This window comes from Cupressus sempervirens, chromosome 3 (assembly GCF_028749045.1).
Source record: "Cupressus sempervirens isolate cs-2001-9-10 chromosome 3, ASM2874904v1, whole genome shotgun sequence".
Taxonomy (NCBI): domain Eukaryota; kingdom Viridiplantae; phylum Streptophyta; class Pinopsida; order Cupressales; family Cupressaceae; genus Cupressus; species Cupressus sempervirens.
Genome location: NC_143120.1, coordinates 43,529,056 through 43,673,234, shown reverse-complemented (window position 1 = coordinate 43,673,234; position 144,179 = coordinate 43,529,056). Strand labels below are relative to the sequence as shown.

The window sequence follows — 144,179 nt, the reverse complement described above, 5'->3', positions numbered from 1 at the left end:
TATCTTGTTTAAAAAGTGGTTTTCGAAAAGAAAGTCGTTTGCCCCGCATGCTAATGTCTGGAATTTTGATTTGGGAAAGTTAGTAGTCCCAAGTGTTTTCATGGATTATGATTTGCTTGAAGCCATTGCTAAGAATTATGACCAAGCCATTAGGGTTGTAAGAAGAAAGGATGGTGTGCCTCTGGTCTCGATTACTTCTAAAGAAATTAGGGAGTTTTTTCACCTGGAACCATTATCAGACTACCATGTGCAAATCAATCTACTAGAATTAGAGAATGAATATAAAGCAAAGAAGGATGTAATTAGGGGAGGTGCACTAAGGGCACATATTGGTACAATAAGAACTTTGATAATAATTACTGCAGCCTCTAGAGAGCCTTTTAAGAAGAGTCTTTTCACTTCTCGGGCTGTAGAGATATATAGGACCTTATGCCGAGTTTTTGGTGTTTCATGTACATGATGGTTCAAATTGCTTCCTTCGGTGTAGATGTTATTTTTTATTTTGCTTCCTTTTTGGCTAAAGAAATTCACATTGGTTTAGTTGGGATTGCAAAGGGCAAGGTGGAAAAAACTTTTGGTCACTACTCTCTATTAATGCATATGTTTTTGTTCAAAGGAGTGACATATTTTGGTAATGAGATGGAACTAAACAGAGAGGAGAATGGGGAAATACTGCTAGTCTAGTTGTGGAGTGCAGATATGACCTGGGATGCAAGTAATGCTAGTTTTGTCAGATTTGATAGATATTTTTATGCTAAATTGAGATGCCTCATATTGAGTGACAATCCTAGAATCCCTAGGGTACTAATGAGTCTCATTAGGCCTATGGATAACCCCCATGACTTGAAAGTTTCACATAATTGGGGAGATATCATCCCCTACCCTGTTTCTACTATTTTTAGAATCTATGGTTTCAAGGGGAACCCTCATGTTTTGCCTTACCAAGTTCCTTTGAAGGTGGGAATGGCTGAAGTTTTATGGCAGTTAGGGGGAGTGGAAGAAATTGTTTTGTTGAAAAGGCAATTAGGGTCAATTTTCCCTACCTGCAAAGTGGTCCATCAGTTTGTGATTACAAAAGGGGGATGGATCTTTTTGCATAAAATTTTGGAGCAGTATATGATGGATGTCTCTCATCCTCATTTTTGTGATTCTGAGGGATTTCTCAATCAGATGTTGAGGCATAGAATCAAGTTGGGACCAATCAAGCACGATTCTTATTATCCAAAGGATATTATAAGGAATGAATTCTCATTGTAGGAGCAGGAAACTAAAAAGGAAAAATGGAGAGTTTATTCCCGGGTCTTAGAATTCATTCATTGTTTTGATAATAAATATGATCCTTTGGATAATGTGATTACAGAGGCTGACAAAATAAGTAAGCTCATGAATACCTTCCCTAAAATAATGGAGGTCATGAATGAAAAGAAACAATTTTTTATTGATTCATATCCTGATAAGGCCAGAGAGGTCATGAGGAGGTTGGCTTTCACTCCAAATGTGAGAAGTGATAAAATAATTGTACAAAAGAGGGCCGGATATACTATAATTCAGAATAAAAGGGTTCCTATAGAGAAGGGAAAACAAATAATAGGATCTACTAGTATAGCCCAAGAGGAGAGACCTGAAGAGCCTAGTCCTAAGAGGCAAAAGGTAATGACAGAAGAAAGGCCTCAAGATGAGAAATATTCACCCACCCAGTCCCCTTTGAGGATTGGAGAAGAGTAGCTCACTGGTGAACAGGTTGAACAAATGGGATCACAGGGAGATATTTTTATTACTCAAGCAGAATTAGATGAGGGTAACCCTCCAGAACTTGTTAGTGTAGTTTTTTATTTTTCCTATTTTGCTAGGTTTTTCCTACACTTTTAATAATCTCGCTTAGGTTAATAAAGCATGTATTATTAGGTGAATGGTTGTGAGGTGTCACTTTCCTACATGTGAGCATCCATTAGCTATCTTGGGAAGATACTTTGCTATCTTTAGTCTGATAGATGGTTGTTCCTCATTGGTTGGTGTTGCCACCTCCTCCCTCTTCCTAGCCTATATAAGCATGCTACCTGGCTTGTATTTGCATCTCTTATTTTTGCATCCTCGTAATGCTATTTTTCTTATAGCATTTGCATTACTCTCTTGGAGACTAACTCTGTGTTGCTATTTTGATTTTGTATCATTTGCATTCATAGTTTAGATATTTGCTCTTTACACTAGTTTTCTGAGTTGTCAATCTTTTCAGATTCTAACATGGTATCAGAGCTTTTCTATGTGCAAGAGTAGATTTTAGTTTCTTTATTTGAGAGATTCAGGGGGGGTTAATAAACTTTATTGTAGTTTTTTGAAAAAAAAGTATGCTCTTCTCTTGCATCTTTGGATGATCTTGAGAATCAGAAAAGTTTTGACAAAAATGATTTTTCTCTAGGGTTTCAATCTCAAATCTGACAACCAACTTGCATATTTGGAGTTTTCAATCAGTTTTGCAGGTTCTAGCATGCCATTGATGGACTTAGGAAGCTGATCCAGCATTTGCATGTCATATTCTGGTTGCTGGGGTCATTTTTTGATTTTTGGAGCCATATTTTACTCTTAAAGGCGTCTAATTTACACTATAGCAACATCTTCTATACATCAAAAAGAAAAACTCTTTCTGGGTTTTGTTCGCAGCCTTGAAAAACCATCTGGGTATCTTTTAAATTTTGCATGCAAGCTGTATACTTTTTAGAATTGAGCATGCAAAGCTACAGCCATACCCCTCTCCATTGGTAGTCGCAGATTTGAGTGCAATTTTCAAATGTCTCATTCTTGCTCATACAGACTCTAATTTTGATGATTCTTGTTATGAAATTGGCTATTTTTTTGTGCTCTATCCACTAGTGGAATTGTTTTTTGATTTTCATGCATGAATTCTTCAGAAATTGCAGATTCTCAGTTGTGACGGTGCACAGTTCTCATTTTAGAAACTTCAGAGGATCATAACTTTCTCATATGACCTCGTATCAAGGCGATTCTTTTTTTGAAAGTGCATGATTTTTTGAGTAGATCATAGTGGTGCTATTTGTTTCCTTGATTATTGTGCCCAAGTTTCACTTTTAGCATATGCTCTTCATGAGGGTTTGTAATGCATTGAAATCAAGACCACTAAGTATTTCTTTCTAGTGGTAGTTGTAAACGCACTAAAATAAAGTGCCAAACCATATTTCTTTGGGGGGGATCTTTGATTGAGTAAAAAGGGGGGGGCATTGTCATGGCTAGGTTCTCTTCTTTTTAGCATTTCTTCTCTGCATTTCTTCATCATGGATCAAACAAAGATGCCCATCCTAACTCCATACAATTAGTTTGAGTGGAAATCACGCATGAAAATTTACTTAAAGAAAGCTGGATTAAATAGGATAACTATGGGACTTGAAACTGAACCTACTAAAGATGAAGACAAGCCTAAGTGGTTTAACAAATGTGATGAGGCATATGGAACATTGTGTTTGTCTATTTCTCTTGACTTACTATTTCACATTGAGTCTTTGGATACACCAAATGAAGTATGGACAAAGCTAGAGATGCTATTTGGCACACAACATTCAATGAGGGGTCATATGTTGGAAAATGAATTAATTAGTTTGAGTCCAGGCAATTTCAACACAATCCAAGATTTCTTCACCAAATTGAAATCACTAAGGCTACAATTAAAAAAATGTGGAATTGAAAAGAAATATGAACAATTAATTCTTAGTATTCTCTCTAAGCTAACTTTAGAATATTCTGTGTTTGTCTCTACCTTCTATGCTACTAAGGGTGCACTTGGTACTCAATTCACCATGCCATCTTTAGATGATTTTGTTGTCAATCTCACTCGAGAACAGGACAAGCTAATCTAGATGGGCACTCTTAAGTCCTCTAAGTCACATGCTTTGGCTACCAACCAAGGCACAAAAGAACAAAAAGGACAAAGTAGTAACAACAATAGTAAGGAAAAGAAACAAAAGAATTGCAAGGAGAAGAAGGATCAGAAACTGGTTGCTTCAAAAGAAACTATTGATACACCATCTTCCAAGGGTGATAAGCTTAAGAAAGAAAAGGGCAGATGTGCCTATTGTAAAAGACCTAATCATGATGAACATAAATGTTTGCAGAAACAACTTGATCACTTGACATACATTCTTGAGAAGAATAATATCAGTGTTCCTAAGTCTATCAAACAAAGGTCTAATGAAGGGTCTAACAAAGAAAAAGAAAATAGCAAAGGGAAAGGAAAGGGAAAGGCTCTTTTTGCAGTTGCTTCCTCACCATCCACTTGGGTTCTTGATTCGGGTACTTCACACCATATGGCTTCATCTAAGGAAGAAATTGCATCCTTGGAGCCATGTACTATGCCTTCTATGTTGATGGGTAATAACACTCCTGTTGAGGTGTGTGGGAGAGGGTCTGTTGATGTGGGGGATGGGACATTCCATGATGTTTCTTGTGTACCCTCATTGTCAACTAATCTCCTATTGGTATACCAGATCACTCACACAAGTTTAGGCAAGTGGGTTGAGTTCACTCTTGATTTAGTGGAGATACTGAGTTGCACAATGATTCTACAGTTGCAATTTGGAGAGCAGATCATCAATCACGACTCTATATGTTTTCTCACTTTGTTCCTGATCCTCCTTTGAATATTTCACTCACTCACTCTAATGATGTGAGTAGATTATGGCATGAGCAGTTTGGCCATCTTAACTTCCACTACTTGCATCAACTTAACCATCAGAGCATGGTCACAGGGTTTCCTTCTACTTTGACATTAGAGTCACTTGGAATACATGATAGATCTTCTAATGGGTCAAATTCATTTGAGTAGTCTTCTACCTCCACTTTTGATGCAGAGAGTGATTCAGAGGACTCACCTCCTTCCTCTCCTAGTCATCATTCACCGGTTGATGATTCTCCTCTAGATTCTCCATCTTCTGGTCCACTTTGGGCTAGACAGACCTTGCAGTTTGCAGGTGATTGGGTTGGGGATCCATCAGACACCAAGCAGACTCGTTCACAATTTCAGGATGCTCTACATATCTTCATTGCTACTGCCTCAAATCCACAGTCCTTTCATGAGACTTCTGGTTTTTTTGAGTGGGATACAACTATGCAGGAAGAGTATAGTTTCTTGATGAGGAACCACACTTGGGATCTTGTCCCTTTTTCTAAGGGAAGAAAAATTGTTTGATGTAAGTGGATCTACCGGACAAAATTTGCAAGCTTTGCTGGGGGTATGGGATGCTTCATCTTTTGGGGGGGTCGCTTCCTCTCACTTGGAGTCCTAATTTTTTTTGGGGAGTCTCTTTTCTCTCTCTTTTGCAAGAATTTTATGTACATGGGTACCTCATCAGGCTTGACTTGCTAGGACCCATTTCTACATCCACCTAAGCTTCGCTTATGGGGCGGTGTTAGTGTAGTTTTTTTATTTTTCCTATTTTGTTAGGTTTTTCCTACACTTTTAATAATCTCGCTTAGGTTAATAAAGCATGTCTTATTAGGTGAATGGTTGTGAGGTGTCACCTTCCTACATGTGAGCATCCATTAGCTATCTTGGGAAGATACTTTGCTATTTTTAGTCCGATAGATGGTTGCTCCTCATTGGTTGTTGTTGCCACCTCCTCCCTCTTCCTAGCCTATATAAGCATGCTACCTGGCTTGTATTTGCATCTCTTATTTTTGCATCCTCGTAATGCTATTTTGCTTCTAGCATTTTCATTACTCTCTTGGAGACTAACTCTATGTTGCTATTTTGATTTTGTATCATTTGCATTCATAGTTTAGATATTTACTCTTTGCACTAGTTTTCTGAGTTGTTAATCTTTTCAGATTCTAACAAAACTTCCTCTCCCAAGTTTGGATCTAACAATAGCTGATTATAGAGGCAGGGAGTTGGACCCTGTATTAGAGCAAGCAAGTCATCAATTTTTGACTTATGACAGTTTTGTGAAATCAAGGGCTTTTCAGCAATTTGCATGGAGGACAAACATGAACATTTTCGAGGAGAAATGTAAAAAGATGAAAACATAGCATCTAGAAATGGATGAAACTTCCATACAAAACCAAATTAAAGAAGAAATAATGAAGGAATTGTAGAATATAAGCCCTGAGGAGGGGAGGAAAATGATAAAGGCATCTAACATTTTATTATTGCCCAATTAGGATATTGCAGATGCATTAATTTTCAATTATGTTTCAAGTAGATTGGAGTTGCAAGACCCAAATAGAAGAGACTTCCAAGGCACTTCATTCATTGAAGATCAAGCTGCATTGGTCAGTTGGTCGTTGAGAAAGGGATCTAGAGCCACACCATCACAATCAGATGAGTCTAGGTTGATGGAAAATATACTTGTAAGAAGGGTTGTTGACACTTCACATGTACAGGAAACATATTGGAATGTGGATTCTTCTAAGTTTGTGTTGGTCACTGCTAAGAAGGAGGAACAGGTTATGTCTAAGTTATAGAATAAATATGAAACACTTCTTGAGACCTATAATAGGGAGGTAAAAAGGAGAATTGAACTTGAAAACAAGGCAATGGGGAAATCCACAAGGCCAAGAATAACATACCCCCATCCTCCAGTGGAACCTTTTAAATCCACCCCCCTTGTAGAGATACCAGACACACCTCAAAGGCTTGAATATTATACAGTTGAGGAATTTGAAGAAGAGAAGAGAAAACTATGGGCCTTACATGTAGAGTTAAATATGCAGTATGAGGATAAGCTTAGAAAGGCTCTAATGTATTTAGCAGACAAAATTGAGTGGCCCTTATTCTTTGATCAGTTGGTAAAAGTAATAGATATATGGGAGGAATTGAAAACTCATGATGATACCCTGAAGCCTATTGTTAATAAATGGGGAAGAAGGGAAAAGGAAATCACCCTTCTATGTTATTCAGTTATAAAGTCTTCCCATGACCATGTTGAAAAATTGTATGATATTGCTAATGACCTGTCAGATTTTGATAACAGGAGAGTTGCTCTGCAACTGAAAATTGTTTCTTATTTGAATAAGTACAAGAATAAAAAATTTGATCTATTTCCTTGTGCCTTGGATAGAAAGAAGAAATTGAAAAATAAGGAAGAGTGGAGTAAAGAATTGGATGACCTTTTCTGCACAAGGATAAATAAAGTTATTAATGAAAAGGGGCATGCCTGGTGGGCCACCATGACAGAGGAATTGGTTAAAGTCCAATTATTTTTTGATTTTTTGAAGCAAGAATTTTTTGGTTTTGAAAAGGAGGCTGGTTATATTTTAAAAGAGAAAAATGATATCCTACAGTTCAGCTGGCCAGATGATATACAATTTGACACTTGGATGGTAGATCTTCTATTGGACAAGCAATTAGAGGAGGAGAGTTCAGATGATGATGAGAAACTAGAAGGTGAGGTGCAGTTTATTGACACCTCTACACCAAAACTGAAAAAAGAAGAAGGGGAAAAGGTAATAATGCCCGCTTAGGATGAAAGCAGTGAGAACCCACAGGAGAAAACTAAGTTGGAGGTATCACAAGATTGTCCTTCTTTGGCCAACTTGGTAGCCACGTATTCTGAGGAGCCTGAATAATGAAAGACAAATCAGAAGTTGATGATTAACAACAAAAATTGGAATGGGCCTACCTGAAAGAATATTTGATATGCCTGGCATTCTGTTGTTATTGTTTTTGTCTTTTGTATGATGCTTTGTTCCTTGGACATGTGTCAGATCACAATTGCCCTTTTCTTGTTGAACCTCATGCTATATAAATGAGTTTTCAAGGCATTGTGATGGTCTGAGACTTGTGCAATTTTTATTTTCTTTCAAGAAGAGTACATATTTAGTTGGTCCAATAGTATGCAGAGGTTTTGAGTTTGCTTCCATTGTACTTTCTGATAAGCAAATTAAAATGACAAAAATGGCAATCTATTATGAGCATTCAATTGGTTTTCTATTGGTTATTGTATTAGTCATATGAAAAGGATAATACAAAGGGGTATTTAGACTATATCTATGGATCATCAATTTCTGTCTCCAGTTTATGGGTTTGTTTACTTTGAAGTCATTTAAATAAGGTTTATTTGGCTAAATGCAGTCTGGATGGGTTGTATGCTAGTTTTATTGTTGCTTTTAATTCAAGAAATTATATAAATGCTTCAGTAAATTAGTAGGGTTTATGAGTTCATAAAAGGGATATTGCATAAGAATGGAGATGGGTGATTGCAGTTGATTAATTCTTATACAAGTTATTTGAATTAGATCTCCCGCCAATAGTCAATTTCTTGCCCAATGGATAAGGCACTGGTCCTATAAATCAGAAGTAAACAAGGATGAATTTTGCTGCTACATATCAAATCATCTTACAAAATCAAAATTATTTTCAATCCTGTTCAAGAATTATAAATGCTGGTCTCAACTCATTTATATCTAATTCTTGAGTCTTAGGTAGCTGCTATTTCCAAGAATATTTGTAAATTTTAGGAGAATTATGACTAGATCTGCTGATAAGGGATGTGTATAAGTTTGAGAGCATTGAAGAATTAAAGTGAGTTGTGTATGTATGTGAGAGTATCAGAGGAGAATCAGAATGAAACTAAGATAATTTTATTTTTGAATTCTACTACACCATGCACTTGTATAGATCCTTTCTTGTTCCTCTTTGTGCCCACCACTTAGCCCACATTATTGAGTGTCCTATACAAGAAAGTCTTATAGCAAGCAATTTACCCAAGATTCTTGGAGTTGTTCCACTATAAGATATGATGAAATCATGAACTATTGCCTATTATTTAAGAAAATGAGAAACACTATAAGACACTTTGTAGTGCTGCAATAATAGCCAAATCACCAAAGTAGGCATGATTTTTGGATCATATTCTCTCTCATACATAGATGTAACATGCATTTTGGTTGCAGGTGATTTCTAGGAGCTTGGGGTTCACTATCAATTCCAACACCTTCGACTAAAATTTTTGAACAAGTCAAAATTTGTTCCACTATAATGATTACTAATAAACTTTATCATTGTTCAAGTCAAAAGTTTATCATTAGCAAAAATGGTAGATAATTGTGTTCATGGTCTCAAGGAAAACAAAGAATGCTTGACAATAGCAAAAAATAACACAGATGACTTAGAAATAGTCTATCACAATGAAAGACATATTTTGCCCATCATAACACTAGCAGTGTTCTACTGTCTCATTTTTGGTAACAAAGACACCCCCCAAACATGAAGGATTCACCCCCCAAACATCTTCAAACATGAAATGATCCACTGTCTATTAGACTGGTATCTAATCCAGGCTAAACCTCCATCAGCAATTACCATCCAGCACTGCACTTGCACCAATTTTTCCCACTCTCCTGCATTTGGTTAATATAGTACAAATAAATTATCACAACCTCATTGTCTCCCACCAATAACAGTGACTACAGGTGGTAGGAGAGAATCTACATTAGAAACTTCAAAATAAGTACAGTTGACTGTGCCTAACTAGTCACTGGTTTGAATGCACCAATCTATTATTCCTTACTCAACCAGCAATGAAAATTAAAAGAATGTGTGGACAAGATAACAAAAATAATAAAATGTCCTCACATTAAATATTAGTCAAAATGTATTTGATACATCATAGAAACTCATTGTTCCATGGGACAGAGACTGAATTGTAGAGAACAGGATTATTTTATTGATTATAATTTTTTCACAATGCCTTGTCTCACCACCCCAACTCTACTTCTCCCCCAAACACTTGACAAATCCCTTTTAAATAACCAAACAACAGTAAACAACCACTACTGTCTAACTATCTGACTGTTACCAGTTAGTTATAAACTGAAATTTGTTGTCTAGTTGACACAAAGTGTCAACTTCGACAACTTACAATCATATATGCCTTTAATATATTTCACTAACCTTTTCAAAGGTTTTATAACTTCACTAACCCTTCCAAAGACACCTAAAACCCTTACGAGCTGTACTAGGCCTAAAGACACCTAAAACCCTTACAAGATTTTCTTTGCATTTTTTCTACATTTGATACTTTTCTTATAGGTGGACATGTCTATCACAAACATCCAACATGTGTGTCCTTAGACTTCATGGCAAAAACCCTACAAACAACACAAAAAAAATAAGGACATGAACCATCCAGACATCTCTAATAGCTTGTGGATATCCCAAAGATGCATAAGTGCATGACTTGTGAAAACCAAAAAGATAAGACTAACTTGTATAGCAAGCGAATAACCAAAATGATTTTATGTCTGTGTTATGTTTGACAATGACAATGATATTTGGATTCAAGTATGAGGAAATTTGTATCAATCAATTCATTAAATATCATTTGAATACAAAGAAGATTTTAAGAGATTCAAGAGCATAATTATAAACCAAATTTGTGGAAGACCTAAATCGGACCTAAGTGAACAGACATGTGAAGGCTTATTTTGAATATGATGAGCAGATCTAAGGAAAAAAATTTATGAAGGTATATTCCAAGTTTAGAGCATAAGTACAAGGCAGATTTGTTGAAGACCTCAAAGGAGATCTAAGGCAAATCTACCTACATTATAAACACTTTGCATTTCAAAGGTCATTTACTTCTGCATTGCAGGATTTGAGGTTGGTGTCTCTTGCTAATTGAGTCTACACATTTGTTTGAAGTTATATACATACATACATATATGTGTGTGTGTACATACACACACAATTCACCTACAAAGATTTCCATGCTAAATAGTATATGCATCTTGTCTTCTTTTGTTAGACATCAACTATGTGAATGCTTTCTACATTGCTTTCAGTTGACTAAATATATATAATAAAATATGCAGGTTTCTATGCCAAACTAACTCCAATGTGGAAAAATATCTAATAATTGGGATTTAAACTAAGCAACAACTATATGTTCAAGGAACCAAAAGATGACTGCAATGAGACTATTACAAGCAAAAAAACTTTAGTCTCGTTAAAGAGAATTGGGATGTGTGTTTGAAGACTTAACAAATTTGAGCTTCACTTGGTTTTAAGAATACTATAATATTCTCTACTTAACAAGGCCAATCATGTGAAGGTGGAAGCTCATCTGGCCTCACCCCCCTCCCCCTAACATCAATCTAAAGTACCCATTATCATCTAATTACATACTTCATTCATTCATTCATCCATTTATGAACTATAACATTCAATCAATATAATCACATAACATTCATTAATATGATATAAAAATCATTAATACACAATACTAATAAAAACTTCATTAACACATAACAATATTCATTAACATAAAATAAAAATCTATATTAATACACATCATTCATACATAATTACTTAAAACAAAGTTCTTTCATTATCCAACAAGGTTTATCAAAGAAGATTTTTAAAACATCATTTCTTTTTTTTGTTTTTCTGAGCTCTCTTAAGAAAAGTGCTCATAGGGACATCCATATCTGCTTCATTCTCCTCCTCTTTTGACACGTGTAATGTCAAATTACAATGGCTCCTTCTCTTTGGAGGAGCAGGAGGTTGATGCACTAAAGGGGGCTCTGTTGCAAGAACAAGTGAATGCGATAAATTGGCATACTCTTTTTCTTTTTCTAATTGTTACAAGTTTGTAATTAAGTACAAGTACAACATAAAATGCATTTTTCTTACCTAAAAATGCCACATCATGTACATTAACATTTTGATCTGCCACTGCGTCAACATGTTGAACACTTGGAACATGGTCCAGTCCTTCAGCATGATGTTCAACATGCTCTGAAATATTCAAAAAAAGGAGACACGTCAAATTCCAATTGAAGATGTTAAATTGTATTCATAATTGCATAATTAATTTCCAATAGCAAATTAATACCTCTACCACTATAATGCACATCATGGCCTTCGTCAGGAGCAGGTTCTGTCGTAGGATATGAAGGCTGCAGTAAAATGTTATGCACATTGTTATGTAGTCAATTTACATTTAAAACTAATACCAAAAAAGAATCTTCTCAACTATTTAATTTCATTTACTTTTCATCTAACCAATTTACCTAGTGAGATATCATTTGGTGCACTGGATTCTTGGGCAAGGTTTACAGATTCTTCGCGTAGGCATGCAACCACAACTTTATAGCCTTCCTTCAAGGCAATTTTTCTATCTTCATCTGTGATCTCCACATTGAAACCTGTGCCCTATGGTTTTTGCTTGATAACGCCAGTTTTCCATGTATGGTTTCATTAAACAAAACTGTTTGCAACATTATATTTTTTTTTTTTTTTAAATGCATTGCTCTACTTACAAGTCGAGACTGCAGATTCATATAGCCACCAGAGCCAAGTTTGTGTTGGCCAACCTTTTCTATTCTCACTTTTGTAGCTACGGATGTGTCCTGCAATCTATGAACAATTTCAAACATCTTAGATTATATATTTACAAATATCAATAATTAGTGCATGATTACAATGTACTTAATACTATAATGACATACCTCTTTTTGCCTTGTGTTGCTTCATTATCTCTATCTTCACATAGCCTTTTCCCCTTTGCATCTTCTATTATTTCATTCCACTCCATTGGTGGAATCATAAGAGGATGATCGTACTTTGGGTTATCCTTAAGACCCCTTCTATATTGATCCCTTACAATCTTTATATGCTTTTCTGCTCTTTTTAGAAGTAGGCCAGTGTCAAAAATGTTTTTCCCAAATTTCTCCTCAATGGATGCAATCAGCTGATTTTTTAATTCCCCAGTTGTAAATTCCACCTTTTTAAAAACAAATAGATTGTTAGATCAATAACTTTAATATATTACAATAAATAGAAAAAAATAAAAATTATGTAGCAATGATATGAAACTATGTACCTTTTACGTACATATGGTGGGTCCAAACAGTCTCAATGTCATATGAAAAAGATGTTCAAAGAAAGCATTATTACCTACAAAAACATAAAGGATTTATCAGTCCAAAATGAGTAATGTAAAAGTAAACTAAATTTACACTTTAAAAAATATCAATTTTAAAGCACCTGGAAGCTTTCGTTCTCTTAATGGAAACATAGTTTTCTTATTCAGCAACAATGTCCCTTCATATGAACCAGTACTAATCACACAAACTGCTCCAAGAAATGGATCAGCTTTAGTAGTACTGCTCTTTGTTGCTCTATCAACTGAAACATCATAACAATTAAATGACAATTTTAGTACTACTCTCTGTTGGTCTACCTCCCTGCCTATGTCCATGTCTCTCTATGTGTGGCTATATATATGTATGTATGCATGGTGTGTGTATGCATGTGTTTGTGTGTATGCAAGCTTTTGTAGACATCATTTCAGCACTAATGTGGTACTTCATTTTTCATCAACTTGTAGAAAGACATTACAAAATATAGCACATTACAAAATATAGCAAAATAAGGTTTTACCAGTTCTACAGGGCATAGACAATGATGTTTGCATGGTCCTTGTTGTCGACAATGCAACAAACAATAGTGGACCACCAACCGAAGGAGGAGTCTGCACTTCATCATGAGTTGAAGAATAGAATATTGTTAGCAAAGACATTTGCAATGGATAAAGATCAAATGGGATACTAGTGAGAAACGTTGACAAAAAAAAAGGTAAGTGTTATAATGTTGATCAAAACAAACAAAGTGTTACTTACACGAAGGTACTGTAAAACAACCTTGACCATGTTCAGCATGTGATGTTGCAACTGGCACATATGTCTATACAAGAACACATAAAATCAAAAATCATGATCCATAAGATACTATAAAATATTAATATCTATTGAACTTCTATTATTGCTTTAGTCGAATTACTGCTTACTTTCAAAGATTGGATTCTACGGTCCAATTCTATTCTCAATGCCTCTTTCTCCTCACTTCTATCACCCTTGATGATAATTTGAACAAGCTCATCAGTGTATCTTTGTGTAATTTGTTGGGTGATGAATACAGGGTCAATACTAAGGCCAATTTCATGTAGATATGATGCCCATATTTTAGATTGTATTTGATCAGTGATCATTGTAGCTTTTTCCTATCAGTTGTGACATCAAATATTCATATACTTTCATCAAAATAACTCCAAAGCCATAAAGAAAAGAATATAATAATAGGACATTTGTTTCTATATTAACATTAAAATTTACAATAATTAATGTTTACCTCTACTGAAGGTGTCTGACATGGTGCATCCATATCACCCTGTGAAAAAGATTAGTAAGTCTTAGAAATCAGCAACGAAATTAAAGTAATAGACTTACCAAAAAAATATTAATAATAAAGTAGATTGTATATGTAAATCATTTGTCTTAAGTTAAAATTTTAGCGTAACTAATGTTTATATCTAAAAAAATATTTGGCATGTTCTACTTAATGTTTATATGTGCACATATGGTTTGGAAAGAAATATTTGGTCATACAAGACCCCATCATAGTTGACATTGATCGTACCTGAAGATTTCATTGATCATCATGATCATCATCCATGTCATCATCATCATCATCATCACCATCATCGTACTCGTCACTTTGATTGTCGTCGTCACCACCACCATCTTCATCACCATCATCATCCTCTTGATCACTATCATCATCATGACCATCATCGCCATGATCATCACCATTTTCGTCACCATGATCATGATCGTCATTAGCATCATCATCATCATTATCACCATTATCATTAGCATGACCAAAATCATCACCATCTTCTTCTTCTTCATTACTGGGTAACTATTGTTCCTGATAATCATTTACTTCCTCTTGTGCTTCTTCAATATCTTCTTCTTCGATCACATTATACTTTACTGGCCTTCCTCTTGGGTCATGTCTAACAACAAATGACCAACCTAGTTTTTCTGGAACACCAAAGTAAAACACTTGCTCGCATTGACTTGGAAGAACATAGGGCTCATCTCCGATTGGCTCAAATGACCTTGTATTAATCATAGTAAATCCACTGTCATGATCAATAACAGTCCTATTAGGATCATTTCGATTCAGTCGTAACCTAAACCATTTGATGACAAATAAAACTATTTTGAATGAATTAAAGTCACACTCAAGTATATCATCCAAAATGCCATAGTATCAATTTTCAGATTGTTGAGGATGTATGTCAGTTCTAGATGAAATATTGGTGATCGCGAAGACAACACTTATCTCAGAATCACACATTTTCTTCGTTTCATCTAACTTTTTTGTGCAGAATTTATAGCCATGGTAGTACATAGCTTTGTGTTGTTTGACCTACAATTATTCAAACATTTCAAGAATCTTCTCATTGATCTATGAGTTGATATTAAACTTATGTCTCATGATTAGTAATCTTATGCATACCTTTGTATCTCTTAAGCCATATATTAGATCAAGTACCATTGGCATAACATTGGGATCTCCATTACGATGAGCTTCTTTAACCAACGATGCAACACTATCCCATGTTAACGAGCAACCATTTTCTTGAGACTGTTCAATCCACACTGTCATCCAATCAAGATTGTTTACAATATACAAGTGTAGTGCATCCCACTCACGACCAACTATAAAGAAGACAATTAAACCAGTTAGAAACAACTTATATATATTGATGATGGATAAGAATTGTTAAATTACAAAAAAAAACTTATAATTACCTCTCACCCTCCTCAATCTACCTTTCCCTGTTAGGTACTCACCTTTGAATTTGTCATTACAGTTGGGATCCCAAATGCGATCTAGATGGATACCTACTACAAACCTTGGAAGATATTCACTGATATACACCATGGTCTGGTATATCATATATCCCTCTATCATAAAACCCTCAGGATGTGCTCTTTGTCGAACCAAGACTTTCATAAATTTCAAATGCCTCTCAACCATCCACATTGATCTAGCTTGTATAGGTCCACACAATTCAATCTCCTCAACTTGATGTATGAGGTAGTGTTCTTGAGCATTGAAAAATGTTGGAGGTAAACACTTTTGCATTTCACACATAAGCTGTGGAATTTTTCTCTTCTAATATTTTATATCTTTTTTATCAATTTTTTTAGATGATAACCGTCCTAAATGAGACTCAACACGCAAAAACACATACAGGAGATTTCAAATAAAATTATACAATAGATTTCATATAAAAAGCTACAAATCTAAGAAAAAACACTCTTCTAACCTCATTTATTTTCCAAGATCATATATAACTTGTTTAATACTATTGTCAAACTATTGTGGAAGGGATAGAGGTAGGACGAACTGCAATCATTAAAAAATTATCATTTCAATATATTATTAAATAATGCAACTGGTGTTAGAGTAAATAATTAATATTTAATTATTTATTCTATTACTTAAGCTTACTTAGGTCATGCATTTATTTAATATTTTATATTTAATGCATGTAGTGGTTAGTTGTTGACAACTCGGGAGTTTTCTCCTTTTTTAGCATATTCCATTTTTGTGGATATGTGCTGAGTTGTCATTTTTGTCCTCTACCTCCTTCCAGCTTGTTCTACAAGCTTCCTGGAGCTCTTTATATTCGGGCTCTCTCTCATTGTAATATTGATCGATCATCATATCATTTCTTATTGTAAATACATTTCTTCTTGTGTTTGCATTATGATGGCTCTCATGTCCGTTTAGGGTTTTTGCCCATGCTCCATGCTTTTCCCCTTCTTGGTTTCTCTTTGACAGGTTCGCATGCAGGTGATCTTGGCATCTTCGGAGTTGGCTTTCCTCAACTCCAACATGGTATCAGAGCCTTCCTGCTGCAGCTTCGTTGAAGAAATTTTGAAGCCGTGATTTGAAGTCACAAACCCTAGTTTGTTTGTGCATTTTTTCTTCAAATCAGGGGATCAGCAATTTTCGGAGCACTTTCAGCCCAAATGGACATCACCATTGGATCCGGAAGGCCGTTTGCAGTCAGGATTCATATAAAACTTGTCATTTTTGGAGACAGGGCAATTTTGGCGATTTTTTGAGGAGTCCAAGAGTCTGCCGTACGGATCGTACGGACGCAGAGCGTAAAAAATTTCAAAAAAAAGGGTTTTCGGGCGCCGCCACCGCGCCACCTGCGCGCCGCCCGCAGCGGCCGCAGCAGGCAGCGCCGCCCGCGCTCCGCCGCGGCTCCTCCCGGCTCCGCCGCTGCCCGGCCACCGCTCGTCCGCCGCCCTCCACCGGCGGCTCCTCCCAGCTCCGTCGCCCTGCGGCCACCTCCGCCGGTGGCTCCTCCCGGCTCTGCCGCCCTGCGGCCACCTCCGCAACTCTGCAACGTCAGCCGCGTAGGCCACTGCGGGGGTGACACGTGGCATGGGCGCCACGTGGCACCTTGCCACGTGGACCCGCCACGTCACCCCTGCCACGTGGCTATGCCACGTGGCACTCTTTTTTGCTGCAATGGCCATCAAACCGTCAAATTTAATCTCATGACTTGCTGACGTCATCACTGCATCAGCCATTGCATGCACCTCTCCTGCTTCACTTTTGGACCTACTTGTGGTTTTTTGGCCATAACTCTTGCATATGGAGGTATTTTTCTGATCCGAAAGAAGTGCCAGAAAGCTGGTTCCGAGACGGAGATTTTGGAGCAGGTATTTTTAGGTTTTGATGCATTTTTATTGCTCATTTTTTCTGTTGAAGTCCGAAGTCCTATTTTTGACTCCGGCATGCATATCTTTTGCGTCCCATGTATGTTTTTGGAAAACTTTATATTTCTGGAAAGCTGGTTTTGTATACTTTTCAGAACTGTTGTCTTTTTTCCTCACTTTTGGCCTCTTCTCTTTCTATCATAGTTTTAGCATTTTTGCTCTATGGTTGATATTTTGAGTGTTTTAGGCCCGAGGATCGTTTTCCTGGCATGGTTTGCTTTATTTTCGGCTGTACTTTCTTTTGGTTCAGCTCCTTTTCAGTTTTGATCATTGTAGCTATCTTTTTTAAGCACTTTTCTATTTCGCACTGAGATAAATTGTCACTTTTTCACTCTGGGAGTCATGAACGTTGTTTTGAGTCAGGTGTACATGCACTATTTCATAAAGCACCATGGGGGGGATTATTTGTTTGCTGTTTTAGGCATTCTCCCTTTGTCAAGTGAGTGTCCCTTCCACGACATTAGCCCATGTAGAGTCAGTTAGACCGTGTCTTTATCGGTGTCTGTACTTCTTTTCCTCTCTCCTCGTTCTTGGTTCATTTGCAGAAGATTTTGGCTCACCTTCTCAGTTGCCTGTCATCACACCCCGTCTGCATTAAGGGGGGATTATGTTGTGTTCTAATGCATCCATGGTTCGATGGTTCGATAGTGTGAACTATGTATTTAGTGGTTGATCCTATATACAAGGCGATTGCAGTGGCTGGCTACCTATGCATTTCGGTGAGATGGATCATCTACCATATAGACATGCTCGGTTCGTGCCTTCTTCTTCCATGGAGGTTTTTCTTCAGATTAGCAGTTTGACAGATTTGCGACTTCTTCATGCTTCAGTGATGCTGCTTCTTCATGATCACTCATTGTTCCTGTTTTAGGGGACATTTTCCCTAGTTGGAGACTTCTTCAGCTCTTCACTGGGTTCTTACCTCTTTTTAGGGGAGGGTTTTTCCCATGTGGTTTTCTCTCTTTCCCTGCTTACAGAGGTTTCATCTTCTTGCATTGTACTTGGGTACCTAAAATGGCCTCGTTGCCGGGACCCATTATGCATTTCATCTTAGCTTTGTGAGCTTAAGGCATTTCCCTAAGTTGCACTTAAGGGGGGGTGTTAGAGTAAATAATTAATATTTAATTATTTATTCTATTACTTAAGCTTACTTAGGTCATGCATTTATTTAATATTTTATATTTAATGCATGTAGTGGTTAGTTGTTGACAACTCGGGAGTTTTCTCCTTTTTTAGCATATTCCATTTTTGTGGATATGTGTTGAGTTGTCATTTTTGTCCTCTACCTCCTTCCAGCTTGTTCTACAAGCTTCTTGGAGCTCTTTATATTCGGGCTCTCTCTCATTGTAATATTGATCGATCATCATATCATTTCTTATTGTAAATACATTTCTTCTTGTGTTTGCATTATGATGGCTCTCATGTCCGTTTAGGGTTTTTGCCCATGCTCCATGCTTTTCCCCTTCTTGGTTTCTCTTTGACAGGTTCGCATGCAGGTGATCTTGGCGTCTTCGGAGTTGGCTTTCCTCAACTCCAACAACTGGTACTACATTCAATCTTACAAATATATTGTAAATGGAAAACATGACTTACCTTGAGGAAGGTATGCCAATCATGTGTCTTCAACCCTGGCCCAAAATCACCCTTCTTTGATAGAAGAGTGCTTATATTTGTAGCAAATCCTATTGGAAATTTTGTTTTTTTTATGACTTCTTTTAATGCATCACTTTCTTGCTCCATTAATAACCAAGGAAGGGCACTTGTATTTATGCGATCTCCATTCCTATTTGATTCAATGAAAAATTTTAGTGCATGATTAGATTCATGAATGTCAGTACAAATTTTAGCAATTTGTTCTCTATCACCCATTTCATCCAACATTTTCCATAGTGTCTCTGTTACATTCTTTCCAATATGCATAGCATCAAACAAATGCGCGATTGGGAGATCATTGTAGTATGGTAACATACTAAATTGAGTAGGATAACTTTTCATTCCTCTAGGAAGTTGGTCATTGATGCCTTGATGACCTTCACGAGCATCAGTTACAACATTAGTAAATATAAGACAATATCGAAACACAAATTGTAAACTTTGGACGACAAATTGGACATTACCTCGACAATTTAGTCGATCGTATTCCAACTTCCATAAATGAGGTGTCATTCTTTGTGGCCTTGATGATGTCTCTTCTTTCCCATTGAAAAGATGTTTTTCGGCAATTCAACACCTATGATTATTGTGGAGAAAGTGTCTAAACTCATCAAACACCTGCTTTCCTAAACTTCTCGAATGATGACATTTCATCTTTGGACCACAAACTGGACATGCAAATTTTCCCTTTGTCTGAAGACCTAAAAGATCATGTATAATTGGATCATGTACAATTATCATGCGCAACTTAAGCATTTGATAGTAATTTGTAAGCACTATAACAGACCAAAAATATGTGATCTTAACAATATAACATACCGCAAAAATGAGTTAGCCCAGGGGCATCATGTATTGTCCATACAAGCATTGCATGGAATTGAAATTGTCGATGCCCTATCAGTCTAGAGATGTCATACATAGTGATGCCATTCCATAACTTCAACAACTTGTCAATTAGGGGCTCAATATACACGTTCATATCTTTAACTTGGTATTTACCTAGCAATTGAATGAACATAAACATTACGTAATTATTATAACCATTTTCATGCACTATTTATAAATTAATTTAGATAACTATTAAAAAAAAAAAAACCTAGCACAATCATTGACAACATTATGTGCTCCCTCTTTATGGACATCCAAGGAGGAATGTTATTGTTAATAACAAAAATAGGCCATACTGAGTAAACAGATCTCATATCTCCATATGGATTGACACCATCCGTCGCCAATGAAAGTTTCAGATTATGAGGTTCTTCTTTAAAGTGTGACCATGTTTCTTCTATCTCTTTAAATGCAGAAGCATTGGCAGGCATTCGCATAATGTCATCCTGACTTCTATTGCGTGCATGGTAATCCATAAATTGTGCCAAGCTAGCGCACCTGAATAATCGTTCAAGACGTAGAATAATGGGAATGTACCAAAGAACCTTGTGAGGCACTTTTTTTGTTATTTGATCTGACCGATATCTACTAACATGACAATTAGGACATTCAGTTGCAAATTCATGTTGTTTATGATATAGAATGTGATCATTGGGACATGCATGTATTGTCTGATACTTAATTCCAATCTAATCCATAATGTTAGATAATTCTCAGTACAAATGAGGCAAAATGTTTGATGGTGGTGACAAAAACTCACTAATCAACCTACAACAACAAATATGCATTGTTAATCTAATGAATAGTAATTGTATGCTAACCTTGAAGATGAAAAAAATGACATACCTTAGCATACATGACATTGCTACATTGGATATGTTGTTCATAACCGTTAAGTTCACCAACAACACTATAGCTGACAGTAGAGTTGTTTGGGAGCCTGGGTATAAGGGCTTGTGTGCCTTCTCAAGTAAAGGTATATCAAGACCATCTTCATCATTATTATCAGATTCACTAGTACCATCATTGTGAACCTCTTCATCACTTGCCCCAATACCATCTTCTTCAATCATGTCCTCTGGCACATTATCATCTTCTTCTATGGGTGCGTTATCCTCAGCTTGGATATTCACACCTCCATGTTCTTCCAGTAGGAAATCCACATTCACCAGTGGACAAAAATTGTGGCCCCCTTCAACATGACCATATTGCCTACAATGACTCTGGGCTATTGTGATTAGAATTCTTCGATTCTTTAAAACCTTACACTTTTTGCAAGGACAATAACATTTATCAGGTTTTCTTTGGAATTGAGCCCACAATGCAGCCATTGTCTCATATTTTCTTCTAGATTCATGTTGTCAGGCGTGGTCTTTCTTCACAGGAAAATATACCTACAAATAAATTGGACATGTTGTGATTAATGTTTATATCTGCACATATGGTTTTTGTTAATTAATGTTTTCAAATGTAACTAAAATGATTACAAACATATCAAAAAGGACCTTCACAGGGTCTTATTACATCAACTGTTCTAACATGGTCATGTTGGTTATCTTGAGACCTTAATGTCTTCTCATGCCTTCAACCTTGACCTTGATGCTCCTGCATCATTCTCCCAAGGATCAAGGAAAGTTGGATCATCATGGAATTGAGTAGGTAGACCTTCTAGGAAGTTGCAATACCTCAACCTTGTAAGTGTCAAACCTTGTAAGTGTCACATCAATGCAATGGGTACTAAACAAACAATTTAAGTTGATGAGAAATGGTTGTTATGAATTCAAATTGTAAGCATCACCTCAATGCATTGGGTATTAAACAAACAATTCAAGCTGATAAATATGGGTTTTTATGAACCACAACTCATGAAATATGCATTAAGTCCATACCTGTTGTTTACAATGAGTATGGGTTTTTTTTTTCTAAGAACATACCTTTTGTTTACAGTCAATAAGTTTCTATATCCTCTAACAAATTTGAAGTAATGAGCCAAAGTCACACGGTTGAAGATGATCATTGTCCCCTCAAAGCGCCATCATTTCATAAATTGTTGCATTGAAATATGATCTAGAAAGGGCCTTTCCACATAGTATGTTGGCACTATTTGGCAATCATCAATCATGTGGTTTTTGCAAAGAGGCTAAGGGCCAAACATGGAATCATGGAGATAGTGCATGAATGTACAAGGAAAATTTGTTGCTCTTTAGCTACTAATCTTGCTTTGTGCTTGTCAATTAAAACATTATTTTTAAACTTGATCTTAATACTTTTTATAATCAATGGCTTTCTTTCCAATGTCTATCTCTCGACCCAACACATTTTTTCATTTTTCTTTCCTTCTTGCTTCACCATAAATACTTGGTTCACAAGCACTTATGGTGTTCTTCTTGCTAAGATTATGAAGTGGACAATGACTTTCAATCTAGATAATCAAATGTTTGGCTCAACTTTTTTGGGTAAGTGTGATGATATGTAGTGCACTATAAATTTTATCTTCAATGAAAGGATTAGCACCTCTAATTTTCAAATGGCGATCAACCAGAACTAGCTGACAATCTAACCTAAAAAATACATTTTATGCCAAATTCCAATCACATTTAAAGACATTTAGCTTTTGGAAAATGGCAAGATTATGTCTTATTTCAAATATGCAATAAAATGGGCAAGAAATGTGGAAGAACGTTAAGTTTTTATCCACCAAAACATGAGTAAAATTGTATAAACTGAATGTATTTTTAAAAATAATGTCAATTCCCTTCAAAAGAAATATTTTTCATGCAACTTACTTGCTGAAGATATTTCAAGTTTAGCAACTCTTTAATCACAGGATCCACAATAGTTGGAAGCTTTGACTTGTCTGTCAGCTATGGCTTGGCCTGCAGCAACAAAAAATTCTTAGTATATGCATCTCAACATTTAAAAAATACATCAAGCAATTCAAGTCAGTTACAATCTGTAAATTAACTGGCATTTGTTTCTTCTTTAATATATTCAATAATCAAGTACAATTAATAGGAATACAAGAGCAAAACTTGGAATTTTATTAATGTCATCAATGTTAATCTTGGGTACTAGTACAAAGCCAATAAGAAATTTGCAGTTGTACCAACCAAGATATTTACAAGACTTGATCACAAAAGGTTCATTTACTACAAAAAAACTTCAAAAATATTTTATATATACACTCTTTGACGCTGTCAAAGGAAACAATTATTTTAATGATGTTTTATGTAAGAATTGCTAGAGGAAATGATAAGCATGAGGTATATTCAAGTTTTGACACTAAGGAATTGAAACATCCGCACTCAGGAATTGCCTGGAGTATTTAAATTCACTCAAATTGTGCCTTATAGCTTCTTTGAAAAACAATGATTTAGATATTCAGTGGTATCTTAAGTACTATATATATACTAGTGCTTGCACCAAGCATAGGTGCAAGAGTATAGTCGATAGTGGCATGCAGTTGATCATTTTAGAAATGTGGCAGCTAGTAGCATTGTTTTGTAGAAACGCCCTATACTATTATTTGGTAGGAAGATAATTAGAACCAAAGTAAACATAGTGTGCACAACTAGCATCATTTGATTGTTTTCTATTTTGAGGTATAGAATATTTGGTGGATCTTAATTTTTTTGGAAACTATTTTGAGCAAGGATATGCTAAAAATGAGTTCTTCTTCTACAACCATAAAAACATTATCAGATTCACCATCCAAACTATTGAGTTTCAACCAAATATCAATATGTAGTTTACGAACAGTTGGCTTAAATGGTTGTTGTTATAATTGAGAATAACATCGAGCTTGATTTGATGGGTTTTTTTTATTGACTCATAAATTTTCTAATAATTCAATAGATTAACCCATTGATAAAAAAAAACATGGAAACTCATTAGCTATTATTGTGGAGTTAGATCTCAACATTGGCTCTAGTATTTCTTTAGTTGGCAATCGTGCATTGGTTACATCTGGATTATCACCAACTATTGCAGATGATGGAAGTGATATTGTGTATGAAGCTTCTAATATAGGAACTCCATGAGAAGCTAGAGATCATTTAATGGAGATTTGGTGATGAAAAATGTGATCTCTAAAGATGAATAGAGCTTGTTGAAGTTAAGAGGGCTCGTCAATGTGTTTTTCCTATGTGTTTTTTGACAAGTAGGATTGGTTATAAAGTGTAATGTCCTCATTTTAACTCGCCATAGTTTATGTTTGGATTGACCTATTATTGGCCCTCTTAGGTTAAGGCTGATGGCTAGAGGGCCCCATCTAGAAAAACAAGAGGATCTTTCCCTTCTATAACACAGAAGTGTTTACGATTGCTCCTCGTTTGTTTCAGTTAGGTACACTTACAATTTATAGTAAGTTATGTATCCAACATTTCTACACTTGGCAAGGCACCTGGACCAATCTCAACGCAGTGACAACCCTTGGCACTACTGATTTTATCAAATATTTAGGGAATTACTAGTTATAGTAGGTTAGGAGTTAATAGAGAGAACCATTAATATTTTTAGTAAGGCAGTTGGTTGTGCAATGGAAGCAATGGTTGACCAACTGGTTCAAATGAGACAGAGAGATGATGAGTAATCAATGAGATATTAAAATTATAGTAACAGTAATAAAGCTATTTATAATGGTTATATTGTAAATTTATTACTTATCTTCATAAAGTATTATTAAGGAGCCATTATATTTAATGGAAAAGTATGCCTTTAATAATGACATAACTTAATTCAAACACAAAAAATAGTTATATAAGTCATTAGAGTGACATATTGGTGAAGCCTCATGAGTCAAACTTTATTGAGGAATTATAAAAGCCCTAGAAGTTTATATTGGATGTTCCAAGGAAGAGTGCAATGTGACCTAGGGTTTTATGTTGGATGTTCCAGGGACGAGTGCAATGTTGAGCTACAAAACATTATATGACTACTCTGAGTCTTGATTGCATTCAAAGCATGAAATTTAGTACTGTTCCTAAGTTTTCATAGCAATCAAACCATGGATTTTGTATTGATTGATTCTAAGACTTTATATTATTCAAACCATGGATTCTAATGTTAATTCTAGGTTTTTATGGCATTCAAAACATGAACTATAGAAGAATTTATATGGTCTGAAGGGATGCTGCCCCACACTTCTCGTCACCACCCTTGTAGTCAAATGTTGTTCTTGGACTCCTGGGATATTATTATTGAGTAAAGCTTAAACGGTCTTGAATTTGTTTGTTTGCTTTTGCTATTTGGGGTTCTTTGGAAAGGGAGGAGATCCTGGCAGCGGAAAGCCCAAACTTTAGATTGTTGTTCCTTCTACGGCTTTTGGTGGAGCATTAATAAGTTTTGTTCATTCTATCAAAAGAAATACACATAAGAAAATAAATTCATTCAAAAAACCTGTGACAACTTATCATGACAAACAAAATGGAGATGATACCTTCTATTTGGCAAATAAGTAAATATCTCCAAGGAAATACCAAATTCAAACTCATGCTCAGGTTGCATGTGTCAACATTCCCCATCAACCTTAGTTGCAAGGCTAACTAACTTATCAAGAGTGTGTATCCCACAAATGAAATTGGTATAAATGTTACAACCACTAAATTTGGAGGGCATGGAAATTCACTCATCACTATCCTATGTAGTACACTTAATTTCATATGTTGGAATCATTTTGTGACTTGTACACATGATAGTCCAATAGTTTTTAATGTCATCTTCATCACAATTTTTCTATGCTAGTCTAATAGTTGCAGGTGGCATCTTCGTCACAATTTTTCCATGATAGTTTTGTTGGTCTGAATTTTTGCATAATCAAATTCCTTTGTCCAAGGTATAGAAGAATTTAGATTGGGATCCACCTATGGTGAATAGGGTTTCTAGCCAAGTCATATTTTATAGGTCTTTGAATCAATTTTTTGTCGAAACCCTAGGTCTTGTTTTCTTTTAAATTTTTCGAGCACGAAACTAAAAATATGCGAAGATTCCCATCCTTTTCAAACTTTTCAAGCCCAAGTCACATCTTTTATTTTGTGTTTCTAACTGCCCGATCCCTAAAAGATCTATGGCAATCACTATCTCACTATGAAAAGATACAAGTATTTTACCCTTAGCAACATAGCGACCACCACTAAGTTGAAAAGCAGTACTGTCAAGTGGAAATATGGTGATCGAAGATTGTATTGTTTAAGAGATATTTCATCACGTTTACAACAGACATGTCAGAACTTGAAAAGGAATTACAACATTGAGGTACAAAAGGCGTCAACAGAAATCTTAGCTTTTTTGATTAGTCGCTTTGTCGCTATCGAAGAAATTGGGTACTTCGCTGTTAGCGACATGATGCCTTCACCAAAAATAATGGCCGACAGTCACTTTTAAATTTTTCGATGATCGTAAGTTTTTTAGGCTGTGTGGTGCACGTGCTATTTTATTATGTGTCAGATGCATTAACGAGGGTAGTTATGACTTCACTTGCCTTTATCTTTTTGACCCTAAATTTTGATGAGTCACAAGAAATCGCTATGTCACTATCGGAGAATTGGTGTCTCTCGTCGTTAGCAACATAGCGCCCAGACAGAAAGTAGTACTGCGGCAACTTTTTAGAGTAAGTGGATCCCAAAAAGTACTCCATCAGATATCAATTATAAAGCTTTGGAACACGCTGGCAGCTAATGGGCTACACGTATACGCCAAGAAAAGCAAAGACATCGGGATTCGCTATGTCACTATCGAGAACTTTTTCTTCTCGCTATTAGTGACATAGCGCCCGGTCGAGAAATAAACAAATATGGGCCCCAAGAAGTAGGTAATATAGCCAAGATTTCATCATGTCATCAATGATTGGACCCACGCCCTATTCACAAAATATATGAAAGACTGATCGTCAGATCTATCTCAGATCCATGATCGTCGCTATCTCGCTATGGCGAGTTGCACGAAGGTTACGAATAGTGACATGGCGACAAGGGGCCCACCATATTTCTTTTGAGCAATGCATCAAATGTCATCTGCATGATCAAATTAGGATCAATGACGGGCACTATCTTGTTATGGCAAGGTGTTCACTCTTTATGTATAGCGAGATAGTGCCTAAGTGACATGTGTCCTCAGAGTTCTGTGGGTCTAGTTCAGAGGTACCAACAATGAAGGAAAGGTACACATGGAAAATTTTCATTGGGTTGACTACCAGCTTGTCAAGAGGAACATGAGTCATCTTTGCTTGCATCCCTGGATCGTAGGATTTTTTGTAAATCCACGGTGTAAATTTGAATATAGAAGGTGATGCCACCCTATGCATTTATGAGAGATGAAAGCTTCATGTGTGAAGAAAAATAGAGTATAACACAAAAGATTTTCTTAATTCCACCGTACTCAAACAAAGATTCAGAGCATTTCTAAGCAGAAATAGTTGTTGAGAAGACCGTGCTAGATTTGGTAAGATTGTGAAGCAGTTTGTTCACAGAAAGATTGCAGCAACACTGAGAAGAACTAGAGAGAAATTCAAAGTAAGTACTTGCATTATAATCCTCCTGTTATTTCAATTCCTTCGAGAGTTAATTAAAATGGCTCCAAAACAAAAATCATTTTCTAGTCAAGAGAACTATTTGGATAGGAATGTCCACGATGATTTGCTTGAACTACTCCCTTCTTCCACTGTTGAAACTGTAGAAGTTAAGAGGCTAACTTCATTAAACCCTAGGCTGAAAATAGCAAATGGGCTGTATGACAAAGGAAATTGGGTTAGGGATGCAACAACTTCACAGACTGGTCTTGTTTTATTCAAAAAATAATTTTCAAAGAGGAACCTTTTTGCCCCACATGCCAACATCTGGAATTTTGGTCTAGGGAAAATGGTGGTTCCTAGTGTTTTCATGGATTATGATCTTTTGGAAGCTGTAGCTAAGAATTACGACCAAGCCCTTAGGGTAGTGAGGAGAACTGATGGTGAAATCTTGATCACAATTAGCGCAGAGGAGATTAGGGAAGTTTTCAATTTAGGGCATGTCACTGATTATCATGTGCTCATTGATTTGAAAGGGTTAGAAAATGAGTATATTTCTAAGAGAGATGTAGTTAGGCAAGGAGCACTGAGAGCACACATAGGTAGAATTGGAACACTGCCAACAATAACAACATCCTCCAGGGAGCCTTTCAAAAGGGCATACTTCAATTCTAGGGCTATAGAAATATATAGGTCCTTGTGTAAAGTTTTTGGGAGAGATGAAGAAGAGTTCATGCCTATGGATTTTATGTATATGATTACTCAGATTTCATCTTTTGGTGTGGATATAATTTTTGATTTTGCTTCTTACTTAGCTGAGGAGATTCACATTGGACTGATTGGAATTGCTAAGGGTAAGGTGGAAAAAACTTTTGGCCATTATTCTTTGTTAATGCACATGTTCTTATTCAAGGGAGTAACATATTTTAGTAAAGAAATGGAATTAGATAGAGAAGAGAGTGGGGAAGCATTACCAGTTCAATTATGGAGTGCAGATATGACTTGGGATCCAGAGAATGCTATTTTTGTCAGGTTTGATAGGTATTTTGCTTCAAAGCTGAGATGCCTCCTATTAAGGGACAATCCCAGAATCCCCAAAGCATTAATGAATCTCATTAGGCCTATGGACAACCCAAGTGGTTTGAAAGTTTCCCATAATTGGGGAGATGTCATTCCATATTCTGTTTCTAATGTATTTAGAATATATGGTTTTAAAGGAAGCCCTCACGTACTACCCTACCAAGTGCCTTTGAAGGTAGGAGTTGCTGAGATATTGTGGCAGCTGAGAGGAGTGGAAGAAGCCCTTCTATTGAAAAGACAAAAGTGGTCAATTTTTCCTACTTGCACAGTGGCTCATCATTTTGTAATCACAAAAGGAGGTTTGCTTTCTCTGCACAAGATTTTGAATCCTTATAAGATGGCCACTTCCCATCCTCATTTTTGTGATTCTTAAGGATTTTATCATTTGGCTCTAAGGTAGAGAATTAAGCTTGGTAAAATTGAGCATGAATTTTATTTTCCTGAAGACTTAATAAGGAATGAGTACTCCTTACAGAAGCAAGAGATGAGGAAAGAAAAGTGGAAAGTCTTTTCTAAAATTTTGGATTTCATTCATTGTTTTGATCCAGATTATAGTCCTTTGGACGATGCAGTTACAAATGTAGATAAGATGAGAAAACTTATGAATAATTTTCCTAAAATAATAGAGGCAATGAATCAAAAGAAGCAATTCTTTATTAGGTTCTACCTGAATAAGGCCAAGGAAGTAATGGGAAGATTGGGTTTTACTCCCAATATAAGGGCAGGTCAATTAACTGTCCAAAAAAGGTCGAGATATACTATTGTTGAAAATAAAAAGAATACAATGGACAAAGGAAAACAAATAATTGAGTCCACTAGTAGCGTTTTGGAAGAGAGGCCTACTGAGCCCTCCCCTAAGAGGACGAAAATAATAAGAGAGGAGGATTCTCATGTTGAGGAGTATTCACCTTCACCAACCCCTTTGAGAACTAGGGAGGAGCAGCTCACTATTGAGAAAATTGAACAAATTGGATCACAAGGGGGAGTTTTTGTCACTCAAGTAGAGATCGATGAAGGGAACCCCCAGGAACCTCCTGTGCCAAGCCTCGAACTGACTGTAGCTAATTTTAAGGGAAGGGAATTGGACCCTATTTTGGAACAAGCCAGCCAGCAATTTTTGTCAGATGACAATTTTGTAAGGTCTCGGGCTTTCCATCAATTTGCTTGGAGGGAAAACATCCACAATTTTGAGGAAAGATGTAAGAACACAAAAACATAGCATCCAGAAATGGATGAAGCCTCCATCCAAAACCAAATAAAGGAGCAAATGATGCAAGAATTCCAGAACATTACCCCTGAGGAGGGAAGGCAAATGGTAAAAACTTCTAACATACTATTGTTGCCTAATTGGGATATTGCAAATGCATTGATTTTCAATTCTGTTTCTAATAGATTGGAGTTACAAGACCCAAATAAAAAGGAATTTGCAGGGACTGCTTTTAGTGATGATCAAGCTGCTCTTGTTATGTGGTCATTAAGAAGAGGATCCAGGATTGTATCAGCACAGCCTGATGGTTCAGGACTGATAGGGAATATTATTGTGAGGAGAGTTGTTGATACCTCACACGTATAGGCAGCCCACATGAATTTGGATTATTCTCAATTTGCCTTGGCTACTGCTAAAAGGGACAAAAAGGAAATGTTTGAATTATAAAGTAAATATGAGGCAGTTGTGGATGCCTACAATAAAGAGGTAAAAAGGAGAGTTGAGCTTGAGAACAAGCTACTGGGAAAATCCACCAGGCCTAAAATAACATACCCTCACCCCCCTGTTGAACCTTTCAAATCTACCCCCCTCATTGAAATACCAGACACACCCCAAGGGCCACAGTATTACACTGCTGAGGATTTTGAAGAAGAAAAGAGTAAACTGTGGGCCTTACATGTAGAGCTGGAATCTAAATATGAAGATAAACTAAGAACAGCTCTTACATATCTAGGAGACAAGGTTGAATGGCCACTAATCAATGATCAATTGGCCAGGGTGATTAACATCTGGGAGGAGTTAAAAGTAGATGATGAGGCTCTAAAGCCTATTGTGAACAAATGGGTGAGAAGGGAGAAAGCAATAACCTTATTGTGTCTATCTATTATAAATAATTCTCATGATTAGATTGATAAAACCTTTGACATTGTTTCTGATCTTGCTAATTTTGATAGCAAAAGGATACATTTACAGAAGATAATAATACTACATAGACAAATATAAGAGCCAAAAATTCAATTTACTTCCTCATGCTCTAGATAAGAAAAATAGTTTGAAAAGTAAAGACGAATGGGCGAAGGAACTTGATGATTTATTCTATTTAAGAATGAATCAAATCATAAATGAAACAGGGCATGCACGGTGGGCCACCACAACAGAAGAAATGGTGAAAGCCAAAATATTCTTTGATTCTTTAAAATAGGAATTTGTTGATATTGATAATGAGGTTGATTATATAATAAAGAAATAGAAGGATATTTTGTAATTCAATTGGCCAGATGACACATTATTTGACAGGTGGATGGCAGAAATGCCTTCTAGTGAACAGTTTGATGTAGATGAAACTAACAGTGATGAGGTGCAGGGTGAGGAAGTCCAAATCATTGATACCATCACTACTCAAACCCAATCAAAAGAAGAAGACAAGAAAAACCTGTCACTTTCAGTTGCAGAATCGGGACCATAAGATGCCAATACAATTAAAGAAAAGGAAAAGGTAGAAGTTGTCCTTACCATGTAGAATGAAGGTGGTGGAAGCTTGCAGGTGGAGGTTAATATGCCCTCATCAGAACAAGCTTCATCGTTGGCTAATTTAGCAGTTACATATGAAGATAAATCAGATCAATAGCCAACTTAGCAACATCAGAACATGTAACAGAAGCTGACCCACCAAAAGGAATGATTTGATTTCGATATCTTCTGTTACCCATAGTTTTGTCATTTTGTGATAGGTGCATGTAGATATTCCTTGTAAAAGACACCTATCAGTTTCTCTTAGCCTGAAGCTTGTTGCATTTCACACTATATAAGTGAAATTCCAGGGCAAGAGAAAAAGGTCCAAATTCTATTTGCTAAGTGATACACTTAGTCTATTTTTGGTCCACCATTTTTGAGCAAAAATTTGTGATGTATTTTCTCTGTCAGATCTTGAGAATACATGAATATAGAATGATCTATGTTTCTTTCTAAAGGTCATTCTGAGTCTATTGTAAATTGTATACAATTTTCAAGGAAAATGAATACAAATTATGAACTATCCCCATAGCAGTTCTTTCTGAACTTTATCTCCTTTTGATTACTTGGTTATCTTGATGTTGTATAAGTAAAGGCTTGTGCAATTGAATGCAGTTCAATTAGGTTGTATATCTATTTATCATGGCTATTAATTCAATGGATTAAGTAAAAGCTTTGATGAATTTGATAAGGTTGCTGCAGTAGTGGAAAGGATTTTGAATGACGATTTTTTATAAGAATTGCTGATAAAATTTGTTGTAAGGCAACAAATTAGATCTAGAGATTTGTTGTAGACTTTGAACCCCAATGGATTAGGCACTGATCAAATTTAATCCAGCTGAAAGAGAAATGTGTCACACATGATTGTCAAAATGCAGAATTATAATCAACTTTACTTTTATTTCCTGTAGATCTTCAAACTTGGCCTCTACTTGTTTGCATGGAATGTTTTAGCTTTAATTAGCCATTATTGCTTAGAACATCTGCAGACCTATAGAAGATTTTTGGCCATATCTGTTATATGGGATGTGTTTATTAAAGTATCAAGAATTGTACATGTATTGGAGAATTTGAGATGAGAATCAGAATGAAACTAAGATAATTCTCATACAGTTTTCCCAATCTTGTATCATCCCTAGGTATACCCACCCTAGTTTTGCAGAGCCAAAAGAGTAGAAAACCACCCTTGGTTTTGTAGAAGTTTGGACCAAATGGTGCGCACATACAATTGATAATAAGAATTGGCTAGTCTTTAGACTGTGTGAGTATTGTCATCTTGGTATTAAGCATTTTGTTACTTAGTAGTTTTAAAACACCAACAAGTTTGTTATTCATCCAAATGGAAACCCTTGTCGGAAGAGCTAATTGCAATGCAAGAATTAAATGTAATGTTGAAATATAGGAGAGAGATCCATTAGGTTGAACTAGAAGATAAATCATCTTCTAACAAAATGACAGAGACTTTCGGTGAAGGATCCAAAGTACATCAATTCAATTATAGTCTAGTAAATTTAGGTGCCATCTTCATCATAAGTTTTTGAAGATAGTCCAGTATTTGTAGGTGTCATCTTCATCAAAAAAATTCCATGATAGTCTATTAGTTTGAGAAGTCATCTCCATCACAAGTTTTCCATGGCATACTTGTAGTTAGAGGTGCATTGAAGACCTTTTATCACTACATGAGCTAGTAGTAGATGGTGATTATTCATTATCATCATCATCATCTAACATAGAATCACATGAATATCATGTTTTATAGCCCACATGGCCTAGGTATTGAGGGTACAACTCCAAGCACTAAACAAACCAGATTTCAAATTATTATCTTTATGTGTTGATGTTTAAGTTGAATGTTCTAGAGTTGAAGAGAGAAACACACTCAATTTTTTTTTCTTTTTGTTCTTTTTTTGAATATGAAACTGTTGTCTAAATGATACAATATAATTATGTATTATTAAAACAAAAATACAAGAAAAATATGATACCAACACAACTATATTTATAAAACAAAAAATTTGTCATTATTATTTCTTCTAAGCTTTTACAACTATAGCTTCTGCATATACATTTCCTTTCTTTTCTTTCATTACTATAACAAAAAGTATAATAGTTGTTACAATAGACCAACATTCCAAATGATAAATCTACATCTACACACTTTCAATAAAATGAAACAACAAGTACATTACATTCTTTTTGCAACTAGACTCTTTTTAACACTTATCATCAAAACATCACTGAGAAAAAGCACTTGAGCAGAGACTCTCCCATTTATATTACACAACAATGGTTGAACTTTGGCATAAAAAATAATAATGATAGTAATAGTATTCACTTCCATCTTCAATATTATCATAAAAACCTACAACAAAAATACACATGTACCTATGGAAATATGCTCGAAAAGAAATCCCTCTCCTCGACCACTGGAGATGCAGGTGTGATTGGAGGTCGTGAATGAAATATCTTTTGAAGTCGAGCACATCAGGAAGAATGAAAGAAAGACAATATCGAGAGTTTCAAACTACTATTCCGCCCACCCTATATTGATGCAAATGCAGGGCCCCCTTTCATATTATTCTCAGGGCTAGTAGGCGTCATTAATCAAGTGGGTGGAGAAAAACTGAAACGAAACTGGGCTCAGAGAAAACCATGTGAAAATGCAGAGATAACCATGCAAAAATGCTCCAAAAATGTCAAATGAAATCGAGCGTGAAAAACGTAATTGGGCAAATGTTTTTTGAACTTTGTGGATGTATAAGCCCTGTGTTGGTCAAAATTTCGACCAACAAGGGTCTTATATGTAAAAAAATGAAATTTTTGCCTTTACATTTCGACCACCCTAAATTTATTTAGTTGATGGTCGAAATTTTTGGTCAAAAAATGATGTTAAATGTAGTAGTGATGATGGAGAATGGATTTGAGAGAAACACCAATGAACCTACATTATATACCAAGATCAATGAATAAGGTCATATTTTGATTGTTTGTTTATATGTTTATCATTTGATCTTCATAGGTAATTTATCTATTGACATGTTTAAATCAGCAATGATAAAGGAATTTGAAATGATAGATCTAGGATTGATGAAATAATTTCTTGGCATTGAAGTTACTTAAAATGATAAAGAATTTTTTATTTGCCAAAGTAAATATGCAAAAGATATTTTGAAAAGATTTAGATTGATAAATTATAGTCCAGTTTCTACACCTATGTTAGTAGGCACCAAACTAAACAGAGAAGATATTGAGAAAGGTTTTGATTCAACTATATTCAGAAGATTGGTTGGTAGTTTGATGTATCTCACTGCTACTAGACTAGATATTATGTATTAAGTGAGTTTAATCTCTAGATTCATGGAATCACCTAAGAACTCACATTGGCAGGCAAGAAAAATAATTTTAAGATATATTGTAGGAACTATGAATCATGGCATTTTGTATTCTACTTCAGATGATTTTCAATTAGTTGGATATATAGATAGTGATTTTGCAGCGAATACTAAGGATAGAAGGAGCACATTTGGATATGCATTTCATCTTGGGACAAGTGTTGTAGCTTGGGCATCAAAGAAGCAACTTGTAGTAACTCTCTCATTAGCTGAAGTAGAGTATGTAGCAGGAAAAATAGTAGCATGTCAAGCAGTATGGATGTGAAAGATTTTGAAAGACTTAATGCAAGCTCAAGATGAACCTACTACAATCTATTGTGATAACAAGTCTGCTTTTGCACTTTCAAAGAACCATGTGTTTCACAAAAGGACAAAGCACATTGACACAAGGTATCACTTCATTAGAGAGATGGTTAATAATAGAGAAATTAATCTACAACATTGCAGATCAGAGGAGCAACTTGCAAATATCTTCACCAAGGCTTTAGCATAGGAACAATTTGAGATTTTGAGGGAAGCATTGGGAATTGTAAATATTCATGATGTAGATAGTAGAAATTAGGGGGGAGTGTTAGAAATAGTAATTTCTACTTAGAATTAATCATTCATCATTAAATTTTTCTAGATTATTAGATTTAGGTTTAGGCTGTGAGTTGGTTGTAGTATTTTCCAGAAATTTGTAGAGATTTTGTCTTGCCAGCTAATGCTAGATTTCTCTAGAATATTGTACATTTGCCTATAGAAATACACCATATATTCATTTGAAATCACAGTGAATGGAATACAATATATTTTTATTGTGTCGTAGCACATTGTATTTGGTGTTTTTTGTTATCTTTCCTATGCCTCTGCCCATCCATCAAATATGTGTATCTAAAGTTGATGTTATTTTACAAATCGTTGCATGGAAGCTAGTCCACCACAAGATTTTTGTTGGAGATAATATCTATGATTATTTTCCATTCCCATTTGGTATGCAATATATTATTGTAAGGAGATGTCAAAATGCATTTTCTGGAGCTGAAATATTATTAAATTAGTTTTTTCTGCTACATACAATAATATCATGCTTTTTTTGTAAACATTCATGAATAAAGTTGTTCTTAGTCTTCATACTTGACACAAATCAGTTTCTTAGTCATTTAGGAAATTTATTTTGTAACATATATAAAAAAATAAACATTATGTTGTTTTTTAACACTAATAGTATTCTGGAAAGTATATAAAGGTTTTACTCCACTAAACTCCTTCAAGTGTCCAATTTGTCTAGTCTTCCTTAGGAGTGTCCAAATGCCAACACAAAGCTTGCATGAGAAATGTTCAAGATTAAGAAGAATCTATAGAAACTAGAGAATGATCAAGAAAACCTTGACATCAAAACAAAACATTTGACAATTTTCTAATGATTAACTCTGCTCAAAAATTAAGGAAGTTTGATCAAAGGAAACCTGCAACATATTCATGAATTCAATGATAGAACAAACAAACTTGTTAAATAAAGTAAGTTTTTACATACATAAATGCTCCTCCAGAAGTTTATAAAATGATATATCACAAGGCATTTACTTGCAAGTCTTGAATGCACTTGACACATATCAACATGATATTTAGTAGTTGTATTTTATAAAAAATGTGCATCTCATATTATTTCCACAATTCTACTAACTGGCATAACTATCATTTTAAATTAGAGAAACAATCTAAAGATAAAAAGTGCAAGATTATACAACTCTTTATGAATTGTCATTGGAAGTTTGTTCTGGTGTTTTAAACTACATTAAATGAAAATTTCTATGTTTATCAATAAAAATCCAAATAAAATACTAACAATTATATAACAAGAATGACAGAATGATATACCATGTCATGATGGCTAGACCTTCAAATTATAGAGGGGAAATATTTGTGGTGGTTGAAACAAATATGTATCATGAAACTATGAACTATGAAAATTGCAATTTTATTAGAGAAATTGATACAATGCAAATGGGATAACCAAATTGAGGGTTTAGAAATTTTTGGGGAAAGCACAAAAAAATAAATATGGAGAAGACACTTGTTCAAATCTACAAACAGACCATATCATCTGCAAAACCTATAAGATCTATTTTACCCATTTTATGGCTAAATATTCAAATATTTGTGGGGAAATATATATGGTAGCTAAAACAAATATTTATCATGAAACTATGAAGTAAGGCCAAAAACAACACAGAGATCAACAATCTATAGAAGGCAAGACTTTTAGGGGAGACCTAGGGCATTAAATTGATATATTTTTTAATTACAAAAGAATAAATGTTTCAATATTTGAAATCTTCTATTGCTTATATCTCTTTTTCAGCATCAAAGTCAGAGCATGCCTAGTACATACTCATCCCTTGACAATTTAGAATCAACATGTTTCAACTATGAATGCATCGAACTCAAGATTTACAACTATTTTTTATTCAATCTGAGACATGGTTTCTTTTAATGAGGAAACATGTTTATTCTAGTTCAACTCTCCACAATGGGTTGTTGGCAAATCTTTGGCATTAAACGTGGTGAACTCTTCTTTCCTTTATATGGTCAACTCATACGAAACTATCCCAACAATAGATTATTATTCAATTAGCTTACAAACTTCTGCAACATTGTGTGGCATAATGGTTGGATGTATGCTTGTTTCACATTTAGCGTTATCATTTTTTTAAGTGCAAGGTCCAATACTTCTTATTCTAGGCCACTTATTTTTAGCAACATTTCTATTTCCCTAGGGTACAAGGATTTAGTTTAGCATAACATGGATGCTTATAGAAATGTAGTTGAGAAGGGCCAAAGAGTAAAGGAGGAATTGGCTGAAAATTCCAAGATCAAAATCATTTAGATCATAAGGTTGTTGGCACTAAGAATATGACACAACTCTTCAAATGGGATGCAAGTTGAGATTTCCCAAGGGAGGTTATTTATCTAGGAGTTGGTAGGAGTGTTTTTTAAAGCCCCTAGACTCAAAATCATTATACAATCATCATTATCATTTTATTTTTTACTATCTTTACAGGTTATCTTATCAAGAACCAATCTTTACACATGAAAACTTCTCATTTATACTTTTGATTAATAACACTATGATAACATTCATGATCTTTCTCACGATGAAACCTTCCTTGGTAAATTAACTAGAGACAAAATTGATAATTTATAATTGTTTTCACACTATGCAATACTATAAGCAAAGATCTATCATTATTTTTCAAACTAATTAATTGTTTCATGTTATCAAAGAAAAGGGTGCCATAATTGATGATTGCAACAAGATATTTGTAAGTTTAAAGCATGTTATCTTGGAATTAGAATTTATCTGTTGTGTGTAATATTTTAGTTCTGATAAAATAATAAAATAAAGATATAGTAACATAACAAATTACACAAGATAGTGTTTTCATTAGGTCAGTCGATTCAAATGTTCTACAATAAAAATAACAGATCATTTGTAAAAGGAGGAAAAGGAAGTTTTCAAAAGATCCCTTCTTGATATATGAGCAGAGCAAGGATGTTGTCATTTTTCAACCTTGGAGGATAAGCATATATGATCATTGAATTTTTTAGAGCATATGGTTGGTATGGAGAAGTTGTATACTGGGAATTGTAGAGAGCATCAAGCCATGCTCAATTCAAGGTCATCAACAATGGTTTCATATACCATTGCATGGAAGCCATTAGAGGGCCCAAGGTGAACTCATTTGGAAAATTTAGGATAAGATATGTTACTTATACTATTCTATTTATGATTTAATTTAAAGATCTTGAAAATTTATATGAAATGAGAACTAATTTAAGTAAAACCTTGGGGCTAACAATATCAATCTTTGTCACTGACAATATGCCAAATGAAATAATTAAAAGCATGCACCAGTTTGTTTCCACATAAAAGACAAACCTTTAAATTGAACAAAATAGACACATATGCTACTTTATTTGGTTTCTTTTTGGCTAAACTCCTTGAAAGAGGAAAAACTAGTAACAGTATTACACTACCAAATATTTATGCTTTTTATTTGGGAAACAGTTTCAATCCAAAAAATTTGAAATTAGGGCATCCTTGAAACAAGATAACTTAAATTGGTATTACACTATCAAATATCTTTGTAGGCAAGATGGACTCAAAATGCATTAAATAATTTGAATTCAACATGCCAAACTTTAGCTTTTATCTATGTTTTTTTGTAGAGCTACATTAGAAGAAATCCTTGTAATATCAATTTTGAAATTGAATTATCCACTATATTATTAAATGGTCTAGATATTTCACTCTTCTTTAGAAATATGAAGACCTTCTTTGAGTAATAAACATGGTAATTAGGAAAAAAAATACCCTTGTAACATTAGTTCTAAATTTTTGAAATAGCCCTTCTTTCACAAAATAGACATGTTATTAAGAAACTTGGATACTTGCAGTCTTATACAAATGTCCCTAAATAAGATGATCTCCAAACCTTCTTAGAAATAAAGATGTTCTAAATTTCTTGCCAAACCTATACTAAGATATGCTATTATTCCATATTTATGTCTTACATTTACCTAGATTTGCACCTATCATGCTGTTATTCCATATTTGTATTAGGATTACAAGTAAATATTGAATAGAAAATTTTCTCAGTAATGTGTAGAAGCTACAATCCTTTCTAAAATATATGCCAGCATGCTATCATTCCATGTCCAACATACCAGATTAGCTAAAATAGCAACACAGTAGAATATATTTAGATCATTATTAGACTTGAAATCTGAGAAAAAGAATCACTTAGCCTCCACCACTCCATGGATCACTTAGTCTACTGGAGAAAATGATATTTCTTCCAAAATATTTTAGCACTTTCCCAATGTACTACATGTTAATCTTGACAAATAACCTCAATAAAAGTACCAAATAAAAAAAATCTTTATTTATTTTCAACATTTTTTGAATCAAATCAAGTATTAAATTATAGATTGTATACATGGCCTCCAAATTTAGTGCTAACCTATAATTGGTGTGGCACACACCGTATTTGAATTAGAGACCCTTGAATATATTTTGATATCAAAGGAGTAAGGTGAAACATTATGGTGCAACCAGGATCGACCTAAGAAAATAACGTTTCAATGCAAGTCTACCAATCAACTACTTTGTTATATAGGAAACCTAATTTAGTTTCACTTCTAATCATAATACTAATAATAATAATAGAAACATCCATTTGAATAATTTGCTACAACAGTTATACCCTAAGTTGTAAGGTGGATACAAAAATAGCAACCAAAGAGATCTATATGATATTTGTATTTTTTGTTTTTAAATCAATGAAAGATTTTTTTCCTTCTTATTTTAAAAATTATTTTTCGAATAAATCTAGTGGGGTTGTAGGCCTTATAAAGTAAGATATATATTTTATTTTTAAAAAGACTTATTATTAATTTATAAATTTATGATTGTAATATAACTTTATAATTTAATAAATGTTATTTTTAATAAAATATAAAATATAAATCTTAGTTCATTTTATTACCTTATTAAAATTTATAATTAGTATTATTGTTATATAGATTTTTAATTATTATTTTTTTTTCAAATAGAAGGGATTTTTTTCCTTCAGTTTTTTTGAAACATCTTTTGAATGAATCTCACTCATTTAGATCTTAATAAACTAAGAATTATATTTTTTTTAAAGATTAATTAATTAATTAATTAATTAATAACTTATGATTTCTAATGTATGATTTAATAATTATTATAATGGTATAAGTTTATAATTTGATAAATATTATTTCTCACAAAATATAAATATTAGTTCATTTCATTACATTATTAAAGTTGTAATTAGATTTTTATCGATAAATTTATAATTATTAATAATTATTCAAATAATGAGTTATAAATTATCTTAACTAACAAGACTCATGGAATGATAGAAGGATTCTTTTTGTCTTCCTAGTTTAGAAACACATTTTGCATGAATGGAGTCGAGTGTAAAAGAGCCTTGGGCCTAAATAAACTAAGATTTACATTATATTTTTAAAAATATTTTTTGATTCATAAATTTATGAATTAATGAATATTCATTATGTAACAAAATTATGTTTGATAAATATTATTTTAAAATGTTTGTTCATTTTGTGGCATTATCAAATTTTTAATGAGTGATTTTGTATTAGATAAATTTGTAATTATTAATATTTATTCAAAATGTGAGTAATTTTTTTAAAAATAAATACTAGAGAAATGCAATAACAAAAAGGGCATGGGTACATGAGAGTAATGGGAGACTTCTTTTTTTTCTATGGAGGGGGCTTTTGCATGTGAAGTTTGTATCGAGTTTGAATGAAATATTTGGATGAGGTGGTTATACTCTAGCTTAGAATTCATTTTTTTGTTAAAGGATTTTATTTTTTATTTTTTTCTACATGGTTGATAGATAGATTATAATATTTTGTGTGTGCGTGCTTGTGCACATGCACGCACGCACGCATTTGTGTGTGTGTGTGTGTGTGTGTGTGTGTGTGTGTGTGTGTGTGTGTGTGTGTGTGTGTGTGTGTGTGTGTGTGTGTGTGTGTGTGTGTGTGTGTGTGTGTGTGTGTGTGTGTGTGTGTGTGTGTGTGTGTGTGTGTGAGAGAGAGAGAGAGAGAGATTTAAAAATCTAATATAAAATTCTTTTTTTTTCAAATCAAGGAGAAAGTGGGGAGTAGTTTTGAGACAAATTGTGCATATTCTATAATCTTAGAAAGAAAAATATTTTGAGGGAAGATAATCAAATACCACGTCAAATACGCTGATGTTGCCTTACACATTCTAAACTAATACTGATACAAATTATTTAATGATAGAAATGAACCATTTTCTTGTAGTACTATGAAATGTTCTATTATAACTAAACAATTCGCACCTAAATGTTTTTATGTATAAATAAAATTCAAGGAGTTCATAGATAGATTTTGATGAGTTTGAGTGCAAATTGAGGTGTCGATTTTGAGTACATTTCTAGTTCAATGTCAGTTGAGAGGGCATTCATGGAAGTTTATTGATAATGATGTTTTGATAGGACAAAAACTCATTGGTGAGCAACAAAAGTTATAAAAAGGCTAAAGAATATATTAATATGATAAAAAAAAATCATCAATTATTCATTTAGTCATTTGTTTGGGTGACTAATTAATAGTAACCATTTATTTAGTTAGTTATTTGATCATTTATTTAGTCACTTATCTTTGTCTAACCTTGTGACTTTACCTGATGACCAAACTAGTCATTTATTTAGTCACTGATAATTATAAATTGCAAAAAATTCTTACAATTTGATCACTTTTAGTCACATGATTAAAAAATTTAGTCTTGTGACTAAAATTTTTAGTCATGTGGTCATTTATTTGTTAAAATTATACTAGTGAAGATATATCTTTGAAATAATGAAGATCTGTCTTTTTAGCACCATCGCAACTCAAACCATAGCATGTCAATATCACCGTGCAATCAGATGAAAACAAAGCAAAGCACACCTTCACCACCTTGTCCCTGGTTGACGCTCCACAAACTGTGATAGTGTGAATCGCATGGTCATGACTTAAAACATTCCAAGGCATAATATAAGATATAGCCACTACTTAATTCAAAACCCTAGGCTATCATTGGGTGAATTATCATTGAAATTTTTTTTTTTGGCAGGAGGGAATTTTGGCTAACAATTTTCTAACAATTGGTATCAGAGCACAATGCTTGGAGGAAGAAGTTTGAAGGAAATTGAACTAAAGATTTAGAGATGTATAAGAGAGAGGTAACAAAGTTAAACAAGGATAATTTCTCCTCATGGAAAAAAAGAATGAGACTATACTTGTTTGGAATTGGTGATTATGCTATATACTGGCATGATAATGAATACACTACACCACCCCTTTCTATGACCCTGGAATAAATTGTTGAATACAAATATCACAATAGTTTGATGATTGAAATTGCATCTTCCCTAAATGACCCTGAGTTTGATGATGCTAAGAATTGTGCTAATGCTAAGGAGATGTGGAAAATGTTGGAACTTATACATGGTGGAGATTCAAGTGTGCTAAGAGATAAAGTAGAAAGTTTAAGAGGCAAGTATGATGACACGAGAATGAAAGAAGGTGAGAATAATGTAGATTATGTGAACCTAATCAAGGAAGTAGTGAGTGCAATCAAATCTTTTGGACGAGTTATTAGTGATTTTGATATTGTATGTAAAGTTATTAGAACTCTTCTGCCCATCTATGCTATTAAAGTTTATGTGATTTAAGAAGTTAGAGTTATGCCTAGTAATATTCTGACACTTGATGATGTATTTGGTCAGTCGATTGCATTTGAGTTGAACCATTATGATATTTGTTTGGTTGCACATGGAAATTCTTTTAAGTCTTCACTAACCATTGATAGTTCAAAGAAAGAGAAAATTAGTAAAGATGAAATTGAATCTAAATCTGAACGTGATATGGATGATATTGATGTATTACTTGCAAGGACCTTATCAAGAGGAAAAGGTAAATTTAAAGGTAAACTACCCCCGATCTAATTTAAGTGAAATGAATTTTATCATTTTGCAACTATGTGTCCTAACAAAATCAAGAGTGATAGAAATTATAAGAAAGATCAAAATTTCAAGAAGAACAAGGACTAAAATAACAAAGGAAAGAAATCATGCTACATATTTGAAGAAGAATGCACTAAGTCCAATTCTGATGATGAGAAAGAAGCAGTTGAAATGGTGTATGTTTCTATCAAAGAAGATCCCAATGGAGAAAGGTATGAGAGTGAAAAAACCCTTATTTCACATGTTAGAAAGAATGATACATGGATCATAGATAGTGGATGCTCACATTACATGCCTAGTGACATAAGTAAGTTCAAAAAAGTTGAAGAAAATGATGATGGTGGAATTGTTAAGCTAGGTAATCATGTTCCATGTCCATTTAAAGGTAGATGATCATCATTGTTGAATGATAAAATCAGATGTGATGATACATATTAGGTACAAGGAATAAAATAATATCTTTTGAGTGTTACTCAGTTGAACAATACAAGTCACAAGATGGAGTTTCAAAATAGAAAAGTTTGGATCTTTGATGATGAAGGAAATCTAATTGGAACTAGAGTGAAAACAAAAGGTGATCTATTTTTTATCTCGATCCTATTGTTCATACATGTTTATTTGCTAAGGTTGAGGTGTTGGAAATATAGATGGAGTAACTGAGAGTGGGGGTGAATCAGTTACCACAAAAAATTATCCACAAATCCCTTAGATGTCTGATAAACCTAGTTACTATTGTAACTCGGTAAACATACAAAAAAATGTTGTAACTCGGTAGATGCAGTGTATGTTAACTTGTTACTGATCTTTAAACATTCATAGTGATTAACATGCAAATATAAAAGAAATAACATGAACACATGAGACACCAAATTTAACGTGGAAACCCAACATGGGAAAAACCACCAAGTAACTAGCTATTGGTTTTCACTCTTTTGAAGTGAGCCCTATTAGGAGCTAACCTAGTTAAAGGTTACAAAACACACTATTAGGTGTGACCTTGTTAAAGGATTTAATCACCCTGTTAGGAGTGGCCTTGCTAGAGGTCTTTAGAACAATTCAAAGGAACTATCACCTTGTTAGAGGGTTTACAAATGGTTGTTAGACCAACTTTGTTAAGAGATTTAGGAATCACTACTATAATGGTGAGAAAGTAACAATGAAATGACTTGAATGAGATGCAACTAAATTGTTGATACAGATCTTTGTTCTGCTTCACTAGATCCTTCCTGATCAAATACAACTTTGTTGCTCCTCAAGGATATCTGATCATCCTTGAAAGTTCGCTCACACTTTCTTTTTCAAACAATCAACACATTTGCATGCTCGCTCATTACACTTTAGAATTCTCATCTTGACCTTTTATTTATACCTTACAAATTGTCAAGTCGGCCCAATTACAACTTACAATTATCAATAATCATTACATCAGTCAGCTACAAACATTACTTCAAATATTTAAACTTTATTTCTCAAAACAACAAAATCCTTCATAAGTTGACCCTACTCGATAAACACTATTCCTGAATTGATTTCCTATGTTAACCAACAGAGGCTCAATTAACACTGCGAACTCTACAAAATCCTTTGGAGACTGAGTGAACTCAGTAAACACTGACTTTCTTTTGTTAACCATGTGAGCTTGGTTAACACTGACTTTTGCCACAAAATCCTTTGATGCCTGAGTGAGCTCGGTAGACACTATTTCCACAAAGTAATTTCCAGGAATGCTCGGTAGACTCTAAAATTTTCTTTTCTGACCAACTAAGCTCGATAGACACTGAGAATTTCTTTGCTGACCAACTGAGCTCAGTAGATATTGACTGATAACTGATATGACGTTTGTGTAACATCAAAGACAACACACAATTGGACAGTTGTATCCAACATGAGGATGTATGGTTGTGGCATAAGATATTGTGTCATGTAAATCTTGGGAATATGATGAAGGTTAGTAGAAAGAAAAGAGTAAGAGACTAACCAAATTTACATAAACCTAAGAATGCTAAGTGCAAGAATGTCATCTCGGTAAAATGACAAAGTCAAGTTTTTCATGCAAGTCACACATTTCTAATGCTATTTTGGAATTAGTGTATATTTATTCATAAGGACCAATGAGAGTGGAAATTTATTATGGTGATAGATAGTTCATATTATTTGTTAATAACTATACTATGATGATGAGTGTCATGTTAATGAAAGTAAAATCATGCTAATAACTACATTTTCTAAGTGACTAAATACATGGAATCTAAGATCTACATATGTGATTAAGCAACAAAACCTAGAAGAATCTAGAAGTAAAGAGTTCACTATTTAAGGTGATGTTCAAGCAAGTTTTTGGTTGTTGATCATTATTGTGAAGTTGATGATTTGTGTGAAGAAAATAGAAGGAAAGAAGCATGGTAAACCAAGCAAACAAGTAGGAAGATCAAGAAGAGTCAAAGAAAAGTGAAAGTGTGAAGAAGTGAATCAACCAAATAGAGATCAAAGAAGGAAAAAGATAGAGAAAAAAAAAAGATTTGAACAAGAATGGTAGTGCTAAATCTTACAAATCATTTGATTTTTACTTGCTTACCTTTGTAGCAGAAAAATCTCTTAACTGATTGGACCTAACAAGCATATGAAATCCTATATGGTAACATTGATTCTTTAGAGTAGGCCACCATTAATATAAGATCAATGAGTGATAATGTCTAGATGGTCTTTATGTTAAAAGCCTCTAATCGGGTCACATTGAAAGTGTGTATATAAACCTTTAACAAGGTTGACACCTAGAAGAGTGAAATTATTTGGGTTGTCGGTTGTAGGTTATTTTTCCCTTTACATGGTTTTCACATTAAATCATGGTGTCAAAAATGTGTGATTATTTTTATGTTGTTGTTAGTGAACAGATTGTCCTTCGAAAAAATATATGCAAATCTGACCCTGAATGCCCAAGTGAAAGGACAAACTAACACCAACAGTTGGATAGGTTATCACTGGTTTGATAACCTTCCTCTGAATTTTACCGAATACAGCTCCCCGTATGAAATATTCAATGAATCAAATGTGAATGCTTTTACCAGAGAGCATAAAAGAATATCAAATATCTACCCATAAATACAGCGTAGATGCAAAAATCTATACTAAAGCATGAAAGAAACTAAAAATCAATAGATGACACAAAGTTCATTTGCTGAACACTGCATTGTGTAATGAGGATGAAACTGTGTCATTCATTTCCCTAAGAGGATTAAAATCAAAGCCATGTAGGATATTTTGAAATGTCAATGTAATAAAGAAACAATGTTGACAGACTGTAATTTCAGAGAAAACTGGAAATGACTCAAAGTCCAAATTCAGTGGAAGGAAAAATACATTATCATCAAAGTCTAATATGTTTAACCTTCAGCCTCCCTTCCCTGACTGTAAAAGATTACAAAGCCTCTTTCACACATTACAATTTGATCATTATTCAAAGAAAACAAAAACTTTCCCTGCAATATTACATTAAACACCAAAATTTAATCTTCATTTCAAACACATAGTTCTAAAAAGAAAGAAAATCTCTCCTGCTCTGCCTCTCCCTATCTCCCAAGAAAATAAAAATGATTTTGCCAGATCTCCTCCCTGCCTGAAGCCCAAAGTCTGCAGCCTAGAAAAAGACAGCAAAAAGAATTGGAACCCCTGCTATCTAAGACGTGGTCTATTTCACTTGTTCTCTTTCGTGGCCTTTTCAATTTCTCTAACTGAATCTTGAAAGACTCTTAGACTTCCCACTTTTTCCCTTCTCTGACATATGTGTCTAATGTTTAAATTTTCATTAAACATCTATTACGATTCTCTCTAAACCATCTCATTAAGCTTCTTTTATTTGGGATGAAAAGTTGCTTCTTGGATTTGCATTCCGTTAAGAAGTAACACTAAAAAAAGGCTCCAAATGTCATTATTTATTGACATCATACTTTTCCTCTTACCACATCTCTTGAGTTTCCTGGTCATTTTTCAAAGTGAAGTCATTTTTGGTTTATTTGATCTGATAATACATCCATTGCATGATGCCACATGTCCCATATTCTGCATTAATTTTGGAAAACAAAACTGATTTTGCCCTACAATATCAAACAAGCCAAGCTTCCATCTTTTTGGTATCCCGCTGATGTATAAGAAAGTTCCTGAGCAACTCATAACTAAAGAAAGTACTTCTTGGAAGGGTTGAAACTTCACAATAGAAAACATGGCCTCCATCATTATTCGATAGCATGGAAAGATATTAACAATTGTGCATTTCTAATTTACACAGGTCATGTTCATGCAACCGAGATTCTTGTTTCTTGGAAACTTTCGAGAGTTTTTGAACTCTAACACCATGAATTTCGACTCTCTTGGATCGACCCACTGCAGTGGGTGGTGATTAAATAAGGGCCAGTCCGGAACAGCAATCAACAAAATCAGAATAACCCTATATCCACAATTTGGACACGCCACGCTTTAATAATAAGTCATGCCAATAGCCTGTGTTATCTCCTTGCGGTGTTCTTGAAAAACTCGTGGCCCCACTTGTATATGGGTGTGCTGTTTGGGTATGATGATATGTGACTCTGCCTCACACAATGATGTCATGTTTTTATCACAACACCTGCAATATTTCATGATTCAAACTAGCATCAAATGCAGCTTTGACCTCAGACCTTGGTATTCCAGCGAGTAAGGTTGCTTGCTGCTAGATAATTTTGGCTTGTCCTGTACTCGGAGATTGTAGTTCCTTAAACTCTGCTACATGAAACATGAAGTTAACCTTTCTAGATCATAACCTCTGATCTCCTCAGAAACATTATCTTCTCCAGCACTAGGGTCACATTATCAATGCCATTATCATTGTCTTTGACCACGTATCAGGAATTCCAAATTATCATCTCTTTTCCTCGATGCATCTAGTTCTTGTCTGCGAGCTTCTTCCTTACGGGCTTCTAATCTGGCACTCCTTTGTGACAGCTTATACAGTTTTCTCCTCAATTCCAACAAGCATGGGATCATTAGCCTGAAATTGAATATTATCATAAGAATTAAATACATTTCTTCCTCCATTGTAAACCATGTCTTTTTGACTATAGTAAGGCCAAGCAATTAGTTCAAACAGCTCAGGGAATTGATGGCTTGCATTGATTCATTCTCATTTTGTAAGTCAGAAATGTATGGGTATTGTATGCATTCTTCTTGAACGCCACTATCTGAAACTTCGCAGATTTGATGTTGAGTGCTGCGATGATATCTCGGGTTCTAGATCTGGATCTTCTCCCCGATGAATCATTTCTCTTCCATTTTTATCCTCAAAGCATTATTTATATCTATAGTGGGTGCCGAACATTACACCTTCGATTCGGATGTGTCAGATTCTTCATAGACTGCGAGTTTTAAAATCTAAATCCATGAATGGTTGAGAGTGCCGACAGCTGGAGAACTTGTAACGTGTCTTCATCCTCAGATAATGATATTAAAACATAACTCAATCCTCGAATATGCACATTTTTCTTCTATGTAGTTGAGCCGTATGGTGAGTTGGAGCCCTATTTTCTTGATTTTTTCAAATGCCACTATCTTTAGATCCATGCGGTTTTCTCATCTTCTAGGCACACTGTTCAATAATTTGATGACATAACGTGTCATATATTAATATAGCCATGCCTCCATTCATTTGCGTAGACATTTTGATTCTTCTTTCTAAGTACTCGAACTTTTCTTCGATACTATCATACCTGCAACGACATCTTGAGGCCTTGCCATGAAGAATGTATATTTATAATGATAATCAGTCATTAAAAAAAATAATGCTATTGTTTGCATGGTCTCCCACTTTGTATGCAACCTTTAATAGCAATTGTGTTCTTTATAAATGATGTGGAAGAATTTCGTAAGCCAAATAAGCATACATCATTAGAGCATTGTATATATTGATCCAAAAAACAAGCCTTTCTTCGTATTTAGAGCTAAAACCGAAAATGAAGTCTGATTGCCTTTCATCTTTTCCCCTATGAATGGATCATCTTTAATCAAATGTCATCACCAAACACCCAAACTGAATTCTAAGCCTGTGACTTCAAACAAATTGAACCAACTCTGAACCACTGAAAAGAACTTTGAAGCTCCACTATGCTGATATTTTTATTTTTTTTTTGGCTGTAGAGTGTCTCCAAACCATGACTTATGAACTTCTATACTAATTCATTGAATTTGAAGACTTTGAGCTTGGACTTGAATTTGCATGTTGAACCAACGAACCAATTTGGACCTTTGAACCATTGAACCACTTTGAACTACTTCAAACTTCAGTTCAAAGTGGTTCAAAAACTCTGAACTTGAAGTTTTAAAACCATGTCCATATTGGGAACTAACAGTTGTAAATTGATTTTCATAGCATTTACTTAATACTACAACTTGGTAAAGATATGTAAAAGATAAGTTATATTTTTTATACTCTATAATAATAGAAACAATGAGTTAATAGTTTGAAGTAAATTGTTATACAAGATTTAATTGTGAAGTTGAATGAGATCATAAAGTTATTACTATTAAATTTTATGAAGTTTGAATTGGTACTAAAGTATTTGGAAGGCATGTAGGATAATTGGGCATAATTGATTCACCCCCTCTTAGTTATCTAGCATTACCAAGCCATTCCATCTTTCAAACAAAAAACATAGAATCAAGAGAGCCCTAATTTCTCATCAAAATTAACATTTACATAAGATAATTTATTGGTAAACATATTAAATTCATTCAAATGATCAATAACGGATCCACCTTCTTCCATCTTTATATTAGATAAATGCTTTATGAGAAATACCTTGTTTGAGGCAGAGGGTTTTTCATACAAATTTGCTAGGGTTTGCATCAACTCTTCAATCCTCTTTGCTTTTGTAATATTAAATGTCACCAATTATGCTAGGCATAATCAAACAATTCTGAGTGTCTTTCTGTCATGTCCCCTTTTCAAATAATTAAAAAATAATAATCTTTGCTAAGACAGGCAGGCCCAAGAAAGTGAAGTTTCGAAAAAAGCGAGTTAATCTTTGAAAACCGTTGGACTAATAAATGATAATTATTATTAAAATATGTTTCATTAACCTCTCTTGGACGTGAGTTACAGTTATGCCCTTTTTAAAGAGGTTTGGAGGCATTTTGGGGGGGATTCCAGACTTGATTTTCGCTCATTCTTTGTTATTCTTCAGAGGCTGCCAAACCTGTGGAGAAGGAGACCCAAGAATGGGAGTTTGCAGGTTTCCAGGGAGACCCAAGAACGGGAGTTTGCGGGTTTCCAGGAAGGCTAAGGACGGGAGTTTGAAGCCATTCCATGTGCATGCTCATACAGAGTTTGCCTTTGTGCTGAACAGTGTAGATTTGTGGGTTTTTGGGTGTGTTTTTTGCATGAGTTTGGTGTTTTCAGTTGAGCATTTCATATCAGTTTTGGTTGCTGTTGTATTTCAGACTTTAAGCTGTTAAAATAGAGATGAATATATGTATTGGGATGTGATTAAACTTCTGAGATAGTTTATTAGTGTTGTGTGGTGTTTCCGGGCATTTTTGTGTTAATTTCGAGAGCCCGATGAGCATAGTTTTTGCCCTACATTTGAGAACTGTTGTGTAAAGGTTATACGGATCTAGAAATGTCATTTTGTAGGCTTTTATGCTGCTGAAATTTCTGTAAAAATGTCCACTTTCAGATTTATTAATAATTGGTGAAGCTGTGAAGCTTTTGGCACAATTTCTGGCATACCCGATTTGGGGTTTCTTGAGAAATTTGGAGGATCTTTGTGATATTAGTTGTTTGATCTTAAAGATCTGATTAGAGGTTGGAAATATCATACAAAATCAGAAAAGGGGACATTTCAGTGGTATCAGAGCCATGATCTTGCCAGCCTGAGGGTTTGTAGAAGTTTGCAGGTCAGTTTTGACAACTACCCAGATCTTGCATTTCAGTTTTGAGAACTACCCAAATCTTGCATGTCATAATTTATGGTTGCATGTTGCTTATAATCAGCTACATGTCAAAATTTATGGTTGCATGCTACTTCTAATCATTTTCATGTTAGTTCTTGGTGAATTTGGTGGTTGTAGAAGTTTGCATTTCAGTTTTGACAACTACCCAGATCTTGCATGTCAGTTTTGTCAACTACCCAGATCTTGCATGTCATAATTTGGTGGTTGCATGTTGCTTCTAATCAGTTGCATGTCAAAATATATGGTTGCATGCTACTTCTAATCATTTTCATATTAGTTCTTGATGAATTTGGTGGTTGTATAAGTTTGCATGTCAGTTTTGACAACTACCCAGATCTTGCATGTCAGTTTTGACAACTACCCAGATCTTGCATGTCATAATTTGGTGGTTGCATGTTGCTTCTAATCAGTTGCATGTCCAAATCTATGGTTGCATGCTACGTCTAATCATTTGCATGTTAGTTCTTGGTTTTTGAAGAAGTTATATCCTATTGGGGTTACACTCTACTTTATCCAGAATGGACAGGTATAGTACAGAGTCTCAGAGGACACGATCTTGGACAATTGATAACCAGAGTCAAAACAGTAGAAAGGATGGTTATTTAGACATTCGAGATAAACTTATGAAAATAAGCCATGACATGTCTGAACAGTTGGTTGAGCACCACCGTATAATGAATGACATGTTATCTGACCCAGCTAAGGTGGATAAGTTGATTGGATTTCTATTTGGCATATTTTCTCACAGGACAGATGACACAATTCCCAAGAAGTTGCATGAGGAGTTTGAGAAACTAGCTGATAGCCAGGTAGAGGTCTCAGATTCTACTCTGCCACAGGAGGTGGTGGGAAAGGATATTACACAGATTGATAGTAACGGTCAACTTGATACTCAGATTGAGACAATTGTTTACAGGTCGTCAAAGGGTGATGCCACAGGTATTCAGGATGGTATAGTTACAACAGGCAGTGACTACAGTGTAGTGGGTTCAGATGATGATTATGAGGATGTTGTTGTGCAGGATGGTGAGATACCTGGTAGAGATGAGCAGACATTGAGCATTCATGACTTTGCTGAGAAAGAGTACCAGGCACAGTTCGATGCTTCATCACATGAGGTTGAGGCAGGTAGTACTTCACATGATTTATCCCGCCAGCTGAAGGTGAGTGAAGATAGTATTGTGACTTCATTACCTCATCATGATAGGTATGTGGAGTTAGTTGGTATTGGTCATATTACTCAGGTGAGGAGTTTGCTTGAGTTACCAGTTGATTCTAGTTTACGGATATGGACTCGAGATTGTTATATTGGTGTTTGGGATTCAGTTGACTGGAGATCTTTAACACTTTTTGGTAGCAGTGTTTGTTTGGGTGCTATCATGGATTTGATTAGCAGATTACACGGTGTTGTCTTTTCTTGTGCCAGTATCTTGTCTGATGTTGGTATTAGTTTTTATACACCAGTGTTGGGCTTTGTTCATATATCCAGTCGACCATACTTGCTGGAATGTGTTGATGATCTTTCATATTTGGCAGTGTGTACAGATGAGTCCCAGGATCATATTGGCATTGATGACATCCAGGAGGATGTAGTGGGCAATTTTGAAGACTTAGTTTCTTTGGGTACAGAGGAGTTGGACAGCAGTGCTACAGTTTTTGATACTCTGTATGTTGATATGAGCTTTAGAGTTGATTCACGGGACATGGATGGTAATACTCTAGAGACTAGTAACTTTGAGGATACTCCTTTAGACAGTGCATCAAAGGAGGTTTGTAGGAGACAGTCAAGCCAATGCCATCATGTGTCTAATCAGTTGAGAGTTAGTGATCGAGACATTGCTATCACTTGCCAACATTTTGATGCTGCTCGTCAGTTATTAGCAGTTTATGGATGGGGTTCTCCTACTAGTGATGAGCAGGAAGGAAGTTATCTTTCCTTGACAGAGATCCACTCTTTATGGGAGGCTATTCGGATTTTGAGATAGAATTATATGCAGTTGGTAGCTGACAGAGATTATCTTATGGAGTGGGGTAGTACAGCATATGATGCATTGTTGGCCAAGGAAGATGAGGTGAGTGAGCTTACTGAGCAGCTTGAGGTGACTTCTGAGATTCTTGAGAGTACACAGTTGGCTTTCAAGGAGTCACAGTTTCATTTGGCTAAGGTGACCATGGAGTTAGAGCAACTACAGTCTTTATCTAATTCTATACAGTCACAAGCTATGGTGTTTGGTGATTCAAGGATGTCCATGGCTGAGATTGTCAGAGACAGTGGAGATGGGGATGCATCCATCCTTGATACTAACATTGGCATATCAGGTTCATTCCCACTAGAGTCAGGTTTAGTTGAGTTGGGTATTGTAGCAGATTATTGTATGCCTGACAGGGTGGTGGCCTCTAGTACTGAAGGCACAGAGACTAGAGATGTATCAAAGGTCATGTGTGATGTTGGTGAGTCGACAGTTGGCATGGTTCCTGCTAGTAATACTACTCCCTTGGTGATATCTTTGGAGGTAGTAGTCAGTTCCAACATGGTTGATGATCAATTACAATTAGTTTCATCTAGATTATAGTCTGAGCCACTGACTGAGATTGGCGCATTCTATCAGCATTACACTGTGAGGTACGCTCATCAATTTACCTTTGATGACCATGTTGATGAGATGATGATACAAAGATGTACTTTGGTTCCTAGTGCTTGTCATCAATTATGGGATAGTTTGACACCTCAGGATGAGGGTTTTGATGGGCATGACATGGTGATAGGTTCTACAGTTGACAGCTTGATAATACATGACTTAGAGCAGGAGTTTCAGACTGATGCTTCAACAGGTGTTGTTATTTATTCTACTCCTTTGGCTATGACATCTCCTGACTTAGCTGGTGATCAGTCACAGTGGGTTGTATCACTTGTTCATGGGGCGTATGGTAGTTATGGTTATGAGACAATGGCCAATAATCTACAGAGTTGTGTTGACTGTAGGAGTTGTACAGTGTGTGGATTCTCCATACTTGGTATAGTTTCATTTGAGAGCATTCACCATTGTTGCAGAGTTGAATTGTACATTCCATATAGGCCAGTGGAATGCATTGATGGTATTTACTATGTTGGTAGTCCACTTTACTTGGGTTTTGATATTCTAAGAGTTTGTGTCTCATGGGTTTTTGACTGTGGTAATGGTGATTTTGGAGTTTGGTTGAGCTATAATTGCCAGTTTAATTATGGATTCCTCTTGGTCATATTGCAGAGGATCTTGCAGGAGTCTGTGTTAATTGGTAGTAGTATAGTTCATGACTACATTTGGGATACAGGAGGATTGATTGGTTTATTGTTCAGCCATTGCTTGAGGACAAGCAATGTTTGGGAGGGGAGGACTTGTCATGTCCCCTTTTCAAATAATTAAAAAATAATAATCTTTGCTAAGACAGGCAAGCCCAAGAAAGTGAAGTTTCAGAAAAAGGGAGTTAATCTTTGGAAACCGTTGGAATAATAAATGATAATTATTATTAAAATATGTTTCATTAACCTCTCTTGGACGTGAGTTACAGTTATGCCCTTTTTAAAGAGGTTTGGAGGCATTTTGGGGGGGATTCCAGACTTGATTTTCGCTCATTCTTTGTTATTCTTCAGAGGCTGCCAAACCTGTGGAGAAGGAGACCCAAGAACGGGAGTTTGCAGGTTTTCAGGGAGACCCAAGAACGGGAGTTTGCAGGTTTCCAGGAAGGCTAAGGATGGGATTTGAAGCCATTCCATGTGCATGCTCATACAGAGTTTGCCTTTGTGCTGAACAGTGTAGATTTGTGGGTTTTTGGGTGTGTTTTTTGCATGAGTTTGGTGTTTTCAGTTGAGCATTTCATATCAGTTTTGGTTGCTGTTGTATTTCAGACTTTAAGCTATTAAAATAGAGATGAATATATGTATTGGGATGTGATTAAACTTCTAAGATAGTTTATTAGTGTTGTGTGGTGTTTTTGAGCATTTTTGTGTTAATTTCGAGAGCTCGATGAGCATAGTTTTTGCCCTACATTTGAGAACTGTTGTGTAAAGGTTATACGGATCTAGAAATGTCATTTTGTAGGCTGTTATGCTGCTGAAATTTTTGTAAAAATGTCCACTTTCAGATTTATTAATAATTGGTGAAGCTGTGAAGCTTTTGGCACAATTTCTGGCATACCCGATTTGGGGTTTCTTGAGAAATTTGGAGGATCTTTGTGATATTAGTTGTTTGATCTTAAAGATCTGATTAGAGGTTGGAAATATCATACAAAATCAGAAAAGGGGACATTACTATTAAATTTTATGAAGTTTGAATTGGTACTAAAGTATTTGGAAGGCATGTAGGATAATTGGGCATAATTGATTCACCCCCTCTTAGTTATCTAGCATTACCAAGCCATTCCATCTTTCAAAAAAAAAACATAGAATCAAGAGAGCCCTAATTTCTCATCAAAATTAACATTTACATAAGATAATTTATTGGTAAACATATTAAATTCATTCAAATGATCAATAACGGATCCAGCTTCTTCCATCTTTATATTAGATAAATGCTTTATGAGAAATACCTTGTTTGAGGCAGAGGGTTTTTCATACAAATTTGCTAGGGTTTGCATCAACTCTTCAGTCCTCTTTTCTTTTGTAATATTAAATGTCACCAATTATGCTAGGCATAATCAAACAATTCTGAGTGTCTTTCTATCCAAAATATCTCAGTCCTCATCTATCATAGTAGCTAGTTTCTTGGATTTTTCTTGTAATGGTTTCTATAAATCCTTCTGATAAAGATTGTCCTCCATTTGCATTTTTCATAATTGAAATTTTTTCCCATTAAACATCTCAACCTGCAACTTACCCTCATCTACCATTTCTCCCACTCAACAAGGAGACCCTCTTGTAGAGGATAACTAAAAACAACTATGCTCTAATACCACTTGTTTGGATTAATGACATAAAAAGAAAAATTACATGCAAATATAACCAATATCATAAAATAATAAATCATACAGAAGAGGATTCATGACACAAAGATTTAATGTGGTTTACCCAATCCTTGGGCTATGTCCAATAACAACAAGTCCAATATTCTTATTGTCTAGTTATTACAACTTGATTACAATCCACAATCCTTTATAGCTTAATATTGTTGCAAGAAGCTACAATCTCTTTATAAGTTATGAAATCCCTAACCCTAAGCCATTTTATATGATCTTTTTGCCACTTACAAATTTAGGGCTAGAGTAAGTCATCCAATAGAAAAAATAGAAGTTGGCACCTTTTACAATAATAAAGATTGTTGAGATTTTGGGGGTATTGCCCCTAAAAACCCTTGCAAGGATATTGTTCATTGACTCCACCCTGTATTGTGATAGGGACTACACCTAGGGCTCTGTACTAGGACCATGTAAGGGGTACTGCCCCTTGACCTCATCTTGGGGGTGCTACCCCCAAACCCCTATAGAAATAATATGGGAAGAAACCATGTTGAAAAAAGTGGGAACCTCTAAGTTTGATTAGGCTTCACATAACAACACAAAGTGTCCAAACACACTGTTAAAAATCAATAGCAAGATTCCTTAATGACTCATCTCAAGAATAGGTACATTCCCATAAAAGAAGCATCAAACATCTAGTCTAGACAAAAAATAAGTTCTCTAACTCATACTGGACTAATGTAATCTCAGCATCAATAATTCTGAAGAAGGTTGGGGTATGACCCCAAGAATACCTCTCAAGTACTTATCCTTAGCCAAAAGTTTTGTAAATATATCTTCTATCTTCTCCTTTGTGCTAACATATTCCAATGTGCTCTCTTTATCTACTACTTTTTCTCTCAAAAAGTGATACTTAATTGAAATATGTTTTGTCTTTGAATTTAAAACTAGATTCTTTGACATTCTCATAGTACTTGTATTATCACAATGTATGATAATAGATTCAGTAAACTCAGTTCCAATATCCTTCAACATCTACTTCATCCATATTATCTAATTAGAATTATTTACATTGTTGCTACGTATTTTTCCTCTACTAAACTTTGTGAATGCAATATCATTTCTTTATTAGCCAAGAAACCAATCTTCCTCCTAGGAAGAATGCTCCACCATTGGTGCTTTTTCTATCATCTACACTTCATGCCCAACCAACATCAGTGTATGCACACAATGTGAAATCACATGATCTAAGATACCATACATCATAATCAGGAGTTCCTTTCAAATATAAGAAAATTATTTTTACTATTGCCAAGTGTGTCTTTTTAGGATCTGCTTGAAATCTTGCCACAATTCAAATTGCATTAGTAATATCAAGTCTAGTATGTGTCAAATATTGCAATCCACTAATCTTAGATTTGTACTTTGTTTGATCTCCGCTAGGAGATTCATCTTTGCTAGAGAACTTACATCCAGTTACCATAGGTGTTCCAACATGTTTACAATTTTCTTATACAGATATTTTCAATAAATATTTAAGATACTTAGCCTCTGATATAAAAATGTCATCTTTATTCTGCACAATCTGCAATCCCAATAAATATTTCATCTCTCCAATCATACTCATTCGAAATTCTTTCTTCATTTCTTCTAAAAATGTATTTCTATCTTCATCATTTCTTCCAAAAATAATGTCATATCCACAAATACTACAACAATCAACAAACCATCTTTATTCTTTCTCAAGTACAAATTATTGTCAACATTACCTTTCACGAATCTCAAATTTGTCAAATGTTTATCCAATCTTGCATACCAAGCTCTGGGTGCTTGCTTCAATCCATACAAATCTTTATTATCTTCAAACCATATATTTTTCATTTTTCAAAGGAAAGTCATAAGGTTTTTCAATGTACACCTCATGCTCAAGTTCTCCATTTAGAAAAAATGACTTAACATCCATTTGATAAACATTGAAGTTCTTGTTAGCTTCATATGCCAGAAACATTCTTATTGCCTCTTATCTAGAAACATGTGCAAAAGTTTCCTCAAAATAAATTCCTTCTTGCTATGAATATCCTTTACAAACTAGTCTTACTTTGTTTCTCACAACTTCACCTTGTTCATTCATATTATTTGTAATTACCCATTTAGTTCCAATAACATTCTTCTTTGTAGGTCTAGGAACTGATTCCTAAGTCTTGTTCTTTTCAATCTTCTCTAATTCTTCTTCTATAGCTTTTATCCAGAAGTCTTCTTTACAAGATTCATCAACATTCTTAGGTTCAACTTGAGATATTAAACACAATTTTTCACTAAACTTGTTCCTTTTCATACCTCTTTTATTCAAACTTCCAATAATTTTCTCCATGGGGTTATTCTTTTCCTTGTTTCTATTAGGTGTCACTTGTTCAATTCTTATTTCTTCTCTATATTCAAGTCTTGGTTCTTCTCTCTACTCTTATCTTTACAATTTAGTCTACAAATTAGTGTTAGTTTAACAAACAATTCCTTCTTAATTTTCTAATAGTTAGTCCTTTAATTAGTTTCTCCATCAAAATCATAATCAAGTATCCCTTCTTGAATTCTAAACTTTTCACCAACTCTCATATTAGCACTTTCAACAATAGTTATCAATCTTTTGTTAAAACGTCTTTATAATTTACTCTTCAATGAATATCCAAGAAACATTCCTTCATTACTTCTAAAATCAAACAATCCAATATCATCATATCTTTTAATATAACACTTACCTCCAAAGATTATAAAGTATTTTACAGTAGGTGTATGTCCAATACAAAGTTCATAAGGTGTCTTACCAGTTCCTTGTCAAATTTGAACTTTGTTCGTAGTGTATATTGTGGTGTTCATTACTTCTGTCCAAACAATATGTGATAAATTATTCTCAAAAGTTATTACTCTAGTTGCTTCAGTCATTGATATATTCCTTCTCTTTGTTATCCCATTATGTTGTGGAGTCTTAGGGGCTGAAAGTTGTCTCTTTATACCATTATCCTCACAAAATTTGTTAAATTGATTTGAATAAATTATCAACCTCTATATCATCTCAAACATTTAATATTCAAACTAGATTCATTCTCAACTCTACTCTTAAATATCTTGAATTCCTCGAAAGCTTCATATTTTTATCTAAGAAATTCAACTCACATCATTCTAGTGAAATCATCAATTAGAAGCATAAAATAACTTTCACTATGAAATGCCCTAGCTCTTGTAGGACCACTCAGATTTGTATACACAATTTCCAACTTTGTCGAAGTAGTAAACATCTTGCTTAGAAATAAACCTTTCTTCTACTTTGCCAACACATATTCTTTGCAAATCATATTAGATGGTTTCATAATCATGGGAAAATCTCTAACTCTAAATGTTCCTGTAACCTTTACAATATTGTCAAAGTTAATATGACAAAATCTCTTATGCCATAGCCAATTTTCATCCACTTTAGCAACCAATTAACATGTCATTTCAATAGGGTTTAATTGAAATCCATTACCTCTTGTTCTTGTACTAGTACCTATCAAAGTGTCATTCTTATCCTTGATAATGCAAGTTTTCTCTATAAACTACAGTTGATTTCCTTTGACAACAAGACACTCAAAATATAATTCAATCAATACAGAAAGTAAACATCGTAAGTGTTAGTATTTCCATCAAGAGTAATAGATCATTTTCCTTTAATGTGGCATGTTGCATTATTTACAACTTTAACTATTCCACCATCATAACTATTGAATTCAATAAATTTGTTCATATCTCCAGTCATCTGATGGGAACAACCACTATCTATAATCCAATCAGACTTTTTCTTCTCCATTTATGATACTAATGATTTCTCTTCTTTTACTTCTTGTTTTAATTTATTTTTCAAGGATTTCTTCTATAATAGAAACAAAACCTATTTTATCATCTTCATCATCACTATCATCTAGGAAATTTACCATCTTAAATCATGTTCAACATCCTTATTAAAAAAGAAGCAATCTTTAGGTATTCTTGACTTGTAGGAATTTATGGGCTTAAAATTAGTTTCTCTCTTAGGAGATTCAGATGAGTACCAATGAAATTCCTTACATGTCCAACAAACAAGAATTTTTTTATCTTTAAGTTCTCTCTTTATAAGTAGGGAAAGTCCTTCATCAATCTTCTTATCTTCATCTTGTTTTGTAGCTCATTCTCTAGCATAACCTCCACTTGTACTCACACTTCTTGTTAATGTAGGTTTGTCTTTTTGTAGGCTAAAATTGGTCTCCACACTAAGAAATCATTAATTATAATTCATCCACAAATTAGTTGTATACAAACTACCAAGAAAAGTCGCTTTCGTAAAATTCGGTGTACAAGGTAACTTCTTCAATCATTTATGTCTTTTGATGATAAGCATGTGTCAAGATCTTCAAAATTTTCCATACAGTCTCATCTTTTGTCTTAGTTCCACCACAACTTCTAATTCCAACAACAATCTTCGATATCCTACTAAACTATCCTCTTATAGTTTCATCTTCCTACATTTTAGCATCTTGAAACATACATATCAGACTTTGCAATCTAGTCTTCTTATCATGTTCATCACCTTCAAATATCTTTTGTAAAGTGGTCCAAATTTCATGTGCAAATTTAAATGTTTTACCTCTACAAACTCAGATTTAGGAAGAGCTGACAACAATGGTTATTTAGCAAGTGTATTCTACATGTATAGAACTTTATCACTTTGTTCACAAAAGTCAATCTTATCTTCATCTATCACAGTCTTCTGATTCAATGTAACTAACCAAAATTATGGGCCCATGCACAACAGGTGAATCATCAACTTCTCCTTCTAGGTATCATAATTAATTCCATAAAACATCATACTTTCTTTCCTAAAATAAGCCATGGATCTCCTCGAGATGTTAAATATTTCCTCCAAGGACCCGATTCTCTGATACCAATTGTTAGAAAGTGAAGTCCACCAAGTTAACTGGGTGGGGAGGTGAATAAGTTATTCATTTAAAACAACTCTCAATATCTTTATTAGTTTTGAAACATGTAAATAATAGAAGATAAAACCATAGAAAGATAACCATACACAATAACACCAAATATGTTAACTAGAGAAACCCTTGATCAGAGGGAAAACCCCAGTGGGAATGATGCCCGCAAGATGATGTACTAATATAAAAGTTTTTTTGTAAAAGGATGGAATTTTTTAAGAGCCAATAAAATACTATTAGTACATATGAGTCCCTGTTAGGAGACTTTGAATTCATGTCAAGAGATTCCAAGCCTGTTAGGAGATTTACCAAACCTGTTAGGAGTTAAAATGAGGACAATGTGAACCTACTATTCAAATAGCCTCAGACTGTCTTCACTAAACAATCTTTAGGATAAAATATCCAAGTTATGAACTGACTAAACAACAACTTCTTTTCCAATACAGTTCCTTTGAAGAATCTCAGAGTACATTCTCAACATCAATCTTTGTTCTAATCAAAAATAATTTTCATCCAAAGCTTTCATAACATAATGATCTAGAAACAAACTCTCCTTTATACCAAGTCCTAAAAAAGTAACGAGTCATCCTTGAGGATTTTTCAATTTACAATAAACTATATAGGACCACATTAAGATATAACAATATATGTTATATTACAATTAAAACTTCTAGTAGTATTTTTTATCAATAATTGGCTTCTTGGGAGCAACATGGGAAGTAATCTTCACAAATCCTCATAGAATGAACATATGATTCCACCACATTAACCATAGCATCATGAACATGTCTTCAACCATAATCCAAGTGCATTGAATGATACTTAGCCTTAACGAAAAGATATAATACAAATACCAGAAATTGTCAATAAGAAACTCTCTGTGAGAACAATCTTGACAAATATTTATGCAATTTGCTTAAATTTTCATAACTCTTTTTGTGAACATAGAAATAGCATCAAGCCATGATCTTGAATATACCTTCAAGTGTGCATAATATAACTCTCAATCCATGAACCACTCCAAACAAATCTCCCTCAGGAAAATGGGTTGAACTATCTACAAAATTGATATGTTGACATCAATGACAAACAATGTCATGAATGCAACACATAAGTACTCAAACATCTCTATGAAAATCTGACAAACTTTGCAATAAGTTGCATCAAGCATTCATTCTCAAAATTTAATACTAGTGTTAATGTGGCCACAATAATAGACCAAAAATTGAAATGGATAAAATTAGAAAAGAGTATCATAGTGTATTTAAATACCCAATGGGGTCCCAACACATTGTCAAGTCAAACACTACTGATTTAATTCCAAAAATACCACTACCACATGAGCCAATATATAGGAGGCCTTTTTTGGAAAATAATGAAACCAAGAGATAGAATCAATAATTGATGAACAAGGTACACACTCAACCAAGTGCTTCACCATATGGAAATCCAATTGTTATTGCTAAGAAGAAAGATGGGACATGGATAATTTGTATTTAGTACAAGTTGTTGAACAAAATTATTGTGAAAAATAGATATCCTATTCCTCAAATTGATGATCTTTTTTATCAACTTAGGGGGGATGAGTTTTTTACAAAAATTGACTTTAAATTTTGGTATCACTAAGTAGTACCAATTGATCTAGTGAATGCATGGAAGATGCCATTCAAGTCCAAGGAAGGTTTGTTTGAATGGTTTTTTATTTCTTTGGTCGTACAAATGCTCATGCCACATATATGAGGTTGATGAATGGTCTGTGTAGACCATTCATTGATTCTTTTGTAGTTTTTTTATGGATGACTTACTCAATATTAGTGAAACTTGGTCTAAGAATTTGTAGCATGTTGAACAAGTACTTTTAGCTCTGCAACAACATAAACTCTTTGCCAACATACAAAAGTGTTCATTTGATATGAAAAGAACCCAATGGATTAAGGTATGTCCTGATAGTGAGGGTGCTCATGTGGACCCTGTAAAGATGCAAACAACTAGAGATTCACTACCTCCTTAAAATTTCATAGAGATTTGTAGTTTCTTGGGTTTAGCCAACTTTTATCATAGATTTGTATTTGATTTCTTACATTTATGATATCCTCCTAATCAATCACTAAGGAGTGGAGAACAAAAAAAATTGATGGGTGAGGAAAAGTATGAAGTGTTTGAGGAATTAAAACTAAGATTATGTTAAGAACCAACATTGGTCCTTCTAGACTTGCAACAATCATTCAAAATAGAAATGGATGCTTATATTATGCTCTTTGTGTTATACTCATGCGACATGGGCATCTAGTCACATATCATAATTGAACTTTTTCTGATATAGTGTGTAGGTATTGAGCACCTTTAAAAGAATTTTATTTCATTGTTCATATCTATAAACAATGGAAGTAGTATATCTTGGGAAAGGAAATTGTTATCCATACAGATCATAAACCTCTTCAAGTCTTGAAAATATAAGGGGAGTTTCAGGATGATAAACATCAAAGGTGGTAAGTTTATCATTAACACTTTCACCTCAATATTTGTCATAAAAAAGGAAGTAGTAGTAAAGTGGTACATTTTATGAGAAGGCCTCCGATTGTAGGTTTTACAATGGTGTTGGATTTGTCTAGATATCAAACAAAAAATTAGGCTCAACTATATGGAAATGATCCTACTTTTTCTTATATTCATAGTAAAGTGCTAGAAAGGAAATATGTTCCTAATTTTCACTCAGTATGGGTTTCTTTGTCATGTTGATCATAAATGTGTCCCCATTGAAGAGAGAAAGAAAATGACATGGGAAGTACACTATAGCTAGGTGGTAGAACATTTTGGTATTGGCAAGACTACTTCTATTCTCCAAAAGTATTTCTATTGGCCAAAAATGAAACAAGATATCATTGTGTACAAACAAGCTTGTGTTGTCTGTGCAGTTAAAAAGTGTACAAATCATAAATTGGGCCTTTTCTTACCATTACCTATACTTGATAAACCATGACATCATGTGTCAATGGATTGTATGTCTGGACTTTGAACTACCAAGTGGGGACATGATTGTGTATATGTGGTGGTAGGTAGATCTTCTCAAATTGCTATTATGGTGACTTGTAAAAAAATGATTTGAACAGAGGAGACTGCGAAGCTATATTTTGAACATTGTGGGTTCTTTTTGGTATTGCCAAAAAACATTATTTCTTATAGGGATAGCAGGTTCATCAATAAGTTTGTCTTTTCACTATAGGCAAGAATAAACACAAAGTTAACAAAGTCCACGACATTTTAATCCTCAAGTAGAAGGGTAAATGGAGGTGGTAAATCAAATGTATATTCATATCCTACTAATATATCATTGCAGACATTCTTGCACATAGGATGACAACTTTCCTTACATGCAACACAACTACAATTGTGCACTCCATAATACTACAGGGCACAATCCATTTGTGGTTTGTCTTGGGTATCAACCATTGGAACCTATGGATGTAGAACTACTTGTTTGTGATCCAACAGTCCTTTGAACATTGAAAAGGAGATAGATAAATAAGAGAAATTCATTGAAAATATCAAAAAACTACAACAAGAAGTTCATGATATTTTGGAGTAGTGCAATAAGAAGTATAAGGATAAACATGACCAACATCGAACTCTTCATCACTTCCATATTGATGACAATTTATGATTACATCTTTAGAAGGAGAATCTTCCAGTACCTAATAGAAAGCTTTGTCCTCTTCATTATTGCTCGTATACCTTTAAGAAACAAGTTGGCAAAAATGCTTTTGAACTTTATTTGCCACAGATTTTGGGGCCGCATCCATATTTTAATGTGGAATTGTTACGAACTTATTTTCCTCCATTATTGGACATTTCTCAAGTAGTTGAACACATCCATGCTACAAATTTGACTCCATCCATTACAATGTGACCATGCCACTGAAATCATGCTAAAAACTTTGAGAAATCTAAAAAAATCCTTTTTATAGGGTGGTTTGAGTTGGTTAGTTCTCTCTCATCAAGGCAAGTGGGTAACTAAGGAACATATTGGAATGCAATTCCCTCATCTAATGTAGAAGCTTAGTGCAATGGACTTCATTGCCTCTTAATTGGGGAGGGATTAAATTGAAAAAAGTAATTAAAAACTTTCATATCTTTTTCGATTTTTCCCAAGTCTTAGTAAATTGTATTTTAGAGGCCTTTCAGTCAGAATTTGAAGTTGGGACTTTCATTTGTCCCTAAAATTGGGTTGTCAAAGGAACACTATTATGGGGACTAAAACTACGTTTTATTTTTTCTTTCCAATGGTGCAACTTATTTTGAACTTTGAGCATTGAGTCAAAAGTTATGACCCCACCAAGTTGAGGTAAATAAATTCCTAGTTTTTCAAATTTTGAATAAATTTTGTTATTTTATTACAACCAGATATTCAATTTGAATTATTGTGGTTGTGATTACTCTTGATGTTCTATAATTGTATATATTCTTATAATTTCAAATAAGAAGATGGCTTTTGGATGGCATGCAACTATTTTGAGCTTGCAAGTCTTTTCCAAAATGAATATAGATATTGCATGGTTTTTTACTTACACCAAATATTGTTATTTCAACCCATTTCTTAACTCAGATCAAATACACATAACATTGATACTCTATTGTTTCTTATAGTAACAATGACTATAATCTTGAAAAGTGTATATGTCATCGATATATATATTTGAGTACGTTATATCAACAGTCATGATGAAGGATGCATATTGTTTTTAATTAAATATTGTCAAACAATTTTGTTCAATTTTCTCTCATTCATTTTGAAGTTAGTTTACATCATGAAGACTATATATATGCAAAGGAAGTATGATTCACCATGCATATAGAGACTATATAATGAGTTTTAGTTATCACACTTTGATATTATGTGTGCACAATCAATTACTGGTAGAAAAGATTGATTGATTTTAGAATCTCATATTATGCAATATTAAGCATAATAATATATATTGTACTCAACAACATATAGTATGCAGTTTTAGGGGCTAAACGGCAATCAAGCTTTCTTATCTTTGCATGTTGTAAAAGATCCAAAAAGGCAATGACACTTGTCTCCGATTCCTATGATAAATGTTGTAATTTTGTAAATTTTTGTAAACATATGTAATGAAAATGGTAAAGCTCTATAATTAAGCCTACAAGGATGGTTGGAGGTTAGGGTTTATTTTGGATGGATTGTTCAACATAATGACTGCATCATAGAATTTTCAAGTTTATTTCAATGTACATAATGTAATACTCTTACTTTTTCAATAAAATCAATCTTACTACTAAGGGAAAAAAGGGTCTTCCATTAAGGTTTGCATCATCCTTGACATGTACTCATTGAACCTTCAAAATGGAACTAGATGCTCATGGAGCATACCAAAACCTTAAAATATTAGCCCATATTTTTACAATATTAAATCCATCTACTTAAAATAGCAAGGGAGTTGAAATAGACCAATGCTAAGAGACAATTAAAGATTTTCCACACATGGATGATCCACGATTCATATTAAAAATGTATGCCACTATGGAGTAGTAGAAGAGAATTAGGAGAAGATTTAATAGGAGATTTGAATCTAATAATTATAAAGCTACTTATCTTAATTAATAAATTATAAACAAGTGTCATGTAGTGACTTGTATTTGCCATAAGTCATAATGTATAGTATAAAGATTAGTTTTTTTAATAGTTATAAGAGAATAAATTGAGTCATTTTATTAAAATTTTAATATTATTAGATAGAATGTTTATATTAAAAAAATTATTTTAAATTCAGGAAGTTTAGAAAAATTATCATTCTAGTTTTTTTTTTAAAGATATACTTATTGAATTATTGAAAAAAAAAATTAATAAAAAAGTATTTATAATTAAGTTAGTAGTATAAGTTAGTTGTAATGATATATTTTTATACCTCAAACATATTTCATCATGTTTTATCAATCAAGTATTTAATTTTGAAACGTTATTAAATATTTTTATGTGCTTCATATATAATCTTGTATTTGTTGAAAGTTCTAATGTATAGTATAAAGATTTAAAAAATTAATAGTTTTTTTTCTTCTGTTAGTAAAAGGTCGAGGAGAAACCTCTAGTCTTGCCTGCCTTCTTTTGACAACCCATGTTTTTTCCCTTCAATTAGTGTTATATTTGTTGCTTTGCCTTCTTGTTTGAATTCTAGTTTAATTTAGCCTGCAAACAATTACCTCTTGACCTAATCAATAAACTTGGATATAAATTATCTATCTGAACATGTCATCTAGATTAACATATTGATAAAAGGAATGTTAGTCAATTTGCAACATTAAATTTACTATAGTAAGGAAAATTCATGAAATTTTCAGTAGTGATTGATTTTTATTCTATATTTTGACGTTGTCATTTAATTAACACTATAATAATGAGCCTATTTACAATAAATAGAGATCATATAACACTACAATAAAGAAATCCAATTGAAGTGTTGGGATTTTCGATCCTTAGTAAATCTATCTTATACTATCATTCCATGAGATGGAGAATTCAGAATTATTCTTCAATCATAAGATTAATTTTTCAGGGTTATGAATTTCAAATTCTATGACCTAGCTATTCCTTAGGAGAAAGTCCTCTCCATCTACTCATTTGTTTGCTAATGTATTTGCTTCTTTGTTTTATTCTCAATATATTTGTTTAATACTAATATTTTTGAATTTATTAGTTATCTTTAATGCATTTTCCCGTTTAGAATTTAATATTCAATTAGGAGTGTTTCTTCTCCTAAATGTGTTGAAAATAATTTGTGAGTCCCCTTCTATGACTAACTTGCTAATGTGCATTTCCAAGCTAAGATTTAGACCTTTGATCAAGGCCTCTAATTCTGTTATGTTATTAGAAAGTACCCATAAGGGTTTGGCTCGCTTAATTGTCCAAGAGTCTTTGTCATAATGGATAATACATCCTAATCTAGCAAGTAATAGATTGCCTGCTGAAGCCCCATCAAAATTAAGTTTTACCCATTCTATTGGAGGGGATTCCTATTTATAATCCACCCTAACTTGTTTATTTTCTTTTGAGTGAATCATAGGAGGGTTAATTAGTTTGAACCAAGTTTTGCACATTTTTGCATCCCACTCAAAGAAAGAACCTTCTTCCTTTTGAGAGTTTCTAAAATTGTTATTTTCCACCTCTATTGTGCATGCTTCCACTTTATTGAGGAACGATGTTAAGTCCATACTTTTGTTGGCAAATATTCTTCTATTCCTCTCTTTCCATATTTCTCATAGGAGTATGGATGGGGCTATTTTAGATAAATTACTATAGACTCCAATTTTCCCATGATTGGGCCAACTTTTTAGAAAATTCCTTAAATTGTCACTAAAAGTTGATGACTAGTTAAGTTTCTCACATAACCATCGCCAACATTTATTAGCAAAGGGGCATTGGAGCAATAGATGTCCAATTGTCTTAGATTCATTTTTCACATAGAGAACATCTCGTAGGCCCCTCAAAACCTATCTTGGTAAACTATCAATCGTAAGAATTGTTTTTTGTAGAGCTACCCAAAGAAGATACTTGCTTTGGGAAGACACATTGCATCTCATCAGAGATTGAGAGCAATGTCTATCTTTTCCCATTGCTGAGAATTATCTATCATTTCATATCCTCTTTTGACACTATATTTCCCGCTATTTGAGGCACTCCAAATTAATTTATCCCTCCTATCTTTGCGATTAACTTGATTACCAGTTTGTAATCGCTTGCATGATGTCCCCACAAATTTATTAGTGTTTATCATATTAGGTGGTAGATTAAAGCTATCAAGTGAAGGCAACCCATCCCATGAATCTTCCTAAAAAAGGGCCTCCTGACAAGTAAGATAATTTGATACTAGGGGATGACAATGCATTGTGAAATTCCAAGTTTTTTATCCTTTAGGCGAGTTTCTAGTTTAGAATAAAGATAAAGGATCTTATCTATCCAAATACTTGTGAAATAATTTTTTTGTCCATTTGCTTTCGTGTTCTTGATACAATCTACAAACTAATTTTGCTCCTAAATTTTCATTTTACCAGCTCCAATTTTTATGCCTAGACCACTATATTCTTGAGGTTTGCATATCTTATCCCATTTAATTAATACTTGTTTCTTCTTCTTTTTTGTTCCTTGCCAAAATCTTAATAGTTGTGAAATAATAAATTGAGTCAATTAATATATATTTTAATATTTTTAGATATAAGAAACATTATCATTCTAGTTTTTTTAAATGGACATGCATATTTAATAATTAGAAAAATAATCCTTTTCAATAGAAAAATATTTATAATTAAAAACGATTTGAAATTTATGATATAAATTTAATGTTTGTACATTTTTTCCTTCTCGCACATTTTGTTAATAAAGTATTTAATTTTAAAATATTATTAAATAAAATAAATTAAGTGATTTAATTAATATTTTAATATTGTTAGATTGAAGAAACATTATTGTTCTAATTTTTTTAAATTGACATACATATTTAATTATTAGAAAAATAATACTTTTCAATAGAATTAAAACTAATTTGAAATTTATGATATAAATTTAATGTTTGTATTTTAAGTTAATCATAATGTTATATTTTTATTCTTGGGACATCTCAATTGTTTAATTTTTAAATATTTATTAAATAAATTTTATATAATCATATTAAAAAAAAAATAGTCATCCTCAAATATCATCTTAAATAGGGCAGCAATCTGCTCCTATAAGACCTAAAACATATTAGCCCAATCTAATTAAAGTAAAATAAATTTAATTATTTTAGTAGTTGAAAATCTCACAAATAAATATTTAAAAAATTAAAAGTTAAAATTAGAAAAAAAAAAATACTTACATGTAATTGCTTGAAATAGGAAAGATTAATCCTACTTAAGTCAAATGATCACGGTAGTATTAGCCTATGGCAAATACAAAAGAAACATTATTTAAGCTAAACCCTAGCTTAATTTTATTGAGTTTCACAAAATCTCTTTTCTAATTTGTTTTTGTTAATTTTAAAAAAATCAGACGAAGCTACTATAATGATTTTTAAAAGCTTAAAATTCTTAGCATACTAGGTGTAGAGGAGTCCATCTATAGGGCAATTTATGAAAGAAATAAAATTCATTTGGGAATTGAATGAATGAAAGATTGATTTTAATAACGTTTGCAAGGCCAAAGCACCCTATGGGACAACCTAAAATAAATTGCTGGTTGCTAGGATTTCCTAGTAGCTGGGGTGAATGTCAATGTACATTGGGCATTCCATGATAAAATGTTACGGTGTCTCCATCACTACCATGTTGCAAAATAAACACTCTCCTCACATTCTTAGTATCGTCCATCTACCCGGGTCACATGTCTAGTGATTCCAACCATTCTAAGCTGCGCTGTGAGCATTTTAGCTTTCCAATTGATATTTGCTCCTATGTAATCTTTCTCCACATGATCACTTGTTTAGTCTTCAAAAAGGGGTAGTTCAGGCAAATATTATCCTACGTTAACTCCTGTAAAATATTTTTTAAAATTGCTGATGCAAACGCCTTCAGCTAAAGCAGATAAATGGCAAATGCAGAACCAAAGTTGAACGCACTGACCTGGCAATGTATATAGAGGAAACTGGTGCTCCAAGGTTTCTTGAAAGAATCCAAAACTCTAGAATTCCTCTTCACATAAGGTACAACCATCTAGAATTTGTAAATCCTTTGAAATTCAGCTAAATGCCATGGATTTTGAATTGTTTCTGTACTTACGGAGATAGCCATACGAAATCTATCAGGAAAGCATGCTCACAGGCTCTTTTCCTTCCCCGGAAATCTGCAAGAGGGAACTCAAGATGAAGGCTATGAATGGCGGGGATTTTGCATTGCAAAAGATTTATGGCAGCACTGGCACACTAGTGGCATGCAAGGGCTGCTGAGCTTGTAAACATGGCAGCAGATGATATATCTTTAATTCAGATTGCGGTGGACACAAGTTCCAATGATATCAATCAAAATTATCATACATTGTTTTTTACAATGCATGGATGGTGTTTGTTAGGATAACCCAGATTACAGACACCATTCCAAGAGGATTCGCAAGCAATGCATAGGTTTTTGTCTATTTTTATATTTAGCATTCCATTGTATGACACTCGTATTGAAATGGCAGGCATCTATTATTCGAGGTTTGTTTAGACAGACATAAGGTGGGATTGTATTGTCTACCGGAGCTTGGAGCTGTCACCTAAGTTCACATGGTGGAGAATGGTTGTGTTCAAATTTCTTCAACTCATTACTCACCAGAAATGGTGTTTTACTCGATACAATTTACATTTTCCACATCAAATTGTCTAATTTAGTTATTTATCAAGTCGTCTAAAAATGTCCATCAGCTCAGTGACAAAATAAAGATATGAAGATGATATTCTAAAGTGGAATATATGTTTATGAGACAGTTGAATTGAAAATATAGAAATGGGGGCTATCAAAGAGGATTGAAAGGCAGTAACAGAAATCAACTTCTGATAAAACAGGGTGATATTAAGTAGCACACGTTACTTTTAGTTACAATATACCTACTAGATTCAAAAAACTCTTCACGATTTACCTGCATCTTTTGAAATATCAATTCCAATCTGACAAGTTTATCATTCAACAACTACAAACTTCACATGGAGCATGTCCTTGACGTTACATTAAAAATTGTAGCATTTCAGCTTGTAGTTTTTTTCTAAAACTTGAGGTCCTTGAGAAGGCTAAGACATCTGAAACATTTGTGCTCCTATAAGTCAAGGATCTCCTGTACTTAACCAAAATCATTACATATGGTATCAAAACTGGGTTTTCATTTTCAACAATAAGATATAAGGACTCAATAACCTTTGAAAGCAGTAATCAAACTCAAGAGTATACATTTATTATCTTTTTAATAGTGGTTATAGTCTGCATTTCTTTATGTACATAAGTTCAATTGATAGTCTGCAACTGATGTTATAGTTCAGTCCAAGGGTAATATATCATCAATGTCCATGTTCATGTCCATGTCATCAGAGGAATCCTTGTGTTTCTGAATATCCTCTTGTTCCATGATTTTCTGGAACATGGTCCTGTCTTCTTCCACCAGCTGCCTGAGCACATCATCTTCAATATTCAGAGCCTCAACATGCTGTCTACCATCACTTGAATATATCAGGTTTGACATCCTTTCCTTCCACACGCTTTTCTCATATTTCTCTTCTTCAAGAGTTCCAAATGCTATCAGTTGATAGACATGAACAAACCTCTTTTGACCAATGCGAAAAGCTCGACAGATAGCTTGCTTTGAGCAAGATGGATTCCATACTGGATCAAGAAGGATAACCCTTGAAGCTTCTGTCAGATTAACACCTACACCACAAGCTTTGATAGATGCCAGCAGGACACGTGCCTTTCCTCCTTCCTGACTGAATTTGTCAATTACATCCTGACGTTCATCCAATGAGTGTTTACCTTTGAGAAGTAAAATTTCTTCACCTTTGGACCAATGAAAATGACTCTCAAAGATTTCCTCCAGCAGTAGCAGAGGTGGAATGTACTGGCAGAAAATCAGTACCTTTTCCCCCTTACAAGAGCAGAGCTCCATGATCTTGACCACAAATTTCAACTTCACCCCTTGATCGGGATATTTTCTGAATCTTTCCAGACTATGATAGTCAGTGCTAAAGTACTTACTTGTGAATAGGAGGTCATTGAAAAGTGATGGATGTATGGAGACAATAGAGACCATGAACTCCAGCTCCAGACATGAACCGTTATGTATATTGATCGTTTCACCTATTTTTGTGAGAAGTTTCTCTTGGAGATGAGTTGGCCGCAGCATTACCATATAGGTTCTTAAGCCAGGGAGGCTACCTAAAACATCTCCTTTATAAACATCAATAAAATCTTCAGTCATGGATTTTAACAACTGACGACATGTACCTCTCTCCATGCTCCTGATATTGATCTTTTTTGCAATTTCCTCTACAAAATAGCGTCTGGCTATCTTTTCCTTCTGTTCTTCTTCAATCCCTTTGCTTCTGTGCCTTCTCCATCGCAAAATACGATCAACAAATGCTGGTCTTGCCAAACAAAGTGTGTTGAAGTATTCCTCGAAATTATTTTGAAACAAGGTTCCTGAAAGCAAAATTCTTAACCTAGTACTTGTTTTCATCAATAAGTTCCAAATCTTTGACCTGTGGCTTCGTGGAATGTGCCCTTCATCAAGTATTAAAAGACCTGTACTTTTGGTAAGGTACTTTGCTATTAGTGTTCTTTCTTCACAGTTAGTATTCTCTTCATTTGTCAAAGTGTAAAATAATGGGTAACTTAAAACTAGAACACTCTCGTTCTTATGCCACTCATGTAGCATTGCAATGCAATGAACATTGTAAATCTGTCTGAGGGATGCTTTGCACGACTTCAACATTGCTGATATTCTGACAGGGTTTTCCTTTCTCTTAAAATCTCTCAATGAATTTAGAATATATACAGGAATGTTAACCTTCCACTTTTGGAACTCCCTTGCCCATGTGTGTAGCATACTTTTTGGGGCAATTATAAGTGGCTTACATCTTGGAAACAAAGTCATGTAACTTTGCAGGAAACTTATGATCGTGAAGGACTTTCCTGTCCCTGGAGCATGAGCAATAATACAACCACCATTTTCATTATCTGAAGCCTCAATTTCTTCTGGGACTAATGAACCAGCAAGGTTTCTCCATAGGAATTCAAATGCTCGTTTTTGGTGGACATTCATTTTCTTTTCCAGTTCTGGAATTATTTCCCACACAGAATCATGCTTTTCAGAATATCTGCAAGATTGGTGACATGGTGAACCCTCATCCAATGTTGGAATCACAATATCTCCAAAATTCCTATCCATGTAAAAGTTATCTCTTGAGCGGCTTCGCATTGTTTCTGAATTCCAGAGTTGCTTTAAATTGAAAGGCACATACAGAACATCAGAAAATTTATGATGAAAATCATACAACTACCAATATTGCAGTAATAACTAAAGATGATACGTAAACCAATTTTCTTTTGTTTTTCTTTTTAATTAGAAAAAAAATATCTATTTCATGCAAGTGATGAATAGAGTACTACTTACAAATGGTGCACTGACGTTATTTATCTCTGTTTTCACAAAATTGCATATTCGACATAAGACTCCAATCTGTTCGTCTAAGATGAATTCATGGTCACTTACGCAAAAATGCCTATATACATCATTTTCTGCTTCTGCTTCTGCTTCTGCTGAATTAGAAGCTGCTTCTCTGTCTAATGGATGCTATCCCCATTGAAAAAGAGTAGAATGTTAGAATTTAAAACTATAGGATGTTTATTGAATAATTATGGTCTAGACTCTAGAAATGGGTTTCTGTTTCAAAAGTGTATGAGACCTTGCCTCCAATGCTTATTGTAGAATTGAGTTGGATTCTGTTTCAAAAGTATACGAGGTCTTGCTTCCATGCCATTTTTGTCACAAAATATAATAAACAAGGATCACAGATGACACCTCATTTATATTCAGAGATGTGATTTGATAGAGAGAAGCCAAATGCCAATACATAGAATAAGACAGACAAAACTAATTGTATGACAGATTGCATATAAAATGCAATGCTGTCCTATTTAAATCAAGTACAGAAGCTGCGACAAAAAGTACATGAAAGTAAGGATAGAAAATGAAACAACCAATTTTAAATTTATACTAGTACATTTAGTGATAGAACATTGGACAACAGCTGAGATCCTAGTCTATGATTAATCATTATACCTTCAAATGTTAAGGTCAATAGTCAATGTTCATTATGTCGTATTTATTATTTATACAGATTGCAAATCACTCCATTAGGGAATTGCCATGAAACATTAAAAGAATTGCATAATTAAAATGTATAGGATTCTTATTGTAAAATTACTGTCTAGAATCTAGGCTCTAGAAGTAATTTTCCATTTCAAAAGTTTACGGGACCTTGCTTCCATACCATTTTATGAAAAGAAGATGATAAACAAGGATCATAGATGACACCAGAGATATTGATTGATATCATTTCGGGAAACCTAAGCCTAATGCTAATACAAAGAACATGACAAACAAACAAAGTGTATGACACATTGTGTATGAAATGCTGTGCTGTCCTAGTTAAATTGGCTAAGGAAGCTGCAATGAAAAGAACATGAAAGTAAGGAGCACTGCATGAAATAGTCAATTCATATGATTGAATGTTTCAATCATCTTGAGTAATGCAAAATTTTTAACTCTATCTGTTCTATCAAAAGGCAAACTTCTATGTTAAGGAGACTTGTGATAAAACCAATCACATGACACAGAGATGCTTGGACTTGAGGAAGGAACAACTTTCTATGTTGCATTGAAGATTGCAAGTGAGGACTCTGTTGCCTTCTCGTTCATTGAAATTTTCAATCTAATCTTTTCCAGGGAACACTTTTTGCGTTTGTCTAGCAGACTTGTAAATTAGAAACTAATTACCTGAAGGTACTTTTTCACACACCTTAGAGCCAGTCATAACCTTGTTGAGAACGTACTGCACAGGGGCATGGTGTGCATGGACTCTTAATGTTTCTATTGTTGAACAATTCAGAACACCTTTGGCTTCACATAATGCATAAGTAGTTTACTTGGAAAATATACATATCCTATTAAAAAAGTGGATATAATAGGAGCCTCCACAGATGGTTCATCACATACCATGTTTTCTGAATCACAAACATCCCCATTGAGTGTCTGCTCCATTTCTTCCCAGAGACTATTGAGGTCTGAACTTTTCTCTTCTGTTGCACCACTGAAGTCAAATCCATCCTCATTGATAATATAATCAGATATCAATCCTTCATGAACCTCATTTTTTTTCTCTATCATTGACCATCTGACAAGAACAGGAGGGGAAGGTTTATGAATTTCAGATTCTATGGATGCAGAGAGCCGTTGAAACTTCATTTTTATGTCCTCTGAAATTTCTTTTCTTTTCTCTGCACTAGCACATAGATCATTTTCTTTTTTGCGTAAGAATGCAGTTCTTTTTCTATGCTGGACTGCTCCCGATTGCTTCTTTCTGTCCTTACAATGGCTTTGATGCTCAAGCTTTCTGTTTCTGTTTTCTGGGCTTATAGTCATCACAGGAGATGTTTTCTGAACTGTGCCTCTAGATGCACCTGCATGTGGCACCCTTGGAGTTACTTCCTCTATCCAACTATTAGCATTAGTCTCCTCACTATCTGTGCTATCAGAAACTACTACACATGGTGTCCCTATATTGTCTGTCTCCATAAGCTCATTCTCTCCAATTTGCAGGGAAATCTTACTTGCATTGCCAGCTTTAGTTACTTCCTGCAAATAATTAGGGTTCCCCAAAGTGTGTATCTCACTAGGGAAGGAAGTCGATTGATCTTCTCGTGAATCCCCATCAATTAATTTTGAAAAAAATTTAGTACCAAATCCGCCTTCTTCTGGCTCACCCTCCTTGGTGATTTCATTCTGGCCAGCAGAATAAAATCCTTGTTTCTTTCGAGCCTCTTGTTTAATTTTTGGTTTTTCCTTGAGACTCCTTCTGCATTTACTCTCTTTGTTTGGTTCTTCTGAATCTACAGAAATCGCTGAAGTTGTATTTCTATCCATCATTAAAGAAACATCAATATGTGATGCCATTGCACTTACTTTCTCCATATGATTTTCAGTACTAGCTTCTTCGAAACAGATGATGTTACATTTCTGATTATTTTTGCTATTATCTCCCACAGCTAAAAATATCGAGCTTTCAGGATCATCTATTTGTATTGGTTTGTAGCCTTCTAGTTTAAGTGCAGTGCCATTGGCATCCTCTATTTCAAATTGTTCTGTTTTTTCCTCCAAATACGTACATTTATCACTTCCATGCAGTAGGTTTTCATGAAAAGAAGTTTCATTGTTCTGCATATCCAGTGGGATTGATATCTTTGAGACCTCTCCCCCATGACTCCCTCCATTATCTAGATTATGTATACATTTGTTCTCTCTTTCTGAATTTTCTAATTCCAATGAATTTGCCAGAATCATATCGTCACTAACTAGAATCATTGACTGTTTGAAATCTGTAATAACCGTGGGAAAGTCACTATCTGTACCTTCACTATCTTTACTTGTATACATTTCCATTTTGATTTCATCTCCAACCTCTACAGCACAGTCTGTACCTTCACTATCTTTACTTTTATACATTTCCATTTTGATTTCATCTCCAACCTCTACAGGAATCAGTGAATACTTATCAGTGATTTCCTCCCGAGATATAGAAACGTCTGGTGTCATTGTGATGGCTAGAGTTTCCATCTCAGGTAGAAAAAGTTCACTGTTCTCTACACCCCTTGTTTTATACCCACCACTTGGCAATTCAACAAGATCTAATGTCAAGCAAATTCCTGAATCTGTGGTGTCACATCGGTCTGAATGCATGTCTCTGCCTGATTTATTTGCAGGTATGTTCTCTTTCCACTTTTTAGTTGGAATGCCAACTGCTTCCATGTCAAAGCATGCATTCACATTTACATTGTCATTTATGTTTGAAAACTCCATGTTGCTGAATGGTGGGTTGCTTCCCACTACTTCTTTGCTTTTCCGCTTCTTACAACTCATTTTTTGCATTTCATATTTCATTAACACCTTTTCTTTCTGAATCTGTAAAAGCTTATTTTGAATTTTCTGGGCCTGTTCTCTCAGGCGCTTAGAACGCCTAATAATGCAAACATCACAACGCAGTTCTCTCATTCTTTTTGAAATGCCCTGCCCCAGCAATGTCAATTTTTGTTTCCCCTGTTTATATTCAATTTCTTGAGCTTGAGCCTGCAAATATCGTGATCGCCGAGAACTAGCAACTATTTTACGCTTCTTCCTTGTGGGTGTTGATGGACATCTGTCTGTTATGTTAAACTTGCTTACCTGATCTCTGTGATTTCGCAACTTTCCAGGAAAACATGTATTTCTGTTCAGATGACTGTTTGGTGGCTTACATTTTCTTTGAGGTGAAAGCTGTTCACTTTGTTTTTCTAAACATTCAGACTGTCTGTTAACAGCATTTTCATTGTGAGACTCTTCAGATATCTTTGACAAGCCATTATGAATCCATGAATTGTCACATCCATCATTTAAAACAGGCTTACCATTAAATTTCTCCAAAGTATTTCGGTCATTAAATTGAAAATTTACCTCACATGCATGGTACTTATCTACACATAATATGAAACATCCCATATCTTTATTGGAAGAGATAATTGGCATGCTTTCTTGTTGCTTGATCATAAGACAGTCAACATCCTTCCCCAACCGGAATTTAGAATGAAATAAGTTATCTTGGACATCACTGTCCCTGAGTTCAAGTGCATCACCTTCATGTGTATCATTAAGACCAACTTCCTCAAGCAGTTTTAAGCTGATTTCAAGGACAACTCCTTGCTTAATAGAAAAGGAAATGAGTTCCTCAATCTGTAATTTCATAGATCTACTAGCAATGGCTGGGATACGTATTGTTGAATAATCTTCAATGCATGTCTCTATGGATTTGCCGATTATAGTGGGCTTCCCTTCTAGCTGGCAAGGTGCCTGCAGAATGGCAATGCTTTTAATTCCTACTGGTCTTTTTTTGGTTCCATATAATGGCCGATGCTCAATATCAAGCACATCCTCCTTATTAACCCGATAAAATTTCACATAGAACTTACAGTCACACCCATCTTGATGTGGTTTCTTGTCACTACTAATGATTTTTGCATCATACCATGCCTGCACAAGAAAGCATCCCATAAGCATCCTTTGTGAGTACAAAAGAAAATTATTTGATGAAGAAATCACAATCTACTACTTGGGGGTACTTTTTTATTTGTAACTGCTTTCTTGACAAGAACTAGTAGTCTAGTACACAATTCAATTTCAAGCAACATTCTTCATTCCATATTTGGAGCATATAAACTTCTTTTATAATTCTTGACTTATAATTATATATACACTTTTTGAATATTTTCCCATTCCATTCTTCATGGTGGAGACTCTAGCATCTAACAAACAGTTCTGTGAGAATCGTATTGCTGATAGAGAGGAGCCTATTTTGTTGGCAGTTGAATTGAATGTCTTAAACAAACTCTGGTCAAGGCAAGATAGAGGGTACCTATCTGACATCAAAGCTTTCCCTTTAATGCTCTATATTTTATTGTTTTGAGTGGGGAGGAGAATCAAGGATACAAAAAGAAGATCTTCAGAGTTTTGGAAGAAAGTCTTCTTTATCCTTGAGCTTAAGTTGAACAATATCGTAGGGGCTGGGATTTTGAGTTGAACTGGGAATATCAAGCTATAAATGGAAAAAGGCATGCTGGAATTAAGGACAGGATCCCAATGGACAATTTTTGTCATAGTATGAGGAAATGAGAAATACTGCATATATGTAAGTGGATAGATAAGGGCTAGATCAATGTTAAAATGATAGGTACTGAATTAGCTTATACAGTCAAATATGGAATAATCCCTATTCTATTATTTTTAAATTGAGAACAAAGGCTTGAGAAATTTGTCTCCTCAAGTATGTATATCTCATTTTTTTCTATAAATTCAATGCTATGTGTACTCCCTCATCAAAAAAATTTAAAGTAAGTGGTGTAAATGCAGAAAAGTTAAGGGTCTGTTTCAGAAGGGAATGGAAGGATTTTGAAAGAACTTTAAGCATCGTCCTCTAAGACGTATGGAACCTCAACATACGCTTTACATATTTGCGGGGTATCCAGATAGTGTTAGGGTGTATTGATTTGTTGCATCCAATTATTGATGAGATGAGCATCAAGAAGAGTGTTACAATTTGAGGAAAGTTCTCTTACCTTTCTCTGCCCCTTTCATCACATTGAATTCCTTGTTTGTTGGCAGCACTTCAGAGATCTCTTCTTCTCCTTGTGTGGCACAAAAAAGACAAAATGTGCAATAGAACTGCTCTTCAAATTAGAAGAGGTGGCACAACATATACTTGCTAATTAAAATCTTTACAAATGTTTTCTAGGGTGGTTCATGAAATAATGGATTAGACTAAATACAAAAAAAAAAGGATTCACTTATAGAAAAAGAATAATATGTACTTCAACGTGAGGCAACAGGATTTGTATGCTGTTTGATTGGAAGAAAACCTTACAACTATATTCTTATGCTGTTCAACTAAAATGTAGACACAATAGTGCAAGTAAACATAAGTGTTAAATAGGCTAAAATATGTAGGTACAAAATGCTTTGGTAAGTTAAATTAAGGGACTAGCACAAGGCCACAATTTTCACATAATGTTCCCAAATTATGAGTACCAAAATCTTGCCCTAGGTTAGATTTTTTTTGTCAAAGAAAATTTAGAAATAACTTTCACTTTGATTGAGACCCTATAAACAAGGTAGGCAACATTTATAATCATAAATTAAAATAAGGAAATGTAGATTAAATCAAAAGATTGCTTGAATCAATTTTAAGATACGACTCAACCATAGAAGTATAAGGTGGGGTGACTTGATAAGGTTCCCTACTAACCCCCTACCCTAGGCCCAAGAGTGGATATACCATCCCTCTCAATCTCACGTGGCCTATGTCATCCATATGATGTGGAGTATCTGGTATGGTCTCCTATCACCATTCTCAATCTTGCAACTTCTATCTTGCTTCTAATTATGGACATCCTTAAACATTTGTTTACCATTATAGAGGTCATTAGGAATATTCACATCAGGGTACCCTAGTTCATCCTTCCTAAGTGCAAAGGAAGTCCCCTTTGCCCCCCTTTGTCCCCATGGGATTCCCCAGTTGCATACCATGTGGTGGCATACTTAAAAGATGACCTCACCCACTGTTTCCCTACCTATGATCTTGTTGTGAGGTTTCCACAATATCACCCTATTGCAAATGGGGATCCCCTCTTTTGTCTTTGGCAGTAGGAGTTGTCTTAGGTAGACGTCGTGAGGTTTTTACACCATCACCCCATTGCAAATAGGATCCCCTCATTTTGCTTTGGCAATAGGAGTAGTTGTCTTAGGTAGGATGAAGGTGGCAATTTTGAAGTCTTCAAGTCTAAGTTGCCGATTCGGGTTCAAGGACGGGTTCGGGTTTGGGGTTTGGTTCGTGGGTTCGAGCAATTTTTTTTTTCCCCATTTGGGTTCATGGGTGGGTTCGTGAGTATATATATATATATATATGCAAAAAAAATAAAAACTCACATAGTTGTAAAAAGTAAAACTAAGTTATCCCATAGTATGAATATATCAATGTTACTTGATTATTGATCAATGCCAAATGTCAAAGATAAACATTAAATACTCACTCATTAATCTATGCTAATGTTGTAAATAAAATCATACATTGAATTACTAAAATGCAAAATGGAATTTTAAAACATAAACTACTTCATCAAATTGATAGATAATAAATTATAACTTAATAAAGTTTGAAACTATGAAACATAGTGATAAATCATAAATGACTCAATGAGTCAATGACAAATGTTTAAACATAGTTTATCAAAGATGCAAATGCCCTTCAAGGGTCAAATGGGTCATCAAAATATGAGGGATCAATGGCTTCATCCTCATCTATATCATTGACATTTTCCACATCATTGGAATCCAAACCGGTTCCACTAGCCCCAGATGCAACCACAGCCTCCTCCTCGTCCTCCTCAACATCTAGCAAGGCAATTCTAGATATATCTTGGACAGTCATATCCAAGTCAGAAGTCTCAGGTAGTACATCCCACAACTTCTCTGGTCCCTTCTTATATCCTGGATCCTTGCGTGATAGGAGGCGCCAGTTGTTGTGAATAAATACCAAGTCCTCTGCTTTCTTCGAACCCAACCAGTTACGCTTCACTGACTGGATAAAGGAGTATGTACTCCAATTCCGCTTAGCAGCAGAAGAGCTCGCAACCTAGAGAGACAACCAACAAATTGTAAAAAATTAGCTAAGTAATTTTACAATACAATAGGAATTTAAGAGTGCTAATTCGACAAGCTAAGTGGCCATAAGAAAAGGGAAAAAACCTTAAATACATACTTGTGACAAGATCTTAATGGCAAGAGGTTGGAGGTACATGTAACTTTCCCCATGTAAGTACCACCATCCAATGGCATCCAATCTACTTTGGTCATTGATTGCATCAGGCTCTGCATTTTTGCTTGAGAAAAAATCAACAAACTCTCTCCTAACATTTGATGCCACATCAGGATCACTAAAGAGCTTGTTAAGTGCCCTCTTATACCCAGCAGCAACTTCAGGATCTCTATATGGTGCCACTCTACCAGGAATAGCAAGTATCTCACTACTATAATATCTAGGAGAAAGTGCATATGCCAGGAGGTGTAAAGGTGTAGTCATCTTGTTCCAACGATGTAGAACAATTTTCTCCACCTTAGTGTACAAGGTATCAGGATCCTGCTCTCTCCTCTGAATGACCTAGGATGTCAAATGATGTACATGTAAGTTATCTTGATGTAGTGTTAATAACTTAATTAAAATCAAAAATCAAAATCTCTCAATAAACAAGGATAAAGTATTGTATAAAAATTTAAACTTACTGATTTCATTCTTTCTAGCATGGAGTCCATGGCATCATATATGTTCCCCAAACAAGGCTCATCCTTGTCGGCATACCGAAGCATAGACATGATGGGCTCGATGAGTTCTAGTGCATATTCCACCCTATTCCAATAAATTATCACTCAAGATCAAATCCTTTACAGTTTTGGCCTTTTCTGTATTAGCTTGCTTCCATCCACTCCATTTGTTGCTAATAACCATTTGACCCAATGCCTCTTTCACCCTCACAAGTCGTCTAAGGACGATTGTGTGTGAAGCAAACCTTGTTTCAACAACCTATGACCATGTTAATTCAAATTGTAAGTTAATATGATAAGTTGATAACACAAAAATTTAAGAATATGTATTAAATTTTGTAAAGTATGACACAAAAATTAAAATGATAAATGAAGCTAAATAAAGTTTAAAATTTACCTTCAATAATTCCAAGCGGGAGAAAGTTCTGAAAATTGCTTGTGACATATGGTGGTTTGTCACAAACATTTGGATCTGCTCACCCTCCTCATACACATTTTTCATCCATTGAATAATTTGGCTGCCCATTGTTTTCATCACCAAGTTCAAGGTGTGGACAGTGCATGGTGTCCAAAAGATATGCTCATATCGTGCTTCTACCAAAGCACCTGCAGCCTTACAAACTTTAGCATTGTCCATTATTACTTGGACAACATTGTCAACTCTCACGAACTCTATGGATTCAATAAGAAGTTGGGCAATAAAATTTGCATCCTTTACTCGCCCTTCACAATCAACCGCCTTCAAAAACATTGCCCCCTTGGGGCAAACAGCAATCATATTTATTAATGGACGGTTTTTGCAATCTTTCCATCCATCAGAGACAATGCTCACCCCCATTTGGATCCAAGAATCTCTTATTGGTTTGAGGAGGTTTTCTACATTCTTTCTCTCCTTATGCAATATGGTGGTTCTCAACTTTTCATATCCAGGGGATTGGTAACTATTGTATTTTAACTCTCCCGCCAAAATTCATAATTCATATTGCCCTTCCCGCCTTTGAAATATCCATAGTCAAATACCCGTGAAATATTAAAAATACCAAAGTTTTAAACCTTATGATATATTTTGCGGCCCGCAAGTTCTCTGCTGTCAGATCTGAGGAAGATCTACGGAGGGCGCTGTCTCGCTATGGCGAAGTTGTGCGAGATTTATGTTAGCGACATCGCGCCCTGTTGACGCGTATCCGGTGGGTCCAGTTTGCAAGTCGTCCAAGACTCTTTGGCAGGTCGGAAAAGTTTCACGGCGGGTCGGAAAGGTTCAACGGCACCGTGGGCGCTATGTCGCTATTGTGTGTTGGCCGAAAAATCTTCATAGCGACATAGCGCCCGACGGAAGGGTCTGACGACGGGCATGTTGCATCACCGGGAAAGTTAGCGGCGGGCGGTTAGTTTCATGACGGGCCGGAAAGTTCAAAAGGCAGCAAGGCGCCATGTCGCCATCGGAAAACTCACGAGTTTTCGATAGCGACATAGCGCCCGCCCGGCCGGAGGTTATTTCTACGGTGAGTCCCAGTGTCAGCGGCAAGGTTCACAGCAACGGAAGAGATCAACGGCGAGAGCTTCAAGCAAGTGGTTGGGTCCCATTTCATAACTCATCTGCCCAGTTGGCGGAGTCCGGTGCCATGGTGGCGAATCAGAGAGAGCCACGGGCAAGAGAGAGGACATGTCATCAGTTGGGCGCTATGGCGCTATGGGAATTTGACCTCGATTTTCTCATAGCGACATGGCGCCTAGTCGACACGTGGCCGCTCCGTGGGGTCAAGTCTTGAGTCTGCCAGGGTGGTGCTTCGTTAGACCAATGAGGAACTGCCACATATGCCAAGTCAAAACACAGATGTGTCGTGGGACCAGATCTTCAACGCGGCCAGCGCAGTCAAGGGTTAAGTCCTCCACCGTCAGATCTACAGAGATCAAGGGCAGGCGCCATCGCGCTATGAGAAACTGCTCGAGAGATAACATTGGCGACATGGCGCTCGGGCACCACGTGTCCCGGTGGGACCATATTTTCATGCAGCCAGCGCAATAAAGAGGGGCAGATCTTTCATGGCCGTCAGATCAAGTCAGATCGACGACAGGCGCCATCGCGCTATGGAGAAGTTGCACGGGATTTACAATAGCGAGTTGGCGCCTGGTGGACACGTGTCCTCGTGGGACCAGGTCTCGCCAAGAAATGTACGCTAAAGATGGCCAGGTGTCGTTCGAGCATGGTGCGGTTGCTAAGGTGGCGCCAGGTATGAGGGGCCCAGGGTAAGAAGCAAGTACGACACATGACGAGTCTTCACAATCGTCAGATCTGCAGAGATCTACGGAGGGTGCTGTCTCGCTATGGCGAAGCTGCACGATGTATATGTTGGCGACATAGCACCCTGATGACACGTGTCTCACTAGCCCGGTCGAGATTGACGGTCGGCGACTAGCAGTTAGTGTAACCGTCACAGTATTAATATTTTACGGGTGGGGCCGTTAGTTCAATAAAGGTGGTCAACCGCGGGAGGACTTCCAGGGTGGCAAAAAAATAAAGAGTATCATTGGCCCACATGGCCCAGCTGGCTTGTAGAGCCTGGTTGACTGTTTGACTTCGACGGATTCATGAGACCAGGAATGATAAGAGATCAAAGTTTTGCCGTGAATCTAATCGTGTGATTAATTGCCACCAACTCAGAATGAATACTAGGTGCAGAAAGACACTCCATCCATCCAGTCGATCTATCTACTATGTCAGGGAATGTTGTGGCGCCGTTTCTGTCTTCTCCAGGCTCTTTCTCAGAGAAATATCAGATTTTTTTTTGGTACGCAAACCATTTTCAAATCAGATCTTTGATTGGATTTCCAGGGTGAGAAGTTAATGCCAGTAGGTGAGAAGTAAATGTAATGCAAAAATCCTCAGTTATGCCTGAACTATAAAGGCAATTTTGTGATCTTTTTCTAGGGACTCTTTTCCTAATTTCTCTACTACTGCTCGCAGATCTGCAGTGTAAAATTCCCCTTGTCTCTGAGCTGTATAACATTCTGTATCATCTCCTTCAGCCATCAATGTGTTTGTGCATCCATCTTGCCTCTCATTGGTGTATTGTTGAGATCTGTGGCCTGCATACTGTATCTATTTTCGACCTATTGGATAATATATAAGTGAAATCTTTTTTCCTTGTGTTATTCAGTTTGTTTTCCTGATCTGTATGTGGTTGTTGATTGACATAAGTCTGGGTGTGTATGTTCTTTTGAATGTTATCTTGGTTTTGTAGTGCATATATGGGCAGAAATGAGTCTAAACACTCTATTTGGTGCATCACCTCTGTAGTTTAGGTAGGGTAGAGTTGTTTTCTGCATCTCCTTCTTCTCCCTTTTCCTCTCCAAGAGTAATTAGGTGCACCCTGATAGTAAGAGGAAGCCAGCCTTCTCCGGAGACTCAACCTCGCAGTTCAAGTCCCACAGCTTGGAGGTTGTTTCCATGTTTCACTAGGTTATCCTCGCGCATAGGCCTTGGACAAGGGTGCAAACCTAAATGACAACAGTTTTTGGCACGCCCGGTGGGACACTTTTCAAACAAAATTTAAAGTCTACTGGTGTCAAGGAGTTTCAAAGATTAATGCTGAAGAGGTAGTGTTGGCTTCAGTATTCAAGCCTTTAAGAGGCTGATTCTTCAAAGTACTTGGCGACTCTGAACATCAACAAATCTGGTTCCAGGCCAAAGTTGTAGAAATTCATGCCCAAAGCTGAAACAAGGGCGTCTTCTAGAGGTAAATTTCAATATCAAGAACTGTCTCTTTCAAATCCTAGAAGGAGGACTAGAACTTCATTATCACCAGTTCGGGGTGTAATAACAGTTAATATACCTATAAGATCTGTCTCTACTCCTCCTATTGCTCGAACTCAGCCTAGATTGCCATCAACACTCATCAATAGAACACTTGTTTACATGGCACAACCAAGAGTTCATGCTTTTGCCACCTTTAATGGTGGAAGTCCTCTGTTGTTAGCCCAAAGACATGATATACCAGTATCTGCACTAAAAAGTATACCCGATTTTACTGGTGAAACTTCCATCTCCCCTTTAGAGCATATCCAAGAGGTAGCAAATGTCTGTAATATTCATGGTATTACAGAAGATGATGTTGTTGTCAGACTTCTAGCCTCATCTTTAAAAGGAAAAGCATTACAGTGGTATAGAGGCTTAGCTCATGGTTCTATAACCGATTGGGATGGACTAGGAGCAGGGTTATGCAAACATTTTGAAAATAGAAGTGACCATCTGTCACTTTTAGAGCAGTTGACTACTATAAAAAGGGCCCCCCATGAATGTATGACTGATTTTAACTATAGATTTCAAAAGACATGGGATAGAATACCTACTACGGTGACACCTACCCCTGGTAATGCCTTCTTGCATTACCTTAGAGCCTTTGACAGTGATATTGCCACTACAATCCAAACTATGGGAGGAGATACCCTGCCTAATGCTTATGAGATAGCCATAAAAGCTGAGAACATCCTGATACAAGGAGGAAAATTGGCTCCAAGGTCCCCTATGCCTTTCTTTCCTGATGTTCCCAACCACCAAACAGCAACGGCCCCTCTTCCTACAACTTCTCCATCACAAGCCCTTCCTCTAGTTCCTCGAGCTTCCACATCCTCAAATGGGATAGATGAACTCAAAGAGATGCTCCAAGGTCTAGTGCTGAATACAGATAAAAGAGAGAAGACCCTGGATAAAAAACTGCAAGAGCAGGGGAGGGAGTTGAAGGACCAAGGGAAGAGATTAGAGGATAGTTTTTCTATAATACAAAAAATGAGTAACAAGGTGGTGGCCTTAGAAAGGCAGCAAGCTCAAGGTGGCAAGCCTCCCCAATTGCAATATCAAGCTCCAAATGGTGGTAGGCCTCCTAATCAGTGGAATAGCTCTTTTGATCAAGGTAGGCAGAATAGTCGTGCTTCTGCTTCAAGCTCAAATCAGAACAGAGCTATAGTCCCTCAAAATAACTTAGCCCAAGATCAAGATTTATGTCCTTCCTGCAACTATTCTTATACCTATTGCATGTGCCAGAAGGTAAAATCTTTTTTGGCCCTAACTGACCAAGAACCTGCAGCAAAGCAATCATACAAGGAGGATCATCCCAAGGAGGCCTCATATATTCAAGGACATGACGATTGCTCTTTCATGAATCATCAGATTGGGGAGCATTGTAATGTAAACCAGGATTCTGTTGCTCATAACACTAGAAGTAAGAAGAGAGCTATGGAACATGCTGCCCCTCCTTCTCCAAAGCAGGCCTCAACTTCAAGTGCTACACCTCATGCACATGTATCAAAAAACCAACAAGTACTTCACAGCAGCAAAAGCAAGATTCTAGAAGGAAAGATGCAAGTGATCCTTATGTTGCCCCATCTCAACCTCTTATAAGTGCAGCTCCCAAAGTTTCTACCAAAGTTCCTAATGCACCATTTAATGTGGTAGAGCAAATGAAGAAGACCAATGTGAATATCTCCATGTGGGATGCCATTGCTACCATACCAATACAAAAGAGGATGCTGCAGCAAGAGTTAGAGAAGATTGAACCTAAGGATCAGCCATCTATCATGGAGAGTGCCACAAGTCTAGTACAACCAGCAGGGGATGTGGAGACAAATAAAAAGGTTAAACCTCCTCCATTCTATGTTTCTCTGATTATAGGGGGCAAATTAGTCCACAATTGCATGATAGATTCAGGGGCTAGTAGCTCAGTAATGCCTAGGTGTGTTGCTGATGCTTTAGGAATGAAATATGAGCCCATTGTTAGGGATGTGTTACAATTAGATGGTAGTACTGTCAAAACTGTAGGTATCCTTAAGAATGTGGAGATGGCCCTACATGCATGCCCTGGTTGCACTGTGATTCAAGACATATCTGTTGCTGAAGTCAAGCCCAATTTTGCTATCTGTCTTTCAAGAGACTTCACTGCTCAAATTGGTGGAGTTCATATCTGCTGATTGGTCATATATGTCATTTAAGACCAGATATGGAGCCAATGCCTCAATTAGAGCAGAACCTCAAGCCCTTCATCACACTGAATCTTACAACCCCAATCCCATCAACATGAATTGCCCTATTCTAGAGATGGATGAAAACGACATAGTAAATGAGCCTGCCACTTCCATAGCAGAGATTTCTGATTTCTTCTTGGATGAGTGGGCTAGTACATATCAGTTTGAGCCTATGTCAGAAACTCTTGAGACAGGCCTTAGTACATATTGCATAATAGAGAAAGATGCTCAAGTTCCTGATTTAATTGGGACTAATGATGATATAAATGAAACATGGAGTATGTACTTTGATGGCTCAAGGAATAGAAATGGATCAGGGGTTGGTGTTATGTTGATCTCTCCTACACAAATAAGATACTACTTCTCCTTTAGGCTCCAATTCAGTTGCACCAATAATGTGGCCGAGCATGAATCTTTGATTCAAGGTCTCTTACTTGCCCAAAAAAGAGGAATTCAAGCCTTGAGGGTATATGGGGATAGTGAGTTGGTAGTTAACCAAGTGAAAAATAGGAATATCACCAAAAATGGCCTGCTCAAGTCTTACAAACACAGAGTCTGGGATTTGCTTGAGGACTTCAATGCATTTAATATTCAGAGCATTCCTAGGAAAGAAAATAAACATGCTGATAGACTTGCAGCAGTGGGTGCATCTTATGATGTACTAGGGAATCTTGAGGAAGAAAAGAAGCAACAAATAAGGGTGTTAGTGAGGCCTGCCATCCCTGACAACAACACTCATTGGCAGGTGTTTGATTCTGATGAGCAAATGGTGAGTTTCTTGCAGAATGAGGCAGAATTCTCAGATAGAAACCAGTCAAGACTGCAAGATCAGTATGGTGATCAGATCATTCATCTCAGTTCTAACAAGTTGCCCAAGGGTCTCATTACCTTGGAGAGTGTCTTTAATCCTGATGATCAAACAAGAGGCAAAGAAATGAATCTAGCTGCAGAAAAGGATGATTATGCCCCAGTTACAATTGCTGATGGAAAATTTTTGAATATGGGGAAAGTATGTTCTGAAACTGAGCAAGAAAATTTCATCCATCTATGTCAAGAATTTAATGATGTATTTGCTTGGACATATGATGATTTAAAAGGGTTTGACCCTAGTTTGTTTCAGCATACCATAGATTTAATTGATAAGGCCAAACCAGTAAGGCAAAAACAGAGGCCAGTGAATCCTAAGATTGAGCCTCTAATGAGAAAAGAGCTATCCAAGTTGATAGAGGCTAATATAATATTTCCTATCAAACACTCATCATGGGTAGCTAACCTTGTCCCTGTAAGGAAGAAAAATGGAGAAATCAGACTGTGTGTGGACTTTAGAGACCTCTATTAGGCTTCTCTTAAAGATCACCATCCTCTCCCTTCCATTGAGCAAATTCTATCCAAGGTCAGTGGGTCAAGGAGATTCTCTTTTCTTGATGGATTCTCTGGTTATAACCAAGTGTTGGTTAAAGAATCTGACAGATATAAAACAGCATTCACTACTAAATGGGGCACCTATGCTTATTGCAAGATGCCATTTGGACTAACAAATGCAGGTGCCACATTTCAGAAGGCAATGGAGATGGCCTTCAAAAAATTAATTGACAAATTTGTCTTAGTATACCTTGATGATATAACTGTATATTCAAAAAATATAGAAGATCATTTTGATCATCTAAGACAGGTATTTCTAAGATGTAGAGAGTTTGGGGTTTCCCTTAACCCAGCCAAATGTGTCTTTGCTACAAGCCAAGGAAAATTATTGGGACACATTGTATCTAAGGATGGGCTGACTATTGATCCAGAAAGAACAAAGGCAATACTTGCCCTTCCTCTTCTTAAACACAAAAAGGGGCTGCAAAGTTTCCTTGGTAGGATAAATTTTGTAAGAAGGTTTATTCCTAATCTTGCTACCATGGTGAAACCTCTTATAGCTATGCTTAAGAAAGGTATGGTCTTCTCATGGACCAAGGAAGGGAAGGAGAGTTTTGAAGAAATCAAGGTAGCCATGGCCTCAGCCCCTACTCTCATGAATCCAAATTTTGAGAAAGATTTCATCCTCTACACTCTAGGTGGTGAGTCAAGTATCTCTGCTGTCTTGACTCAAACAAATGACAAGGATGAGGAGCAGCCCATAGCCTTCTTTAGTGAAGGGCTCAAGGAATATGAAGATAAGTACAGCTTTGTTGAGAAGCGGGCCCTTGCGGTCATCAGAGCCTTGAAGAAATTCAAACACCTATTATCCCACAATAGGATCCATTTGTTGGTGCCCCATGCCAGTGTAAAAGACTTCCTGTTAAACAAGGATATCAGTGAAAAGAGAGCTGAATGGATCACTAAGGTAATGGAGTATGATGTTGATATTCAGATTACCAAGCTGGTAAGAGGGAGAGGATTATGCAAAGAAATATTATCAGGTCAGGATTCAGATGAAGAGGCTGCTATGGTAATAACAGAGCAACAGGAGGAAGGAAATGTTAATGGTCCAAGGAGCTGGATAAATGACATGAAGAGCTTCTTATCAGGGGATGGATACCCTCAGGGATTGGACAGAACTAAAAGGAGACAATATAGATTGCAGTCCATTCCCTATGTTGTAATTGATGGTATCCTGTTCAGGAGGGATTTTAATGGGACCTTGTTGAGATGCATTGAAGAGGATCAGGCTGAGAGGATGATTAAGGAACTTCATGATGGCCCTGATGGTGGCCATTTCTCTGCAAGAACAACTGCCATGAAGATCATGAGAGCTGGTTATTATTGGCCATCTTTGTTCCATGATTGTTATGGATATGTGAGAAAACGTGAGAAGTGTGCTTTCTTTTCAAGCAAACAGAGGCTTGCAGCTCTCCCCCTTCGTCCTATTCAGGTGGATCAGCTCTTTACCCAGTGGGGGTTGGATTTTATAGGCCCCATTAATCCTCCATCTAGTGCAAGTCCTCCATCTAGTGCAAGTCATAAATGGATTTTGGCTGCTACTGATTATTTCACTAGATGGACAGAGGCAGTTGCCTTGAAGGATGCCAAAGAACCATCAGTTGTTGAATTCCTTGATGGAATTGTATCTAGATTTGGTGCTCCTTCTACTATCATTTCGGACAATGCCAAGTCTTTTGTTGGAACCCAGATTTGTGCATGGGCAATGAATCACAATATCTACCTAAGCACATCATCAAATTACTATCCCCAAGGTAATGGTTTGGCGGAGTCTTCCAACAAGAATCTGATCAGAATCATGAAGAGGACAATAGAAGACAATCAGAGGGTTTGGCATAAGAAATTAAGAACTGCTCTGTGGGCTGATAGGATAACACCCAAGAGATCGGTTGGGAATTCACCTTTTGTGCTGGTATATGGTAGGGAGGCCAGACTCACAATTTCATTGGAATTCCCATCCTTGGAGTTGGCTCATCAGCTGGAATTGATTGAAGATAATGCCATCTTAGTAAGAATGGCAGAGCTGATTGAACTAGAAGAAAAGAGAAATAAGGCTATCCAAACCTTAGAGATACATCAGCAGCAGATGACAAGGAGTTTTGATAAGAAAACTAGGGTTAGGACCTTCAGAGAAGGAGATTTAGTTCTAAAGTGGGATTCTGACAGAGCAAAACCAGGAAGACATTCCAAGTTTGACCCACTATGGAGTGGCCCCTATCTGATTGCCGGTTGCAAACAGGCTAATGCATTTCAGTTGAGCAGGCCAAATGGAGAGATTTTGCCCATTCCAGTCAATGGGATCTATTTGAAGCCCTGTTTCTGAAAGTTTGTGGATCCATGTACATAAGTAGTTTAGTTTCTTTTTTGTTATTTCCTGCTTTTCAAGAAGTGTGCGGGCACAGTCGTCTCCCTGTGAGGTAGCAGTTTTTAAGGTGTCTCAGGTTGCAGAGGAAGTTTTGTTTTTTTGTTTCCAGTTGTAGTTGCAGAGCTAGGGTTTTCAATGTTTTGATCTCCTCGCAAGAGGGTTAGGGTTTTGCAATTCTCAGATTCATACTTTTTCGACCCTGTGGCCCAATGGATTGTTTACAAGCACTGGTCATGCATCGAGCAAGCTCATGCCCCCTGTGAGTCGCCAGAAATGTTGTATTTTAACTCTCCCGCCAAAATTCATAATTCATATTGCCCTTCCCGCCTTTGAAATATCCATAGTCAAATACCCGTGAAATATTTAAAATACCAAAGTTTTAAACCTTATGATATATTTTGCAGCTCGCAAGTTCTCTGCCGTCAGATCTGAGGAAGATCTACGGAGGGCGCTGTCTCGCTATGGCGAAGTTGTGCGAGATTTATGTTAGCGACATCGCGCCCTATTGACGCGTGTCCGGTGGGTCCAGTTTGCAGGTCGTCCAAGACTCTTTGGCGGGTCGGAAAAGTTTCACGGCGGGTCGGAAAGGTTCGACGGCACCATGAGCGCTATGTCGCTATCGTGTGTTGGCCGGAAAATCTTCATAGCGACATAGCACCCGACGGAAGGGTCTGACGACGGGCAGGTTGCGTCACCGGGAAAGTTAGCGGCAGGCGGTTAGTTTCACGACGGGCCGGAAAGTTCAAAAGGCGGCAAGGCGCCATGTCGCCATCAGAAAACTCACGAGTTTTTCGATAGCGACATAGCGCCCGGCCGGCCGGAGGTTATTTCTACGGTGAGTCCCAGTGTCGGCGGCAAGGTTCGCGGCAACGGAAGAGATCAACGGCGAGAGCTTCAGGCAAGTGGTTGGGTCCCATTTCATACCTCATCTGCCCAGTTGGCGGAGTCCGGTGCCATGGTGGCAAATCAGAGGGAGCCACGAGCAAGAGAGAGGACATGTCATCAATTGGGCGCTATGGCGCTATGGGAATTTGACCTCGATTTTCTCATAGCGACATGGCGCCTAGTCGACACGTGGCCGCTTCGTGGGGTCAAGTCTTGAGTCTGCCAGGGTGGTGCTTCGTTAGACCAATGAGGAACCGCCACATATGCCAAGTCAGAACACAGATGTGTCATGGGACCAAATCTTCAACGCGGCCAGCGCAGTCAAGGGTTAAGTCCTCCACCGTCAGATCTGCAGAGATCAAGGGCAGGCGCCATCGCGCTATGAGAAACTGCTCGAGAGATAACATTGGCGACATGGCGCCCAGGCGCCACGTGTCCCGGTGGGACCATATTTTCATGCAGCCAGCGCAGTAAAGAGGGGCAGATCTTTCATGGCCGTCAAATCAAGTCAGATCGACGGCAGGCGCCATCGCGCTATGGAGAAGTTGCACGGGATTTACAATAGCGAGTTGGCGCCTGGTGGACACGTGTCCTCGTGGGACCAGGTCTCGCCAAGGAATGTACGCTAAAGATGGCCAGGTGTCGTTCGAGCATGGTGCAGTTGCTGAGGTGGCGCCAAGTATGAGGGGCCCAGGGTAAGAAGCAAGTACGACACATGATGAGTCTTCACAATCGTCAGATCTGCAGAGATCTACGAAGGGCGTTGTCTCGCTATGGCAAAGCTGCACGATGTATATGTTGGCGACATAGCGCCCTGATGACACGTGTCTCACTGGCTCGATCGAGATTGACGGTCGGCGACTGGCAGTTAGTGTAACCGTCACAGTTAGTATTAATATTTGAAGGGTGGCGCCATTAGTTCAATAAAGGTGGTCAACCGCGGGAGGACTTCCAGGGTGGCAAAAAAATAAAGAGTATCATTGGCCCGCATGGCCCAGCTGGCTTGTAGAGCCTGGTTGATTGTTTGACTTCGACGGATTCATGAGACCAAGAATGATAAGAGATCAAAGTTTTGCCGCAAATCTGATCGTGTGATTAATTGCCACCAACTCAGAATGAATTCCAGGTGCAGAAAGACACTCCATCCATCCAGTCGATCTGTCTACTATGTCAGGGAATGTTGTGGCACCGTTTCTGTCTTCTCCAGGCTCTTTCTCAGAGAAATATCAGATTTTTTTTTGGTACGCAAACCATTTTCAAATCAGATCTTTGATTGGATTTCCAAGGTGAGAAGTTAATGCCAGTAGGTGAGAAGTAAATGTAATGCAAAAATCCTCAGTTATGCCTGAACTATAAAGGCAATTTTGTGATCTTTTTCTAGGGACTCTTTTCCTGATTTCTCTGCTATTGCTCGCAGATCTGCAGTGTAAAATTCCCCTTGTCTCTGAGCTGTATAACATTCTGTATCATCTCCTTCAGCCATCAGTGTGTGTGTGCATCCATCTTGCCTCTCATTGGTGTATTGTTGAGATCTGTGGCCTACATACTGTATCTATTTTCGACCTATTGGATAATATATAAGTGAAATCTTTTTTCCTTGTGTTATTCAGTTTGTTTTCTTGATCTGTATGTGGTTGTTGATTGACATAAGTCTGGGTGTGTATGTTCTTTTGAATGTTATCTTGGTTTTGTAGTGCATATATGGGCAGAAATGAGTCTGAACACTCTATTTGGTGCATCACCTCTGTAGTTTAGGTAGGGTAGAGTTATTTTCTGCATCTCCTTCTTCTCCCTTTTCCTCTCCAAGAGTAATTAGGTGCACCCTGATAGTAAGAGGAAGCCGGCCTTCTCCGGAGACTCAACCTCGCAGTTCAAGTCCCACAGCTTGGAGGTTGTTTCCATGTTTCACTAGGTTGTCTTCGCGCATAGGCCTTGGACAAGGGTGCAAACCTAAGTGACAACAGTAACCATGAGGTGCATCATTTATTGCTTTCACCATCTCTCTCCAATAAGGGGATCTCACTAGATTGAATGAAACACCATTTGTAATGAGGCAACGCCCAACCTTTATGTCAGCAATTTCTCTCTTGTCATTTTCAAATGCTGTATCTAATGGGCCTCTCTTGCGGGATGCGGGTGTTTCTATTTCATCTTCATCCATAGATGGGGTAGGTAGGAAGGGATGTGGTTTACTAATTGTTTGAGAGGGTGGTGTTGGTGGTTTTTGCTTTGACTTATCTTTTTTTTTGCCTTTGACACTAACCTATCAGCTTCTTCTTGTTCTTTTAACATGCCTGCTATTTGAGGAGCCGACAACCCTTTTTTACCTAGCTCTAGGGTGCCCTCACACATGGAAATCCCTAGACCTGGTGGACCTATCAAATGATGTTTAACCCGAAAATAGAAGCTTCTATATTGGTTTTGACAAAAATTGCATTTCAATATATACCCTCCCCCACCAGCACATTGCTCAATTCGTGTTGTATACTTCCACAAAGGAGAGCCTTTATCAATTTTAAATCTTTGGGATCCCATCCCACCCACTGAACCTTGACTACTCATTCTTGGATTCTTGCAATCTATAAAAACAAATTTAAAAAAATATTTCAAATCTTATACAAAACTTGATAAAAATTTAGAACAATAAATATAAAGAATTTAAAAAACTAAAAACGAACTATGAAAGAAGCAAAAGGAAGGATCAAATGCATACCTGGAACACTCAGCACTGATTATTTGAAGGATTTGAAACTCCACAAACAATCTCTACAACCTTCTCTTCAAACTTGCAAAATGGCCACACCAAAATGAGAGAGCAAAATGACAAAGCAAATGAGAGATTAAATGAATGAAATGCATCTAATAGGCCTTACTTTAGGGTTTGGCAAAAAAAATAATGAAAAAAACATAATTTTAATGCTTTTTTGGGCCACTTTTTGGCCCCACCTGCCGCGGGTCCACCCAGATTCACCCGGACCCGTCACGGACCCGAGCTCGAATCTGGACCTGGATGAATCCAGACCCAGACACGAGCTCCAGGGTGCGAATCCGGCAACATAGCTTCAAGTCTTAGAGATGACTTTGGGCAACTCTTGTTTGCTCAGAAGTTAAATTAGTCAAGGATATGGAGATGAAATCAAGGGATTTGTGATGAAATGAGTTAGAATCTTTTGCAAATCCTTTTTCCAGTTTCAATTTCATCTTTGAAAGTTAGGAAAGGTTGTGGAGCTAACACTATTGGAGATGTGCTAAATCTTGAAATTTGGCAAAGTCTAGTATTTTTTAGAAATTCCCAAAATCTAGAATCTTTATTATAATTCCTATGAATCTGAAACCTATCTCAAACATCCTGATAGTATTTAGGTAGATGTTGGTGGCAATTTTCAAGTCTCCAAGTCTTAAAAATGAGTTTCAGGAACTTTGTGATGCAGTGCGAGGCAGAGTGAATCCACAAAGGAGATAACCAAGCCCCCAACTAACAACCACACAACAGAAACACAACACAAGATACAAGATCTAATACCACACTCAACTCTTTATTTATAAAGCAACTGATTACATGAAATGTGTCGGGCTGTAAGACCTCAATTACAGCCAAATACAAGGAAAGTAATAGTTCTGCAAGACCTCGCAAGATCCAATCCAATCCCAACTAGCCCACACTTGCAACAGCATCACAATCTAGTAGAAAGCCCAAGCAAGATCTAAACTTGTGCTCACAAGCCACCAAAAAATCTTCTTGTTTCCTAAGCCCACACATAGTTACTAGCGCTTCTCTCAAATTCGCAACTCCAAATTCCTTCCTTCAATCTCTGCTGCTCTCAATCATCCACTACCTCCACTATCTAAAACACTACCCAAACCCTCCTTTTATACTTGCACGACCACAAGTCAACTTATCGCAATTAGAATCATCTTAAACCCAATAAACATAACATGCCTTAGTCGGCTTACAACAATCATTAAATGCACATAAGAGAAAGAACCAAGACCTCGAAATAGGTTCCCACACATCCCACGATCAATCCATGTCATGATCACAAGCATTAAATGTACAGGTCGGCCAGCCAGATCCAACAATACTGCACTCCACTGAGCAACAACCAAACATCTACTTCAGTCACCAAGCCACACAAACATTCACCAAGCACAGTGTCAACCGAGCTACACAAAGATCACTGAGCACGACTTCCACCGAGCAGAACCCCAACCAAGCATCACCGAGCACCGCAAGCATCACTGAGTTTCTTTAGTCACCGAGCTCCTTGGGCAAAACTACACCCAAGAACTACCACAGTAGTGATCGAGCATCACCTTCTTCCACCGAATCCACTCACTCCAAGGTCAAAAGCACTCCAACATGCATGATTTCCAACTACCCCAAGATGCTCCTACATCGTACACCCCAATTGCGAAAAGAGTTCTTAACAACTACAACATCTTCCAGGATTCAACACATAAATCCTGAACTAGTTTTTTGCATACACATCCTCCAAGTCTTCAACTTGTACACTCTTTCCCTTGTTCCACTTCTGCAAATCCTTTCCCGCAACAGATAACTGTTTACTCTGCCTCTTCACATCCTTCCTTAGTGTACCATAGGTCTATTTTCCACCCTGATCTCTAATCCCTTGAGAATCCTTCAATTCAACTCACCTATCAAAACTCAGGTTCCTCCTACCAAGTTCTACATTTTGCAAATGAATCAATGAAAACTTCCAACCACCCTTCTCAATAGTAAGCACAATCATGCACTGCCCTGCAATCATACTACTAAGGTCTTCCAAGTAATATGTGACAACTACTCATGTCCACAATATCACACAACACTGGGTCAGCATAATGCCCAACCTGAAAATCAACAAGACATTGCTCCTTCATTTCCAAAGCATGTTCATCTTGCAACCAACTGATCCTATAAGGACTAGGATGTTACTCTCCTCAAACCAAATTTCTGAACCATCTCCTCCACAACTAGGTTATTAGTACTACCACTATCCACAATTACATTCTAACATTTACCTCCAGACTTGCAAAAAGTTTTGAACAAACTCCTCCTTTGACAAGGTTCCACCTTCTTATCGAGCAACACTCACCAAACCAAAGTGTTCCTCCTTCTCGGGATCATTCACTTAGTAGTCAGCCTCATTCACCACAACAATTCGACAATCACCAGCCTTCTAGGAACATTCCAAAGATTTGTGACCTTCTCCACATTTGAAACAAGTACCCTTAAATGCACCTCTACTTGTCCTTCTCCTCTACTCAACAAGTTTTGGTTCATCCTCAACAATTTGTTCATCCTTCACCAAGTGATCCTGCTTCTCCTTCCCTCAAGAATTACCTTGATGTCTTATCTTCAACTTATCTTCTTCCTTCAAAGCATACCAATAAGCATCATCAACCGAATCAATCTTTAGCATACCAATCTCATCCTGAATATTGAATCTAAAACCATTAATATACCTAGCTACCCTTTTTTAGAAAGTTCTCTATGTCAGAACGAATAGTCGACTTGTAAAACTCCTCAATATAATCCTTTGTAGACATATCCTTCTGTTTCAGATTCTACAATCTCTTATACAATTCAAGTTCTTAATCAGCGATAATGAACTTAGCCTTCAACTTAGTCACCATCTATCTCTAATGAGTAATCTTTATTTCACCTTCTTCTTTTATATTTCGTTGCAATTCTCTCCACCATAAAGCAACATGTCCCTTCAACTTAGTCAATGCCAACCTCACCCTGAGTGGATCACCAATATCCTCTAACTCAAAGCAATCTTCCAGCTCACCAATCCAATCAATCAAGTCTTCAACTTTCAAAGTACTTGAGAAATTAGAAACATCCATCTTACCTTCAGCTTCAATTGAGCGCCAGATCTATCCAACCAACCAATTGTGTCTTCCACAAATCTCTCCATATGATCGACTCTATCTTCACTACTAGATCCACCAACCTCAAAGTCTTCAGCAGCTTCCTCATAACCAGCTCCAGGACCCACATTCCTCGGTACACCAACTATAGCTTTCATAATCTCAGTGACCATATCATTTTTCATGAACTCCATCTTAGATATGAAAACTGATCTAACCTTTTTTGAAATTTTAGTCTCTACAGCATCACAGAGATTTGCAATTGCCTTAGGGTCCAATCTTCTTGAAGGCATCTTCCAAGATCTTCATAAACCCTATGCAATAAATCAACCACTAGATCAACCTTCACTCTGATACCATCTGTTGTTGTGTGAGACTGAGTAAATCCCCAAAGGAAATGACCAAGCCCCTAGCTAACAACCACACAGTGGAAACACAACAAAAGATACAAGATCTGATACCACACTCAACTCTTTATTCATAAATCAACTGATTACATGCAATATGTCGGGCTGTAAGGCCTTCCCAATTACAGCCAAATACAAAGCAAGTAATATTTCTTCAAGACCTTGCAAGATCCAATCCAATCCCAGCTAGCCCAGATCTATAACAACACCACAATCTGGTAGAAACCCCAAGCAAGATCTAAACTTGTGCTCGCAAGCCACCAAGCAATCTTCTTGTTTCCTAAGCCCACACTTAGCTACTAGCTCTGCTCTCAAATTCGCAACTCTATATTCCTTCCTTGAATCTCTGCTACTCTTAATCATCCACTAACTCCACTGTTTAAAACACTACCCAAAACCTCGCTTTATACTTGCATGGCCACAAGTCGAACTGTTGCAAATAGAATCATCTAGAACCCATATAAACATAACATGCCTTAGTCAGAATACAAAAAAATGCACATAGGAGAAAGAACGAAGACCCCAAAATAGGTTCCCACACATCCCACGATATTATCCACATCATGATCATACGCATTAAATGCACAAGTTGGCCACCCAGATCCAATGAGACTACACTCCACAAAGCAACAACTTCAACAATTGAGTGCTCCTTCAGTCACTGAGCCACTCGAACATTCACCGAGCACATTGTCAACCGAGCTAAAGATCCACTAGGCTGCACAAAGATCCTTGAGCACGAGCTCCACCAAGCAGAACTCCAACCAAGGATCACCGAGTTTCTTCAATCACTGAGCTCCTTGAACTACCCTAGTAGTGACTAAGCATCACCTTCTTCAACCGAGTCGACTCACTCCAAGGTCAAAAGCACTCTGACATGCATGATTGCCAACTACCCCAGGATGCCTGTACATGAGACACCCCAAGTGTGAAAAGATGTTCTTAACAACTAGAAGAACATCTTCCAAGATTCAGTGCATAAACTCGAACTCGTTCTTCACATACATAACCTCCAAGTCTTCAACTTGTACACTCTTTCCCTTGTTCAACTTCTCCAAATCCCTTCCTGAGATAGATAATTGTCTACTCTACCTGTTCACATCCTTCCTTAGTGTACTACATGTATGTTTTCCACGCTAATCTCTAATCCCTTGAGAATCCTTCAATTCAACTTGCCTATCAAAACTCAGGTTCCTCCTACCAAGTTCTACATTCTACAAAGGAATCGGTGAAAACTTCATGCCTCCCTTCTCAATAGTAAACACATTTTTGACACAATCATGCACTGCCCTGCAATCATACTACCAAGGTCTACCAAGTAATATGTGACAACAACTCATGTCGACAATATCACACAACACCTGATCAACATATTGCCCAACCTGAAAATCAACAAGAGAATACTCTTTCACTTCCAATGCCTGTTCATCTTTTAACCAACCGATCCTATAAAGACTAGGATGTCTTACTCTGCTCAAACCAAGTGTCTAAACCATCTCCTTAGCAACTAGGTTATTAGTACTACCACTATCCACAATTACATTCCAGCATTTACCTCCTGACTTACAAAAAAATTTGAACAAACTCCTCCTTTGACAAGGTTCCACCTCCTTACTGAGCAACACTCACCAAACTAGCAAGTGCTCCTCCCGCTCGGGCTCATTCACCAAGTGGTCAGCCTCATTCACTGCAACAGTTCGTAGATCGCCAACCTTTTGGGAACATTCAAAAGATTTGTGACCTTATCCACATCTGAAACAAGTGCCCTTAAATACACCTCTACATGTCCTTCTCCTCTGCTCAACAAGTTTTGGTTCATCCTCAAAAATGTGTTTATCCTTCACTAAGTGATCCTGCTTCTCCTTCCCTCAAGAATTACCTTGATGTCTTCTCTTCAAGTTATCTTCTTCTTTCAAAACATACTAATAAGCATCACCAACCAAAACAATCTTCAGCATACCAATCTCATCCTAAATATTGAATCTCAAACCATTAATATACCTAGCTACCGTTTTTTCAAAAAGTCCAAACTAAATAGTCAACTTGTAAATCACCTTAGTATAATCCTTTACAAATATATCCTTCTATTTCAAATTCTTCAATCTCTTATACAATTCAAGTTCATAATCAACGAGAATGAATTTAGCCTTCAACTTAGTCACCATCAATTTCCAAAGAGTGATCTTCATTTCACTTTCTTCTCTATCTCGTTGCAATTCTTTCCACCATAAAGCAGCATGTCTCTTGAACTTAGTCAATGCCAACCTCACTCTAAGCGGATCACCAATATCTTCTAAGTTGAAGTAGTCTTCTAACTAACCAACCCAATCAATCATGTCTTAAAGATTCAAAGTACCTGAGAAATTAGAAACATCCATCTTATGCATCAACTTCAACCGAGAGCCAAATCTATCCAACCGACCAGTTCTGTCTTCTACAAATCTCTCCATACGATCAACTCTATCTTCACTACTAGATCCAGCAACCTCAAAGTCTTCAGCAACTTCCTCATAACCATCTCCAAGACCCACATTCCTTGGTATAACAACTATAGCTCTCATAATCTCAGTGACCATATCATTTTTCATCAACTCCATCTCAAATCTAAAACCTAATCTAACCTTCTCTGAAGTTTTAGTCTCCACAGCATCACAGAGATCTGCAATCACCCTAGGGTCCAATCTCCTCGAAGGCATCTTCCAAGATCTCCGTAAACCCTATGCAATAAATCAACCACCAGATCAACTTTCACTTTGAAACCATCTGACGCAATGTGAGGTCGAGTGAATCCCCAAAGGAGATAACCAAGCCCCCAGTTAACAACCACATAGCGAAAACACAATACAGATACAAGATCTGATACCAAACTCAACTCTTTACTCATAAATCAATTGATTACATGCAATGTGTCAGGTTGTAAGGCCTTCCCAATTAAGGCCAAATACAAAGCAAGTAATATTTCTACAAGACCTCGCAAGATCCAATCCAATCCCAGCTAGCCCAGATTTGTAACAACACCGCAATTTGGTAGAAACCCCATGCGAGATCTAAATTTTTTCTTGCAAGCTACCAAGCTATCTTCTTGTTTCCTAAGCCCACAATTAGCTACTAGCTCTTCTCTCATATTTACAACTCTAGATTCCTTCCTTGAATCTCTGCTACTCTCAATCATCCACTAACTCCATTGTCTAAAACACTACCCAAACCATCCTTTTATACTTGCACGGCCACAAGTCGGCCTATTGAAAATAGAATCATCTAGAACCCAAATAAACATAACATGCCTTAGTCAACTTACAAAAGTTATTAAATGCACATAGGACAAAGAACCAAGACCCCAAAATAGGTTCCCACACATCCCACAATCGATCCACATCATTATTGTACACATTAAATGCACAGGTCAGCCAGCCAGATCCAACAAGACTCTACTCCATCGAGCAACAGCATCAACAGTCGAGCGTCTCCTTCAGTCACCGAGCCACTCGAACATTCACTGAGCACAATGTCAACCAGGCTGAAGATCCACCGAGCTACACAAAGATCATCGAGCACAAGTTCCACCTAGTAGAACTCCAGCCAAGCATCACCAAGCACCACAAGCATTACCAAGTTTCTTCAGTCGCTAAGCTCCTTGGGCAAAACTACCCCAGTAGTGACCGAGCATCACCTTTTTCAACCAAGTGCACTAACTCCAAGGTCAAAAGCACAACAACATGCAGGATTGCCAATAGGAAGCTCCTACATCACTTTGGCTCACTGGAAGGTTGAGCTAGTCAAGGATATGGAGATGAAATCAAAGGATTTGTGATGAAATGAGTTAGAACCTTTCGAAAATCCTTGTTCCAATTTCATTTTTATCTTAGAAAGTCGACAAAGGTTGTCGAGGTAACACTATTGGAGACATGTTGAATCTTGAAATTTGGCCAACTTTGGAATTTTTAAAAAATTCCCAAGGTCTAGAATCTTTATTATAATTCCTATGAACCTGAAACATATCTCAAACATCCTGATAGTATTTAATAATTTATATAAAATATAAATTAAAGTATAAGAAAGTGTAGGACTAGAAAAAGGGTGAGAGTGCATAATAAGAGAGAACCACAAATCTGATAAACTGTGCAAACAATCCTAGTCTAAACATAAAAGCCATTTGAAATTAAAAGAGATTAAAACAAGAAACCCTCTTTCAAATGCAGGTCCTATGCTCTCCTTTTTTTTCCATAATAAGTGTTGATGTAGCTTTTGATTGATAAGATGTACATATAATTGAAAGGAAGAGGATAATGATATGATGAAATGATAGTAAGATAACGAGAATAGTAGGAGAATGTGGTTAGCAAAACAAGCGCAAAGAGGCTCAATTTATAGGATTTGAGAGCCAAAATGCAAGAATTGGAAATGAATGTGCGAATTGGAAAGGTGTCATAATGAATTGCACAAATAAGAAACTGTGTCATGAAATGGAAAATTATGACAGTATATAAGAAAATGAAATAGAAATGTGTAAGGCAAATGAAAGAAGACAGTGTAAGAAAATGCATAGAAAGTGTAAGAAGATGGAAGCTAGAAAATAGGAAGATGTAAGAGTTTGAATTTAAAAATTCAAAAACTCATAATTTCCTCACAAATTAGAAATTAGAAATTAGGAACTATGAAAATTAGGAATTAGGAAATTAGAAATTCCCATAATTCATGAAAAGTAAACAATTAAATAATAAACATAAGTTAATCGAAAAAGTTAGTAAAGAGGAATAATTAATAAGATGAAATGGATTAAATGATACAAAAATGGGAATAAACCATGGGTTATTTATCACTATAGGGAAAATTGGTAAAATAATTGGCCAAAATGATTAAATAAATACAAGATAACCCTATTGAAGGATCATAATGAGAATGCAGATCAAATGTGGTGATATTGGAAAGGATCAAAATCATGATCAAATTGATGGAATAAATGATGTCAGATTGATTGACACAAAATGATGACATGTCAAGGACACATGACATGGATTGATAATGTATGACACTTAACAGACTTTGCAAATGTCACAGATTGATTGAAATTGATTAATCAAGTTGGTCAAAACAACATCAATAGACTCTGTCAATGTTATTAAATTGATTGGATAAGGACATGATTAGACTTTGAGGGACATGACAATGTCAAGGATCAAATGATGATAGGATGACATGCCAAGGACACATGGCATGGATTAATGATTGTTGATAAGAAGCTAAAGGATGTAACAATTCCTAAAGGATTGATGGTGATAGTTGACTTGATTGGGGTTGCTTAGGATTTGGTAATGTTCAACTAGGCACTATAGTACGTGACAATGCCCAGGATTGGATGATGACAATTTATTAGGGTTGATCACAAGTGATTTTGATGATATTGAAATGATTTTGAGTTGATTCTGAAAGGTTTAGATTGGTTTTGGATAAACTTTGGGTTGATCCACATTTGATTGAAAAGGGTTACAAATGATGGAAAATATGTCAAAAATGTTCAAAGAATGTCGTGAAATAGGTCTAAATGATGATCAAGTTGGCCAAAAGATCAAAGTTAATAAATTGAGAAAATGGGACGTGTCAACAGGCAAAAGCGATGAAAAAGTAGGCGCGAACCATTTTTTAGCAGACCTACAAAAAAGAAATATTCCTTATTCCTAAATGTTGTATTTTATATAATCATTCTATCCTCCACGCTGAAGAAATTGAAGTGAGTGAATTTGGAGTTAATTTGCAAAATTGAAAATCTCGACACTAGGTTGGAATTTGACCATGTCTTCGGATTCCCAATCTTGACAACCCTCAAAATTTTGCCCAAGCCTAGATGATTTCCAAGTGACTGCAAGGGGAGTTTCAAGTGTGAAATGATGAAAAGAATGATTGAAGAGCAACAAAATGATGATTTTAAGAAGTCAATTGGCAAAAGTAAAGTAATCCTCGGAACACATAAAATTCCGACCTGGTCTCAGGATTCAAAATCCTAACTATCATCAGATTTCCACCCCTTCTTAAGAGAAAACCCCAAGCACCCCAAGATTTCTGCCCAACTATTTCAACTCCAAAGTGATATGGAAGGTGAAACTTAAAGGAGAAGGTGAAAATCAGTCAAAAATTTGGAGAAGAGATGAACGAAACGTAGGGAACATGGATGAAATCAAAATTAGTGAATTTCCGTCAACCATAGTACAATTCAGATTGAACAAAATATGAGAAATCTCCCCTTGAAGGCCATATTAGAATGTGAGATGTAAGTTGGAGGGTTGCATTGACAAAGTGAAAGCAAGTGAAAAGAAGAAAAATTGTGACCAAGGGGCAGAATCTGCCCCCTTGTAAGGATTCCCAATCACAACGCATCTTGAAATTCCCCTCCATCACCTTGGCAAAATCCCAACATGCTTCAGATTTCTGCCCTAAGGATGATAACTTCTGATGAGAATCTCAATTCCAAATTGCCTAAAATGGGAGATACGAAGTCTAGGCAAGATAGTGATAAAGTTTTGATGGATGAGATTGTGATCTTCAACAAATGGTGGATAAGAACCAGATTGAAATTGCTTCCAATCTGTCTTTAACTCATAATATTATTTAAAAACTCCAACAATCAATCCTTAATATATTACTGACCAAGGGGCTTAATTGGTCCCCTAGTTAGGATTCTTAATGCCAAAACCATCTAAACTCCCATCTTGATGAGTTAAGACAGCAAGCTTGGATTGAGGGAGTCAAATGGGCTAGTCACCTAATGAAAAGTAAACAAATTAAAACTTCATAATCTCGAGTAGGGGGAAGAATCCACCCCCTTGTTGAGATTCATAATCTTGACTTGGGCTAAATCTCCACCCAAAATTGTAATGAAAAAAAGACCAAATCAATGGTGGGGGGGTGAGGGGGGAGGATGCGTGTCTAATAATTTGGTGGTTTAAAACTTGGGTTTCATCCTCAATTAAAGTCAGCCTATTAATGAGCATAAAATGATTATATTGGCTAGACAAGAGGCAATTTGACCAAAATAGGTTACGCGCCCTTTCATTTTGGGTGTCACCTAAATAACAAAGGAAAGGCATTTGATTTCTCCACCAAAACTTGAGCAGATCAATGTCTTCTCTAAGGAGCAACTTCTATATTAAGGAGCACTGCTTTTGGAATACAAGAGGGGACGATCTTGAGGGAGTTTTAGAAGGCAAATTCACTAAATTTTCCAAAAAATCAGAGGTATAGATTATTGAAAGGGATAATAAGATACTAAAAATCGGACCCCCAAGTATTGAAAATTCAAAAGGGAATTCACATTAAACACCCAGATTTAAAACATTTGCTAGCGTTCAAGGAGCTCAAACTTGTTGAGAAGGGAGACAATCAGATGTTACAAACTCAGAAAGTCTGAATTTGGAGATATCAGATGCATGTAGCCAAGATAAATCCTTTTATTTAGATGCAACTTTAAATCAGAATAATTATTAATAAAGAACTGTTTTATCATGACAATATTTTAATCCTCACCATCTCATTTACTTAACACAACCATTATTTTGTTTTGCAAGGTAACTTTGAACAAGGGAGGGCTGAATCAAGATTCACCCATTGGCGCAATTTGGAAGATTGGAACATGGATGCTATGCAAACCTTTAATCATCACACCAACAAAAATGGATGCTACAAGATCAAGTTCAAGACCTTAAAATGAGAAGGTAGTTCAAGAGCAAGATCAAGGAGTTCAAGGAGAAAAGAACAAATTTACAAGCCTACAAGAAAAATTAGAGAAAATCATTACTAACTTGAATTTCCTCTTGAAATCCAAGTTTACTCTAAAGGATCGAAGTGCAAGAAATTGCATCACTTCAAACAAGTTCAAAACCATGACAATAAGAAAATTTCCACAAATGAAGATGTAGAAAATTTGAGAAGATGAAGCAATTTGGGAATGTGCCATCACAATGTAAGGCTTGATAATGTTGAGCATCAAGAGATATTTTCTCCTCGGCAAAGAATTGATCAAGTCTATGAGACAAGAGTGCTGAGATGGCACCCACTTGTCTTCAATCAATCAGAAAATTGCAGTTACACATGTCCAAGCACATTCGATCATATTATGCCAAGTGTGCATATTTTCTTATTGGCTCTCAAAAGCATTGTAATTTTCTTATTGGACCACAGGGTGGTTCCTTTATGTAATTGGACAATAGTGTGAATGGGTAAATATTGGCCCTTGATCTTGGCCCTTCATTGCAATTGTACAACTGTAAAAGGCCAAGGAATTCTCATTTGTAACTCATGAGATTAGGAGATTAGAGAGGAGAATAGATTAGGGAGAGGAGACTTATTGAAATCGTTGGCATAATGCTATCAAAGTAACTGTTGATTCAGTGTTGGTCTTCATGACTTCATAGTGGATTACTTGTGTTGCTTTGGAGGGTTGCATGGTTTCTTCAATTCCTCGCTCAAAGTAGGTTAGAAGTAGTGTCTACTTGAACGAAAGTGATTTTGGATGTATCTTTAGTGAACTCATTTAGACCAAACCACTAGCTATGTGTTGATTGTAAGCTTGCCTTGCATGGTCGAATGACATATTTATGAACTCAACTTCAATTATTACTTGCACATTGATATGCATTGATGGATGGTGGTAATTTGAAGTTTGAACATCTTACATTTGCCTTAGGAGATTGCACTAGCTTGGTTAATGTCAATGGCTAAACTAAGTTTAGTAGAGTCACAAAGACATCCACAATTTCTTGCATTCTAGAAGTAGATTATCTTTTTTTAATCCTCATCTTTTTGCAAGTCATTGGTTGGAAGAAGTTGAAGTAGTTGATTTCCATTAAATGAATGGTGTAAGTCACTTTGTGATAACCAACACAACACATCATGAAACTGAATGAAAGGCCACAACAAGAAAGAACCATGAGGTTGTATCATTTGATCACAGAATTTGTATATATTGTTTAGCATATGAGCATCCTTATTCAAGAGAGAGTTGGAGATTTGGTGCTTCATCCTAAGATATTATTCAATAATGTATGTTGTAGTGGAACAAAACTGACATCAATAGATCCTTATTTCCCCTAACATGCCTAGTTACAACAGTCAAAAAGGATACATAGTATTTCACACATAAATCCTATATTAAATTATTCCCGAATCAGCAAAGAAATGCATATTAAATCAAAGGTACACAAATATGTGCATGTGCATATGTATATTCAATTCTATTTAAAAGCAATCACATATGAATATCATATTCGTGAACTGCATACATAATTTAATAGAGAGATGTCATAAATGGATTCACCATGCATGTATATGCCACACAATACACAAACCAAGGATCACATATCTGAATTTATTATCTGTACTTTCCTCTGATGTCTTTTCTTATCCTTTGATGCCTTTCACTAATTGGATTTCCACCTTATATAGTCATTGGAGCAGGACAATGAGCTGCAAACCCCTTCCCATTGTCTTATCAAGTCCAATCGCATGCCTTTTTGTTAGTTTTGAGGTTGTTGCTTAATGATTGGTTAAGGGCTAAAGAATGTCGATTGTGGAGTCTTTTGGTTCACATAAAGGAAATGATATTGTGGAAGATGAATTACTTAATGAGGCTTCATGATTATTAAATATTATGAAGCCTTATTAATAAGACAATTTTCATACTAGGGTGTAGTTGTTTATCTGATGTCAGATAGGGTGCATGACAGAGCCTATTGGTTCAATGGTTGTATGATTAAGACAGACCAATTGAATTGATGGAAGAGTTGATTTGCTGATTTGATATATTAATGGATGATGATTTAATGAATGTGGAATTCATAGGGCAATGAGTAATGATTGAGTGTGTGCTGATTTGATGTATTGGTGATTTATGATAGATAAGTGATCCTTGACTGCTTTGAATGATCTCTCATTCATGCATTATTGGTAAAGGGTCACCACTCACCACTCACCACCCTTCAAAAGAATCGACTCACCACTTTCAAATGTTGCCTTTGAAAATAATTTATCATGTCCCAACTTGATCTCCTTTGGATGCGCCCTTTTCAAATGAAATTCTTCTCTTTTTTATCTCGTTTGAGTGTAGGAAGTCACACCCTTTCATTTGTTAATTACCTTATGAAAGGGTCGCAGCCTTTAGTTATGAAAAGATACATCTATTTGAAAAAATATGGTGTCCCATTCACTTATTTAATCTCCACCTTTCTCTCCATTCCTTAAATCTATCTTAATTGCTTTCAAATCTGCACATATACCATTTAAGATCTGCATATACTCTTCTTCTAGACCTACATATCTTATTTTCTTCTTTCCTTCTCAAATCTTACTTCAGATCCCTCCTCCTGCTATAAATCTGCTCTAGATCTCAATCCATTCCATTTGATCTTTCTTCCCTTTTATATCTTTTGTGGGGAAGGGTCACACCTGTTCACCATGGCTTCCATTTTCAATGGTCAAACCCTTTCACAATCACCACCTTTTGAAAGAGTCACTTCCTTATTTTCTTCTCTTTGCTTCCTTCTTCCCTTAATCCTTCCTCAATTCTTATGCTCCCTCTTCTTCTTCCCTCCATTTCCCCCTCAAATGAAGTTCTCTTCTGTCCCTTTTATACTTCATGTTTGAGGAAGGCATAACTCTTTAATTCATTCCTTTTGAACATCCATTTAGCTTAACTAAATTTTAATTATTTTTTAAATTTTATTCATTTATATTTTTAATTTTATTATTATTGGTTATTATTTAATACTATTTCAAGAAGGTGCATAATAACTTAGAGCAACCTTGCAATACAAATGTTGCAAGTTTGGTAGAGGCAATTTAATCTAGCTCAACACACAACAAAACATTTTAATGACAATTTAAAACGATGTATAGGGAGAGACGTCTCCAACCCCCTGGGACATGTCTTGAAGACTGAGATCCATCTTCCATAAGTGAAAATGGGTATGAAGACATCCTTGATTACAGGAAACACCCCGTTTGTGTTTCCTCCCATCTCTTATTACCAAAAACCCTATGTTAAAGACACCAAGTGTATCAAAGTTAACAGACGAAAACAAACCTCAAAGTCATCATGCAAGGGATTCTAAAGGTGAAAGCAAAAGCTTACAGTTGCACAAGCAAAAATAGGAATTAGAAAAATATCACAATCATGCAAGATTTCTTGATTCACACTCGAACAAACACAAACCATTTTTTCTAGTTTGGTTGCCACATGGGAGAAGACATAAAAGTAGCCAAAACATTTTTCTTGAGCATGACTAGCTCATGAATTTACGACCTACATGTGCATAAATTCTCTAAATGGCATTCTATTGTATAACAGTGAATTCTATCTCCAATTTCTTTATGCACAAGAGTTGTTGAAACTATAAGAGGCAACACCACTTGATAATGCACAAATAACATGGTCCTCTCATCCAACCGAGCTTCAATAGTTTGGATTTTCTCTTCTATTACATCTTGTAGTTCAATCAGCATCAATGCCACAAGTATTGAAAAGAAAATAATGTAGCGTCCTCATCCCATTTATTGAATGGACATTTTGTAGAGCATATTTTCAAATCCAAATTAGATTAATGAACTTCAACTATATAAAAGAATTTAACTTTCCCAATTTGCAATACAGAAGTCAATTTTACTCCATACACCAACAAAACCAATCTTGCAACAAAATTTGAGGATTGGTTCTATTGTGTGCATCTGACACATGTAAGCTTCAATTTATTTTTCTGTAATGATTTTTTACTGTACTATTTTTTTAATTTTTCTCATTTGGTTCCAAATTGAGATATGTCAACTGAAAGAAAACAAGGCTTGTCCTCACTGTGGAAGTTTTCTGATTGTGCTCCAAGAACAGACTGATCGGTTTGAATAGCCACCATCACAAGCATCTTAATAAGCATCATGTCAAGATACTTACAAGAGAACTAGGGCTCGTTTCCTTCACATACTTGGAAAAGGCATTGGTCCTTGTCCAAAAAAAAAGGAATCCCAAGTTTTTGTTTGGGACTCACACAAGTCCAATATCAAGACTCTGAGTCCTTCACTACTGCTGAAATGCAAAAATAAATTAAAACCCCTTGAATTTTGAGTTTTCTCATTTATGCCTACTCAAACAGGTCTGCATTGTGGAGTAAGGTTTAAAGAAGATGAGTAAATGAGATCAAAGAGTCAAACTAGAACCAAGTAAATTATATTTATTCTCTTTATTCTTTTATTTCTTCAATTGAAAATCAAAAAAATCTTGAAAAACAAGGGGAAATGCTGACAAATTTATTTCCATTCCCTACATAACCTATTTCCTAGATTTTTAGCTTGATATACATTTGAAAGTTTGAAACTATGAGTATGAATGATGAAATCTCAAATGTTTAGTATTTGAAGATCGTATGACATGTGTAATGTTTGAATTATGGTTCTTATGTTCTCTAAATGCATTAATTTTCTATTTTTTTGTAGAATGATGGTTTTCTTCTTTGTCTAATCCTAGCCAAGTTTTTAGCTGAGTCTCAAGTACAAGCCCTATTTTTGGGCTGCCGAGTTTGCACCGAGTCTGAGCATTCCAACATTAGGTAGAATGATATGACAATGTTAGGAATCAAGAAGAGGTTGATGGTAAATTGTCTAATTTGAGCCCTCACACTTAATTGTAGAGGCAACTGCTGCAAAATAGAGAGTTAAGATGGATTTGTCTTCTACAGATGTTCATGGACAACAAAAGATGCAATTGTGATGCAAAAGCATCCTGGGGTAGTTGGCTATCCTGCATTATTAAGGAATGTTTGTGGAGTTGAGTGGACCTATTTGGGTCTTGGGTAACTAATCTTGATGTATTTAATAAGTATTGTAAGCCTTTAAAGGCATTTGGTATTTAATTTCTGTTGGAGGCCGACTTGTGGCTCTTCAAGTAGTTAATGTAATGGATATCTAATTTGTAGCTTATTGGGCCAACTTGTGGCTTAGTTGGGTATAAGTAGGGGTTGTGATGAAGTCTTTAGTCATTATTCATCCATCTTGGAGAAGAGGAGGTGATTGAGGAGCAAATTTTGAAAAGGGCTAGCAGCTAAGGCTTGGGAAATAAGGAGATTGCTTGGTGGACTTGCGAGTACCAATTGGATCTTCCTTGGAAGTTTCTACCAGAGTGTGGATCTGGACTAGCTAGGGTTTGGATGGGATCTTGAGCGATCTTGCAAAACTATTACTTGCTTTGTATTTGGCCATAACCGAGAAGGCCTTACAACCCAGCACATTGCATGTAATCAGTTATTTTATGAATAAAGAGTTGTAATTTGGTATCAGAGCTTGCATTATTGTTGTGTTTATGTTGTGTGGTAATTTGTTGGGGGCTAGGACATCTCCTTTGGGGATTCTCCTACCTTGCACTGCACCAAGTGGTATCAAAGCGAAAGTTGTTCCTAAGTGCACCAAGATCTTTTTTTTTTATGAATAGTCCCTTCTTTATATTGAAAAAAATACAATAAAGTTACATATTCACAAAAAAAGGGGCCAGCGGAAACATGATCACCCTGCAAGTTCATACGGCCTAAGGCCAAATATCAACTATTCATCAAAAAAAACTTCAAAAAACATAGAAAGCCTCAAGCTGCCAACGCAACACCAGCCAAGGGAGGAGGATCCTTATCATCAGAACGCCACCCGAGGGTGGGGTGTGCAGACGGCTCAGGAGGAGCCCATCCATCATCAGTAGCAGCATTATCTTCTTCTTTTTCTCCCTCTGGCCTGGGAGGAGAGATGGCTAAGTCCAGCCGAGGAAACACCCGCTTGGGGTTTGAATGCGCAAAGGGCCAACCGGTAGCAGGAGCAGCAAGAGGAGCCATTGGGGACCACCCCGAGCCAGACCTCCGAGGAGGCGAGGCGAAGCAGTGCCGACCACCAAAGCCTCCAAAAGAGCAACGCTGATCAAAAGCACCACCACTGGGAGAGCGGTGCGACTGAGAGTGAGGCGTGTGTGAGCGGCACGACAAAACTGCTACATCCTTGACGGGGACCACAAGGAGGGGTACGGTCGCCGGAGGCCAAATCCAGTGGAACACGAGCTACCGTACAGGGGGCATTTCCCCATTGTGCCAACAGCTCCTGTAGGTGAGCCACCTCCAGAGCCACTTTATCTGTTTATTCTTGAATCTGCAACATGACATTGTTATAAATACATGATTTAGCATACATAGCAACATTAATGTCAAATGTGTTATTAGCATAAATAACTGTATTGCGATCTTTCCAAATGGTAAATAAGATTTCCAATCAGAAAGCATGCCATATCTGGGAGTACTTGAAGGGAATCTGAGTGTTTTCACCCAGAACAACCATATGTCAAGAGAAAGGTTTTGGGCAGATGGGGCGAAAGAGATCATGGATCCATCACCAGTAACACTGAGCCCGTCGACAGAACCAAAAAATGTGCAAAAAAGTCTCTGGTTGACCACAAAAAGGGCAACGGGGGTCGGGAACACCTAGATACCACAGCTGGGGGCCCAAAGGCAAGCCCTGGAAAAGAATACACAAGGCAAAATGCGCAATTTTAGGCTCAATAATGGTTTGCCACGCAATGGATAACCTATGACTCCAAGTACAGCGAGAAGATTGCAAATGCCATCTTTGGTTGAGAACTTCAACCATGGGTAGGTGAGGAACCAGCCATCAATAGCCCAACCTAGGCTTGTAGTTGGTTACCATGGGTCTAGATACCACTTCCAGTCTTTCCTCCAAGGGTGAGAGGACTGAATGCCAATTTTATGTAACAAATGTGGAGGCATCGCAGAAACTAGAAGATCAAAAGTCTATCGATCTGGACGAGTGAGCCGAAATTGCACTTTCATATCCTCCCACGACCGTAAGCTCATAGTAACTCTAGAGAAAAGATCTTTAGGGGTTCTTATACCGCATTTAAAAAAACACAGAGCACTAGCCCCATGTACTTTGGCCAAGGGAACACCTTGGATAGCAAATAATGGTGACCACCAGAGATTGTGTTGGTTCATGGAGAGCCCATCTCTAAACCCATCACCAACCTAGCAAAGCTAGGGCTTAACTGCTTCCCAGGCTTTCCAAATACTCTTGGCAACAAAAGTGCCCTGAATCTGAACAGATTCAGTGGTCACAAGAAGGGTTTGAAAACCAATCCCCTTCCAGGCTGGCCGGTGAACCAGAAAGCCTGAAGGAATGTAATGCCGCAACAAAATCTTCCAAGCTTCATTGCCAGAAAGAGCTCGGATAACCCATTTGGCACAAAGAGCAGTACCTTGCTTCTAGGTAGACAGCAAGCCTAGGCCGCCAGACTCCTTGGGAAGACGACAGAAATCCCAGGCAACTCTATGAAAGCCCTAGTGAGAAGCATCTGAAGCCCAGAGGAAATTACGTAACAAGCGCTCAAGTTTGAGATAAGAGGCCTTTGAAGGAGCCCAACAATAGTACACATGGGTGGCAGCCAACACTTTGGAACAAATCTAGAATTTTCCCACAAGGGAGAGAGGTATGGTAATCCAATATTCCAACTTCTTCTCTATTCGTGCAAGGACCGCATTCCAGAGCTCGACGGCAGAAGCTTGGAAGGCAAAAGTGATGCCCAGAAAATGAAAAACTTCACCATGCTGGACCCACTTCCATTGATATTGCCCAAGCCAAGTAGGCAGGGGAAGGGAAGACTGCCTGTAACAGTGGGTTTTGTGCCACTGAATAGCGAACCTTGAAGCAAGACAGAAGGTGTCAAGACATTGCAAAGTGGAGGCAAAATTCTCCTCATCCTCAATGAGAGTGAGGAAGGAGTCATCTGCGAAATGGCCATTCACAAGCTGCTCAAGGGAGTCCAAAAGGGAAATACTACAAACCCTCCCTTGTGAGATGGCATTTGTGAGCAAGTACCCAAAACCTTCAGCAGCCAACACATATAGAGAGGGCGCCAGCGGACAACCTTGTCAAATTGAACGATAGAGCCCAAAGGCTTGCAATTGGCGGCCATTGATGGAGATACAAGCAGAGGCATCCCCAAAAAGCATCTGAACTAACCGCAAAAAAGTAGGGCCAAACCTAAGCGCCAGAAGCATTGCAAGAATGAAAGGCCACTCAATCCGATCATAAGCTTTGGCAAAATCAATCTTGAGAAAGATGGCCTAGTGCTTGGAGTGTCGAGCCCATTCCATCCCTTCCCACACAGCAATTATATTGTCCGGGATATACTGGGATTTGAAAAAACCCGTTTGTTCAAGGCGAATAATTTGAGGAGGAAGATGACAGATTTTAAGAGAGAGAGCCTTGGCAATGATCTTGTAAGAGACATTCAACAAGGTGATGGGCCTCCAATTGCATATATCTTCAGGGTCACCAGCCTTATGTATGAATTTGATATTCCTCTTATTAAATATTATTGCCTAAAGAGCAGGAATTGTAGGCTTCAAGGTAAACCTTATGTAGGTCTGGTCCAATCTCTTCCAAAAAGGCTTTGTAAAATTCACGAGGGAAACCATCACAACCACGGGCCTTATCGTCTGCCATGGAAAAAACAGCTTCCTTGAGGTTCGTAAAGTGAGCTACTCGCAGAACGCATATTGTTTTGGAGCGAGTTTTTTAGGAGTGACATCCAAACAAGCTTGCAAGGCTTGATTCCGGGCTTTCAAAGGGTCCTATGTTGTGAAAACATTTTCATAATGGCGAACGAAAGCTTGGAGAATGTCAGGAAGCTCACAAAAGGAATGTTGACCCTCCCGAATACAGTTGATCCCCACCACAGAATGGCGAGCCCTCAACATATTAAAAAATTCCTTGGAAGCTTGATCTCCAATCTCACCCCAATGTAGGCGGGCTTTGAGCTTAGCTCCCCAGGCAGTATAGTTGTCTACAACCTACTTTTAGTGGTGGAGGTTGGCAAGCCGAACCTGGAGATCCGAGTCAAATGGATTCATGGCTAGAGCTTCATTAGTTGTACAAAGATCTTTGATAGTGGCCTCATATGATGTCTTCTGATAAGTGGCCTACTATCTCCCATAAATGCGAAGAAACTTCGCAGTATGGGTGATGGCGTCATTCCACCACTGAATCCACCCAAAGGTGGAATGGGGCCTAGGCTCGAGATTCCAAGTTTGTAGAATATGTGAGGTGGCGGGCGGATATGACAGTAAGGAGGTATTAAGCTAAAACTGAGTTTTACAATTACGAGGAGGAGCGGAATGCCAGCTAATGGAGAAGTGAATGGGAAAATGGTCAGAAAGAGTCACATTAGGGAGTGGAGTGACAACTAGCATACTCGTGTGAGAAAAGGAAAAAAAAGGATTGAGCAGAAATCATAGCACGGTCCAACCTTTTAAGAACCCTATCAGATCCCTCTCGAAAGTCAAACCAAGTGTACTAGACGCCATCAGGCCAGTGGCAGTGAACATTGGGATCAAAAAGACCTAGCTTGTTCTGCATGTAAAACCAGGCTTCCCTCAAATGCAGAAGGCCCACTTTATCAATAGCCAGTGCAACCATATTGAAATCTCCGCAGAATATCCAAGTGGCAAGCGACAAATGATCAGCTAGCCACCTCCACAGGTGTGAGCACTCGACCACATCATTAGGGGCATAGACATTGACAATGCCAAAATAATGATTTTGAAAAGACAATAAAATCCAAACAACTCTCTGCAAGGGGTCAGAACCATGAGAAATAACAAAAGGAAAAAGCCGAGGGGAGAGGAGAGTGACTACACCACCTCGACCAGCTTCATGCTGAGAAGCAAAACTAACACCATCCGGCCATATAACACAGCAAGCTAAGTTGAGAACAAACCTAAAGACTTTTACTTCTTGCAAACATAATACATCAATATTGCCAAGCCTACGCTTGGTATCACGAACAGAATATTTTCTAGGGAGGTCTGTTAGCCCCCACACATTCCATGAGATAAAATTCATTATAAACCAACTTGCATATTCTCCTCATCCCCAAGAGAGGAAAAGTTGTTATGCAAGAAAGCAGAGGAATCAAACGAGGGGTCACCCAAAGAGATGGCTCTTCGTTTTTTCTCATTGGTAAAGACTACATTCCGGCCTTCGAGGCTGCGAGAGCAACAGAGAGGCGGTGAGGAAATCATAGAAGTTGCTCGGGGCTCACGCACCTAAGCAACTTGGACCTCCGATTGTTCTGTCTCCTACAACGCAAGGTTTGAAATAGGCAACGGCACAACCATGGGAACCTCAGGAGCCACAGGAACAAGAGGAGCCGCACTATAGCTAGGACGGCTGGGTTCTTGAGCAACAAGGCCTAGTTTAGCAGCACCCTTGCCTTTCTTGACAACCGTCGTCCATTCATCTTTTTTAACGGCCAAAGCCGGCTTGGTTTCCTAGACCGGAGAGCAATTGCACTCAAGAAGAGGACAATCCTTTATCTTATGGCTAGCAAATTGACAGCAAAAGCAAGTGTTAGGGAGATTCAGGTAAAGCACCTTTTGGGTAAAGGTGCTAGCATCAATCTGAATTTCCACTGATTCTTTAAGGTCCCTATAGAGGTCGACCTCAACACAAACCCTCCGTTGGGCATTGAAAAACTTGTCTGATTCCACACAAATCACTTTGCCCACAATTTGGGCAATTTTTTGGAGGAAAGACCAGCAAGGGATGGGCAACCCAGGGAACTCTGCCCAAACTGGAACCCTAAGTTTGTGGTCATCCGAGACGCAAAAGCATAGTAATGAGAATCGTGCTGAAATCGCATGAATTGCCAATTTAGCGATCAGATTCATGCATGCTGATATTTTTGGTGTCGAAAATCGTGATTGGCGATTTCATCGGGTGAATCGCCATCAGAAATCGCTAAAAATCGGCTGGCAGCAACAAGCATGTTTAGTTGGAAATAATATAATAATCACTTATGTTTTTTGCTTTCTTTTTTACCTTTCCTCTTTGTTATAACCCTAAAGGGCCTTCTAATTGTTAAGCATGACTAGAAGAGAGCGCCCCGCGGGGGCGCTGCCCCTCGACCCTGCTGGGGGCGTTGCCCCCTAGACCCCCAGTCGCTGCAGTTATCAGTCGTGGGAAGTCTAACCAGTTGATGAGACTTGAAGTTGTTGTAGGCATGGAGTGTCTGTGGTGAAGAGAACAATAGAGCAAGCCTTTCGAGAGGGGTGATATGCTTTGAAGCACTTGGAGTAGGTGTTGGATGTGAAGCTGCCTTATAAAAACTCTTTACCCCATGTGGTAAACACAAACTTCCATGTTTATATATGTTAAGTTTCAACTTCTATTTGATGATGTTATAGTGTGTTTAAGTTATATTCAATAAAAGGTGCATGAAATAAGTCTTAAATTGTTAAAATCTCTACATTTAAAGGGTTTTTTCAAATTTACCGATTCATCGGCGATTCACCCCCGATTCACAATTTGATTCGGCCATGCTGATTCCAATACAATTCCGATTCTTGTTACTATGCGCAAAAGTCTCAAAACCATCTCTAAAAAACAAGCAGAGATGAGCGAACTGTCCACGGCCCATGGCTAAAAATGCTCTTGGCCTAGGAGGGGTTACCGAAACAAAACAAAAAAAGCCTTAGTGAGGCTTTGAATCCCTTCAAGGCAAATCCCTTGGGGGGTCCAGGCCTTGGTGACCCATTTACGTAGCGTGCTTTCAGATGGAGTGTGACCCACAAAATACCCAATAAGGGTTTGGGTTTCTAGCCATTGACAAGCAGATTCAAAAGCAAAGATATTCAAAACCAGGTCGGGAGAGGAATTACCTCGTGGAACACCTTGGGCACAAACTTGCGCGAGCATTTTCTCGGCGGTGCCATTTTTGCATGCAACAACAATTCAAGCACCAACAGCAACTACTAGGCTAGAGAGGGCCGAGGCTATTATATCCTAAAAGGAATTCCTGCACTAAATGTGGAATGACAAGCGGCACAACAGAAGGGGTTTAGATGAAAATCGTACAGATTTTTCGCACCAGGACCGTGATCTCGGAGGGTTTGCGAAAATCTTGGAAGATGCCTCCAAGAAGATTAGACCCTAGGACAATTGATGATCTTAGTGATGCTATGGAGGAAAGGATCTTGGAGAAGATTAGAGTAGAATTCAAATTTGAGATTACATTGATAAAGAGTGACATGATTGCTGAAATTGTGAGTGCTTCAGGTGGTGTACCTCGGCATGCAAGTACTGAAGATGGTTATGAAGAAGTTGCAGAGGACTTTGAAGTTTTTGGATCGAATGGTGAGGACAAAACTAATTGTGTGGAGAGACCTATGGGAAATAGGGTTTGTCAATTTTCTAGACCTGGATCTTAGTTGAAGTTAAAGCATAAAATGAAGGTTTCTAATTTCTCAAGTACTTTGATTCCTGAAGACTTGATTGATTGGATTGGTGAATTGGAAGACTACTTTGAGCTTGAGGCTAATGGGGATCCACTCAGAGTACAGTTGACACAAACAAAGCTGAAGAGACATGCTACTCTTTGGTTTAAAGAACTGCAAAGAGACAGAGAAGAAAGGGAAATGAAGATCACAAGATGGAGATTGATGGTGACTAAGTTGAAGGCTAAGTTCATTCCTGTTGATTATGAACTTGAGTTGTTTAAGAGATTGCAGAATCTAAAATAGAAAGATATGTTTGTGAAAGATTATACCGAGGAGTTCTACAAATTGACTATTTGGTTTGGGCATAGAGAATTGTCAAAGGAAAAGGTAGCTCGGTACATTAATGGTTTAAGATTCAATATTCAGGATGAGGTTGGTATGTTCAATATTTCTTCAGTTGAGGATGTTTATCAGTATGCTTTGAGAGCAGAGGAGAAGTTGAAAAGGAAGAATCAAGGTGGTTCTTGAGGGAAGAAGCAAGACTACTCGGCAAAGGCTATACTGAGTGTAGTAGATGAACCAAAACCTGTTGAGCAGAAGAGAAGGACAAGTAGAGGTGAGTTTAAGAGTACTAGTTTCAGATGCCATGAAGAAGGACATAATATTATGAGTGTCTGCAAATGGCTGGTGATAAAAGAGCTATTATTTTTTAATGAGGTTGAAGACCATGAACCTAAGAAAGGAGAGTTTATTGGCTCAACGAGTGTTGATTGGTCAGAGGACACTAGATTCTTGTCAGAGGATTAGTTTGTTAAGGACTCATTGTAAGTCTGGTGGTAAAGTCTGCAGTGTGATTGTGGATGGTGGTAGTACTGATATCCTTTTTGTTGAGGAGATGGTTCAGAAACTTGGTTTGAAGAGAGTGAGACGTCCTTATCCTTATAGGATTGGCTAGTTGCGAAGTGAGCATGGTTTGGGAGAGAGGGAGCAATGCCTTGTTGATTTCCAAATTGGGCAGTATAAGGATCTGTAAAAATTTGGTATAGCTATGATGCCATGTAATAATTTGCCTAAGGCAAGAATGAAATGTCAAGATCTAGAAATTCAAGAGAGCACAAGAGAGACAAGATATGATCAAATAAGAATAGATTAATCAGATAATTGGATGAATACATCATAGAAGTGTCTTGTATATAAAGGCAACTAATATGTCTAGGAGTCATACAAGAGATAAACATAACAACTAAGCACATGTCCACCAAGAGTGGATTATCCTCCATTGTAAATGAATGTACGTGCAACAATGAGAGGATAAGAATGCAAAGGTGTATCTCATAAAGAGATGTAGTAGACAACATGTGCTCAATTGAAGTGCAAACTACTGTGTTGTTTACATGACAACTCATATGAATATGCAAACTCCTAGGTGTCTACATGACAACTACTATGCTAATGCATTGACCTAAGTAAACTTAAGTAAAGTGTAAATAGTAAATACTTATTTACACCAACAACCCCCCCTCAAGTGTAACTTGGGGAAATGTACTTAAGCTCACAAAAGCTAGATGATAATGCGAGATGGGTCTCAGCTACTAGGCCATGTTAGGTACCCATGTACAATATGCAAGTGTAAATGATATATAATGCAATCTCTCATAAAGCAAAGAAAGAGAGAAAACCTCGTGAAAAAAAACACTCCCCCAAAAAGAGACGAAAAAATAAGATGCATGGATGGATGGAGTAATAAAGACCCCCCCAACCATTACAACATACATCATATATATGCAATATACATCATATATATGCAATAAAGAAGTATGAGAAAGACACAATCCCAGAAGAGGAAAAGGTCCCCCTCACAAGAGAGAAGAAGTAGAAGAAGAAGAAAGGAGACAAGGTAGTCCCCCCCAATGTAGAATGCCCATCAGTGATAGCTGCTCCAAGATGAATGTAGAAGCTGATCCATGACTGTTGAATAATGTCCCTACCCTTAGGAAGAAACAATGTCATAGGTACGTATGAGATGCTTCCCCAATGTGTAGAAAGAATCTTGAAGATGAATGGTGTTTCTAAAAATTGCTCAACTGTCCCTGTGTCGATACTGACGGTCGCCCCTTCCAACACTGCTGAAAAGAACAAGTTCGGATCTAGCAAGAATGGATATAGAACATATCCCAAAGAACCAACTATTTCCTCAAATGATAAAGAGACCTCCTGCAACTGTTGTACATAAGGATCCACAATCATATCAACCTTGAAAGACTGATCATGTAGAGACTGGACAAGAGGGTCAGAGTGTTCCCTCACAACAACTAAATAAGGATCTTCTTCATCAAAGAGAAGATGTATATCATCAATAATGTCTCCCAAATCTGCTATGTAGGACTCCACAAACAAACATGAAATGTTTATCAAGTAGTCATCCCCTAATGCTGGAACCGGAAGACAAGGTGTACCCAAATGTACTCAATTACATGGACCTATCACTGTAGCACTGAATGCATGTGGAATTTGCTAATGTTGTAACCTCATCCTACATCTGTCAGAAGGATCCCCTACAAGTGAACCTGTTGAATCACCATCATTGTTGTCACTATCAATTTCCACAATGTATGAAGTATGGAGAGGATTAGAGGATAAGTTAGGTGAACTTTCCTCAAAGTGAACATTCCTCTCTATGAATATCTCATAAATCTTGGGATCCATAAGTCTATATGCCTTAACACTTTCTTCATATCCAATGAAAGTACAAGGCCTTGGTGGTGGTGCCTTGCATTCCCTTGAAGATATGCGTGCCCATGCTAGACAACCAAAAGCTCTAAAAGTGTTTCACAAGTGGTTTTCTTCTGCACCATGTCTCAAAATGAGTCATTCCATCTAAGACATTATGAGGAGATCTATTAAGGATGTGACTGGCACTACTTATAGCTTCTACCTCAAGTAATGAATCAAGAGACTTAGCTTGAATCATACAACTTGCCATTGACTTAAGCGTTCTAATCCTCATTCCTGCAACACTTGTCTTTTGTGGACTAAATGCTACAGGATTCTGAAGATCAATACCCTTAAGTTCACAAAAGTCTCTAATTCTTGAGTTCACATATCTACTTTCATTGTCCATACGAAAAACCTTGATGGCTTTACTTGATTGCTTCTCAACATGACTCTTGAAGGCTCGAAACTTATCAAACACTTCATTCTTGTGACCAAGAAAGTAGACCCATGTGTAGCATGAAAAGTCATCAATGAAAGTGAGGACATAGCGACCCTTGATAACTGATGTCACTGAAAAAGGGCCTACTAGAACCATGTGAACCAGCTCAAGAACAACTAATGCTCTCCAAGACTTCCCTTTGTCAAACTTCTCTTCTAGACGCATATCCATTGAACAAGTTGAACATTCACCCTTAGAAAAGTTAATTGTAGGTAGACCTTTGACATTATTTTTTGAGCTAAGCTGATGAACATAGCAGAAGGCAAGATGTCCATACTGCTCATGCCATAATTTACTTTGTGATTGTGAATGTGTTAACAAGGCATGTGAAGGAGACTTAGGCACAAAGTGGGAGAAAGAATAAAGCCTTGTGGCATGATTAACTTTGTGATATGAATATCAGGATTTAACTGTGTGATTTTGAGTCAAACTCGATGACCCATGTTTCATGAGTAGTGATTCAACATGAATCCATCTCTCATGAGAATAAATGGAACACTTAGCACTCATTGGATCTAGGTGATGCTCACAGGGGTGAAGCACCGGGACTTCCCGGGAGGTCACCCATCCCAGTACTACTCCAGCCTGAGCGCGCTTAACTACGGAGTTTCCTCCATAGTTAAACCCAAAGCTTGCAACCCCATTTGCAAAACCTTCACCAAGTGTTGTGCCTTATGAACCATTCATTAGAAAGCCCCTTAAGCTCATCAATTGATAAGTAGGAGATAATTTCCACAGCTAGTCAAATTGTGATATGAATATCAGGATTTAACTGTGTGATTTTGAGTCAAACTCGATGACCCATGTTTCATGAGTAGTGATTCAACATGAATCCATCTCTCATGAGAATAAATGGAACACTTAGCACTCATTGGATCTAGGTGATGCTCACAGGGGTGAAGCACCGGGACTTCCCGGGAGGTCACCCATCCCAGTACTACTCCAGCCTGAGCGCGCTTAACTACGGAGTTTCCTCCATAGTTAAACCCAAAGCTTGCAACCCCATTTGCAAAACCTTCACCAAGTGTTGTGCCTTATGAACCATTCATTAGAAAGCCCCTTAAGCTCATCAATTGATAAGTAGGAGATAATTTCCACAGCTAGTCAAATTGTGATATGAATATCAGGATTTAACTGTGTGATTTTGAGTCAAACTCGATGACCCATGTTTCATGAGTAGTGATTCAACATGAATCCATCTCTCATGAGAATAAATGGAACACTTAGCACTCATTGGATCTAGGTGATGCTCACAGGGGTGAAGCACCGGGACTTCCCGGGAGGTCACCCATCCCAGTACTACTCCAGCCTGAGCGCGCTTAACTACGGAGTTTCCTCCATAGTTAAACCCAAAGCTTGCAACCCCATTTGCAAAACCTTCACCAAGTGTTGTGCCTTATGAACCATTCATTAGAAAGCCCCTTAAGCTCATCAATTGATAAGTAGGAGATAATTTCCACAGCTAGTCAAATTGTGATATGAATATCAGGATTTAACTGTGTGATTTTGAGTCAAACTCGATGACCCATGTTTCATGAGTAGTGATTCAACATGAATCCATCTCTCATGAGAATAAATGGAACACTTAGCACTCATTGGATCTAGGTGATGCTCACAGGGGTGAAGCACCGGGACTTCCCGGGAGGTCACCCATCCCAGTACTACTCCAGCCTGAGCGCGCTTAACTACGGAGTTTCCTCCATAGTTAAACCCAAAGCTTGCAACCCCATTTGCAAAACCTTCACCAAGTGTTGTGCCTTATGAACCATTCATTAGAAAGCCCCTTAAGCTCATCAATTGATAAGTAGGAGATAATTTCCACAGCTAGTCAAATTGTGATATGAATATCAGGATTTAACTGTGTGATTTTGAGTCAAACTCGATGACCCATGTTTCATGAGTAGTGATTCAACATGAATCCATCTCTCATGAGAATAAATGGAACACTTAGCACTCATTGGATCTAGGTGATGCTCACAGGGGTGAAGCACCGGGACTTCCCGGGAGGTCACCCATCCCAGTACTACTCCAGCCTGAGCGCGCTTAACTACGGAGTTTCCTCCATAGTTAAACCCAAAGCTTGCAACCCCATTTGCAAAACCTTCACCAAGTGTTGTGCCTTATGAACCATTCATTAGAAAGCCCCTTAAGCTCATCAATTGATAAGTAGGAGATAATTTCCACAGCTAGTCAAATTGTGATATGAATATCAGGATTTAACTGTGTGATTTTGAGTCAAACTCGATGACCCATAAGGTTTTGCAAACTGTGTGATTTTGAGTCAAACTCGATTTAACTTGGTGAAGGTTTTGCAAATGGGGTTGCAAGCTTTGGGTTTAACTATGGAGGAAACTCCGTAGTTAAGCGCGCTCAGGCTGGAGTAGTACTGGGATGGGTGACCTCCCGGGAAGTCCCGGTGCTTCACCCCTGTGAGCATCACCTAGATCCAATGAGTGCTAAGTGTTCCATTTATTCTCATGAGAGATGGATTCATGTTGAATCACTACTCATGAAACATGGGTCATCGAGTTTGACTCAAAATCACACAGTTAAATCCTGATATTCATATCACAATTTGACTAGCTGTGGAAATTATCTCCTACTTATCAATTGATGAGCTTAAGGGGCTTTCTAATGAATGGTTCATAAGGCACAACACTTGGTGAAGGTTTTGCAAATGGGGTTGCAAGCTTTGGGTTTAACTATGGAGGAAACTCCGTAGTTAAGCGCGCTCAGGCTGGAGTAGTACTGGGATGGGTGACCTCCCGGGAAGTCCCGGTGCTTCACCCCTGTGAGCATCACCTAGATCCAATGAGTGCTAAGTGTTCCATTTATTCTCATGAGAGATGGATTCATGTTGAATCACTACTCATGAAACATGGGTCATCGAGTTTGACTCAAAATCACACAGTTAAATCCTGATATTCATATCACAATTTGACTAGCTGTGGAAATTATCTCCTACTTATCAATTGATGAGCTTAAGGGGCTTTCTAATGAATGGTTCATAAGGCACAACACTTGGTGAAGGTTTTGCAAATGGGGTTGCAAGCTTTGGGTTTAACTATGGAGGAAACTCCGTAGTTAAGCGCGCTCAGGCTGGAGTAGTACTGGGATGGGTGACCTCCCGGGAAGTCCCGGTGCTTCACCCCTGTGAGCATCACCTAGATCCAATGAGTGCTAAGTGTTCCATTTATTCTCATGAGAGATGGATTCATGTTGAATCACTACTCATGAAACATGGGTCATCGAGTTTGACTCAAAATCACACAGTTAAATCCTGATATTCATATCACAATTTGACTAGCTGTGGAAATTATCTCCTACTTATCAATTGATGAGCTTAAGGGGCTTTCTAATGAATGGTTCATAAGGCACAACACTTGGTGAAGGTTTTGCAAATGGGGTTGCAAGCTTTGGGTTTAACTATGGAGGAAACTCCGTAGTTAAGCGCGCTCAGGCTGGAGTAGTACTGGGATGGGTGACCTCCCGGGAAGTCCCGGTGCTTCACCCCTGTGAGCATCACCTAGATCCAATGAGTGCTAAGTGTTCCATTTATTCTCATGAGAGATGGATTCATGTTGAATCACTACTCATGAAACATGGGTCATCGAGTTTGACTCAAAATCACACAGTTAAATCCTGATATTCATATCACAATTTGACTAGCTATGGAAATTATCTCCTACTTATCAATTGATGAGCTTAAGGGGCTTTCTAATGAATGGTTCATAAGGCACAACACTTGGTGAAGGTTTTGCAAATGGGGTTGCAAGCTTTGGGTTTAACTATGGAGGAAACTCCGTAGTTAAGCGCGCTCAGGCTGGAGTAGTACTGGGATGGGTGACCTCCCGGGAAGTCCCGGTGCTTCACCCCTGTGAGCATCACCTAGATCCAATGAGTGCTAAGTGTTCCATTTATTCTCATGAGAGATGGATTCATGTTGAATCACTACTCATGAAACATGGGTCATCGAGTTTGACTCAAAATCACACAGTTAAATCCTGATATTCATATCACAATTTGACTAGCTGTGGAAATTATCTCCTACTTATCAATTGATGAGCTTAAGGGGCTTTCTAATGAATGGTTCATAAGGCACAACACTTGGTGAAGGTTTTGCAAATGGGGTTGCAAGCTTTGGGTTTAACTATGGAGGAAACTCCGTAGTTAAGCGCGCTCAGGCTGGAGTAGTACTGGGATGGGTGACCTCCCGGGAAGTCCCGGTGCTTCACCCCTGTGAGCATCACCTAGATCCAATGAGTGCTAAGTGTTCCATTTATTCTCATGAGAGATGGATTCATGTTGAATCACTACTCATGAAACATGGGTCATCGAGTTTGACTCAAAATCACACAGTTAAATCCTGATATTCATATCACAATTTGACTAGCTGTGGAAATTATCTCCTACTTATCAATTGATGAGCTTAAGGGGCTTTCTAATGAATGGTTCATAAGGCACAACACTTGGTGAAGGTTTTGCAAATGGGGTTGCAAGCTTTGGGTTTAACTATGGAGGAAACTCCGTAGTTAAGCGCGCTCAGGCTGGAGTAGTACTGGGATGGGTGACCTCCCGGGAAGTCCCGGTGCTTCACCCCTGTGAGCATCACCTAGATCCAATGAGTGCTAAGTGTTCCATTTATTCTCATGAGAGATGGATTCATGTTGAATCACTACTCATGAAACATGGGTCATCGAGTTTGACTCAAAATCACACAGTTAAATCCTGATATTCATATCACAATTTGACTAGCTGTGGAAATTATCTCCTACTTATCAATTGATGAGCTTAAGGGGCTTTCTAATGAATGGTTCATAAGGCACAACACTTGGTGAAGGTTTTGCAAATGGGGTTGCAAGCTTTGGGTTTAACTATGGAGGAAACTCCGTAGTTAAGCGCGCTCAGGCTGGAGTAGTACTGGGATGGGTGACCTCCCGGGAAGTCCCGGTGCTTCACCCCTGTGAGCATCACCTAGATCCAATGAGTGCTAAGTGTTCCATTTATTCTCATGAGAGATGGATTCATGTTGAATCACTACTCATGAAACATGGGTCATCGAGTTTGACTCAAAATCACACAGTTAAATCCTGATATTCATATCACAATTTGACTAGCTGTGGAAATTATCTCCTACTTATCAATTGATGAGCTTAAGGGGCTTTCTAATGAATGGTTCATAAGGCACAACACTTGGTGAAGGTTTTGCAAATGGGGTTGCAAGCTTTGGGTTTAACTATGGAGGAAACTCCGTAGTTAAGCGCGCTCAGGCTGGAGTAGTACTGGGATGGGTGACCTTCCGGAAAGTCCCGGTGCTTCACCCCTGTGAGCATCACCTAGATCCAATGAGTGCTAAGTGTTCCATTTATTCTCATGAGAGATGGATTCATGTTGAATCACTACTCATGAAACATGGGTCATCGAGTTTGACTCAAAATCACACAGTTAAATCCTGATATTCATATCACAATTTGACTAGCTGTGGAAATTATCTCCTACTTATCAATTGATGAGCTTAAGGGGCTTTCTAATGAATGGTTCATAAGGCACAACACTTGGTGAAGGTTTTGCAAATGGGGTTGCAAGCTTTGGGTTTAACTATGGAGGAAACTCCGTAGTTAAGCGCGCTCAGGCTGGAGTAGTACTGGGATGGGTGACCTCCCGGGAAGTCCCGGTGCTTCACCCCTGTGAGCATCACCTAGATCCAATGAGTGCTAAGTGTTCCATTTATTCTCATGAGAGATGGATTCATGTTGAATCACTACTCATGAAACATGGGTCATCGAGTTTGACTCAAAATCACACAGTTAAATCCTGATATTCATATCACAATTTGACTAGCTGTGGAAATTATCTCCTACTTATCAATTGATGAGCTTAAGGGGCTTTCTAATGAATGGTTCATAAGGCACAACACTTGGTGAAGGTTTTGCAAATGGGGTTGCAAGCTTTGGGTTTAACTATGGAGGAAACTCCGTAGTTAAGCGCGCTCAGGCTGGAGTAGTACTGGGATGGGTGACCTCCCGGGAAGTCCCGGTGCTTCACCCCTGTGAGCATCACCTAGATCCAATGAGTGCTAAGTGTTCCATTTATTCTCATGAGAGATGGATTCATGTTGAATCACTACTCATGAAACATGGGTCATCGAGTTTGACTCAAAATCACACAGTTAAATCCTGATATTCATATCACAATTTGACTAGCTGTGGAAATTATCTCCTACTTATCAATTGATGAGCTTAAGGGGCTTTCTAATGAATGGTTCATAAGGCACAACACTTGGTGAAGGTTTTGCAAATGGGGTTGCAAGCTTTGGGTTTAACTATGGAGGAAACTCCGTAGTTAAGCGCGCTCAGGCTGGAGTAGTACTGGGATGGGTGACCTCCCGGGAAGTCCCGGTGCTTCACCCCTGTGAGCATCACCTAGATCCAATGAGTGCTAAGTGTTCCATTTATTCTCATGAGAGATGGATTCATGTTGAATCACTACTCATGAAACATGGGTCATCGAGTTTGACTCAAAATCACACAGTTAAATCCTGATATTCATATCACAATTTGACTAGCTGTGGAAATTATCTCCTACTTATCAAATGATTAACTTTACCCACTACAACCAATGAATCATCCTTAAGATTTCGCACTATTACTGAATCAAGAAGGAACTCAACTTTTTTTCCACCTCCACAGTGAGTGATTTGGTAAATTGAAAAGAGATTAGTGCTAAGGTTAGGAACATAGAGAACATCTTTGAACTCTCTATTTTCCATCTCAACTTGTCCTTTCCCTTCAACTTCCACTTGTGTACCATTCCCTACAAAGATGTGAGGTACCTTAGATTGCTCCAATGAAGAAAAGTGTCCTTTTGGAGAACCCATATGATGTGAGGCACCCGAGTCAAGAATCCATTCCCCTAAAGAACTTGAACTTGCCATAAGTGCTTGCCCTTTTCCCTTTGAAGTGGATGGATTTAAATCCTTGGAAACATTTGGCACATTGATTTTGTTCTTCCTAAGTAAGTTTTCCAACTCATCTATTCTCTTAATCTTGCAAGGATGCTCATCATGATTGGTTTCTTGCAATATGCACAAAATAGTTTATCCTTCTTCTTGTTGTTTCCCTTCTTGATGGAAGAAGAATTGCCTTGTTGTAAGGAGGAAGATTGTTATGTCTCTAATTGTGATTTTGGCTTCCATTGCTTTTTCTTGTTGTTGGTGAAACTTTTGCCGCCTTGATTTGTTTGGTTCTCATTACTAGCCACACAATGCCTTAAACTTTGATGACTTGAAAATTCCCATATCTATCAACTTAAAGTGTTCCAACATCAACATTTCTGCAAATGCATCAAATGAAGGCTTAGTGAAGGCACTTCCCATGGTCAACTTGTGAGCATTGTAACTCGAAACAAAAGATACACACTCTGAAGGTATCCTCTTCAAGATGTGATGAATCAATCTATCATCCTTCATGGGATTACCACAATCCTTAAGTGCTCTCTACTCATTGGCTTTGTTGACATAGTCTTGAATTGTGTCAAAATTCTTAGGATCCAAGAGAAGTAGATTATCCTCAATTTGGAATCCCTTTTCCTCATCCACCTTACCATACAACCCTTCATGTTTGTCCCAAGCACCCTTGGCATCTTTAAAGTTGAAAATGTGGAAGAAGAGATCTCTATGAACACAACTCCTAATAATTCCTACAGACTGGTTGCTTTTAATTTTCCAATCAACTTGTGCATCAGCATCAATGGGTTTTACAATTGTACCATCAACATATAAATTTAAACCTTTTTCCATTAGTCTACTCCATACAATATCTTTCAATGTAGTATAATTGTGTCAAGTTAAAAGTGGAGTTCTAGGTGAACCCATGATGCAAAAATTAAAAGAGCACAAGAGAGAAAGAGAGACACAAGACACCCCCCCAAATTACTCAATCAAAGAACACCCCCCCCTCCAAAACTGATGCTTTGGCACTTTATATTTAGTGCGGGTACAATAGACACTTGCCAATTTTATATTTACAACTGAAACTATGAAGCTATATATAACTCAACGAGATAAGACAAAAGACCTCTCAAGGATCTAATTAATTACAAGTGCCAAAAATAGGTCAAAAATGACCAAATGCTGAAAGTATTATGTCCACTCAAAATTACGCCAAACTGATACCAGATCTGGAAAGTAGACAAAAGTTATGCACTTTCAAAAAAAATAGCACCTGAATATGTGTCAATATGAGCCTGAAAGAAGCCTCTGATGTTGTAAAATCGGGATTTGCAATTCTCACAAAAATTCAGGAACAAAGATCACAAACAACCTACACAAATGTGTAGAGCACAAGGTTCTACCCCAAAACAAAAAAAATTGCTCGAAAAAGGAGTTTGTATGAAGGAGACATTGCTGTTTGAAAATCACCTTTGTAATTATTTTCCCTGAATCACTATTGTCTCACCTCCAAAAATCAAATGATTCTAGATTTCACCTCAGATGTCCGATTTTGATGAAACAAAAGTCGATTTGAGGGTTTTTTGACTTTCTGAATGTGATACCAACATCTGATTTGCACCAGCAAGCTCCAATCTTGACCTACAAAAAAATCTCTCCAATGGCTATGCAATTAAACCCCTATGGCTCTGATACCATGTAAAAATTTGGTATAGCTATGATACCATGTAATAATTTGCCTAAGGCAAGAATGAAATGCCAAGATCTAGAAGCTCAAGAGATAGCACAAGAGAGACAAGATATGATCAAATAAGAATGGATTAATCAGATAATTGGATATTAGATAATTGGATGAATACATCATAGAAGTGTCTTGTATATAAAGGCAACTAATATGTCTAGGAGTTATACAAGAGATAAGCATAATAGCTAAGCACATGTCCACCAAGAGTGGATTATCCTCCATTGTACATGAATGTACGTGCAACAATAAGAGGACAAGAATGCAAAGGTGTATCTCATAAAAAAATGTGATAGACAACATGTGCTCAATTGGAGTGCAGACTATTGTGTTGTCTACATGACAACTCACATGAATATGCAAACTCATAAGTGTCCACATGACAACTAATATGCTAATGCATTAACCTAAGTAAACTTAAGTGTAAATAGTAAATACTTATTTACACCAACAGGTTCAAGTGTTGTGTGGTATTGTCGATATGAACAGTTGTCATGTGTTGCTTGATAGACCTTGGTAGTATGATTGTAGGGTTGTGCATGATTGTGCCAAGAATGTGTTTACAATTGTGAAAGGTGGCAGGAAGCATTCCCTGATTCCTTTGCAGAATGAAGAGGTTGGTAGAAGGAACCTAAGTATTGGTAGCCGAGTTGAGTTAACAAATTCTGAAAGGGTTAGCAATCAATGTGGACAGAAAATCTGTTGAACACCGAGGATGGAGATGAAGAAGCAGAAGAAGAGCAAGGGAAAGAGTGTACAAGTTGAGGACTTGGAGGACATGTATGTGAAGAACCAGTTTAGGATTATGTGTTGGATCTCGGAAGATGTTCTTCCAGCTACTGAGAACATCTTTTCGCACCTAGGGAGTCTGATGCAAGAGCATCCTGGGGTAGTTGGCTATCTTGCATGATTAAGGAATTTTTGTGGTGTTGAGTGGACTTATTTGGATCTTGGGTAACTAATTTTGATGTATTTAATAAGTATTGTAAGCGTTTAAAGGCATTTGGTATTTAATTTCTGTTGGAGGCCGATTTGTGGCTCTTCAAGTAGTTAATGTAAGGGATATTTAATTTGTAGCTTATTGGGCCAACTTCTGCCTTAGTTGGGTATAAGTAGGGGTTATGGTGAAGTCTTTAGTCATTATTCATCCATCTTGGAGAAAAGGAGGTGATAGAAGAGCGAATTTTGAGAAGGGCTAGTAGTTGAGGCTTGGGAAATAAGGAGATTGCTTGGTGGGCTTGCGAGTACCAATTGGATCTTCCTTGGAGGTTTCTACCAGAGTGTGGATCTGGACTAGCTAGGATTTGGATGGGATCTTGAGCGGTCTTGCAGAACTATTATTTTCTTTGTATTTGGCTGTAACCGGGAAGGCCTTACAGCCCAGCACATTGCATGTAATCAATTGTTTTATGAATAAAGAGTTGTGATTTGGTATCAGATCTTGCATTATTGTTGTGTTTCTATTGTGTGATTATTTGCTGGGGGCTAGGACATCTCCTTTGGTGATTCTCCTACCTTGCACTACACCAAGTTGTAGGATCTTATCATAGGAGACTGCACATTTGTAGTTCATACCTCATTGAATATCATTTGGTGTCCAATGTTGTTGAAAGAATTGATGCAATGATTGCATCTTTCCTTTTTGCAAATAGATTGTCGTTTAATGATGCTCAACCACTTTTCTACAGGGAGAGATGGTCTTGTTGGTTCCCAAAACTGCAGATTGGAAATCCAAGACCCTGCTACTTCTCCAATAGGATTTCGCAATCAGTTTTGACCAGCGAACGAGAATCACCTTGATTCCCTTGCACTTCAAGCTCTGCTATACCTAAGCAGGTAGAATTTGTCCTCAAACCTAATCACTTGGTTTAGAGTTTTTCTAAAGCAAATTTAAGCTTTGGACGGTTGGCAAGGTCCTCGAACTCAATTAAAATGAAAACTAGATGTTGAGTGTTTGAATTGAATGAATTTATAAGGTTTTAATAATGGATCTGATGCTTGTAGAAGGAATATATAGGTTTTTTGACTTCAATAATAGAAAGACCAGTGCCTCTGCTCATACGGGCAGTAGGGTCAACGTCAGTGAATTTTCACGTACAACTTTATAAAGTTTTTATGCACTTATACTGCCAACAACTAAATAATCAAAATGCGACAGATCAAATATTATGCAATCTTAAATTAGTTCAAATTGAGCTTTAACTCCTCTAGTAGGGAGACAAACTAGACAAAAATACAGAAACAATTATATATTTCATAATATCTATGATGATCACATTTAAGATGCTAAATGACCATGTCCACTTATCAAACATTTAAATTGTGTACAGAATTCCAAAAATAATTACAAAGGATGATTCATCTGCAGTTTAAATCTCCATGCCATTTTAAAATAGACAAGACTTTATTTTATCCCATTTAGATAAGAATGTGTAAATTTAAACCCATTTGCTTCAATGGGGGCATTGCAAGAACAATGGCAGTGATAAATATGTATCAGATTAAGCTTACAAAAGCATAAGATCTTTACATTGATTGCTGGTTTGGTGTATTATGAAGCCCGAAACTAAGGAAATGTAATAGCAATGAAAAGTTTGCAGCATAAATAAAAGCAACTCGGGGAGATCAAGATTAGGTTGCAAATACAAATTTTTGGTATAAGAAGCAACCTGATATTAATATATAAACTAATGGCAATGTTTATAAAATAAGCTTAATTTAAGTAATGGCAAAAAATTGGCACATGACAGACAGGGATGGGCTAAAATAATTATGGACTTGGACAGTGGAACAAAATATTTTTAGCCGTGACAGAGTATGTGAATGAACTATCTAATGTAGCACAAATGAAATTGCAATAAGATAGATAATATCGATAATTGAAGTTGAAGGTTGAAGCAGTTTGAACTTCAGATAATACTGGAAGTTATAAGCAGTTTGAAGTTGTGAGCTTATAAACAATATATAAAGGTTGTGGCAATAACGTATGACAGTGAAGCTAGCACATGGAGCATTTTTTAGTTCAGATAACAATGAGCATATCAGGTATGTGACTTGATGACTTACTCATGCAAGAAATAAGTGTTTGGGTGTAATGATTTAGAACTCTGATTTCTGTCAGGACTGACCAATGTATTGCAAAATGGAAATGAAGGTAATATGAGGTGAACCATGGTAATAATCTTAATAAGAAATCTGACGATAAATTTGAAGATAATCCTGGAAGTTGAGCAGTTTGAAGTTGTGAGCATATAAACTACTTATAAAGGTTGTGGCAATAACATATGATAGTGGAGCTAGCACATGGAGCATTTTAAAGTTCAGATCATATCAGGTATGTGACTTGATGATTTATTATGCGAGCAATTAAGTGTTTGGGTGTTATGATTTAGAACTCTGATTTCTGTTAGGACCAACCAATGTATTGCAAAATGGCAGTGAAGGTAATATGAGGTGAACCATGGTATCAATCTCAATAAGAAACTTGACGATAAGTTTGCAATGGAATAAAGCAGCTCTATCTCATTACACTTTCAAGAAATGGATGTTGCAGAAGAGATTATTAGTGCACGGTCTATTACAAGGCAGTTGGGAGAACAGATGGCTCTGCTACAAGTATATGTAATGATTGCAAAAGAAAGCAATTATTTGCAATTTGCATGGAAATTGAGTACACAAATGAGAAATTGCCAATTATTGTTATCTGAAGCATGCAGTTCAGAAATAGAGTTCAGAAACTATGCAGGCAAAAGTGGCATTTGAATTACACTACTGATGATATATGGATTTGTCAAAGGTATTGTGTCTTTGTAGCTTTTCTGGGGATGATTATAATTAGGGTTACAATTAGATTAGAATTTCAGGAATAGGAAACATACAGTGCAAAAGGCAAACAGGGGAATCACGGGAGCAGAAAGACAAAAGTGCAACAAATATTTTTTCTGTATTTTGTTTTGCAGGTGAGGTAGATTAAATATAGAGAAGAACTACAAATAGAAAATGACTAGAGTCACAGTCCAGTACAAATAAAGAAACTGGCAAAATCAATTTTTTAGTTTCCAAAATAATTTCCAACATGAAGGTTTCCAGAATAATCTCCAAGCTATAAGAGGATCCAAATTTTTGCAATTTCCAAAGTGCAGATCAAATATGAACAAAGTATCAATCTCAATTTGTGTTCCATCCAAATTGATTTTAGAAGTATGTTGATGAAACCTATCGGATCAATGTGCAAATTTCTAATATTGCAAAGATCAAATAATTTGCCAGAGTATTTAAAATTTATAGTTTAGGTGTTGAGGCCAACTTGTCTGGTAATGTTAATAAAATTAGGCAGGTAGGTCAGTTTTAGGCATTCTAGGCTTTGGACACAAGTCTGTTCACGCATTAGGAGGTGACTGAATTTGGGTTGCAGGTAGAGGATTCTGTGTTGTAAGTGAATAAAGTCTAAATGATGCTTTTACTATTCAGGTTGAATTAATAAAAACACTGTTGTGTGTGTTTGTTGCAATTATCTCCGTGGCTGTATGTAATTTCTTTAAACAAATTGGTCAAGTACCTGTTATGTTTATCAATTCAGATTTCATGAATCACATGTTTTATTTATTACTTCCATTCAAGGGATGAATTAAACTGTTCAAGGACTATTCATGTTAAGGGGGATCTATAAGAAGAGTTGCAGAAGATAACTATTCTTGGGGCGTGTAATTGTAATGCATTAATACACGTTTAGACCCCGGATATGGTTTTGTGGTGTCATGAAGAAGCACTTACTTTGTATGGTTTGACTCTGTTGTCTGGGTAAAGCACTGATCTGGAAACTACTTGCTCAAAGGTCCAGGAAAATATTGAAGTAAAAAACAAAATTATTTGATTCAGTCTTATTTATGTTTTGGTTAGATTTAGGTGCTGCATGTTCGAAGAGCTCAATAGGAAGATAAAACTAAGAATATTGTCTGTTTGAGGTTAATATTACCAGTCTTAGTTGAATGTGTGCTAACATATCTGCCTGGTGTAATAAGGATCAATCATTGTCGTTTTAATAAGAACTACCCCTAGGTTTGGCAGAGCCTGAAATACAGGGGACATAGGTCCAAACAATCTCCCGTTTGTTGACCAAATCTATCCTTAAATATAAGCATAAGTAATGGAAAAACTTCAGGATTTAATGCATGTAGATTTGAGAACCAACAGGTGCTAGCCATAGTTAACTAAGACATCTTGAATATGTAACTCATGTGATGGCTTGACAACCTAGATGATTAATGAGTTGTGGAAATCTATTACTAGCCTTAGGTATTGACAACCTAGGTGCTAAGCAAGAGTAAATTGAAACTATTCTATTGTCTAAAAAAGTTAGCACCTATAGTCAGATGCTCAATTCAAACCCATTTTCGCAATGTAGGGATTCTCACATTGATTTCACACTCTTCAGATGCTCATCAAAACTTTAGATTAATATAATAAGTCCTATGTTAATTCAAATTTACCAAATATTTATGTGAGCCTTAGGTGTGATCTTTTGTTAATCATTCAGTTGTGTCTCTTATTATGACATATTACTAGCCTTAGGTACGGGCACATTGTTAAACTCGTGCCCTTTCTTATAACAGTCAATTTTGTATAAGTACTAGTCTTTTTCCTCTATTAGAAGGTATGTACTTTCTGCCGTTTTAGTTTGCAAAACATTTCTCATTTAGAAATTTGTATCTGTGTTCCATGACCAGCTTTGAAATCACGAGTAGTTTATGCAACGGGAACACTTGAACATGTGAGCTAAGCAACCCTTATCACTATGCTAATCTCATTGTTAGCTTAGACTTAACAGTGCTTAAGTAAAATTTATCTCAAGTGGCCTTTCATCTAGAGATATAATTGGCTGGTTCACAGAGAGCCTACTAAAGATCAAGGTCTTGCTGAGTACGTTTGGGTATCTCTTAATTTTTAGTGGAGTCAGTTGGACATTCCTCAGTGTTTAGACAGACTGGCAGTCACAACAGAAACCAATTGTTTACTGACTTCAAAAATGCCTGAAATCAGTTATTTTTTTACAAACATTATGTTTCTTTGGTCAACCCAAAAAACATACTTGAAATTTACAGTTTCCTAAATTCAAATGATTTCTACCACGTCTTCCAGTTTGTGTGGTTGACCTAAGAACAGATGCCTGAGAACAATTATTGACCAACTTCCTCTCCTTCCCGGCTCCCAAAATGAAAAAACCAAAACATGCCTGCAATCAATTGTCTTCTGACGTTCCAACCAAAACATAATGCATAACTGAATTCAAAGCCTAAGCATGAAGGCAATTGGGTTTTCCATTTTGCGGACTTCCAATTTATTTGGTCCGAGTGAATTCAAGCTTATTGTTTGTTTATAGTGTTGGGATCCTCCTTGCCAAAAAAGAGATGTCTTAGATTAATTGTTTGCTGACATCCCAACAGAAAAAATAAATCATATTTGAATAAAAAGCTTAAACACGGAGTCAATTGGGTTTCCATTTTACAATCATTTATTGAGTTAGAAGGAAGTAAAGAGAGAAAATAAAAGAGCGGTAAATGAGGAGAAATTAGTTACACGGAATGGATTGAATCCTGAACTGCGTGATTTTGCCTTTGGGTGAGCAGCAAAGACACAGACATCCATGTCAGGCTTCAAGAAATCGGCGCAGTCGGATTCGAGGGCTGACCTAGATCGGAGCCTGAGCTGGTCGACGGTGATACTCTCGTCGTAGTCTTTCGCTTGATTTTCAAAATGGGCCACCATCTTCCCTCCTTCAATTCGCAGCTGTTCCACATCCCACCACGCCCCATCCACATACGCCTCTAATTCCACCCCTGCCATTGCATCTCAATTCACCTTTGCACATAAACAACCCAAAGGAATGAGTTGAATACATAGATTGAAAGGATGTGATTTTAATGATGAGTTGGTAGATGCTTCTCGCAATGAGGATGGTGGTGACAATAATTGTACTGACGCCATATTTTTTGGTCATTTGAAATACAGATGTCGTCTTTTTAATGAGGTCGCAAAACGTGCTCCAGGAAATGGAGGCGGACGCTTTCTGCTTTTCAGCATCGAAGTAATCAATCTGTTCGTACACTAGAAACGAGACAGGGGTCACCAAACTATTACAACTATTCATCATGTGATTTTGCGCACTGTAAAAAATTTAATCGTTCCTTCTCTCTGAAACGCAAAATAAGGGCAAGCGTTTTTTCATAGCTAGTTACAGAGAGAGACCCATTACCTACAGGTATAAGCCCATATGTTTGTTCCCTCTGCTCTAGAAAATCTCATGTCTTCAACCCACATGGGCAGCATGCATATATACTAAAACTCCCAAGGTGGCGTGGCTCTCTGGTGAATTATAACAGATGTGCAATCTTACTTTATCTTATTCAAACCTATGGTCTGCACTTGAGGCCTCTATTTCACCCTAAAACTAGGACAGCTGCTGATTGATTAATTTATTTTTCTTTCCATTAAAAATTATTCCAAAGCATTGAAGAGGATGAAAAGAGTACTTTCCTATAGTTATTCAGTTACTTCAAGAGTAAATGAAGGATTGTTGTCGACTATAATCAATGCAAGGGGTTCAATCTCATATATGAATTTAATCTTAAATTCTAAACAATTATTAGGTTCTACATATTTGAATATGTTATATTTTATTTCACGATATTTTAAAATAGAAAATTGATAACAAATGACAAGTGGATTATTAATATAAAAGATGAGATAACTGAATTTTCAAACATTTAGGAGCTGAAAATAAAGTTTCAATAATTTTTATTTTCTTTTCAATGTTTTATTTTCTTTTCAATGTTTTGATTCTATTTGATATATGTAATCTTATTCCCTACAAAAACTGGATATTTGGTGTGTTCAATTGATGGAATTTGAAGCAAAGAAAATAAAAATGTTAATAAAGATTTAAATAGTGCTTGTTATGGAAGGATTGAAACTCCACTTCCTTGCTAATTAGTCAAGTTGCAAGAGTAAATTGGCACTATTGTATTGTCTTATAGAGTTAGCACCTATAGTTAAATACTCAATTCAGCCTCATTTTAGCATGTATGGGTTCTCACATTGATTTCACACTCTTCAGATGTTCATCAAAACTTTAAATTAATACACTAAGTCCTATATTAATTCAAACTCACCAAATATAGATGTGAGCCCTTGTTTCTAGGTGTGATCCTTTGTGAATCATTTATTAGCCTACATAAGTCCTATGTTACTCGTTGTTTGCAGGTTTTGTACTTCCTCCTTACCTCAAAATCAATTATGCCTCTTATTATGGCATCTTTTCACCTTCCTCAACATCCCATTTAATTTTGGGCCTATTTCCTTTGGTATAGAATGTCTTAGGTGTCGAATACTTAGGTATCGAATGCCTTGGGAAATTTATACCCCAACATGTGTGCTCAATTTCAAAGTAGGGCCTTATTGTGATGTTTTGGTGGAAAAATAGATCATGTGGTTGGCTTGGATCAATTTAAATTTTTGAAATGTTGTGAGAGGTATATAAGTGGCATATCTCTCCTCATTTGAGGATCAAGACCAAGATCAAGATTTAAAGAGATCTTCTACAATTTTCCATCCAAGCATTCTAAAGTTCTTCAACCTTAAAATCATCATTCTTCTCCTTCATCAAGCATTATGGAAAACTAAAACATTCATGGACAATAAGATTGTCTTTCATGATATTCTTTGAGGTTTTTGTGTGGGACAAAGGCTATTTAATTAACATGTGTGATAGCGTGAAATAAGAAACATGTCATCAAGGTATAAGGTAATTTATGATTAAGATTTGTTTCGTATTTGATATTTGTATTCTTTCCTCTTAGGCACATTTTATTGTTACTTCAAGTTGATTCCCAAATATGGATTTGATCAAGGAAAGCCCGTTTCAACACAATAATTTCTCATTATTCTATGTGCAAGAGCAGGTGGCAAAGCTTATTTTGTAATAGAGAAAGTATGGAATCAAATAGATTGTCTTAAAAAGATTTAGGAAAACGTAAAGGGTATACAGTGTAATAGACATTCTATACTCAAGTGAAGAATGCTTTGACATTGTTACACCCTTCAAATTATCTTTAGATTTCAATCACACGTTTGATTTGCTTTTTGGGTGTTATTTTAAGTACATACATTCTATTTTTTATTTTAGTAAGTTTGCATCTTGTTGAAAGTTTTCATTTTTTCTTATTTAGCTTTCTATCTTCCCTTCAAATTCATCTTCCACCAATTTGTTATTGGCAAGGATCACTACACTCACTTAGTGCTTTAGTCCTACTTGAGTCTATTGGGTCATCTTTCTTCCAATTATGCATTTGGAAAAGGTGGAAAAATCTCTCGTGTGTCTTGCTTCCCATTTTCTATTGTCCATTTTGGTGAACCCAACTAATAAAAATATTGCCACTTTTAATTTTGTAGTCATAGATCTAATTTTTGAGAAGGGCATTATGATTTTTGTAGTAGTAGACATAATTGTGCATTATCATATCTTTCATTCTTTCATTTTCATTAGAAAAAGTACAAAAAGAAGAATCCTTTCATTTTATGCATTGTTGCTACCTTTAATGTATTTTAATTTTATTTGTATGCATCTCTCTTCTTTATTTTGATGTTGCAAGAATTGTTTAGGATATTGTCCCAAAAACATTTTGTCTATTTTGAGGTAAAAACATCTTTCCATCAACTTTTTTTTGATAGGTAATTGGTTGAAGCCTAGATTATTTATTGTTAATTTATTATTATTGTTAAGATAAATTATTATTATGTGTTAATCTTGAGTAGATTCAAACCCAAGACCTCTCCCATGAGAGGCTCACAATTTACCATTGCGTTGTAGGCTCTTGCCTACATCTTTCCATCAACTTGTCTTTACATTTTGTTAGTACTAAAAATAATCAGATTATTGCATGTGATGTTGTTTTAGCTTCTTTTATATCATCTTACCCTTCTCCCAACTATTTTCTTTTGTATGACGACACGCTAGTGCAAGAGAGTCTTTATAACCCCTCTCTCAATTATCTCTCTCTTTGGGGAGAATATCTGAGGATTGATGTTAAATCTTATTTGAAAATGTACCTCCCCAATGAGAATTCATTTTTTCAAAGAAGATGAGACCTCGCCTATTATTCATTTCAATAACTCTTCCTTGAGAGATAAATCTTTAGTCAATTATGATTATTATAACAATACACCTATTCAAACTTATAACTTTTTAACTTGTAATGGAGATACACTTTCAACATTATAAAGCACGTAAGTGAAATGTAAAGTGAAATGCAATGAAAAAATCCACAAAATATGTACACACATAAGACTCTAATTTTTGCTCTTACAGAAACCCTTGGTCAAAGGGAAACACTATGGTGGGGATACAATTGGTCCAGGAACACCTTGACCATCTCCATGGAATTTTAAGTCTTACTTAGTATGTTTTTGAGTCATGATAGGTTAGTGTATTAGTTGTTTCAATTCATGTAATTAGTTGTTCAATTAAGGTCATGTTGACCAAGTTCATGTTTTGATCAATGTGGGTCAAAGAGAGTCAAAATGTGGAAAATGCCATGTAAGGCCATAGATGGAGTGTTGAAAGGTCATAATAAGCTTTTGGACCTATTTAGGGTACCTAGAAAGCATGGGAAAGTATAAAATTCAAAACGTGCAAAAAAAATGTAAAATTGTAAAAAAAAGTTGTTGTCAGCATTTTTTTGCAAAAATGACAAATTGTGGAAGATGGAAGGTCATCCATTTTGGACGAGCTCTTAGAGGAGGTGAAAGGTCATGTTATGGTATAAAACAATGTAATCTCATATAGAATGTAGAGAGGAAGAGATGTGGAGAAGAAAAGTGCAGAGTATGGTGTATAATTTTGTATAACAAAAATCTACTTTGTTTTGTCAAAACCTGCTTATACACTAGTATTTGATTGTTGTCCTAGCATCCTCTCCTTTACTTCATTGTTATGGTGATTCTTAAGTTTCCTTATACATGGTAATGAAGGCTAGGATCAATACTAATGCAACATATATACCTAACATCATTGATTATGAGCATAGGTCTCTATATTCACAGATTAAGTAGTAAATTTCATGTATCTTCAGGGTAAATGACCATAGTAGCAACTTATTCTCATTATATAAAGTTGGGGAAGATTTAAAAGTTCCTTTGGTTGTTTTAGATTTTCATCTTATGAGTTGAAGTCATACCCTTGTTTCTTATAATGGGGTTGGCTGAGAATCAGCAAGTACATGTTGTTGCAAGGAAAATGCACAGAATCAGCAATTAGGAACATGGCAAAAGTTTGTGTATGATCTACACAAATGTTTGGAAGGTTGCTTACATTCATAGGATGTTGAATAACCTTTTTGAAGAGTGGAATAGGTGAGTTACTGGAGTTTGGAAGCCAGTCTCCATATTTAGCAATGAAACCCTCATTGTGGTAAGGGTTTGAAGGTTTCGGTATCTCCTCAATAGCTAGGAGTTCAAAAGTCAAAATTTTGTATGTTATTGATAAGGTAAATTTGTAAGCAAGTTCATTTATTAATGTTCTTTGAGATTTTAATGAGTTTGGAGTTAGAAGGTGTGTGTTTAGGACTATTTGTCTAGACTTGGTCCTGCAAGTCATATGCCTTATTGAATAGTTGGAAATCTATGTTTTTAGAGCTTAGTCAAGATTAGTATTGGGTATCTAAATCCCTCATAAGTTTTGGTAAGTTTGGGGAGATTTTGATTTCCTACCTTAAAACCCCAACGATATGGCTCCAAGGAAGAGCCCTCATTAGGTCAATTTGCTTGTAATGGTATTTGAAGCCCACCAAGGTGTATAGAACCTTATGAATGTTTGAAAATCATCTTATTTCCAATGAGTTAAGCCTTTGGAAGCTATTTGAGGTATGGTTTTTTGAAAGATCTTGGAGGGTGTAAGGTAGTGGAGGTGTTGTGTGGTGTGAGAGATAATTGTTTGGATATTGTGGAGATTGGGGTAGAGATATTTGGAAGAGGTGAGTGTGGCATGAGGAAAAGGCCAATCAC

General features: G+C 36.7%; 2 protein-coding genes and 1 long non-coding RNA gene across 4 annotated transcripts; 1 reads left to right on the top strand and 2 right to left on the bottom strand.

Annotated features, from left to right (window-relative positions):
• Positions 1 to 70,691: 70,691 nt before the first annotated feature.
• Positions 70,692 to 71,675, top strand: LOC149564711 (uncharacterized). Its single transcript, XR_016361899.1, has 2 exons — positions 70,692 to 71,002; positions 71,105 to 71,675. It is a non-coding gene; the product is annotated as an uncharacterized LOC149564711 (long non-coding RNA).
• Positions 71,676 to 71,923: 248 nt separating this feature from the next.
• LOC149564709 (uncharacterized) lies at positions 71,924 to 139,543 on the bottom strand. Of its 2 annotated transcripts, XM_089818257.1 has the most exons (5): positions 139,375 to 139,543; positions 138,699 to 139,215; positions 76,042 to 79,104; positions 74,437 to 74,616; positions 71,924 to 74,262 (listed from the first exon to the last, which is right to left on the bottom strand). In XM_089818257.1, exons 2-5 carry the CDS (start codon positions 138,963 to 138,965, stop codon positions 72,307 to 72,309), a joined length of 5,466 nt encoding a protein of 1,821 aa, XP_089674383.1. In that variant the 5' UTR covers positions 138,966 to 139,215; positions 139,375 to 139,543; the 3' UTR covers positions 71,924 to 72,306. The 2 variants fall into 2 exon arrangements, with proteins under 2 accessions (XP_089674383.1, XP_089674382.1); XM_089818256.1 differs by having other exon boundaries at positions 138,699 to 139,543.
• On the bottom strand, positions 81,748 to 82,963 carry LOC149564710 (uncharacterized). The gene is made up of 2 exons (XM_089818258.1): positions 82,906 to 82,963; positions 81,748 to 82,783 (listed from the first exon to the last, which is right to left on the bottom strand). Exons 1-2 carry the CDS (start codon positions 82,933 to 82,935, stop codon positions 82,373 to 82,375), a joined length of 441 nt encoding a protein of 146 aa, XP_089674384.1. The 5' UTR covers positions 82,936 to 82,963; the 3' UTR covers positions 81,748 to 82,372.
• Positions 139,544 to 144,179: the final 4,636 nt, after the last annotated feature.

Excerpts from the sequence above, each read along its gene's own strand:
- LOC149564710 (XM_089818258.1), bottom strand. The coding sequence starts at position 82,935 with ATGGACTCCATGCTAGAAAGAATGAAATCA. Across the intron at positions 82,784-82,905 it reads TGCTAGAAAGAATGAAATCA|GTCATTCAGAGGAGAGAGCA; the intron begins GTAAGTTTAAAT and ends TTGACATCCTAG.
- LOC149564709 (XM_089818256.1), bottom strand. The coding sequence starts at position 138,965 with ATGGCAGGGGTGGAATTAGAGGCGTATGTGGATGGGGCGTGGTGGGAT. Across the intron at positions 79,105-138,698 it reads CAGGATTCAATCCATTCCGT|GCATGGTATGATGCAAAAAT; the intron begins GTAACTAATTTC and ends TTTCTTGTGCAG. Across the intron at positions 74,617-76,041 it reads TTTGTGATTCAGAAAACATG|CATCCATTAGACAGAGAAGC; the intron begins GTATGTGATGAA and ends CAATGGGGATAG.